Raw genomic sequence first — 132,002 nt, forward strand, 5'->3', positions numbered from 1 at the left:
GGCAGCCTCCACATCGCGCGTATTTTCCTATTAATATAAAGATGCGTAGCCTCTACGATAATTATTATTTCCCTTCGTTTCAAATTGTAGATCATTTTGACTTTTCTAGGTTCACAGATATTATTATGTATATGGACATAGACTATATCTAGATGCATAGTAATATCTATGAATCTAGAAAAGCTAAAACGATGCATAGTAATATCTATAAACTTAGAAAAATTAAAACGACCTACAATTTGGAATGGAGAGAGTAACTTAATAGTGATAATAGTGAGGGTGATTGCTTAGTGCATGGCAATATCAGGATCTCAACTTGTATGGTAACACTGACTGGCAATCACGGAAGGATAGGACAATGGCAGCGTTATATGATATCCCATACCACTGTTAGGATCATCGATCATTCATCATGCGTGGGGAAGACGACCATGCACCGCGTGTTGCAGAAGGAAATGGTTTGTGAAAACGCATCACTCATCAGGAATCCATCACGTCCATGGGCCGCTAGCTGTTGTTGCAACTAGATCCGAGCATTTTTGGGTCAGTCCGGGCTGAAAAAATTTCGATTCATTTCGACCTGAAAAATAGTGTCCACGAATCGTCCCATGGGCGTAGTTGGGCCGATTTTTCGAATCGGGCTCGACGTCCCTATTTTTTTTGAAAAATAAAATGTCTGGGCAGGTTCGGGTCGGTCCGATTTTTTTCGAGCTTGATTTTCGCTGACCACGCCTCCCATAGCAAGCGTGGATGGACCAAATCCCAGCGGGTTCAGGCTGCGGGGGCGGGCAAAAAATGTTCAGGTATAGCTAGGGGTGCTAAAGGGTCATCTAATTTAGCATAGTAAATTTAAGGATTAGGCTCATTAAAGACCGAGCCAAAATAGTATATGATTTTGAGGCTAAGTTGATAGATTGTGAAAAAGGTATGAGAGTCATAATCCATTACAATACCACGCCTGAGCATAACATTAGAGTGACACTTATATTCCACGGTCCGGCGTACGAAACCCTCAGCTCAACACGGCTGAGCAACAATGTATATCATTTGCGCACGCGCGACCTCTCTTTATTACGTGCTCCTCGTGTGATCGTGTAACAGACCAACTTTTTTATTTTAGCCTTTTTCGTGAAAATTTTCACAAATAGGCCCCTGACGGAACCAATTCCAAAAATGGACCCTTAGCTTGGCGCCAGGATGGCTGGCGCCAAGCTACAACGTCTTGGCGCCAGCCTCCATGGCGCCAAGGTCCCCACCGTTGCGTGACCACGTGGCGTGTCATGGATTACGTGGCGTGTCATGGATTACGTGGCGAGCGGGCGGGTGGGTAGTGTCTTGGCGCCAAGATCGGTGGTGCCAAGCCTTGGCGCCAGACACCATAGCACTAAGCCTTGGCGCCACTGATCTTGGCGCCAAACCTTGGCGCAGGTAGGCTGGCGCCAAGCTTTTTACCACAGCATCACCCCTCCTTCTTTTTGCGCGTCTGTTTCTTTTCCAATCTTGTTTCAAACCCGCGTCGCCGCCCTCGGAGCCCGCTGCCGGCGCCGGCGCCGTCCGGAGGCCGCCCGCCACCGCCCGGCGCCCGCGCCGCCCGAAGGCCGCCCGGCCCCGCCCGACGCCCAGAGGCCGCCCGCCCCCGCCCGGCGGCCCGCTGCCCCACTGGTGCCCCCCGGCCAGGCCCCCGCGCCCGCCCCGCCTGGAGGCCGGCCGCCCCCCGCCCAGTGCCCGCCCCCGATCCGGCCTGAGGCCGCCCACCCCCAGCCCATGCGCCCGCGGCCGTCCCCGCCGGTGGCCCACAGCCCGGTGCCCGCGCCCTCCACGGCCGGAGGTCGCCCGACCCCCGCCCGGCGCCACCCCCACCCCTTGCCGCCGATGTGCACCAGTGAGTTAAACTCTAAGAAGAGTTATAGTTAACTAGATAGATAAGAGAAGGTAGAATTTAGATAGGTAGGTAGAATTGTTAGATAAAATATTTATATAGATAAATTAGAATAGTTAGGTAGAATTTAGATAGGTAGGTAGAATTGTTAGATAAAATATTTAGATGGATAAATTGACAGATAGATAGAATTGTTAGATATGAAAACTAATATAATTTGGTAGGGTTTTTTTATGAATTGCAATGATAGAAGGAATAGAGAATACTCATGACACTATTTAACTAGGTGGATGTGCAATTTTATTTACGTAGTTAGATGTATAGTTACGTAATAAACTAGTTATTACGATATTTAGTTAAGTAGTTGTATAGTTAAGTACATAGGTACATATTAGGTGACATAGTTAGTTAGTTGTATGACATAGTTAGTTAGTTGTATCTAGTAGTTAGTAGTCAATTGATACTATCTCATTTCATACTAGAGACCTTGTACTTAGAATGCTTCATTTATTATGGACTAAATAAATTGTGCGTCATTATATTGATGTACTAGATGGAGAACGTAGTGAGCATATATCATGGAGGCACCATGGAAAAGGATGACTATGGATGTGTTAAGTTTGTTGCCATGCAGTGCGAGGTTGTGATATTTGATGAGAAACCCTTGTTTAGTGAGTTGCTTGCAAGGGCTCGGAAGGAGCTACATTGTCATGGAGATGATGAAATCACAGTCGAGGGCATACTTCACCTGGGTTCCCCTCTCAACATTCAAAGGAAGATGGTCCCAATTTGGTGTGCAGGCTAGTGGGAAAAATATGTGAGAACGGTTATGAATGGTCATTCCCCAAGTGTTGAAGTGGTTGTTCGTCGGGTGGGAGTTGATCCAAATCCTTGTCGGTTTTCCCGACCAATGGGTCAACGAGCACACTTCGATCCTACCGTCCCAGAACCTTTTACGATTCCCGATGCTGAATCTACCCCAATGAAGTAGTCGGAGATGTTTGTCGGATTGTTGATGATGTGGCGGACTCTCCTAATGAGTTCTTTTTTCACTCAGAATGATCCGAGTAAGTGTCTTATCAGTTTCTATTGTTGGGAGTTAACCCCATTCATTCCATCAATTTATTTTTTACTCATATTTGTACTTAATGTCGCAGGAGATATTCCAGAAAATGTGGATGTGCCTCTAGTTGCTGCGCAAGTGCAATGTGGAGATGGATTGCGTGGCTCCAATAGTGTTGAAATTATGAATGATGAAGATGCATACGAGATGGGAGTGGATCTTGATTCTGATGATGATCACCCTGCTGGAGAGATGACAGAGAGTGATATTGAGATGTTCAGCGTATCTTCCTCGGACGTCATGATCCGATAGTTCACGAGTTTAGCGACCTTACTCTTTCCGATCAGGCATTTGCAGAAGGACATGATGATGAGCTCCTAGAAGCTCCTGAAGCTAGTCCTAGTGTGGTTATTGAGGAGGAAAGGGTATTTAAGGACCTTCCCACATTGAAGAGACAGTTGGGCATTGCCCCCAGGACGCGGATGCGGAGACAGTTGGGCACTATTGCAGGGCGTGGATTCTGCACCTGTTTGCCTGCGTTCTTTTCCTAGACTCTACAGGTGACACTTCGTCTTGGATGTGGATCCACTACCTCAGTGACTGGCAGCAGGCAGGTCAGTACAGTTGGGGGTCACCTGTGCTGTGTTTCCTGTACTGGCAGCTGTGCGAGGCGTGCCGTCAGACTTTGGGCTCCGCGTCAGTTGGTTGGTGCGTGTACCTATTGCAGTTATGGATGTGGGCCCTTCTTCCAGTTGGTCGTCCTGAGATTATGGGTCATCGACCGTGGTTCCCAGGTGAGCCGTCGAGACAGCAGCCGACATGGGCATATCTTTGGGATCAGGTTAAGGTTGGCCATACGAGGTTGGAGCGTGTCGGGCATGCACCCCAGGCCCACAAGTAGACCTTGAACGGCCCACTAAGGGACGTAATCGGAGATGATCAGGACAAGGGGATAGGCTTATCCCACTCGGACTAGTCAAGTGTGAGTATGGAAAACTACTCAGGCCATATCAAGTAGAACTCTGTAATAGTACTCGACTAGGACTCGGACTTGTAACCCTACCCCCCGTGCATATATGGGCGGGCAGGGACCCCCCTCAAGCAGAACAACTCCAAGTGCATCTAAGATCAATACAAACACACAGGACGTAGGGTATTACGCGGTCTAGCGGCCCGAACCTGTCTAAATCGTGTTCCTTGCGTCACCATTGATTCCTTGATTCTCGACGGCCCTTGCCGCATAAAAGACCACCTAGGGTACCCCCCAGGTGGGTTACCGGTCTAAAATACCGACAGAGCGCGCGTACCTGGATTACATCAACGAGCTAGACGTGCTCACGGCTCATAGTGTAAGTCAAAAAAAATTTCACATGCTTTGTACTCTTTTAGTATAACAACTAACATCTTATTTTGACATGTTGCATGTAAATTGGCAGCCTTACGAAGGGGAGGACGAACTTCCTTTTGCCGTTAGCATCATGTGTGCGGCCGACGACGATCTTTACAGGATGAAGTGCCCTCTCATATGTTTCTATGCTGTCGAGTACCACCTGCCTGATCGAGTAGCACGTCAGTTTGGGATCAGACAAATTTGGCCAACACCTGCGACCTCGACTAGTGTGGAGTTACATAAGTAAGTGTTTTCCTATTTGAATTATTTCCATTACCATTAACTAAATTTTGCCTAGTAGTAACATCTAACGTGATGTACAGCGCGGATCGTAAGAAGAAACGGAAGGTCTCTAAGTGGCACGCGTTCCACCAGGCTTACATTGAGGAATGGGAGCAGTTCCACGACAATGTGGATGAGAACGACGACCCGCACACAAACAGTGAGTATAGGCAATACCAGACTTGGTACCAAGGTACGACGCGTGGCTAAGGGTACAATGGACGCAAGATGACTACGGCGACATCCACTCGTCCGATGATGAAGACATGGTGTACGACCAAAGTACTCGTGCTGGAAGGCAGGTAGAGATAGGACTAATCCTGGATAGGATGGTAAGACAATTGCTTTACTTTTCTATGTTCTATGTTAAGTTACTTATTGATTTAGTTAGTTAGATAAGGACTTAGTGACTTACTGACTTAATCATTTAGTCATTTAGTGACTTAGTGTGTAAGTAAGTTAATGACTTAATCATTTATTTCTTTAGTGACTATTGACTTCTGAAAATTTGTTGCAGGGACGTACGCTCCAAAGCTCGGTCAGAGATATTGAGCATTTCCGTCCCGGAGTTATGGACCCCGAGATGCAAAGTTTTCTAGACGTAAGACTCAAATTCTTCTTTAAAATACTTTATTAATACGTTACATTCTTTCGTTTAACTAGTTTTTTCACAATAGCGACTGTCAAGTCGGCTTCGCCGTGCGGCTGCTCGTTGTGGTTGCAGGACTGCCACGACCCGAGACGTGCACGTTCCATCCCCACGCGAAGGAGGCATTGGTACGTCTAGGCAAGGCCCCTCAGGGTCGAAAGCAATTGCATCCGAGGATGAGGACGACGACGACGACGACCAGAGGCCCGAGGAGCTTGGCCCGTCTCAGCTCCACGAGGCTCCCTTGACTCAGCCTACACAGGTTGTAAGTACTAGACTACGTCGCCCACGTTCTCCTTACACTCCAGGCACCGACGCCCTTGGTCACAAGGGTAAGGGTAAGACTAGGAGGCACTGAGGGTATATTATTTATTGCGAACTATGTGGTATATGGACTTTGTGTTATATGGACTATTTGTGTATATGGACTTTCATTCTGAACGATTGTGGATTTTATTATGAATGTGTCATATGCTTGTATGTTTGTATTTATGTTCACTATTCATCTCGTAATTTTGTATGGATGGCATCAAAAAGTAGGGGAAATTCTGCCGAAATTTCACTAACAAGTACCCTTTTTATTTTTTGCGGAAATTTCACTACAGTACAACTTCGAAGTGCATTACATCGTAAAATAAACATAGGTCGTCTACCACTTGCATGTCCATACTTAAAGTGCATCATTGCATGACAACATAATAAAAGTCTCACAATAGAAAATATTGTTCATAAATAAACCATAGAACTAGAAACTAATTATGACTACTGAGTGCAATGAGGCCACTTTCCCTTCCTCAAGGCATCGGAATCCTCCTCAATCGCTGCTTTTGCTCGGCGTGCACGCTCAAACTTCTTCTCCCTCTCCTCCCTGTTCGCAGCAACACGCCTCCTTTCCTCCTCTTCCTTGTGTTCCTTTTCCGCAGCCTCCTCTCTGAGCCTCTTCTCCACCATCTCCTTCGTCTCTGCATCCCAGCGCAACATATACTCCAAAAACTCCTTGTTTTCAGGATTGATCTCAGTGTCGATCCACTGCTCAAAATCACATAGCGGTGGAGGGGTCTACAACAAATGCAATTGTTATAAAACAAAAAAAATATGGATAATAATTATAAGACAACAACAATTCCTTACCAACTTGTTAATGCGGTGCTGACGAAGTGTAGGTTCAAACGCAAAGTTGGAACACATCCAATACCTCTGCCTATACGTGTGATGTTCTTCGGACTTGGCTACCTTGCAAGGATCGCCACAAAAGCACATAGGCACTGAAACACCACTAGGCAGAGGCAATGGATCGAAGGCATTTCCGGTCAGCTTGGCGCCATAACTACAATTTAGTTTATTTCGTTGTAAGAACTAAACACACTTAACAATAAACCTATAATTAAGGTTTTTCATTTGATCCACAACAATGAGCACATAACATAACTGCGTGCGCTGGGGTTACCTTAGTTTCATAGCTTTTCCACGCCTCGGCATCCTACAATTGCATGAAACCCTAAGTTAAAAAAATGCAACTAATATATAGCGAATCGATGTGAAAAAAAGCTACAAGGGAGAGAGGATACCTTACTCTTCAAGATCCACGGATCAAATGAAAGTTTCCTAAGCTAAAATGTCGATTCGTAGTATAGGGCAAAGTAGGGAGAGTAAAAACCCGAGGGAGAGAAGAAGGATGAGGAGGAAGTTTCGGTCAGGAAGGAGAGGCGGTCCCTTATGTAGCGCCAAGGCTTGGCGCCAGGACCTATGGTGTCAAGGCTTGGCGCCAGTCAGGCTTGGCACCATGTCAGATGCCCGGTCAACGGCGACAGTGGGGACCTTGGCGCCATGGAGGCTAGCGCCATGGAGGCTGGCGCCAAGATGTTGTAGCTTGGCGCCAAGCTAAGAGTCTATTTTTAAAATTGGTTTTGTCAGGGACCTATTTGTGAAAATTTTTGAAAAAAAAGATTAAAATAAAAAAAAAGTCGGTGTCACCAATCCTCGGGCTACCACTTCAAGGCGGGTGGCGGGGCAGAATGGTAAAAGAGGCATGGGGGTACGTGTCCTCGTCCCGTACTCCAGTGTGTCCCCACTCCGCGGGGTCGCTTCCCCGTCACGCCTCCACTCACGAGGTTCATCCCATCGTCATCAGCTTCCCGGGGCCCGCTGCTGACTTTTTGCTTTGTTCCAATCTAAAATGCTTCATGGCTAGCACGTTCGTTCGTGACCGCCCATGATCAAGTCCAAAGGCTCGATTCGATGCCTCGACGACGGCGACGACGCTTGGGTCAAGCACTCAGCCATACCCCAAACGGATGGAGTCGTCACACTCGCATCTAGCCGTTTTTATTTTATTCTTTGAAACAACTCACGAACATATATTTGTATTTTTTTTTGAAGCGTTCCCTTTTGCTTCTAGTTCTATAAATCGAGAATGTTCCCCTCCTCTGGGCTGACAAAAGAAGCCCGATAGCCCCTCCAGGCCGAGAGGAGGAACTTGCTGAGTCGTTTGGGCCAGAAGAAGAAGCCCAATAGCCCACGTGCTCGTACCAGGTGCCTCCTCTTTTTAAATAGCGCTTCCCGGTCCTCAACCTCAAGCATGCTGCACGAGCGAGCCAGCGAGCAGAGGAGAAAGGGATGTCGCGGTCGCAGCGACCACCGAGCTCGCCGTGCGACGCCACGTGGCGCAACGCCGCCTCCTCCATCGGCGTCTTCGTCCCCGCGCCGCACGCCCGGTCGCAGCCGCCGGTGCGCGGGCGGTCTGACACCACGCCCAGCTGGTCATCCTCGATGACGGATGACGCCTACGCCGGCGGCGGCGGCGCGGTGGTAATGGTGCCGGCGAGGGGCTCCGAGACGCCGGACACGCGCGCCCGTATGACGGGGCTGTCGCAGTGCGCGTCCCCGGAGGCCCGCGCCAGGATCGGCGCGGCGTCGCCGGGGACCGCGCGGCGCGTGGCCGTGCGGCTCTACGAGAGCCTCGGCCGCCACGGGCTCCGCCGGGAGGCCGACCGCGCGTTCCGGGACGCCGCCGCCGATGGCGAAGGGACGGCGGACGGCGGGGGAGCCGTCGTCGCCGAGCGGGAGCTCACGGGGATGGCGTGCCTGCTCAAGGACGGCTTCGTCGGCTACCTCAGGGAGCTCGCCAAGATCACGCCACCTGTTCCCAAGCAGGTACTCAGTTACTCACATAGTGCATCACTGCATTGCTTTCATGCATGGCTGCAGTTTTGATAACGACGCGTTTAATCAAGTAATACATATTTAGAACTGTCCAAATCTCATTGTGTTCGATCAAGCACAAAACAAATTATGAAGCATTCAGAGATGTGTTAGTGTTACCATCACACTTGGGTACCTGGGGATGCAAACGCAACTGTCAATTCATTTCATTAGCCCAATGAAAGATTGTGCAAGACGAGATGCATGCATGTTCAATTAAACTTCTCTTCGTTTTAACCATTTTGTACAGAAAACATTCGGGATGTGGGAAATTTCCTATCAAAATTCACCATTTTTCTACCAGATTTTCGTAAAGTTGTTCGCCGACGTGCTAGAATGGTTTCTGCATGTGAACATTCTTACACACATTCAAATAGAACCAGGTGTTGCTTTGAAGAAATTAACACACATTCAAATAGAAGAGATAAAGCTGATACCGCTGCAGTCGCTCTGCAAACTCAAACGAGTTCCGAAACTAAACACCATATGTTTGTATAGCTTCATTCCTTGATATCATATTTTCAATCATCATTGTTAAAAGGAAATCAATCATCTAAACTGGTAATTGCTTGGATATTGAAACGTAGTTTAACTGGAAAGAAAACTTTTCTATTTTAAATATGATATGAAACGACATAACTATATAATTTCTGTGTAACCATCTATCCACATGCAAGCTTATGCAAAGAACAAAATTAGTACCACTAGATATGCAGTGGTTTAAAAGGTTCTTTCTTGGCTTCTAGTGTATGACAGAGACCAAAAATAGGGGGAAAAAATAACATCAGGCTGCAAGCTGAGGCCATTATAGCAACAAAACCTTAATTTTGACTCACCATATCTTACCATTTGAGCACCATTAGGTCATTCGCTTTGAGACCACAGGAATTCTCACCACATGGAACTAAAGGATCCAACGACTATGTCAAGCGTAGTTGAGCGAAACATTAATTTGCGCGTTAAATTAACGAGAAGTCTCCACATGACACATGATCATCTCAAATTTTCTAACTATGATGATACACTCTAGAAAGTGGGTTCACAAGTTGAGCATAACATATACGCTATACGTCTGAGCCGGCTTCTCAATTAACACCCTCCATGCTTTGAAAAATAGAAACATGAGCACACACAACTACCACCTTATCAAACAAACGGTTTGCAGACTGAAAGAGATCAGTCACATTGATAACACTGATTAAGACTTTATTTTTCTTTGACAGCATCCCAACTAACTCCTATGTTCTTGACTTTCTATTACTGTAGCAAATATAATAGCACTTACAGTTCGATTCCTGAACAATCACAAAGCAAGGAAAGAATGCTAAATATCGGTGAATGCTACAGCATACTATATATATTGTATGGTAATTAATACAATTTAGCTCGAGCATCTGAATGGCTGATTTGAGAAGGAATTTAAATAGGTAAAAGTAACTGAATATGACATTATCAAATGTTGTAAAAACAGAACTTTATCATAATTTAAGTACCGTTATACAATGTTACTAGCAGAAATTGTGGCACTGCAGGTCGTCAAATTCTGTGGGATAACATACTCAGTGAAGATTGAGACAGCTGCCTTCAACTATGAGACCTTTGGCAACAAGCTGCTCGAATGCTTTGTGCAACCAGTAAGAAGCCTGTCCCAGAGCAAACGATCAGCTGAGCTTCAAATTTTGAAAGGAATTGATGGCTACATCATGCCGGGTTCTATGACTCTTGTCCTTGGTCCACCTGGTAATCAACCTGGTTCAGTTCAACCATTTACAATATGTTCCTCTATTCAAATTTCAAAATAAGTATTAGTTTGATCACTGGAATTTGAAGATAAATGCAAAAAAGTTCCTTCTCGTTGTAAAAGAGCAAAATAGCCCCTATTTTTTTGACTATACCCATCTCTGCTGTTTGCAGGCAGTGGAAGGAGCACCATGCTGAAGATACTTGCTGGTAGAGCCAATCCATGTCAAGATTCTGGACTGTCTGGCATAGTCATCTACAATGAAAAGACAGTATCCGAAGTTCAAAAGAGTCGACTGATTGCCTATGTCTGTGGTCAGCTCAACAAGTAAGTCAATTAAGATTATAAAGACTTCAAGGTTATAAAAATCTAGCAAAACCAGCCTTATCTAAATGATATGAACTTAGGTTACAGCTAGAGCATATAATACGATTAATTCAAATCAAGCTATCTAGTGACAAACTGTTCCTTTCCTTTGGGGGAAAAATGGAGAATGCATGAAAAACAAAAGCTTATAACAACACTGGATGGAGGGAGGGCCAGAGGGAGTATTTAATGACGAAGGCACACAAAAAAACCCCACTGTCCATATGGTACTTAGGGGGAGGGGAGGGGTTTAGTTACAAGGTAAAAAGTAACTATAACTTTGTATATTGTCACATCACAGATTTGCGAAGAGAACAAAAAGGGACAAATGTTAAAGAGTTGTTGTACGACTGCCACATATTATTGCTTTCGTAATAACTTAAATATCCTTAACTCTATGTCTATCTTTTTTTTTTGAACAACGGCATCACTAACTCTGATTCCTCCCCTAGGCACATCCCTTTCCTCTCAGTCCGAGAAACTCTTGAGTTTGCAAGAGACTGCACGCAAGGTCTCCGGCCTGAGAATTTCACGCCACAGATGCGAAAGTTCTTCGCCTATGCACTTGTGGAAGGACAGGATCCTTTCCTTGAATATGTCATGCAGATCCTTGACTTGAAGAAAATAGAGAATTGCCTTGTTAGTGGCATATCAGATACTGACAGGGATAAGCTGTCGATAGCCGAGCTTGCAGTGGGGACCTACTCAGTCATGGTCTATGACCAGCCATTGACAGGCTCAGATCCGGCAATGACCTATGATTTGGTGAACACTATAAGGACTGTCTGTAGAATCCAACAATCATCTGCAGTCATGGCCCTCAATCACCTCTCTCAAGAAGCATTTGACCTCTTTGACAGGATAATCCTACTTGGAGAAGGGCATGTGCTGTACCAAGGCCCAAGACAGGATGCAGTCACATACTTTGCTCAACTAGGGTAACTAACTATATTTTTTCCTTCAAATCTTCAGGTAAAACTATTGATGCTAAAAAATATAAAAAACTGCTGTTAGGTATATGAAGCCTCCACATGTGGAGTCCTGGGAGTTTCTCCAAGACATCGCGGCAGAAAATGGCCTGCAGTACCTATTGCGAAGGTCAAATCCACGAGGCCTGGAGGAGCTAGTGGAATGCTACTACTCATCAGATCATTACCTGGATGTCATAAGAATCATTGGCAAGAGCAAAGAGTTCAGTACATATTGGGTTGAGAGCGAGCCAGGAATTGGCTTATCCTTGAAGGAGTCAACCACATTCAAATCAAATAAGACTAAACATCAAGAAACGGGTTAGTTTTTCTTTTTTGTTCAAGTTGCTAGAAGTGAAGAACCAAACTGTTTGTTCATACATTTAAGGCTAACACAGTGTTACTGCCCCCATTTTAATTCAGAAGTAGTTGTTGCAAAACTTCTGAACAAATCTGGATCTACTAGTGGGATTGAAAGTTCAGGAAACATCCAAGTTGGTGACGTGGTGACGGGAATTTCCATAAATGAAGAGCCACTGCAGTATCTGGCAACTGGACCAATACTTGACCACAAGGAACACCTAAATCAAATTTTCTCCGCTCTATGTCATGCCCGAGGACATATCCGTCTTCAGCTTGAACGATCTGACAATAAGGCAGGTCAATCTATTAACTTTTTTTTTTTCCAGAACTCAATTTTCCGTGGTAAATAATAAGTTTTACGCGTTTGGAATTTTGCCATCATAAACTTGACAATTTATCCAAACAATTCAATACCGAATTTTCCACATGATAATAAAAATACTGTAGAGCGATGAGGATGAAATGCGATGGGAGCAATTTAAGAGGCCATATGTGCAACCATGGTGGAAATCAACAAGAACCCTGATCCAGAGACAGCTTAGGATCTTGAAACAACTTCACGTGTTGAGCACACTTAGAGTCATTCAGGTTTGCCAATTGTTAAAAACATGGCAGATGCAAAAGGACTGCTACTTGGTTTGCCATGACAGGGATAAGGCAGATTACTGAAGTTTTTTTTTGTCAGGCATGCATTCTTGGTTTATTTGCTGGGACACTGTTCTACAAGCTTGGTGGGCAGTATAATCTTCAACATATGAACTCTGTGAGAGCTCTTGGGTTTGTAAGCACCATGAGCATTTTGCTCATAAATATGCCTCAGCTCCCTCTATACATGCTTCAGAGACCCACGTTCTATAAACATAGGGACCAAAGATTTTTCAGGACATCCTCATATGTTGTTGCCCATTCCATCACAAATCTGCCACAGGCTTTTATTGAGGTAATGTCATCCGTCGATCTTTTTGGTCATCAATTGTTAACATCTGCACTATACGTTCCATATGGTACTTGGTCCTAAACATAAGAACCATTCTAGTATAATGCAAACATGTCATAATTAATGCAGGCACTCCTTTATTCAGTTTTTGTATATTTTCTAGCGGGGCTGACAATGGAAAACAATAGAGCAGTGTTCCTCCACTACTTAGTTCTGATGTTTCTTGTGGCATACTTTGGATCATCGATCTTCTTCTTTCTGAGTGCAGTGGCATCCATTCCTGAAGTAGCAAATGCATCGGCAGGTAACTAGTTCTTCTATCTTTGTAACTCTAATTAACTACGATAAGCTGGTATCACAAAATTTATTTAGCCTGGTTTAATTCCAGTAAATTCTATCAAATTAACACAGATAATCAATCTGACATACTGTACTGGACTGCTACCTACATGCAGGCCTCATAGTCTCCATTTTCCTTCTGTTCAGTGGGTTTGTGATTTACCCATCTAATATCCCTCAATACTGGAGGTGGCTAATGCAGATTAATCCAATTCGTTGGGCCAATATCTCCTTCTGCAATCAACAGTTCTCAAATGGTTATAAAGACTCCTGCATCAAATATCCGAACCAACTTACTTTCTGCAAAGGAAATCCAGCGATGACTTCTGGCGAGGCCTACTTAATCTATGCTGAACTGTTTACAAGTGTTTCAGGAAAACCATATGTCCCTTATATAATTCTTATCGGTTGGACGCTACTCGCTCTGTTAATGGCATTGGTGTTCCTAAATAAGATAGATTTTTCACAAATCAGTCAATCTGTACCACAGATTAATGAAAGGAAGTTTTCAAAAAACTACTTATATGATGTGGAAGTTTATTCAAGATCACTTGATGGATATATGGAAGATTCTACTGAGTCAGGCAGATACAAGTCTCAGGAGCCACCAAAGTTAGCAACTAGTTCCACAATAGTAATTTCCGAGGGTGAGAATGGTAGTGTAGGGAGCTGGAGGGAAGAATTCAGAGTTGAAGTCGAATCAGAACACCTGACAATACCAGTGAAACCAATCACTTTAACATTCTTGGATCTATCATTTTTTAGGTAATATTCCAATTCATTGCTCAATAGTTCTATGCTAGCGTATTGTTTCATAACTGTGCACTTGAAAGTTAGCAAAATATCATTCAGAATATAGTTATGAAGCGGCGCGCACGGAAACATTAAGTTATGAAACAATACTTGAATCAATGCAACTTCATGAAGATAGATATAGGTTCAATAAAGTTTTTTTTAAAAAAATATACTTCAATTCCTTATCACATGAAGTATGACAGCTTTCTTGGGACAGGTGTGGAAAAGTAACAAAGGAAGAAGCTATAGATTTTGAGAATATCAGTGGATATGCGAAACCAGGAACTATGCTAGCTCTTGTAGGGGGTGCTGATGGAAGTGCAGCTACACTTCTCAAGTGCCTTTCAGGAAGGAAACCTCCAGGTGGCAGTTTTACTGGAGATATCCTAGTCAATAGCACCAAACCCTCAGCTGATTTCTCAAGAAGTGTGGGCTATGCTGAGCAGCTTGATGCTCATCAACCATACCTCACCATACGTGAGTCACTTCAATTCAGTGCCAGCCTTAGACTAACAAATGTCATTAGCAAAACAAGAAGGCATATACATGTTGAATTAGTTCTTGACCAGCTGGGCTTGCAGTACTATGGCAACCACTTGGTTGGTTCCTTGAGAGATGGCACTGGGAAAACATTTGAAGTAGCAAAGAAGCTTACAATTGCAGTTGAACTTGCAGCAAACCCAAGTATTCTATTCCTTGAGGAGCCTATTTCAGGTCTTGATTCGTCTGGAACCTCAGCAATCTTGAGCATCCTATCACAGTTACCAGTTTCCGGTCAAACAGTCATTGCAACAGTTAGTCATCCCAACACCCGTGCACTTTCATACTTCCATCAAGCCATCATCCTAACTCAAGAAGGCCGTCAAGCTTACTTCGGTCCAGTAGGACTCAACTGCCATGAAATACTCGGATACTTTACTGCGATCCCAAGGGTGCCTCCTTACATCCAGACACAAAATCCTATCAGTTTCGTTATGGGTGTAACTGGACTTGGAATTCAAAGAAGAAGAACTGCAGTGATAGATTTTGCGGAAGAGTTTCAAAATAGCCATTTGCATGAGGTGGCCATGAAGGTCGTTAACACTGCTATGAAGAACAAGAAGTTTGGGAAAGAAAAGGACAGTAACATGATATCCATTAGTTACAACTATCCAGCATCGTTTATAAGGCAAATAGGGTTGGTTTTGTTGAGGACACAGAGGTTCTTATGGAGGAACGTGAACTACACTTACAGCAGGTTTACTGGTTGCGCAATGATTGGATTACTGATGGGCTCACTCTATTTCAAGATTAAGTATGAAGACACATACGGGGTGACTTCTAGATCACTGTACATCTACATGCAAACTATACTCATCGGGGTCATATCTGCTAATAATGTGATTCCTCAAATTGGCACTGACAGGCTCGCCTACTTCCGAGAAATGAGGTCCAAGATGTACCTTCCGATATCCTACCCAGTGTCATGGGTGATCAGTGAAATCCCCTACTTCCTCGTAGCAACATTGGCATTTGTTGGCATTGGCAATGGCATGGCAGGGATAGCAACAGAGACAGCCACCGATTTCCTCGCCTACTGGTCAGTTCTATTCCTCTTCACCCTCTGCATGACCTACTTTGGCATGATGGTCACGTTCATAGCTCCGAGCCCGATCCTCGCCGCGTTCCTTGTCTCCATAATCACTTCGCTGTGGGTCTCTGCCTCTGGTGTGGTGGTCCTCTTCTCAGATATCAGGTTCTACAGGTGGATGTACTGGACAAACCCGTTTCAATACGCGATGAGCACGCTCACAACAATAAGCTTCTACTGCGACACATCCCAGTGCCAGAGACAGTGCTCATGCCCACGGCTCCCTGACGGCTCCTATGTGTGGGACAGGATAGCAAGCATCAGGTCTTTGAGTCAGGAGAGGACCTGCACGGATGTGGTAACCTTGGCAGGGATGTGCACCACATTTGCCGTGCTTGCTTTCCTCTTCTTCATCGTTCTGAAGCACAACTCATCGCACGCCCATTAAAATGATTGATCCACACGATGTTGGCTTTGTGTTTCGCTGATGCAATTCTGCAAACATATTCTATTTAATCACATTGGGGAGAGTACTATATAGTGGTGTTGAAATTTGAAATGTGCTACTTTCCTTGTCACAATATGTATCATGAGATGTTACTGAGTTATGCAAATGATACGAATTTACATTACATTAATGCAAAACGTTACTCTCCCATTGTTTCTAGTGCACAAGTCAGATTGCATTACTACATAGGAGTGTCAGGCTACTCATATGCAGAAGCGTAATCAAGATGCTGAAACCGAAACCATGTATATATCATGTATGCAGAGCTCTAAACAAGCAAGAAAAATGGAAGGGCAGAGATGAACGTACAAGCTGCTCTTGCAGGCTGTGGAACTCCCTGACCTTTGGTTGTCCTCCTATGAGGCATTTCGTCGAATATATGGCGAGCGTGCTCGCCGCACTGCGACACCACGAGCTTACGATCACATTAGCCCAACACGCCAGAAGCAATGAAGGTAGACTGGTAGGGTACGCCGTGGCGCGCCTTCCCGGAGTCGCCCCCTGCGGCCCTCCTCCATCGTCCCGTGCTCTCTGGACTCGCGCCTGCGAGCACTAATCGGCACGGCAGCCTAATCGTGCCGCGTCGTGCCAGCACGCCGTGCCGACCCCGCAGCCCAAGTACGCACTAGGCCATCTCCATAGTGCCGTGCCGGCACGATGTCCCGGCGTGCCCAGCGTGCCCGTGCCGGCTCGAGCCCTACGCCATGGAAGACGGCGAGGGTGGTTGAAGGCGATGGCGTCGGCGTGGAGTTCGATTCGCTGCGGCCGTGCTCGATTCGCCGGCGGTGGGGCTCGATTTGGCCCGTTGACTTGCTGGCCCCCGGCCATGGCGCCCTCGGCGGCGGAAGCCGGCGCGGCTCCCGGCCGTGGGCGCCCTCGGCGGCGGAGGCCGGCGCGGCTCCCGGCCGTGCCCCCCGGCGGCAGAAGCTGGCGTGGCCCCCGACCCTGGGACCATCGGCGACGGAGGCCAGCGCGGCTCCCGGCCGTGGCCCCCGGCGGCGGAAGGCGGACCCAACGGCCGATGAAGGCGGGCAGTGACAGAGTACGCCAACAAACGGCCGAAACGGTATTTTGCCACGTCTGTCCACTGCATACCGCCATACCCCTCCGGCTACTGCTTCCGAGTTTCGACAGAAGACTCGGGAGCCACGACGCGCCGCCGCCGCCGCCGCCGGAGATCCAGGTAAAACCGTCTTGCCAAACCCCGCATCGGTAGAACCCGAACACTCCTGCTACTGCTCCACTCTTCTCCTTAGGTTTGGCGGCTCCAGTTTTTCGGTGGGGGAACGATCCGGGGTTTTCCTTTCGTTGGCGGTTCATGGGCGATTCGCCGGCGGCCGGCAGGGGCGGTTCTGTTCTTCTTCTTCTCGCGGGGTGGGGTGCTGTGATCCAAGGAGGAGTGTGGTCGTGCTGCAGCCGCTGTTTCACGCCGCTCCTTGCTTGGGGAAATGGGAGGAACGCGGGCCATGCCCGTGCCCACGAGGTGTTCGTGCAAGTGCGGCAGCCAGCAAATCCTAACTGGCTGCAGGATTACAGGCTCAAGGACTGCGCTCACTTCGGCTTGGGGAGTGGGATGAATTCCTCTTGTTCATTGCAGATTTCTCTTCAGATGATTGCAGTAGAACAATACAGCATTAGTTATGGATACAAATGGATTAAAATAGCCGATGTGCCTCTGGATAGATGTAAATTTTTGTAGCATATTGGACTAGTTTTCATCCGCCCCTTGTTTTTTTTCTCATAATCTTGATCACTAGGTGGTGTCATGCACATTGACAAGTCCTGTAGTAGTATGGTTTAGTTGTTTGCTTTAAACATTCTTGCAGAGGAAAAGAAATTCAGCTACTTTTTGTAGGCAACAGGCACCTTTAAGCACTAAAGATTTGATGGTTTCTTGGTGGTAATAGCAATCTCGTTTCTTTTTCCAGTGACTACCTCCGCATAAAAGAAGATGCCTTCACTTCAGAAAGCTTTGCCTCCTGAACTTGCTGATAATGTGCTCAGGGTAAGGCTCCTTTTGCACCTGTTGTTATGTTCTCCTTGGTGTTATGGGCAGCAATCAGTCCTCAAACCAACTTGTACTGTTGTTGTGGTAATGAGTAGTTGGTCATGCGACTTCATTCATTTGGAACAGTTAACCTAAATTTTAGCTTCAGATTTTCTGAAAACACATCTAGCATGCCTCCTGCAGCCTGACTCTTTATTATATTTATTATAATTTGTCATAAATAAAGCAAACAAAATCATAGCAGACGCGGAAGAAACATTTCTTTTCCTGTTGACCATTATCTTTTTTTTTTCTTATCTGTAGTTATATCGTGAATGTTTAAGGAGGGCGAAGTTTATTGGGCATCAGGTAGGCATATCTTAGCTGAAAACTTACCATTTTCTCCATATTAAAAATTATGAAAAGTGTATTTCTTTATAATACTGAATTGATGCCTTTTGCATCCTAGAAACACAACACAGAGCTTTTAGTTACCATGGTAAGGGAACAGTTCAAGAAAAACATGCATGAAACTGATCCAGAAAAGATACAGAAAATGAAGGACGAGTAAGTTACCGCTCTATGTAAATTTTCCTTTAGGATTTCCCATGTTATCTTTCATACTTTATTATGGTTATCTTCTGATAATATTTCACGCTTTGCAGTGCTGCAAGGGGCCTTATCAATCATATTCTGTATGAGTCCGAAAAGATAACTGGGCGCAAATTTTCAGGATAAGAAAGAAAGTTGAGACAAGACTTGCACCACGCTTTATGAATAATAATAATAAGCTAGTTGTCGTGTCTGTTGAATTATTTCACCTCTCCGGTACAAGGACCTGCAAATGTTTCCCTTTGATTGTTGGCACATGAGTTATTACAGCAATGAATTTTTATTAGCCATTAGTTTGACTATGCCTTTTTTTATTTATTTTCCACCCCATAAATACTGAGTTCAGGATGTTTCAGATAAATCTACCGTCCAGGAGATGAAAATCTTTGGTAATTGAGAATGGTCCAATCTTTCCTAAAACAGAGATGTGACTGATACCCTATCTTGCTGGTGATGTATTGGTGTCGACAGCTTGTATATGATGACAGATAAAACTGCAAATGTAGGGTATTTCATTATGCTTTCTGGTCCCATCTCTGTGACTGAATCACAGCCACGAATTTGCAAAAGTGCAAACTGCATGCGTTTGTGGCGATGGTCTTTCTTGTTAGAATGATAGAAAGTTATGGGCTTTCTTGTCGCTGAAAGTAATTTAGGTTCTGGGAACTTGATGTTGCTTTAGGTTCTGGGAACCTGATGGTCTGCAGTGCGGGAACAGTTATTGTGGCTATATCTTTGCAGTTACGAAGCATGTCTCTTTGGCAGAAGTATGATTTGACATTCTGATTGCTTGCATTGTGCTTAAGACTAAAGAGAGCAGTTGTCTTCACTACAGCACACAACTGTCGTTCAGTTCTGCAGATTTCAGAAGTGTTTCAGCCGTTCTTTTCCTCTGGAAAATCCGTCCAAGCTTCAGTGTAGCAACGCATTGCATTCCAATTATTCATGGTCACATCTGCAGATGCTGGATGATGTATGTGCCCCTTTAACACCTAATGTGCATGGATCTGATGTCTCAACTTTTAACTGGTGCAATCTACATCCCTATTAAATTGTCACTTTGCTCTTTAGAATCCTGAATAGCAAGGCCGGAACAAATGGCATCGCATCAAAGAGATGGTAGAGGGATCTATGGAAGGAACTGGAGAGGATGATGAATTCGGAGACCCTAGAGTGGAGAGAATGAGATGTGGCCTTTGGAACTGGGGCCATTTCAGGCATTGCGTGTCAGAGCATGCCTCACTACTTCCTGTCTGCAGGTCAAATGATGGGGAAACAACAACCCCCTCTGCAGTTGCACACAATTCACTGACCTCTCATCCAAGCATCACCAATGGACCTGAAGATGATGGATCATTGCGCTTTGTTCTCTGCGGCGCCTTTTCTCTGCCATGCCGATGAATTCCATCCACCGCTTTTCGCTTGAGCCCTTGCATAATTCTGCGAATCCTTGTGGCTGAGATTACTCCTTGTTCATCTTTCCAGCACAGTTTCATCGCCTGTATCAACCACTCTATCACTAGTCCTAACCCACGGGCTGTCTGAAGAAATCATCCATGGCGAAAAAGGCAGATGAATGGCCATGATTGCCGACAGCGAGCGTGTCGTTTAGCACAGCAGCAGATGACAAGGTAGCAACTCCTATGAGGTGAGCCTGTGAACCTGCATTGCATCCAGAGGAATTCTATGGTGGTTATGGCATATTCGTTTCATTCAGTAGGTCAATGCTTCAGGGCCGGCCAATGCTTCGGTGGTGTAATCTAAAGCTGAAATCATGGCTGCAGTTGAAAGAGGAATGTGACTACTGTGCTGTGGTAGCACCCTTCTGCACTTTCTACCAACTGCAGTCATTTGCTGCAGTTGTTCCAATTGTTCCTTGCATCAGATAAAAACTGCACCATAAAGAACCTTTCCCTCTATAGTAACATGAGCAAGTGCAATTGTAGATGGAGTGTTCATCAGAAGCTGTACTTGGCATTATACCACTAAGGACATTGGCATTTGCAAGTCTCCTGTACAATCATACCATGTCTTATAGCTTGTGATAGTGCCTAACAAATGGCTGCTGGAATCAGCATGGCATGCTCAACAGATGATATGGTAGACTCAGACAATTGGTATGTCCCTATGCAATCACCTTTCTGTCTGAATCAGTCATTTCTGACCTTATCTCTCCATGTAGTTCTCTTAAGTCAAAAAGTTCTCTTAAGTTTTCCCTTTTCTTGAACTTTCAGTTGACTGAATTTCACACCATTCACATCAGCACAGGGACTTCAGGAGAACTTGGTATTCTGAATTGAATCATACGTTCAGTGTACATTTTGAAAGCAAAGGTAATCTCAGAAACCGCATCATCATCGCATATTCAAGCTACATTGGCATCTACCAACTTGCTACATAATAGATAGGATTGAGCTATTGTAGCATAGTTTCATATAATAGCTAGAAATTGAAGAAAAAAAAAGCAAGACAATTTCTGCTTGTAACTAACAGAATATGTGCAAATTCAGAAAGGGGGTAGGGCCTAAAAAGTTCCATGTTCCAACTAGTATACAACACATGCTTGAGCACCATCCTCTGTAAAGGAGTGTTATGTGTACTCGACATTCGAGTATTCCACAGGTATGCTTGAGCTCAATGAAAATGGAAGCAGAAAAAAATGCATAATTTTTTACCATTTCCATATACATATTAATGAATGTAAGTAATGAAAGAATGATAATCTGCTAGTGAAACCCAGTATTTTCCAAGTAGTTACTCTAATATTCCTCTAGTTCAGGATTACAGATACGGTACTCCGTAAATCAGGAGAACACGACAAAGAGAAGAGAGGCTAGAGATATTCATATCATACTTCATCAGAGGACATCTTCATATAAGGATACTAACACTGAAACCACTCTTTCTTTAAATGGCTACTAATACCGAAATCACTAATATAGCTGACTTCCAGTAGCGGCATAACTTATATAAGCAATGCATCATTGCTTTATTCACTTCGGTGTTGAGCCTTCACCCAACTTGGATGGCGTCCTAGGGCTGCTTCTCCCTCCCAGAGGGCTGCGCTCATGCCGGAGCTCAGTGAGCCGAGGGCTGTATGCTTTTTCAGATATGGATGGGCTGCGGATGTTTTTCAGTTCTGCCACAGGTGTGCCACCGGAGCTAGTGATCTTTGGGCTGTTCAGGCGCTTGATCTCGCCCCGGCTTCTTGTGAACATGTCGTCTAGGATCTCTGCACTCTGGGCACGTCCCAATGCAACATCGATATCTTGCTGAAATACATGGCATTTGAGTGTAAGGAAAAAGCAACATGACAACAAATGTCCTAGTCTAAAAATACCATGTTGATGAGCAAGATTAAAGTATTTGTCAGGATATATTAAATCTTTCTGAACTTACCGCAGCAAGGCTGAATGGTATTGCTGGTGATTCCTCATACTCTGCTGCATCCAGGTCAGTTAGATGTGCACCTTTGAAGAGCTTGGGAAGGATGTACTGCCTGACTGGAACCAGCAGCATGATCATAAGGGGGAAAAGAACCCCGGCTATCGGGATCCATGTGATTCCAAAGCAGACCAGCAGGTATGCTGTCTGGAACAGTGTGAACATGGCTATCGTCTTGAATGGCACAGTCTCGACGAACGTGGTGTGGTACTCTTCTAGCACCCTGGAAGAATGTATGGTATATGGTAAGAACTTCAGTCATATAAGGAGCTATGTTGAGACAATTAGCATAATATATGCTTTCTTGAGACCATCAGATCATGTGTCACTTTGTGCATTTACGGATATGCAGGAAAAAATTCAGATGTGCCAAACTGATATTTTGAGATGAACTAAAACTTACTTGTATCTTCTGCTGGGAGCAGTGAACAGCAGCAAGATCCTTTCCCAGAACTGGTTACCAGGCAAGCTCTCAATGGCCATGAAGGCAAAATAGCCCCAGAGGACAGATGTTGGGATCTTCTTGAGTAGTGGCATAGCAGCGACACAACCCCCCACCATGGAAGCCTGTAGCAAGTTGCTCAAGCGCTGCTCCTTGACCTCCATGGGCAGCAGATCATCAATCTCTTTCTCTATGTCAAAAATGGTCTCATCAACTGGTGCGTCAATGTTACCCATGCTTGAAGCTAGCTGGACTGTTGAGTCTTTGAGCTCATTTAAGCCCTATAGTTATTGAAAAATGTATAGAGAAATGTTATATATAAAACATATACTGTCTAAGTAAAGTGCAATGATGTACTAATTCCATGTAATAGAACGCGTACTCTTCTGACAGACTGTTGCTGATAAACAAGTGGTGTCTGCATCTGCTGATAAGCATCCTGCATGCTGCCATACAGTTGGCTCAAGCTAGCGTTCTGACTCATGCTCTTCCGTGCAGTGGCTACTAGCCGGTTACGAAGCAGCTGCACAGAAACGTTTTGCCATGCGAGTGAGAAATCAGATATGCAGATGGTATTTGAGGTACTATTCAACACTTTCATAGCTCACCTGATGCTTGAGAGTAGCCAAGCTCTTTGTATGCATGGGTGACTGTGGAATGACACCATTTGATGGAGGGATACCGATAAGGCCACACAGTAAGGTCTAGAATTCAATAGATAACACTGATGTAAGTGAATGTATAGCAAAAACTGAAACTTAGTTCTCAGAAATTATGCTCATCTGGGCATACCAGAAAGCCTAAGAGAAGCAGATCATAGTGGAAGGATGGAGGCTTCCTCAAATTGAACTCTTTCTGCTGAGCAAGCTGAGATGCAACACTATGATCAAAGTAGTAGAGAACAGCAATCATCGTTGCTGGTATGAAGGCACCAATGATATATAGAAGCGGAACCTGTGTCATATCCTGCTCATTTTATTGATGAAAAAATAATTGATAAGCAATGATGTTTCACATGAAGAAACTTAACGTTTCGAATCTTTTGGTGAACGTTAGAGTACCTTGACAACAGTCCAATTGTCATATGCACCAGGGGACCATGGGTTAGGGCTGAAAAGGCGTCGTGGAATTCCTTTTGGTACACTTCCGTATGGTATGTAAGAAACTCCAGTCCATACTAGTACCATCAATGGAACACCGTAGTCAGCAATGAAGCCACGCAGCCAACCTATGTAGAAGAAGTATAATCATCAGAAATTTGGAATGGGATTGAGCAACACAAAAAGTAGATACGACACATTTCTCATAGCATCTGCAGGACAAGAACAGTTCTCTGATGCATACCTGCTCCATAGCGCCATGATCGCGCCTTCCTGCTCCGCAGAGCGGTAAGCAAAAGGCCAAATGACAAGACGATTGCAAACATCCCATTGGCGAAGCACCACGATGGAACAAACTCAAGTGCCTTTCGGTTCTCTCTCTCAGGAATGCGGAACTCATCAACAAGCCCCTGCATTCAACACATAGATTTCTGAGCTTGCAAATGACCACTGTAAGTTCAGCTTGGAAATTACTTCAGTACTCATGAATTTCTGGTACTACTGTTTTTCCCAAAAAACACTCTTGATTTATCCACTTGTATTGAAATTTAGGACAGATAATTATTCAGTTGCAGTTATGACCAATCAGCACAGCATAAGCTGGAGACATTTCGATGTGCTTTTCACCTCTTGCACATGCTTTTGACCAACCTTCTAGATTTCTGCCACTAGTTGCCTATTTGGTCATTGCCATGTTCAACTTGACTACAGTACTGTACGACTTAAAGGTGCAGTTGGTACTTCCACAAAGTTCATAGGACATCCACATTAAAGAAAGAAAAACCCCATCACTAGTAGCGTGTCTTAGAAAAAAGTTATGTATCAGCTTCAAGCCTGGAAAGCAGTAATGGCACCAAAAAGGCTGCAGTTTGACCAACCTTGATAGCCTGCTGCATGAAGAGCATAGCAATCAGAAGCCCAAACAGCTCGCCGGCGATGCGGGTGAACCGGTTGATGATCGAGCATGCACCTAGTATCGCCAGCAAGAACAGCAGAATGGCAGTCCATACGCAGACCCTACACAGATAACATCAAACAACTAAACCAATGCTCCAGCAGTACCAATCTGCAATAAAGATAAAATTCTCTGTCAGCACAAAAAGGATGACCTACCAACCGGTCCAGGCAAGGAACAGATTTCGGCCGAGGTCGGGCCTGTCCTTGGCGAAGTTGAACATGAATGTGTACATGAGCACTGTCGGTTCGGCGACACCGAGGATCAGCAGAGGTTGCCCTCCCACAATGGAGTGGATTATGCCACACAGGGCAGTGGATGCCAACGTCTGAACTGCTGTGAGAACTCCATCTGCACACAACAGATTCAGTCACCCCAATAAGCTTCTCTCCCCACCCACTGGCCAAATGTACTGAAACTAACACAAAGTACAAAGTTTGACCGCCCCATTTACCAGTGTTCCTCTCCAATTGCTCACCGAACGATATCACCGGTATCGCGGACGCGAAGAATATGTAGGTGGTCGGCGCCAGGATCCTGAAACACAGCAAAAATCACTCCTTTTCAAGATCTTTGGGCCAAAAACAAAATTCAGAAACAACTAAGAGATTATCTCTGTCTCCATCACATAAGGTTTCAAGATTTATACACCATGCTGATGCCAAAATTCCTATCCTAAACAACACAATGCCAAGATTGCGAACCAAGATAAGATTAGTTTCCAGTTCATACCTGATACCGGCACGGAACCCTCCGGTCCAATCCTGCTTGTAGCAGGCGAGCCTCCCCTGGAGGTCGTTCTTGATGCCCCGCAGGGGCACGAAGCTCTCCTCCATTGCCCGGACCAAAAAGGGCGTCACTTTTACTCAGACAAGAAGATCTGAGGGTATATTCTGAATGGCCACTCGGAGTGTCAAGTGAGACCCTGCTTACATCTTGCGGCAGATGGAACAGGAAGAAATGCTACAAGATTGCAGACTCGCAATGCATTTAGCGCGGATCCATGGAGGAAGACGAAGGGCCGAGGCTATGAAGGGAAGACGAGCATAGAGAGCATAGGGAGCAGGGCCGAGTGAAACGGCAAGTCCGAGAGAGTTGCAGAGGGTAGGAGAGGTAAGTGCTTCAGACCAATGGAGCGGGATAGAGGGCAGATATATAGCCAGTGGCAGAGGAGAGGGGCATCACTGTCAAATCCTAAAAGAATTCTTTGTAGAAAAAAAAAGTTTAAAGCAAAAAAAAATCTAAAAAATGCATTGCTCAAGAACTGACTAGGGAAGGAGAAGGCTTTGGTGACCCTGGGCACAAGGAAATCAAAAGCACAAGAGGGTTAGTTGCAGGTTTCAGTGGGGGTGGCACACAGCAACCAGGACTGCAGGACGGGTGGTTTGACTTGTGGCCAAGAACCCAAAGGCAGCTGCGAGCCTCCTGTAACTGCTGTAGCAAGTGCCACAGCTAATTTCATTTTTACCAGTGTATTGTTTTTTTTTTGAAACATTCCAGTGTATTGTTCAGCGCTGAAAAAAAAACAATAGGAAAAATAAAAAAATTGTTTGGTTGGCTGTGTTGCCTTGGGACCGGGCTTGTTTGCTTCCGACCCTGGCGAAGCTGCCTGCTTCAGGCAGCAGTTCAGGCGTCCGATTTCGTCGGCCTGCGGCTGGCGTTGCTGCTGGACGGCGAGCTGCCTGGCACGCAGCAAGCAAACAGGGCTCTTCCCGTGCTGTCTGCTGTCTGGGGGAAGGAAGGACCCAACCAGCTTCCTCTGATCATTTTGCTAGTCTCTTCCCGTGCTTTCTCCTATGTGTTTTGGTCCTGCTCTGAAGAATTTTAAAGCCTTGCTTCTAGGTTCATTGGAGGTGTTTCAGGGGTGTTACTAGTCTCCGTACAGATTTTAAGGTGGAAAGGCAGCAACTTTTGGGAGAATGTTCATGTGCGTTTTTCAACTTGATAAAAAAAAATTGTCTGTATGTAACTATAGATAATCTTGACTGCATGGGAGATGCATGAACACCATTGACCATTGTAAGTGTGTAGTGGTTTTCATTCTTTTCCCTAAATTTGTGGTGCCTTTGAGGAACTGCCCATCTTGTGTGCAAGTATCGCCAAAGAAGTAATTCTTTGTCTTTGTTTTTTGGTTTTGCATCGCATGCGATGTGAGTTTATATTCGTTGCAAATCTGGCAGTTGACATCACTTGGTTTGACCATGTGGCACATGTTCTCACCAACATTTTTTTAGCATATCTGCTTGCAGATAATGTAAACTGTAATTACAGATTTACAGCACTAACTTTTTGCTCTACCTCTTTGCATGCACCATGCCGGCAGCAGTTCTTAACTGCAGTGCATGCAGGCAACAGCCAAGAAAAAAGTTTTTACCTGACACTACGAAGACATACATGGCCCATGTATCCAGACACCGACAAAATAAAAGTGGGAGCTAGTATACTAGCAAGATTCTAAACCTACCATCTGCTCTACATGATCAGTCACAAGTCACAGGTTGCCATCAGTGCGTGAACATGCATTATTCTTTTTTCTAATAGTCCAGTACATGTACAGCTCGTATTATAATGTGCACAACGTGATCTATTCCTTGAGACAAGCATCCTGTCCATGTGTGTGTGGAATCTTCCAATAAGAAATCAGGGTTTTCAGGAACCCCCAAAAAACTGAACTTTGCTTATGAGCATAGTGGGCCAAAGGAGTTGACCTTACATTTGTCCCAGCTTGCATGATTGTCTTGGCAGAAGTGTTTAACTAGGATCTTACTGTTGCTTTGGTCTGGTGTCATCTGAAGAATGTTTGTTTAAGCATGTTACTTATGTTGTCCCAAAGTAAATGAAGCTTTGTTTTTCGTGTTGTCTTGATGATGACTTATCCTCATGATAATGTGGAAACTTGAAATACGCTCTAAGCACATCCGAGAAAGTAGGCCAACATGTCTTGAGATTGACAAAGTCACCGTACACATCTCAACTGATACAATAATTTTTTATTTGACAGTATAATTAATATGCACCATTGTTTTTGAGCATGACATGTGAGTGTGGTGACTGGTAGTGCTATAGTGAGGCTCTTGCACCTGCATTTTCAGTGTGAGCTAACTACTCAAGAAAACTGTCATGGTTAAGTATGTTTAACCATGTCGGCCTTCCTAACAGCTAACTGGGGCTGGTACTTAAAATATAATCAGGAATCAGGGGATCAGATCTTCAAAGTAATAGAAGTACAAAAGGTCCAAAGTCCAAACTGCATACAGTTTACCTATTTTATTATTAGGTATCTACACTACAATCTACCTAAATGACGGCAAAGAGAGAGAGATCCTGAGGATGCAAACTTTAAATTTTCTTTGTTACAGGTGTCGAATACCTCTTGGATGGTTGATTAGCTTACCCAGCAAATTGAGCCCACTAGGGGCTAGGGCAAACCTAAGCAATAGCAGAAACTGGAAGTATATAGTACCTTTTCTTTTTCGTAAAAGTTAATAACAACCAGCTTGATGACTCCAGTGGTTTGTTAGCACAAAAGCTTAAGATAAAACAGACAGCACTTCAACATCGTTTAGTTGGCTGTGCCCGGCACACGCGCAATGGTTCCTTTTTTATGGGTTCTATTTTATTTTACATTGCTTTTAGCTTAGCTATTACTTTAATGGTCCTTTATGAAAGGCTGCGTGCAAAGTAAGGGAAATGTTGCTACATCACTAAAACGAGAAATTAACTGATGCTCCCATTTAGCATTTACTAATTATTTTTTTAAAAAAACATATTTAAATTGACCGCGATAAACTTTTTTTCTTTGCAGAAGCTAGAATTGACATAATTAAGGTCAGTCTCAGTTAGTTACCAAATTCTCAATCTTGATAATGAAACTGTAGTGCACCGGTCTAATGAAGGCGGTGGACATTTAGTGAAGGCCTAATATCCAAGAGACAAACTACTCCGGTTGCCCTTACTATCACAAAAGAAAAATGCACCACCGTAATTCCCTATTGTTTCTGCCTCATTATGTGTACCATCGTGAATGAAAATCGTCACGTTTTCAGGCATCAATGTCTTCGCCTAATACGCTAAAAGAAAAAAAAATATCATTGCCTGCAAATGGGTTGCTAGCCTGCTAAAAATGCCACACAGCCTAGATGGATAAACGCTTCCATTCTTGTGTCACATAGTCTGTCTATTTGGCAATGGTTATCACTATGTGCTGGCACTCACTCCATGTTCAATATATATGCTTCTCTTGTACTCCCTCCGTCCCAAATTGTAGATCGTTTTGACTTTTCTAGATGCATATTTTTTGTTATGCATCGAGATATAGTGTATATTTAGATGCATAATTGTATCTAGAAAAGATAAAATGACCTACAATTTGAAACGGAGGGAGTAAGTGTTATGCTTATCTGAATGGAAGGGCTAGGTTCCACATTCTTCTGACAGATCGAAACCTCATGATTCATATCTATATTCATTATATGCTTCCATTTTCGCTTTCCTCATTAAGATGGGCATGTGTCGCGGTAGTCATGAAGATTTGCAGTGTGCAGAAGTTTCACATAGGCAGAGAGCTTCGTTATTTTCCCTGAAAAAAAAGTGATTTATTGACAATATATAGTAATGAAAAGCAAATGCTACCCTGCATGATTATGTGTTTGTTGGTTTGAGGATTAGACAGCCTTAAATGAAACAATACATAATTGTGTCACATGATGTTGTCTTTGTTGATTAGATACTTAGGCAAATCATTTTTAAGCTGTAAAGTTCAGATAGTTTGGCAATTACTTAAGTGTCCTCCGTCATATTATCATATTGGAAATTCATCCGAGAAACTAAGGTGATGACACCGCAGCATCAGGCACATATCATTTCAATTTTTTAATTAGTAAAACGAAAAGGACATGCCAAAAAATCATCTAGGATCCTACTCATGATTCCACGAACCGAAACATTGTTAGTATTCTGAGGCCGCTCTTTTCTTCCTTTCGGTCAGATGAGACCACGGCTGAGGTAACTGATGAGCTTTTAGTGAACAAGAAGTTGGCAGCGTGCAGAAATATCTCTGATCTTGAGCACGAATGGTAAACTAGGGTCTTCAAATAAGCTGACGAACCGCAAAGCGCAGTTCTTGTCGGCCAAAAGATACAAAAGATATCTTTTTTCTCGGTTGCTAGCTCTACAAGATGGAGATGATTTTTTTTTCACCCGGATTGAGGCTACTTTGAATGATCTGTTTCCTATGTCTCTGATCATCTTTTCAGAGTCCAGACCAATAAAGCAAGGCACTTTATAAGTATGCCATAATTAACCAAATGAAGTTGCATAAATGATTAGCTTTGCTTGTTTGTGCTTATTTTGTGCTGCAAATTTATGGGATTTTTAAAATTTTATAGTTTTCAGCATCTTACATGAAGAGCGTCTTAGTAATAAGAAAAATGCTAGATAATAAGTGTCTGTGCTGCGATGATCTAATTTTGCAAGTGGTCTGTTTGTCAGCAGCCACCGTTGGTGTTCCTTTCATTCATCCTCATCCTCATCCTCTACTGAAAAAAAAAAGAATATTCTACGCATAATATGCAAGCTCAATAAACAAATTTATTACGGTTTGTACCTTATCTCACTTTGGAAAGATGACCAAACTTCATATCTTTTTTGAGGATAATCCAACTTGATATCTAACATGCAATGTGTCCTGAAAAGGCGAGCAAACAAAAGAGCAATTAAGTAACAACCAAGTATGGAAGGCGGACTGATCATTGATGTGACGCAAAGCATGCATAAATACTTATTGCCTAACTACGGCAGTTTGATTGCAACATATCTTGTTATATAATGCGATAGAAGTTCAGTTACCGGCTGCATACTAGCACAAGATATCTTGTCCATCGAATCGACAGCGTAGCAGTCTCGCGATCAGTGTATGATAATTCCTGTAAAGTTGATTTCTATAATGACAACTCAATCAAAAGAACCCCATGAGATCACCTGCGCCTCCACTCCTATCCTATGAACAAGATAACATATTAAAGGCCTTTAAGTACCATTTCACTGTATTCTTTATTTACAGAGGTTCAAACAATAATGAAACTTGAGTTGAGCACGGTTTGTGCCATACATCACCACTTCAGTTAGCCAACAAGTTATACCCATCACATCATCTAGTTTTTACAAGGATAAATTAGATAAAGAAACACTGTCAACTTTGAAGGATATTTTCATAGGACGGTGAAGGAGAGCGAAATTTTAAATATCTTGTCCCAAAGATGCATATTTTTTTACTTATCGAACGGTTATCCTATTGTACGAAGTTTTAAATATCTAGTTTTGATATTTTTTTACTACAAGCTGCAGGCATCCTGCAGTTTAGGAGTGCTGGAAAAAAGATTCATTATTGCCTTGCAAAACTTGGAGCATCTTTCCAAAGTTATGCCATCGTCCTTAGTCTATTGTCTAACCAATCCAATGCCCATACTGCCAGGTATTACAGGCACGTCTCCATCTATCAATTATACATGATTGTATAGTTAAAAAAAAAAGCTTATCAGGAATGCGGCATATAACGTGAGATTTACACAATTGCTCCAAAGAACTTTGGTATCCATCATATCAAGCAGTATAGTACACGAGAAAAATGGGTGCTGCAATTTAATTTGTTCAGTGTACTCGTAGAACCTGTGAGTAGGTTTCAACCAAACTTGCGCAACCTTTTGACAACCATGGCCAGGTTCAATGCTTTTCATCTCTGCTGATGTTGTGTTACATTATTGTACCGTTTGCGCTACTCTACTTGGGTGGCTGAAATGAGTATAGCAGTCTATCATTACCATTTTTGGATTGTATGGTTACCAATTGGGTTTCCCAATATATAGTAATGGATGATCTTTCCTGAAGTCTGATGCAATGCCTTCCATTTCATTTTCCTTCAGACATCAGTGGCAATAATGCTGATCGGATAGACACTTCAGAAACAATCAGTTTGACACTTCAGAAACAATCTTTCCTGCGGATATGCATATCCTCTCCACACACTATTGAAGCTAGCTCCTCTCTATCTCAGTTGTTCAGAAGTCAGGACAATGAACCGGAGCAAATATAATCGGTTAGTGACGATGTGGCACTCTCATGTGGGAAAGACCTTGATGAATTTTTCATCTCAATACCTAAAGCCTAAAAACCCACAGTTCAAAAGAATAAAGCCTAACTTCTTGGTAGCTTTTGGCAGTGGTTGCGAACGACAGCAAATCAGAAAACTGAATGATATCAGTACTTGACATTGAAAGAAAGCTCAGACCTCAGCATTTCTTTTCTGAAAGTGAGTAAAGTAATATCCTCCTAGGATACTTATCCTGTACCTTTGGGCTCCTTTTTCGCTTTTCCTGATTGGCACATACCAAAGATCGTAGCATTGTCATCTGAAGTAATTGCCGTTTACTGTGCGTTCTATTCACTCCAATTCTTAAAAAAAAATTGATGTTTCCTCTTACTCTGAGGTGATCAGGATTTTGAACAATGCTGCAAGCTCTTGCAAGAAAAAACCGAACACTAATGAAACAGTCTGATGAGGCTCACGAGTGCCAAGAAGCCAAACCTGAACATTCAAATCACTCGCACATGACGTTCCATGGCTTCAGAGTGACAAAAATTCAGATGAATCCATTCTAACCTAACAGTGCCTGTCTCATACGTGGATTATTTTGATAAGATTGATGCGGAAACCAAACTTCGATGGAACAGGGCGGCTGGTAAGCTGTCAGGCACATGCACAGCACAAGGCCCTGGGCGCGTCCATGCTTACCTCATATCATCTGAGCCGATCTTGTCTGGTTCTTCGCTTTTTCAAGCTGCAACTAGGCTTCTGGGTTTATCATGCACCTGACCAACGAAGCTACACATCTATGTGTTGCATTACGCTTTACTGCATATGTTTATATCAAGAAATGTTAATGTGTGGGAATGGACTTCATCAATCAGGTGCTGATCATTTTTATGAACAAGACTCTGGACTTCAGAGTGGTCATAATGTCCTCCGGATTTAACGGACCTTCAAAAGTTTGTGTCAGGTTCTGTTACACTGAGAGTAGCTTGGTTGTCAATATATTCAGATAAACTAATGAAATCATTATGATGCAGCTTCAGTTGAACAGGAACCTCTGGTTTTCATTTATTCATTCACCAAATCGATATAAACCGTTCATTTGGTGAATATTTGCCCTTTTCCACGCTCGAACCACAGGTGAGTTACATTGGGATAGAGTTGCTTACTACTTGCACACAGGCTAGCTAGCAAAGCGCGTTGTGATCATCATCAATCAAGCAAGTACATCAGATATCATTATAGTCACTACATGTTCTTCACAAGAAACTGCCAGTCAGGTTTCAAGTTGAACCAAGTTATAAAGGCATTAAAAGTAAGAAAACATCGTCAATTAAACAAGTGTCTGATTGAACAAGTGATCTTTTTTCTCCTCTTTCCTTGACAGATGAATGAATGATCTTTCTCGTCAACATGTGTAATCATGGACAGGTTTGAAGTTTCTTTGCAGACAGATAACAGAAATGCCACTGATGGCGGCAAGTGCAGCAGAAGATGATATGATAGTTTTCATAATCCAACTATTCGTGAATCCTCCAAGGGCTTCACATACAATGCATGATCGCATGCGTTGCCAATGAATGGCAGCATCATTAGGCTTGCTTGGCAGTTGGCACTGAGCGAATGAGATGATCAACACGAAGACGAAATGAGGTGTAATCCTTCCAATTCTTGTTTGTCTGATCGGGTTTTATCGACGAACGTAAAGGACGGTGCCTGAACAGCTTTGAAGTCTTTCTACCTTTTTTGCTCAAAATAACATCTTTTTGAAAACTTTTCTGAATTGATTTTTTTTCGAAAACTTGTATAACAATAACACAAGATACGAGAGTGGCTGCCCACGGTTCCTGTCATAATGAAAAATCAGAGATCAGTCAGGGCCCAAAGTCATAGTCCACTACCAACATAAATGTGGCCCAACTCATAGCCCAAACGGTCCTTCCTACAGTGAGTGTCCAGATTTGGTTCTTTACTTTCGGGTGTGAAACTGAGTTTAAATTTCAAATTAGAAAATAGAAAAGTGAAAAAAAAAACACCGTCACATTCTGACAGCCAATGTCTATGCCGTTCTGCAAAGGGAAATGCTTCGTGTATAATCCACCCGTACAACCAGACAAACTAAAATCACCTCAAACCATCATTCGATCTCCTAAATGTAACTTGTAACACAATTGTACCAATGACTCAATGAGTTGTATGAAGTTACAATTCCACATCTTCATCAGCTGCTTAATAACCACGCGTCAGCCCTGGTGTATGTTGTTTACTGTTTTGGCACAAAAATAGACCCTGTTGTATTCCTATTCAAATACATGAATCAAGGAAACATGCCAAGCATGTTTTGATTGTGTCCACAGCTACGTATGGTACAGTTTTGTGTTTGCTTTTTCTAGAATACACAGGAGAGCTGCGTATCATTCTATTAAGGAGAAGTAGTAGTTTTTACAATGCAGGCCGACCGAGCACTCGCACACGGTTTGTAGCAGAAGAGAACTTGTTACATAATGTACCAGGGGGGGGGGATATTGGAAAAATGCAGGTCAAGCAGAACTGGGAGAATGCCAACCGAAGGCCGCCAGGCACTTTGCCCCAGCTGCACACCAAAGAGTTGCTTCTTCAACTACCATCGTTGTTAGCTGCACAACCGTCTTCTCCGTTGTCCTGGTGAATACTCGATCATTTCATTCCTTCTATAGCTTCCAAGAGACCAACATGAAGATGGAATCGAGCCCCTTCTTCGTGACTGGATTGAGACCATGCCTCATCCGAAGCCAGAAGTCCACCAGCGACTCATTCGGGGCCGGCGTAATGCTCTGAAAACCTGCTATTTGCCCCACAGCGTACCATACCTGTCGGGTGTAGTTGCAATGTGCGAGCAGGTGCTCCGCAGTTTCGGCTTCCTGATTGCATAGAGCGCAGCCGTCATCATTTTGCAGCCCATGGCATTTGCGACGTGCAGCGGTCCACAAACGATCCCTGAGGGATAACCAGGTGAAGAACTTGACCTTCAATGGAGCCCAAGCGCGCCATAGTGCTCTGTACGTCGCGAACTTTGTCGATCCGAAGAAGCAGGCTTTGTATGCGGAGCGTGCTGAGTAGATTCCCGAACTTCCCCACCTCCACGACACCCTATCCTCAAGGCCATCATTCAGCTGGACGTCAGTTAGTGCGTGCCAGAGTTGGACATATTGCCCAAGTGCTTGGACTGTAGCTGGTCCGGCAATGTCTTTTATTCACAGCTTGCCATCCAGGGCGTCGGCCACGGTCCTCGTCCTTCGGATACCCGGCTTGATCATGCGGCACAGGTCAGGGGCAAGGATTGCAGGTGAGGATTGGCCCAGCCAATTGTCGATCCAAAACAAAGCAAGATGCCCGTCTCCCAGGTGGACTTGGATGGGTGTCTGAAAAATGCTAAGCAGTTTACTGTGTCGCTGAAAGTCAGTCTGCAAGTGTTTCCAAGGTCTTTGCGCATCTGTCCTCTGAAGCCACATCCATCTCAGGCGGAGAGCACGCAATTCGTAGGTCCGAAACTCCCAAACCGCCAAATTCAAATGGCCTGCAAGCAATTGGCCAGGCCACCATGCATTGCCCCCCTTTGGCTGTATGCTTTCCTGCCCAGAGGAATCCTTTTCTTCGTTTGTCTCTCTTCCAGTACCCAATCTGGTATCTTGAGGGAAATCAGACTGTGAGTGCAGATCGAAGACATTACTGATTTAACAACCGTCAATCGCCCTGCCTTGTTCATGAGTTGTGCTTTCCATGTTGGGATGCTGTTGGAAACCCTGTCGATCAGCGGCTGAAAGTGTGACTTCCTTAACCTTCCAACAGGAGGCAGGCCGAGATACTGAATCGGAAAAGAGGCAACATGTGCAGGAAGGATATGTCTGATCCTGTCAAACTGGGCATCGGTGCAGGAAATTGGCGCAATCATGCTCTTTTGAAAATTCGTTTGTAGGCCTGAGGCATTGCCGAAGAATTGGAGCACCTCCCTGATTGTGACGACATCTTGCACCTGTGGTGTTGCAAAGACCACCACGTCATCGGCGTACAAAGAGCAGTGATGGTGAATTCCCAGATCTGCAGGAGGTGCCAAAACTCCCTGCTGTGCCGCTTTCTTGATGAGTCGGTGCAAGACACCCTGCCTCTCTTTTTTTGACCTCTATGTATCAAACGTCTTAGATTCATACATTTGCAAAGCTTAATTTGAGGTCTGAGAAATGGATTGTTTGCCACACACCTTGGGTATGGACTTGCACATATTTGACCATTTAGACGAAACTCGCCCTCAGCATCTCAGCAGATTCGGATGGGAGAATACATCGAAGAAGTTGACTGGTGGAGCTCGATCTGCAGACCCACACTACTCCTTATCGCAGCTCCCGTGATCTGTTTCGTTCACTCCAGTATCTCATTACCAAGCATGGAGCTATTGATGCGAACATCATGTGTAGTCTTCAACGGTATCTCTTACTTTACATGGCCGGCAAACGTCCAACGATAGTGATAGATTGGCAGGTGCAGGAGAAGCTTTAATTTGCAACTACAAGGTGTTCGTTGGAGCAATGATTTTCATGCTGCGCCTTAAAGAGAGGGTCGGGCTATAAAACAACGCATGATGCCTGCATGGGCTTCCAATGGCAGCTTACTCGAGTGTCCGGGTTTGGCACACCAAACGAATGAGGCTCACGAGGGTGGGTGAGATGAAGTGATTATTTCTTTCTTCATCCCCATCCCATCCAGAAACCACTGTACAATGCAACATCTTAAACAGTCTGCACCTTGCGAATTCCGACCCTAATCGGCAGTCGGCCGCAGCATGTGACAGCACTTGAATTTGCTCATAAAAACCCTCAAATTCAGCGTGCACTCGGCGAAGGCAATGGCTAAAAATAAAAATGGAAATCGTGAGCATCGATTCTTCCAACCCAATTTTGTTTGGAGGGCGGCTGCACAACGGCGATGGGGTGCCGTGCGAGGAACAATTACGAAACCACCCTTATCTACAATAATTCTGCTAAGTTTGACGCCTCCGTGCGACTGGTTTCCATTGAACGCCGTAACAAATTATGAATAATTTGTGTCTAATTTGCATGTGAAGCTGTTTGGAATTGACCATGAGATGAGATGGTATAATGAGACTTGTTAGGAATTGACGAGGAGATGGCATAGCGAGACTGTGATTCTTCGATGCATTACCACACGATGATTCTTGTGTCAGCTCCATTGCTATGTTTGGCTCACTCCAGTGTCTCACTAACGCATGCATCTGTATGAGAGTGCTATTCCTGAATAGCCTGTATGATCTTGGGGACAAGTGCAGAGAGCATGCATGTCGATAGTTTTATATCCACGAAGTCCACCGGACTGTCCAAGGGTTGGCTTCACAACATTGATATGCGTTCTCATGCACTGGGAGCTTCAACCTTAGTGTTTAGGCACTGAGCGAGTGAGGCTCACAGATGTGAAATCAAGTGATTCTTTCTTCTGTCGGTTGTGCTGGCCGGAGCCTTGAAGGGCTGTGTGTCAAAGTCTAGCTAGTCAAGATTCACAAGTTAACATGTGAAACCAATCATGCATGCATACATGATGAAAAATGTAAAGTTTGTTTCTTTTCTTTTCTTTTTTCCTTTTGGTGATGAACAAGTGGCTTTCGGATATCTCTTGCGAAATCGATAGAGCAATAGTTTGTTTAATCTCTTGCTTTTGGGCCACATTTTATCTCATGCTTGCATAAGTTGAGAGTGCCAGACTCTGCTTTTGCATGAAGGTGAAAAAACAGAGCAGTTGTGTCCTTACCTCCAATCTTTGAATAGTGCTCCGACCATTATATGTTCAAAAAGAAAACAAAGGCTGCCCATGCATCAAGTTTTTCCAGCAACGACCTCACGAGGGTCGAAACAAAGAAGTGACTTTTTATTTCTTTCTTCATGGATTTGGTTTCAAAGAAATCTCTCGATGCCATTGGAATTCAATAAAAGCTTCTTTAGCTAAAAATATTTTGTTTCAATTGTCTGCGTGCGAAGATGAGCTAGTTTCATAAGACAACAGGTGAAAGTTGAAAACAAACATGAAAGCCGACAACCTCTTAATATAGCCAGACTGCATTAATAAAATTATTGAAGATATAGTTTGTGGCACAAACTGTGTGGAATAGTTTCTCTATTGGAGGGATTAGTTCGATTAATGTAGTCCGGCTATATAGTACATCCTTGACCAAAATCGTGAGTGCTTGGTTTCTAACCCGGCATTTTCCATTCTTCCTATACTCCGGCGTTTCAGCGGCAGAATTTTTCAGCAATTTTTTTGGAACTTGAACAAAATTTCTAACCCGCTGTCCAAACACAAGGATTTGGTGCAAGGTCCAAATAGTACAAACACCAAACCAAATAGTGGAAGCTGGGAAACAACATTTTGATTAAAAATTATATGAAACCTTATAAAAGATGCGGGTGTCACACGGTGACAAATGAAGATGCAGGACAAATTGAAAGTTATATGAAACCTAGCATGAACATAACAAAATTAAATCCAATACAATTTTTTTTAAGAAATAACATTTTAAATTATCCAAAAACTAATTCAGCATTCTACATACAAATATTGAAATACCACATGGTAATGTCATGAGTCTAAATATTACAAAAGCGATGGCAAATATCAAAATGCATAATTGGCCAAGTTGTTGTAACACCCTGTTGACGCCAGATTTTGACACGTATGGAATCGGTGTAAAAAAAGGGAAGGATTAGCCGATGCGATGAGTTGAAGAGTTCACGACTGGAAATTAGCCGATTGGTGCTACAGTTGAAGATCGGCCGATTGGCGCTGCAATGTTTTGGCGGATGGAGTTGGTAGAAATCGGCCGATTAAGAGGTTGGGGCAATTGGGCCAATATGGGCTTAAAGTGAATTGCGAAGAGAAAATAAAGGGGGATTAGCCCACAGGAGCGCAACGACCAACTCCGATACGAGTTGTACTTGTAAATATTCATTTTCGCTTAAAATTAGAGATAGAATCCTAGTCGGTTAAGAGGTTGGTTGTAACAGGCTATAAATAGCCGTCTTTAGAGATCTGTAAAAACAACATCAAATCAATACAACAACTTACTATTTCCTCGTACTTTACTTTCAAGTCGGCGTCTTCGCCAATACTTTTCTTCTTTCACGAGTTCGTGCGGATTGGCAGGGCTGCATCGACACGATCTCCGGCCGATTCTGTAAGTTCCATTTATCGAGTAATATCTAAGCTTTAACTTCGGGCGCATCGCTGTTGTTTCGTTTAGATTTATTCACCAGTTATCAATATTTACTAGAATTCTAGGTTTTGTTACCTGTTGTTCTAGTTTTATCACCAATTATCCAGCTTGAAATTAGAGCTCTCGGCTTATTTATCTTTGTCGCTTATTTATTGATTAGATCTGTTTCAAGTGTTGTTTCTGTAGCGTTGTCTAGTTTACTCTGGTAGTTTTCTTTACAAACGTTACCTAGTTGTCGGCTGTACCGTGGCCGATTTCCTTGTTATAGCAAATCGGCCAATTCGCTGATAAGCTTCCTCGAGATCGGAACCTCAGCCGATCGCAGCCTCTGGGATTTGACACGTTTCCTTCCTTGCCAATCAACTGGTCAGATTGGCTGGCACGCCGCGCGAACCGCACCAGGGCGATTACCCGAACAGGAGTTAAGCAGACTCTCCCGGGTCGTGTGTCCGATGCTAAGATTCAATCGGCTGATCTTTAGCGCCAACACACCCCATCCTCCAAAGCCGCACCGCCCAGCCCTTTTAAGGGGTGGGCACACGTATACATGGCATCCTGCTTACACTTTCGTTCTCACTTCGTGTAAAAGGTTTAATCCAAAGGTGCTATGGCTAGTGGATAAAGGCTTATAAGTTGGCTCTACTCTTGCTCAATTAGCAATGTGGTATTAAACATGTGCACCTGCGCTCATGGGTCACTACTGGGCCATCCAAATTTTGGGCCGGATGTCACAGTTGCAAAAATCTATTTTTAGCGCAAAATATTATATGAAAAATGTTGGACTAGGTTTCAGAAAAAAAATCAAATAAAAAATTATAGTGGTTTTCTAATAGAAATTTTCTTGTTGCGATCCTATAAATCCGTTCATCGATTGAAAGAGACACGATGATCGAGTCTCAAGCTAAACAAAAGGTCCGCTTTGTGTGAGCAATTTACGTGCAAACTCTGTATCCTGTCTCCACAAGCCTGTAGTCCTCGTGCGAGCAGGTAAACCCAGCCAGTAGGAGTTTTGAGAAAATATTCAATAAATCTATTCAAATGAGGAAAGTTAGGAAATGATTAATCAAAATTAGTAGAAAAAACGGGAAAAGTAAATGTTGAACTTTTTCCCATACCGTTGAATTAGTTAAATAAACTTTTGAATTAGTTTTTGTAATGTTGGATCAACATAATCATAAATATAGTGGATTTATAACAAGAGTTAGAGGAAAACGAGAGAACAAGCAAAAAGATAAAAAATGAAACATGGCTCCACACACTTGGGCGACCTCCGTTCTCTCAAATTATTGCTCTACTCCCTCCGTTCCAAATTGTAGTCATTTTAGCATTTCTAGGTGCATAGCAAATATTATGCACCTAGATATAATCTATGTCTAGATGCATAATAATATCTATGAACCTAGAAAAAAAGCTAAAACGACTTACAATTTGGGACGGAGGAAGTACAGAACAGCTCTTGGACAAGAGCTAGCTGTATAATAATCTCTCTTCACTCTCTCTCGACACATAGTAAAATTAATGATGACATATACATATACTGGCTAAGATCTTTGGGTTGATGTGGCACTTATTATTGTAGAAAAGCTTTTAGTCTGCCGGCCAAATATGCAAGTACTGCAAAGCTGCCTATATGTGATCATATATTTCAAAACGTGGACCATTGGAGAACACGGCTTTTCTGTCTTCAGCCACCATCTGTCACTATTAGAACATGTGGTTAGATGGAAATCTTTTTAGAGACAAATGTGTGCACTTGACACGAAGATGCACAACACGACGCTGATGGTAGGCATGCCAAGCGAAACACTAGTAGTGCGGACACTGATCCCATAGTTTTAATTTCTTTTTATTGCAAAACACAGTACAAATGTAGGCGCATATAAGCATACTGTGTTTTGCAAATAAAATATTAAAATATGGTATCAGTGTCCGCACTATTATTTTTTTACCAAATAATGGACTTAAACGTGGTGATCTTTTTTTAGTTTTCTCCCTAATTTGAACTAAACTTAATTAATGAATTCTCAAAATGGCCAACAAAATAAGCCTCCACAATAAATCATGTGTGCACACATTTTGATAAATTACCAGCCATTGCTATTACACTAAAAAAGTTAGCTAACCCGAAATATTCCTATATTTGTTTATCTGTTACCCACGCCATTATTTAGGATAACGAACAAAATTGCATTAATGTATTGCGCCATGTATATGCATTTAAGAGTTCATATAAAGTATCAATTTGTAAAGTAAAATATTGTCAAAATAGAAGCATGTTTAGATGTGGTATGTGTAGAAAATATAAGCAGTGGAAAAAGTCAGGTGATAAGAACCAATGCAATAGAATGGCCGATCCATTCAATAGGTGGGGTAGGGGGAGGGGGGACTTTACCTAGAACTAATAAGAGCGTCTCTAATGGTTATAGTTACCATAAGGATATACATGCCACATGTAGATTATATTAGAGCTAGCTTCTACAATGATTTATCTATATGGTATCTCTTATTGTTATGAATGTTAGATGAAAGAGTTCTAGAAGAATCTGATGTGCGTATCTTGCCTTGTGTAACAAATCGTGTATACAGAGAACAGTCCAGACCTTTAGGAACTCATTGAGAATAGATTGGCATGTAATTATAGGCTACCAAATATAGCTCCTTGAGTTACGGACTGTGATCTGTGTACACCTATTTGTATGCCACGGTTGTGGCTTTTCCAACTATCAATTGATTCAACACGCATCCGCCTGGTACCCAAGATAGGGGCCGGCGTTCCTCCACCTGCCCTCTGATTCATCTGACAATGAATACTTGCATATGCACAAGGGATTATTGCTCCATTTTCTATTACTGTCTCCGTTTCAAATTGTAGGTCGTTTTGGCTTTTCTAGGTTCATAGAAATTATTATGCATCTAGACATACATTATGCCTAAGTACATAGCAAAAACTATGCACATGGAAAAGTCAAAACGACTTACAATTTGGAACGGAGGGAGTACTATAGAACAACTCTTAGACAAGAGCTAGCTGTATATAATCTCTCTTCTCTCTCCCTCCCTCCATCTCCCTCTCTCTCTCCACATAGTACAATTGATGATGACATATACAGGTATACTAGCTAAAATCTTTGGATGACGTGGCTCTTATTATTGTAGAAATGCTTTTACCGCAAAGCTAGCATGTGATCATATATATTTCAAAACGTGGACCATTATATTGGAGGACCACTTTTTCTGTCTTCCACCATCTGTCACTATTAGAAGATGTGATGGGTTTCAGATGTTTTTTGTTCTCTTAATCTGAGTTATGGTTCATTCCAGTTATTGTTTGCAGCTGTTGCCGCCTGTTAAAGGTTTGCAGAGCCTCGTTGCGTGCTGCTGCAAATGGTTTTGTTTCAACTGAGTTAACGAATGAACTGGGTTGCCAATGCTAGGGCTGGTGGAGTCAGCGAACACAGACCTGAACGAAATCAACGTGGGGAAAAGCCTCCACGAATTCGTTGATCAGCTTGCGGCTGGCCGGGGCGGCGCCGCTCGATACCTGCACCAAGGACTCCAATCCCAACTACGCCGCCGCAGGAGAACCCGCGGCCTTGCCCGCCGCCGCCACCAGCGCCGCCATGATGGGCGGCACGAGCGGGAAGTGCGTGACCCCGTACCTGCGGATGGTCTTCACGGCCTCGCCGGCGTCGAACCTCCTCATGACGACCACCGTGGAGCCGGGCGGCAGGCCCAGAAGCCCCACGGCGAAGAGCGCGAGGCCGTAGACGTGGAACATCGGCAGCGCCGCCAGGTAGACGTCGCCGCCGCCGGCGTGCGGGGACCGGGAGGTCTCGAAGCGCACGAACAGCTACGCCGTGGCGATGAGGTTGCGGTGCGTGAGCACGGCGCCCTTGCTCCGCCCGCCCGTGCCGGACGAGTAGAGGATGGCGGCCGCGTCGTCCTGCCCCACCGCCGCCGTAATCGGCAAGCAGCTCGTGGAAAGGCGCGAGCTCGGGGGGCGTCGTCGTTTCCAAGATGGAAATTTTCCGGCACGAGGACGACCGGGACGCGCAAAGGCGGGAGCTTTCCCGCGCTGTCGACGCCGGGCGCGGCGAGGACGAGGGCGGGGCGGGTGTCGCGCACCGGCTCGGCGATCTCGGCAGCGGCGCTGGAAGGGTTCATGGTGGTGGTGACGGCGCCGGCGGCGAGGACGGCGAGGATGTTGGAACTAGCTCTAAGATCACTCACGCTCACGCACAGACGCAAGGAGGAGATGAACAGTACTTTCCGGCGACGAACGCCGTAGCCGCCTAACGGCCTGTATCTTGGCCTACTATTCAACTCAAAATGGACTCGAACCAACTGACACACAAGGATTACATAGCCATTTAAAGGCCCCTCGGCGAACACGGCGCGCGCACGTACGCACTCCCGTGGCGACCCGGCCTTCTCGGCATTCTGAGCCACAAAACTCCTCCGCGAGAACCGGTCTTCAGCTTCGCTCACAAGCCAAGTTGCGTTCCCCTCCGCTACTGACACCACAGCCAACGGCTTGACCATCCCTGCAACTGCAACTCCTACAGAACTACCAGCATGCGCTGCATGCCATGCTGGACTCAACTCCGGACGCAAACGCGAGCACGCACACGCGCGCCATCCAGCTGAACCTACTACGATACCTAGAACGTGGCCACACCGCCGTCCTGGCCTGACACGAACTCGACACTGGACGCGAACACGAGCACCAACTCGTGCCCCCAAACAAGCATGACGCACACACGCCATGACCGAACACACACATAAGTGCTAAGTCAAGATTAGTGCTAACAATTTCCCCCCTAATCTTGACTTGCTTATTCTACTTTCTAGACATACTTCAAAGTAATGTTGGTTCATTATCCGCCGTCGCAAGGAGCGCTTCTTCCTTCTTTGGCTTGGGACATTCCCTGGCAAAATGTCCACGGACGCCGCAATTGTAGCATTTATCTTTCTTTCCTGGAGACTTGAGCTTCTCCCAAGCCTGCCACTCGGCCGCCGTGAGCAGGAACTGACCATGAACGGTCTCGCTAGCTTGAGTGCGCCGTCGAGAACGCTCGTCAAAGGCCTTCAACCTCCCAAGCGCCTCCTCAAACGGCATCTTCTCCACGTCACAAAACTGCTCGATCCCCACAATGATAGGGTAGAGCCGATCTGGGATGGTGTCGAGGAGCTTCTTAACCATGGCGGAGTCGTCGAGTGTTGCGCCAAGGTTGACGTACTTCGCCGCCATGCCACTAATTTTGCCGGCGTAGTCATCCAATGGCTCCCCCTCCTTCATGCGCAGCAAGTCGAATTCGCCTTTCAAGGTTGAAAGACGAGCGGCCTTGATGCGGTCGGCTCCGACAAACCTCGTCTTGAGGCTGTCCCAAAGCTCTTTCGCTGTCTTCTTTTGTGACACCTGCAAGAGAATGTCCTCCGGTAGCGCTTGAAGAAGTTGTGCCCTCGCCGTCTTGTCCTTCCATGCGTCCGCCACCTCGCCTTTCGCCGGATTCACGGCCTCCCAAAGGCCCTGAGCATCAAGGATGGCCTCCACCTTGATCGCCCACGCGGTGTAGTTCGTCGATGAGAGCAGCGGGTACGCGAGCGAGACACCGCTACTTCCCCCGGTAGTGTGCGGAACCATCGCCATGGAGTCGAGGTAGTAGCGCAGGATCTTGGGCACACACAACTCTAATACCAATTGTTGGAACTAGCTCTAAGATCACTCACGCTCACGCACAGACGCAAGGAGGAAGATGAACAGTAGTTTCCGGCGACGAACGCCACAGCCGCCGAATGACCTGTATCTTGGCCTGCTATTCAACTCAAAATGGACTCGAACCAACTGACACACAAGGATTACATAGCCATTTAAAGGCCCCTCGGCGAACACGGTGCGCACGTACGCACTCCCCTGGCGACCCGGTCTTCTCTGCACTCTGAGCCACAAAACTCCTCCGTGAGAACCGGTCTTCAGCTTCGCTCACAAGCCAAGTTGCGTTCCCCTCCGCTACTGATGCCACGGCCAACGGCTTGACCATCCCTGCAACTGCAACTCCTGCAGAACTACCAGCATGCGCCGCACGCCATGCTGGACTCGACTCCGGACGCAAACGCGAGCACACACATGCGCGCCATCTAGCTGAACCTACTACGATACCTAGAACGTGGCCACACCGCCGTCCTGGCCTGACACGAACTCGACACTGGACGCGAACACGAGCACCAACTCGTGCCCCCAAACAAGCATGACGCACACACGCCATGACCGAACACACACATAAGTGCTAAGTCAAGATTAGTGCTAATAGAGGAAGGCCACCGGGAAGGCGACGGAGTTGGGGAGGAGGAGGAGCACCACGTCCCCCTTGCGGAGGCGGTGGCGGCGGCGGAGGCCGGCGGCAAGCGAGGAGACGAGGCGGTGGAGGTCGGCGTGGGAGGTGGCGGCGTCGACAAGGCACGGCGGGTCGTGGCGGGTGGTAATGGTGCTGCCGGGGACGGGGAGACTGGCGGTGGTGAAGAGGTGCGGGACTAGGGAGAGTGAGGGGTTGGCGGGGAGGGCCATGGAGGGTGCGTGCTGGAGTACACGCCGGTGGCGCCTGAGTAGAATGTGTTGGCGGTGGCATCGCCGTTGCAATTGGTGGTGTAGGCCGGCCGCGCCATTGTCCTGCTTGGTTGCTCGCGCTGCGGCCATTTCTGTTTAGTAACCACTGCACGTGTGTAACTCTAAATTACCAACGTGTTGCATGTGGTCATGTGGATATATATGGCACGTCTATTTGGCACGCTGCATGCTAAATATTATTTAGCGCCCTCGGCGGCGCTACACCGGAGCTTGGCGTGCACTCCGTGACCGTAAAAAAAGTGATCTAAGGCCAGCTTCAGTGGAAGCTTCATTAAAAGTTTCATGAGCATTAAATTTTATATCACATCAGCAATTTTGCTGACTTGGCAGGATCTTTATGAAGAGAGAGAAGAGGGAGTTTCATCATATATATAAGAATTTAATCCCCATAAAACTCAACCGGTACAGTTACCTAGTTTATAATCTTAGTAATCGTAATGAAACTGTCCACTGCCCATAAAATCAATTCAGGATGAAGCCACCACCGGAGACGGAGCCGCGTGGTTTTCTGCTATCGCCGCCCCAGTTGGATTTCTCGTCTGCACCTTGTTTGTCCTTATGTTATTTTTTTTTCTGCGTTGCCAATATCTACCAGCAAGGAATTGTATAGGACGATAAGATTTCTTGCGTGAAGGAGCAGGCTGGGTAGGCTTCGCGGGGCTGCCATGCATGAGCCGTCGTCCTCGCGTCCTCCTGCATGCACGAGCTGCCATATAGGGCGATGAAGGATTGAATTTTTATACATTGGGTCAAGCAGTAATTTTGTAGAAACAAAGGAATAATTGTTTGGTAGATCAAGGAGTAATTAGTCATGGAAACAAGGAGTAATTTTTTCGTTATAAAGAAGTAATTTGTATGGTCAATTCCCAATATTCATGCGTGTTTGGGAGGGGGCGAGAGGGAGACTCGCATGCACTACGGGAAAGATAAAAATTGCCGAGTGTTTTTTCTTTGCCGAGTGTTTTTTTTCGAACACTCGGTAAACAGGCTCTTTGCCGAGTACCAAGCTAAAAACACTCGGTAAAGAAAAACACTCGGCAAATCGGGACTTTGCCGAGTGTTACAAAAAATACACTCGGAAACCCCCATCTTTGCCGAGTGTCAAAAAAAACACTCGGCAAAGAGGAGGCTTTGCCGAGTGTCAAAAAAGACACTCGGCAAAGAGGGGGGTTTGCCGAGGTTTGCCGAGTGTCTTTTTTGACACTCGGCACAAAAATAATTTTTTTTCCTCTTTTCACCTTGAAATTTTTTCTACTTCCCACATACAACATGTGGTACTCCATGTTAAAATTTGGTATATTTTTGGATTTATTTGCTATATTTATTTAATTAATTGCATTTCAAGGAAATTTTTGGTATAAGTCAAATTTGAACTGCAAGTGATTCAAATTATGGAACAAAATGAGTAGAAAAATGATATTCATGTTATTTGGCCCAATTTGAGACCTGACCCGTGAAATAAAAAAGAAATTTCGAACATCTTGTTCAGGAAACACGACCATGAACGTGTGGCGGTAGTATTTTTAAATTGTAAAAAAAAACAAGCAAAGTCTGAAAATTATGAGATTTGTAATGATGTGATGATATAATACGTGGAGGCTGTGGAAAAAAAATTGAGAAGGTTTTGCACATTTCATCATGTACGATGATTACAAACCGAAGCATCTCAGAAGAAGAATAGTAACTTTGAGAAGGATTCGATAAAATTTAGAGTCGAAGTGACGGTCGAGTTCGGTTTGACTACAAAACTTTTTGTATAGTCAGTAGAGAACATATCTTGTTTCGTGTGAAAATTTGGTATTTTTTTGAAACTGTTGGATATTTTTTTAATTTGTTTTAAAAAAACTTTGCCGAGTGTCCTAGGGTAGACACTCGGCAAAGAAACCCTTTACTGAATGTCCACCTAGGACACTCGGCGACCTTTTTTTCCCGTACCGGCCGGGGCCCGCCTCCTCTCACCGCCCCCCCTCAAGATACCCCCGGGGCCCATCCCACAACCACCCCCCCCCCCCGCGCCTCCCTCACGCCACCCCGCCCCCCCCATGCGTCTCCCCCTCACACCACCCCCCTCCTCCCCCTGGCCTCCCCTCACGCCACCCCCCTCCTCCTCCCCTAGCTCCCTCCCCCAGCGGCCCTCCCTCCCCCGGCGGTCGCTCCCTCCCCCGGCGGCCACTCCCTCCCTTTCTCTCCGGCGCCTCTCCCCTGGCACCTCTCCCCTCCAGATCCGGCGGCGGCTCCTCCCCTCGCGGCCGGATCCGGCGGCGGCCGCTCCCTCCCCCGGCGGCCACTCCCTCCCCTTCTCTCCGGCACCTCTCCCCTCCAGATCCGGCGGCGGCTCCTCCCCTCGCGGCCGGATCCCCTCCCCTCGCGGCCGGATCCGGCGGCGGCCGCTCCCTCCCCCGGCGGCCACTCCCTCCCCTTCTCTCCGGCGCCTCTCCCCCGGCACCTCTCCCCTCCAGATCCGGCGGCAGCTCCTCCCCTCCCGGCCGGATCCCCTCCCCTCGCGGCCGGATCTGGCGGCGGCCCTCCCTCCCCCGGCGGCCACTCCCTCCCCCCTTCTCTCCGGCGCCTCTCCCCCGGCACCTCTACCCTCCAGATTCGGCGGCGGCTCCTCCCCTCCCGGCCGGATCCCCTCCCCTCGCGGCCGGATCCGGCGGCGGCCGCTCGCCCCTCCCCTTCAACTCGGCGGCAGGTGGCGTGGCGGCGGGTGGCCCCCTTCCCTTCTCCTTGGCGGGTGGCAGTGGGTGGCCAGGCGTCCCCTCCCCTTCTCCCCGGAGACGCGCAGCCCGCCCCTCCCCTTCTCCCCGGTGGATGTGGCGGCGTGGTGGGCGGCGGCCGTGGCGAGGCGGCGTGGTGGCGGGTGGCAGTTGTGGCGGTGGTGGAGGCCGGTGGGTGACGACTGTGGCGAGGTGGCGTGGTGGGCGGCGGCTGTGGCGAGGTGGCGTGGTGGGCGGCGGCTGTGGCGAGGTGGCGGTGGTGGAGGCCGGTGGTGGTGGCCGGCAGTGGTGCCGGTGGTGGTGGCGGCCGACGTTTTTGTTTTTTTATTTTTTTCGAAAAATATGTTTGCCGAGTGTTTTTTGTCACTCGGCGAAAGCTTCGCCGAGTGCCCGACATAAAACACTCGGCAAAGTTAACTTTGCCGACTCAAAGTTTGCCGTGTGTCGTTTGCCGAGTGTTACACTCGGCAAACGTTTCGCCGAGTGTTTTTGGACCTTCGCCGAGTGCCCCAGGCACTCGGCGAACTTTCTGTTTCCGGTAGTGACGTGCGATTGAGAGAGGAAGAGAGAGACGGGGAGAACCTGCATGTAAAATTAAAGCGTGATTCCAGGATATGCCGTTAAGGAATTAATCCTTAATTTGCATGATAAAGAAATCAAAACAGCAGCAAAAAAGAAGGCGACTTTTACTGGCCTAGTTGTTGCCCGGATGAGTTGACCAGTATACACTTCTCTCGCTGACGATCTATGAACCTGGACGCACAATTGTAGTATATGCAAGGCAATACATCTCTGTGGCGTGCAGCACGGCACAGGTGTTGCCGTGTTGCCAAGAGCTATATTATTCCTTGGCGGATGAAAATTACTACTGCCTGACCTGAAAGGCCTATTCTCATCTACCACTTGCACAGACTTGATGGAACAGCAAACAAGTGAAGCTGAACAAAGGAGTGCACTAGATATCATAACACTAGGAATTGTTCGATGTAGGTAGTTGAATCAATTGCTGATAGGAGCATTTTTCGTTTATATTAGAAGTAACTAGTTGCACATGGACATTAGAATCTTGATACAATTTTACTTACATGCCCACGAAGCAGTCCTTTTACTTCTGGGCATATATCACGTTGTAGTTTCCATTTGGTTACATTATTTTACTTATTTTGTTTATGACATGCATGAATTACTCCTTTGCTCCGGCAAGCACTTCTGACCGTAAAATCCCGTCAGATTGGTGCTGCAACTGTAAAAATCCATACATGGTTGTTTGGGATATGGGTCTTTGGGAGCAAAAGCGCGGACATATTACTTCTTTGGTCTCTAGATTATGGAAAATTACTCTGTTTGTATGTATAAACACTAACAAAGTTATTCCTTTGGGTTCTAAAGATTATTCCTTGTGTATATGGAAAATTATTCCAGTTGCTTATGTAAACACAATTGTGACAAAATTATTACTTGTTCTGTAAGATTACTCACTCTCTGGTTTGGCATCATTATTGTTCAAAGAAGTAATTTTCAAACATAAAGAAGTAATTTTAAAAATTTAGAGCAGTATTTTTAAGATGACATGACAGTAATAATCTTTTAAACTTCACAACTGTCTCACCTGAACATCTTGTACAAAACATACGTGAAGATCAGCAATAGGAAGCATCGTCTACCCAATCATGTTTGGGTTCCATCAGACCACCAGTGCAGATCAACCGAATTAATCAGCCATTTTTTGTGTTTTTTACAAATGAAAAAAGAGTGCGTTTGCCATAACAGTTGGGCTACTTGAAGTAAAGAAAAATCATCATCCAACACACCGAGAGCAGCCCCACGATGACCACAATCTGCAGATGAGCACGGCATCCATGACGACATCCACATGTCACATGAAATCGCGCAACATGCTAAGAAGTGGAGCGAAACTAATCCATCACGAGACGGGTCGACAGCGGCTGGCGAGGAACTGGAGACTTCCTGCTCGCTTGCAGCACTCAAGCTCCTGATCAATATATGAAATCAGCATATGTTGCGCTTGATCTAATAAAAATTGGGTCTAAACCAAATTATAACATCAGCAATTATTGGGCTCGGTTCAAGAAGAATTGGACCTAAATCAATCTATGATGATAGCAATTATTGAGCTCAGTACAACAAGTTGGGCCTAAATCAATCTATGACGACAGTAATTATTGGGCTCGGTCCAACAAGAACTAGGCCTAATTCAATCTATTACGAAATAGTTCGTCACAACCGTCATGCCACATTAGACTGTGGTCCGACGTGGCATGCTACGTAGGAGCCGGTTTATGACGACATGTGGGACAAATTTTCATTCATCATTATCTTAGTGACACATAGAAATAAGGAACGTCACTAGTCGCGGTTTATGACGCTCGACTAATGACGAAGGATTTTCGTCACTTCCGCATCATAAATTATGGTTTATGACGCAAAATACACGTTTATGATACTTTTTGTTCATCACTGGTCGAAAGATTTCTTGTAGTGTACCTTGGCGACATGGGAAACACGACTTGTGAGTAAAGATGTACAACTTCTACATAGTGTAAAATTGATAAATCAGCCGTGCTCACGGTCAAGAGCGGTCTAGACCCTCACATGATAATTGAACTTGAAGATGGATTTAAATCATGTTTTATGTTATGGTTATATTTCAGCCCTATGCTTATGGCCTTTCTTTATGTTAACGTGGGTGGTATATAATTATACCTTAGTAATCAGGTGCTAATAAAATTTGACCAACTAAAAATGCTTAATGCAATCAACTAGTAAGCCTTTCCTTGTTTAAACCTTGCATTCATATTTTTTCCACACTTGCTGAGTATGACATGTGCTCACCCTTGGTATAACCAATATTGCTCAGAAGAAGAAGAAGCTGCTATTAAGTTGTTGTGAAGATGGTGTTGAGTTCTACGCGTACGCAACCCCCGGTCAATTGCGTGTGAAGTTTGAAGCCTTCGTTTCCAGAATTAAGCTGTAAATCTCTGATATACTCTTTTTATCTTTCTTTACATGATAATGGTTCTGTTATTCACTTACGATGTCACTAAATGTATGGAACTAGATCCTGACATATAGGTATTACTTGGTTTTGTTTAAAACCGGTTGTGACAGATGCAAAACGGAACAAAGGAACTAAAAATTCAAACAGCCATTGGGTGTCGCGGTGGCGGGTGGAGCCAGCTCAGCTGGCCCCGGGAAGCGCATTTCGGTACATGGCTTCATCTCCTCTCTCCGGTGGGCCATCAACGTCACTGCAGCTACTTCTTACAAGTTACAACTGCATCATCTTCACTAGTTGAGGGCTCTCCATACTAGCCTGTAGGCTAGAGTCATCTTGGTCGAATCACGGATTCACTTACATCGGCTGTCCATAATCTTCCTCGGATGGACCCTATGGATTTTGGGCGTGTGTGCCAATCGGCTCGCTAGTGACATTATCATCATATTGGGTGGCACCTATAAATAAGGTCGTTGGTTGTGGTGTTCATTTGGCCGTTTTACGGTTGAACTAAGACCAGGAAGCATGGCGGCACCAGCTCGGAAAGAGGGGGCAACAACACTCAGAGGACTTTGATTCGGTGGTGCTCTTCTAGTACCGGTTCTTCGAATCTGGGACGAAATCCCTAGGAATAGGCTTAATTTGTTGGACCCGGCAATGGCAATAGTTGCTTCCTTGTTGAAACCTATGGTCTGATCTTCACTGGTTTGGATCATGGCAACGGCGGCATATATGTATGTCGTTCCCTTCTTGGAAAGGCATTGCTTTGGGAGCACCTATTTTACGTTCAAGTGATGCTACGGTGGAACATGAGGTTAAAGATAGCTGGCATATTGTAACTCGCCAAGGCATGATGTCGGCTGTCATGTTGCTCTTTACTTTTACTTTTTATTTACAATAATTTTAGGCTGTGTGCATCCTACCTATGCAGAGATCAGGAGTAGTCTTAGTTTAATTGTACCATGTTGATGTAACTTTCTGAGATCAATAAAGGTTTATTTATCGAAAAATCTTTCCACATTGTCCGAATGCTCCAGCTCACTATAATAATTATTTTCATGAAAAAATGGCCCTGCCAGTTCCTTATTGCTGAAATTTTCTCCTCACATCAACATCTTCTGTTCCGCAACAAAGCTCACGCCTGGATCCATGGAGTGATGCCTTGGCAGGCGAGCTCTATAGCCGTGGCAACCATAGTGTCACCACCAGCTTGCCGTGGCCTTTCTGAAGCTGGCCTCGCCGGCTCGCCGCAGAAGAGGACACGTCGAGTGCCATCACGGGAGCCATCAAACATCCATCAGGTACCATCATTAGACGATGGCAGCCCGCACTCTAACTCGCAACAGCCACTAGTGCGGCGTACCTGTATCTACTTTTGCTTATCTTTTGTTTCTGTTGACAAATTCAGTTCAACCTATGTACAACTCTCTGATAGCTCATTTGTACCAACATTCAAATAGCTGATCGTCATCTAAAGCTACAGGCCACTACTATTTTGAACAAAATCTAGAGAGCATGATGTGCGGGGTCCACATGTCAGTAGTTTTTTTTTGCTAAAATATGTTTAAAATGAATCTTGTTTTGTGGATAAAATCATAATAAATATTATGGTGCAAACAGTTTACAAATCGGATATACGGTGTAACCATGAAGTATTAGTTACTTTGTAACTATATCATCAAGTCCAGCTAGGATTATATTCTCTCTTTTTCTTTCCTTCTTCTTTTCTCTTTTTCCTTCTCTCCACACGCATCACCTTCTTATACTACTCCTAAGTCCTACCCAATCCTTTTTGTTTTCTTTTAGGGCTATTGTGTTTTTACCCCTATTCTAAAGTATAATTGTGATTTTACCCTCACTTTTCTCCAATTTGTGATTTTACCCCTACTTTTTAAAAATGACTAAGTTTTCTATTTTCTCTCTCTCTCTCCACACTCATCCTACCTTCTCTACTCCAGCCACTCTGGTCCTTTCCTTTACTATAGGATTTCTGAAAAAAAAAAGTTTCTAGAATCCTTTTAGAAGTTCACCACAAAACTTATTAAAAAATTCTATAGAAAATTTGTGTAGAAGTTGTATTAAGAGTTTTTCTAGAAAACTTGTGTAGAGGTTGAAGTACTATTACGAACGAAGCACTCCAATACTTCCTTGCTTACCCGGGAAAAGGCACTGCTAGCATTACAAAGATTTGCTTGCCAATGGTTAGGAGAAAGAAGTTGACCATTTAAAGGTCTTGAGCTTGTTTCTGCTTTAAAAACCAATAAAATGCCTTGCCTTCAGCTATCGCTGTTGCCAAAGAAAAGGTGCGTGTCTAAACTACCTCAATCGGAATATGCATGAGCTTCTTGTTCAGAGAAAGGAAAAGTAGGCAGTCTAATTACTAAGTCTAATCACCTTAATCCCTAAAGGAAACTCATGCTTCATTTAGTTCGCTCAAATATTTTATATGTGCACCACAACAACTCCATTTGGTTCGCTCCAGTATCTTATATGTGCACCACAACAGCGATCATCCATGGCCATTAGTAGTGTTCTCGCTAAGGTACTTCGTTCAATACCCACAAAACATCACATTACCTAGTAGTAGTAACATATGGCTGTCTAAACAGCACTTAATCAAGGGTGCATGCACGTTTTTTGAGAGACACCAATGCAAGCGAGGTGAGATGGAGGGATCCTATTTTTTCTCCCATTTGCCCGGTTCTGCTGTGTGTTGTCATATTTGCATACATGTGAAACCAAACACGCGTAATAAAAAAATTATTTTGCTTGTGATGGAAAATGAAAGAGGAGGACCCCAAAGAGAATACAAATGATTCAATTTCTTCGAACTCCTGCTCACAACAACGAGCTATAACTACTACTGTGTAGGTCGTTCCATCTGCAGTGAACGAGTAATAAAAGTTTGCTTTTACTAACGCGCTACTTCTTTCCACCCAACAGACTGCATTGTGCATTCTGGCGTAGCGGTGCATCAGACTACTGTGTAGAAATGTTCATAGGTTGATGGTCATATTGGCTTGCTCCAATGTCTCACCACAGCAGTGTCCGGTTGTGATCGTGAGATGGGTTTCGCTGAATGACATACCCGGCGGCAGGTAAGATGAATCCGATTTATAGCCTCGCAGGTATCAATGCAAGCATGCCTTTTGCACGGGCCGGGACGGCTCTGATTCGGCACCGATCGTATGAGGGCAGCTGCTGCCTCATCAGTGCTGTCACGAAGAAGACGAGAGACAAGGTGGTTTGATGGGAACTAGGGGCTAATCTTCCGTCAGGTAAGGATAACTCTCGATTTGGTGGAGTAGCAACACATGCACTCAATCCGGCTTCCAATCAGTAAGATCCAAACCCCGCAATCGAAGCACCACTTCTCCTCTGGTTATCAACTGTGCGCAGCTCGGTTGACCTCGCCACGAAGGCTAATCCATGTATGCGAATTGAAGAACACAAGCAAGAACAAGGTAGATGCAATCTGAATATTGCTAATAATACGAAGCACACGAGTTGGGGTCTCACAAACCTACAAACGGCGAAACTGTTCAAAGACAGATTAATCTAAGCAAAATCTGAGTGTCTAGGGTGGCGGCTATTGAGTTTTATACATCCAAGAGGTGGAGGCTAAGGGGGAGGACGACCTAGGGCACCCTTAGGTGGAGGCTAAGAGGTAATGTGCTCTCTTACCTTAATTTTTCTGGCGCATTGGTTTCATATATGAGAGATGTTCCATATTCACTGATTATATGCCTTTCTAAGGTCTTGATCAGAATTTCTTTCTTTACTAAGTTCCTATGGAATGCGCATAATAGTATCTTCCTATGGTCCAGCATTAGGCCATGAACTAGTTAATGTTCATCTATTTTTAGAAAGGTGTTCTGTAAAATGACTACTCTAAGTTTCCTCATATGATACTGAACAGTAGGCATGTAACACTTCAAAAGGATGCTTTGCTTATGCCATTGTGTGCTATAAGGTCGCCGGATTTAATTACATTACTATTCACCAATAGTGATCATTTTTTTATAAAGAAAATGACAGTGATTCTTGAAACTTTTAAACTGATGGTGATTACTGTGACAAATAACATTTATGTTTCTTCTTGAGAGTGATATCTGTATGTTTTTTTCTCTCTTTCTTCTAAGAGTGATATTTTTTTTGGATTATTAATTTGTGTCGAATGGCAAAGTCTCTTACTAAGTATCTCTTTTTTATCTGAGTTAAATCCATCCAGTTTGTATGCAGGAACTGATGTTGTAGATCCTTTTTATTCTGTTTGACTTTCCAGAGCACACGCATTCTCTACAAGCAGGTGAGAAAATCTGGCGCAGAAAAACTCCACCAGAAATTTTTTTTGTAATTCTTACAAAATAATGTACCTTAATAGAAGATAGCAATTTTCTTGACCATTCCCTTTTTTTAAGATGGTTTGCTGGAAACATGTTATCATGAAGATAGTTCTCTGTCTACACATGTAGACTTGCCACGTAAAGGAGCATATGCTTCAAGAAGTTTTATCCAGCATTTTGTTATCCAATATTAGCTCATGAGATTGAACTATTGGAGAGATTGGATTAGAGTAAATGAGAGGCATACAGGAGGTTGATCAGCTAGCAAGGGATTCCTTATCTGATCCATCAAGATACACTGTGTATAATTTTTTCCTTCTTTCATTATTTTACTTTATAGTTATGCAAATGTTTGAGCCCATGGTTGCCTACTTTCCACTTATTGCCTACTTTCTGATTATATATCAAGTATAACATATGCCGATGTTCATGCAAATGTAACACTAGGACGATGTTAGGACGATGTTGAAATGTTCTTGGGCTATCAAGAATTCAGGATAAATCATATTCAACACTTAACTACAGATGCAGTGGAATTCATTTATGGACAAATCAATACCTGATCCACTAACAGATGTTCTTCTTCATGGCATCCTTGGGAGCAGGAAAAACTGGGGTAAATGAGCAGTGCTCAATATTTGCCTGAAATTTGACTTAATCTTGTATTGGAGCATTTCACATTTTGTTACGAGTTTGCAATTGAACAACAAACCTTGATGTCTTCATTTTTGTCAAATAGAACAAGACATGTCCCTTGTTTGAAAATAAACTGCACATATGTCAAATATGCTTGCGCAATATCTGTATATTCATTTTGTATTGCAAATCTAGCTTTATGCATTTGTGGACTGGCTGGATTCCAAGTGTCTGGTGACTTGCCTAATTCTTCACATCATCTTACACACATCTGAATCATATAATAAAATGCAGATTTCATGTTACTATGATTTAATATTAATCATCAGTATGCAAAGTGATTTACACCTATTTTAAAACTTCTATGCTATACTTACTGTTATCTGTTATTTCCCAGTTGTTCACAACTTTTTAACTCCCTTATCTTTTTCTTTATCTAAATCCAACAGATGCAGCTCAGGCTAACCGCTCAGGTTTTGGTTGGTCACAGCTTTGGTGGAAAATGTTTTTATCTTTTTATGTCTTTAACTCATACTACATGAACATAATTTAAACGTGTCTTGTTACTCATAACTTCACAAGTGTCCTTTACATGGGCCCTGAGTATGGTAGAACAAGCTGCAAAACTACTTGCACCTCCTGCTAGAGTGAGCAATACTTCTTACCCTCTGAGCAATACAAGTTTTTTGCAAGCATACCATTTTTAGAGTATTAATTTATGATAATTTTGTTAGACAGGTGATAACATCTATGGTACGGATTCTGCTGATGTGGCCAAGTCTATGATGCCTTAATTGCTTCAGCCGTTGACATGAAACTTCCTTGGGCTGCTGTGATCGGGAACCATGACTAAGGGGGTACACTGTCGCAGGAGGGTGACCGTACAAAGCGTGCCGAGAATTGTGTCGCAACATTCTACATAAAAATTCAATAGCAATGGTGAACCCTTTTTATAACTCAATGGATAACTCCCCCATGAAGTTCGATTTGTTTTCTTGTGCATAGGGATGAATATGAGATGTCATATATGCTTCATCTATAAAGTAAGATCTATTGGTGTGTGATATATATATTTTGGACCGCCATATATCAGTAACATAATGAAGTGTAATTAAAATTATATACTGAATTTTTTTGTTTCCAATAAGATAGAATGTGAATGCCCGTAGCAACGCACGGGAACGATCTTAGTTGAGTTTAAATAACAGAAATGAGTATTTGTAGTTTGTACAACTTCAAGGGTATTTCGTTCAATACCCACAAAAATCTCATTATATATCTATACATAAAAATAGTAACAACACCTATAAATAAAAGCAGTAATAATATGCGGCTGTCGAAACAACACCAGATGCATTCATGCATGGATTTTCTGTGAGACTCCTAGCGAGCTGAAATGTTGAGGTCCTGCCTTTTCTCATTTGTGTGGTTCTGCAAACGGTTTTGCGTCTTCTTTTCGTATTAAACATGTGAAAATAACTAAAATACTGATGAGAATGGATGGGCGGCTCCCTAAAGAACATAACAAACAATTTCATTGAACACTTGATCACAATAACAAGCCATTACACCTATATCGGTCGAACCACCACTGCAGTGAACGCAATACGGTAACTACTGTACCACTTGTACTCTACGATACCACACATACATCGTGCATGCCGGCGTGGTGGTACACCATAGTGTGGCGAGAGGTTCCATGGGCTCATGGCCATTTTGGCTCGCTCCAATATCTCGCAACAGCATTTTCTAGTTGTAGTGGTAGTGGTTTCACTGAACGATATGTGTGTGCGACCGTGTGAGTTGTTTTGGCGAAAATAAAATTCATGGCGGCAGGTGGAAGATGAATCCTAAATAGGGTGTCTACCCTCGCAAGTACACCTTCCGTTTTGTAAGTCGTTTTAGCTTTTCTAGTATAGTCTTTGCTATGCATCTAAATATAATGTATGTCTAGATGCATAATAATATTTATGAATTTAAAAAAACCAAAACGACTTACAATTTGAAACGGAGGGAGCATTAGCAATGCAATCATGCGTTTGAAATGGCCGAGATGGATGCGTTCGGCACCGATCTGGTGAGGCCAGCTGCTTCCCCAATGCTCGCTCACGAAGAAGACCATAGTCGATGGACAAGGTGGTGGTTGGTGGTGTGATCGAGCTGGGCCGGTCCTACCGTGTAAGTCTCTCTCCCCCCCTCTCTCTCTAAACCGTATTCCTTCTCTATACACTCTTTGCTTAGACTAACAAGCTACCTGCTCCTAGGTCGATCTGTCATCAGTGAAAAAAGAAGCAACTGTGCTTTACGGCATAGTGGTGCATCAGGCTGTGACGAGGTTATGCGCTCATCTCCATTTTGGATCGCTCCAATGTCTCACCGCAGCATTGCCAAGTCACAAGAGTAGTTTCGCGGAACAACAACACACGCGTGTTCATAGCCCACATATAGCCACATAAGTGTGTGAGTTCTTTATTTGGCAGAAACAGAATAATGCACGGCGGCAGGTGAAAAGGTGACCTGCAGATTTATAGGGTGTCTACGCTCGAAGCAGGTTTGCAATGGCCGGAACGGCTCTGTTCACACAGCTGCTGGCTCACACAGCGCTCACGAAGAAGACGAGGCGAGACGAGGTTGGTCGGTGACTGTGTGTGATCGAGCCGGGCCGGCGCTAGCGTGCAATCGTGTGATCTCAACTACCAGGCCCAAGTGCACTACTGGACCTTCTCTCTCGAAAAAAAAAGGCGAACTACTGGACTGATTACGCGGCCCATCTCGTCCTCTTTGCCTCTGACTTTGTGGCCCACGCCCTTGGAATTTAATGAGGCGTTGCTCCTCGCGTGACATGGCAGGCAGCCATACCGGTCAGTGTTGCATTGCATCGCGCAGCTCGCAGGCTTGCAGTTGCAGGGTAGCCTCGAGCAGCGGGCCTGCAGGGTCCAGGAATCGAGTGAACAAATAGCGGCGCTGCATGTTTCCCACCCAACTGGATTTTTTTGGTTGGAGGAACCTGCTTGGTTGCACATCAAAAACTCTGCTATATCCTAATGCCAAGGCATAAAATTTGCCAAAAAATTTTAAAAGGCAAAGACATTTGGCTTTGGTAAAGTCAAGCTGAGGTCCATTTAGATCGTCCAGCTCATTATACTAAGTTGCAATAGTTGGGGAGTTATCTTATAGCCTTTTTATATATGTTGGGTAATTGGATATTTGAAAATTGGATTAATTATAAGCTGGCCATAGATTAGGTTGTTTAGCAGCTCTAAAACTATGATCCTTCACCACGATGTGGCTACCTTGTTAAACACTTGGAATTCGAACCCATTCATTCTCTTTTCCCCCCTTCTGCTCCACCATGAGGTGCCTGTGCGGCTGTGCCTCAGTGCATCAGTGCATGTATCGCAGGCCCAGGCGCCCAGCAAAGACTGACCTGACCTTTCTGAGACATGGGAGATCGATCCCTGTCAACTGCAAAAGGTCCATACATGGGGTGGGGCCCGCCTGCCCTGTCCTCCCGCTTAGCAGTTGGGGGGCCCACCGCCCAGAAAGCTCCAGCCGGGTTTGCACTTGCCCCAACCCCCGAGAGCCTACCCCAAAGCTGGTGCTCGTGGAAATGAGGAGGATGCTCTCTGGTCTGGTATGACCATATGGTAGGGGACAACGAACCGAGACGGAGAAAGTGCCGGCTGCTGGCTCCAGCAGCTGAGCTGAGCAGAGCAGAGCAGGAGGCAGCGTCAGGCCAAGAACTCAAAACTGCTGAGACGGTCAGGGGTTGCAAGTGTATTAGTGCGTGTGGTGTTCGTTGGAGGTTCCAGGTATACACTGTTTCTTGATCTCAATCTCAATCTCAATCTCAATCTTAGCTCGAAGAAAGTAAAATCTCTCCCAGATGCTTCACATTGGTGGAGGGATTACACTCAAAATTGTCATATATCGTAAGCATGCGCATCAAACATTGCTAATCATCTTATCTCTGTCTCGGTTCCTGAACGAGATGCAAGATGTAAATGTGTAATACAAACTCGCATAACACAAAATTAGCAATCTTTTTTTCTCTTGGCCTACCACAATGCAGCACCCTCTATTTGCATTGCTTTTTGAAATTTCTAGGGGAAAAAATCACCTATACATTCAATACAACTAAAAAGATCACGGCAAGTTTAGTTGCAAAAAATCTTTTACTAAATAAATGACTAATTTCTTTTAAGTTGTAACATCAACTCTGTCTGACTTGTGGGGCATCTTTGCAGTTTGCAATGCGGGCCAAGTTTTGACTGTCAAATTCACATGGGTTTCAATTGGAAATACTATACAAATAAAAAAAAATATTTGCATACAAGAGATGACCTGCCAAGCACCTTGGCCAGGAAAAGAGAAAATAAACAAGATTGACGAGCTCCAAAGAATAGAAAAAGCCAAGGAGCCCGAAAGCCATGGAGGCGGATCTCGCCTCCTCCCTCCCCTAGTCGACCCCGACGGCCCCTCCCGGCACATTGTCCTAGCATGCTCGCCGGAGGAATCACGCGGAGGCATCGGCGGCGGTGAGGCATCGGCATCGGCAGCAGCGAAAGCCAGCGATGGCGGCGGCGGCGGCGGAGTGGGACAGCGGGAGCGAGGCGGCCCCCACCGGCGAGTGGCCGCCGGCCACCGCGTCCCCGGTAAAGGGGAAGGCGGCGCTGCCGGAGGAGTCGGATGCCGGCGCCTCCGCGTCGGGCTCGTCGGAGGCCAAGGTCGACGACGGCAACATCCAGGAGGCCGAGTCGTCGCTCCGCGAGGGCCTCTCCCTCAACTACGAGGTCTGTGGAATCTTCCTGCCCCTGCCGCTCGTTCTTGGCTTGATCTGGGAAGGGGAATCGAGTTCTATGGAGCGTGGTTTGGGCGAAATGGGATGGGAAGATCGAATCTTTTTGGTCAATGAGAGCCTCTGCGACGTTCTTTGCTGCATTTGGGGGAAGATCGGGATGTGGAGAAGGATCCCGATTTCGCATCTCGTGCTCTTCTGCTAAACTAAACGTTCTGACTAAAATGGCGTTCTTCCTTTCGATCTTTCATTTCATCTTGAGGTGGCTGCTTGTGGGAGATAGATGTTCTTTTCATGAATGTAAGGGTTGTACTGTCCCTTTCATGGGAATTTTGGTCAGAACATCGTGTCCGTTGGTCTAATTGAGCAGCATTTGAGATGGGGTTAATCAATGTTTAGCTGGAAAAATCGGACCCTTTCGGGACGATGTATGGATTTGATCTATGATGGAAATCATGATTCTGAAGGCCCAAAATTTTAAGTTTTCTGTGTTCATAGTAAAAAATAGTTAGAATTCTAGTCTATTACAGGCGAGTCTGTAAATGATCTTGCTTTTAGTTGACTTATGTGCCCGGTTGTGTAAAATGCCTGAATTATTATTCAATTCCGTCAGTGGTCTGTAGTTTCATTGCGTGAATTGGTGGCACATGATGTAACAGTATGATTATGGTTCAACGATTGAGTTTTGATATGTGAAGTTGGCAGCTTAAGATATTACATTGGTGGATGATGGTGTAGCTATAAGATTATGCTTCAGTCAGTTGGTTGCGGTATTATTAGGTGAATTTGGGAGGTGGTGAGCCGTTCTAGAATTAGAAAAGAACTTGTGCCATTTTTAGTGGAGTTTAAATCAGGCAGTAAAGTGGACCATTTGTTTAATTAGAAACAAGTTACATTATCTACTTATGAGAATTGAATGTGGAGGATCATTGTTTGGCCCCGTTTGGGCAGCATTTCTCGCGGCGGCAGCAGGGATATGCAGACGCTTCACGTCAGTGCTGCATCCCCCAAAAGTGCTAGCAGCTCGCGTCAGCTTTCGTACTGGAAAACGCGAAAGCGAGACGTAGGCCGACGCGCGCTTCTTGGTGGAGCGATTCTGGTGGCCGTGCTGTAGGGAAACTCTGTCCCGAACAGGGCCTTTGTTTAGTTTGATGGTGGCATGTTCTTATGTTAGTGCTTGCTGTGGCAACTGACGGAAGGATTACCATAATACAAACTTCAAGTGTGCTTGCTGGATTCTCATTTTGTGACTATTAAGGCAGAACTTCAAAGCATCATCAGACAATCTTCCTCACCATTTAGTTCAAATCGGCATTGCCTTTTCTTGCTTGGTGTTTGTTGTGGTGACAAGATCTTCCCTTTTGTTTCTTTTTTTTCCTTTTGCTGTACAATGATAAAACAGCATTTAAATATGTATTTATGTCTATAGTTTGAATTGGAAAGGATCAGGTACCATGTATTTTTCACTTGCCAACCTGCAAGGAATGCAGTTGGATTTGTATCTTTAGCAAACATAAGATCCTGACATAGTTGTAGGACATCGTCAATGTAGTTAGCAGCTAGAGTTCAGAATCTTTAGTTAGATATAAAGTTGACTCCAGTGATTGACAATATTATTGCTTTCCTGTGTTAGATGGTGTTAAAACGCTGGAAGTGAGTAGTTGCAGATATTTCATTCCTAAAACTTCGGTGGCAATATTGCGCATTGTATATGATATTAGCTAAAGTTGTTTGATTATGATTTGTGATTACGGATTCATACTGAACATCCCTAGTCTTCACTGGTTGAAATCGTGCATCCAATCTATTCTCTTTTTTTTTTGGAAGGAAAACTGTGGGGAAGTCCCCTATAGCGCTTCGAAATTTTTAAATATATAAAAGAGGAGAAACAAACATATGTACAGGTCTTAATAAAATTTTACGACTAGAATCTACTTTCCTATATTTATATTGATTAACATTTGATCAGTAGTCTCCATTGCAGAATCATCTATTCTTGATATGCTATACTTATGTATATTGTTGCTAATTGTGGGTTTACGCTTTGAATATTAGGAAGCAAGAGCTCTCCTTGGGAGACTGGAATATCAGAGAGGCAATGTAGAAGCTGCTCTGCGAGTATTTGATGGAATAGACCTTCAAGCTGCTATTCAGCGCTTCCAACCATCAGTTTCTGAAAAACCACTCTCGAAGCGAAGTAATAAATTACGATCAGATTCATCAAATTCAGGATCACAGCATGCTGCTAGCCTTGTTCTTGAAGCCATTTACTTAAAGTCTATGTCTCTCCAAAAGTTGGGGAAAGCAATGGGTATGAATTTCTTCATGTCACAATTAACTCATTTTTGTTTTTCTTGTCTTGACTTTCTGAAGCAATTTACTTGCAGAGGCTGCTAAACAGTGTAAAAGTGTTCTTGATGCTGTTGAAAGCATCTTCCAATGTGGCATACCTGGTGTCATGGTGGAACAAAAATTGCAGGAAACTGTCAGTAAATCTGTTGAACTTCTCCCAGAACTTTGGAAGCAAGCTGGGGCCTATCAAGAAGCACTTGCTTCTTACCGCCGTGCTCTTCTTAGTCAATGGAATCTCGATGATGAATGCTGCACAAGGATTCAGAAGAGATTTGCAGTTTTTTTGTTGTACGGAGGTGTAGAGGCGAGCCCCCCAAGCTTGGCTTCACAAACTGAAGGTTCATTTGTTCCTAGGAATAATTTGGAAGAGGCAATCCTGTTGCTCATGATACTATTGAAGAAGTGGTTCCTTGGAAAGACTCACTGGGATCCCTCCGTAATGGAGCATTTAACATTTGCATTGTCAGTGTGTGGCCAGACATCTGTGCTTGCCAAGCATCTCGAAGAGGTTTTACCAGGAATATACCCTCGAACTGAGAGATGGTATAGTCTAGCTTTGTGCTATTTTGCAGCTTCTCATAATGAAGCTGCATTGAACTTGTTAAAGAGATCTTTAAATAAGAACGAGAGTCCGAATGACATAATGGCCCTTCTGTTGGCTGCAAAGATATGCAGCTCGAGTTATCTTCTTGCTTCTGAGGGTGTAGATTATGCAAGGAGAGCAGTCAAAGATGTCGAATCATCAGATGGGCATTTAAAGAGTGTGGCCCTCCATTTTCTGGGGAGTTGCCTCGCCAAGAAGTCTAGGGTGGCTTCATCAGATCATCAAAGATCTCTCTTGCAGACTGAGGCTTTGAAATCGCTTAATGAGGCATTTTCTCTTGACCGTCACAATTCAGAATTAATATATGACATGGGAATTGAGTATGCTGAGCAACGGAACTTGCATGCTGCCTTGAAATGTGCAAAGGAGTTCATTGATGCAACTGGTGGATCCGTCTCTAAAGGTTGGAGGTTGCTATCTTTGGTTCTTTCTGCACAACAAAGGTATTCAGAAGCAGAAGTTGTGACTGATGCGGCATTAGATGAGACTGCAAAGTGGGAACAAGGGCCATTGCTAAGAATAAGGGCTAAATTGAAGGTTGCTCAATCATTGCCCATGGAAGCAGTTGAAGCATATCGTACCCTTCTTGCTCTTGTTCAGGCACAACGAAAGGCTTATGGTTCTATCAAAAATGGTGCAGAGGTTTGTCTTTTCAAATACAAAAGCACTAGCATTTTGATTTCATACAACTCATTTGTTTTTTAATTGATATTTAAGATTGTTTTTGAACCATGTTTGGAATCCTTATTTGCTAGTAAAAGAGGCTTTTGAGGTTCTCAAGAAATAAAACACTACCTTTTCCTCTAGTTTGAACACTGTAGATGGATCTAGATTCTTACACTGAACAATGCAATCCAAAACAATGTCCTTCAAACTGTATTTGTGTTTGTATTAGCTGCTGAAGTGGAATAACATAAATTTTTCATTTTGATGCACCCTGTCTGTAGTCTAATTTCATCGTATTGCATTCCATATACCTTTCCATTTCTTCCTGCTGTCTTACGCTTTGTGGAAACTCTTTCAGGAGGATGAGGACAAAGTGAGCGAATTTGAAGTTTGGCAAGGTCTTGCTAACTTGTACTCTAGTCTTTCCTACTGGAGAGATGCGGAGATTTGCTTACAGAAGGCTAAAGCCCTGAAAACATACTCTGCGACAACCCTTCATGCAGAAGGTGAGAGACTTTGGCCACAATTCGTCTTTCACGAATCATTTCTATGCCTCTGGCTATTGGGGATGTATGAAATTTGAAATACCTCGTACATGTCTTCCTGTTTTTATTTGTACTCATAAATGGATATGAAATAATAATTGATTCACTATATGTTATGTCCAATGTATTTTGAAATTTAATATTCATTTAAGCAAGATATTCTTAAGTCTGGGAAGTTAAAAATATCCCATGTTTGATTCGTCATATATCTGACACCATGATTTCTTGACTTGCCAGGTAACATACATGAGGTGCGTGAGAAGATACAGGACGCATTGGCTGCATACTTCAACGCCCTCTCAACAGAGATAGAGCATGTCCCATCCAAGGTTTCCATCGGCGCCCTCCTAGCTAAAAAAGGGCCCAAGTATCTCCCTGTGGCGAGATGTTTTCTCTCGGATGCCCTAAGACTAGAGCCCACCAACCGAATGGCCTGGTTCTACCTGGGGAAGGTCCACAAGCACGATGGCAGGCTAGTTGACGCCGCCGATTGCTTCCAGGCAGCATCGATGCTCGAGGACTCGGACCCTGTAGAAAGTTTCAGGTCACTCTGATGGGTCATCTACAGCAAGATGAGGTTTCCTTTTTTGCCGGCTAATTTTTCCTGCTTTGACTTTTTCTTTCTCGGTACATAGCTGGGCAGAAACCGGATGCCAGCTATCTGTAACTTGTATCTGTAGTTGCCGGTGTGTTTGTCGGGGACCGACAAATGCTGTAATTGGTTGCTAACTGGTACTATATACAAATTGCTTTGCCTGATGGCTACATCAGGCTGGCACTGCGGCAATGGAAACAAACCATGTGATGATATGACCCATCGCTACAAATATCACATAATATGATTATAACGAGTCATCAGCTAACTTCAAAACAATATTGCTGATATTACAGTATCTATAATTCTATTTTCTATTTTGTTCTTTCCTGAGGTCGCCTGACTTGACCTGACGGTAGCCATTCTTTTCAAATAACTTTTTGATGTTGGTTCTTATGTCAAGATCAACACTAGTGTGGAGCTTTTGACATTAACCAAAAAAGGTTCGGGCCAAATTGATGGTGTTCTTTTGACGGAATAGAACATGAGATGCTTGTGTGGTCTGAAGCGTTGCAATCTTTTCCGGCGGAGCTCGTGGGTACATGGTACAGAGCGCTGGGGACCTCCAGAAGGCAGAACAGAAGCTGACTGAACTACCGAAGAGCCTGGACCAGCTCTTAAGTTTCCTGAACAGATCAGGTCCAGGCTCCATGTAGCTCCATGGAGGTTATTGCCGCAGTGATTTGAAAATGGAGCTACATAGAGGTAACGTTAATATTGTTTTTTTTACTACACTTCCATTTTCTATGGTTATTCTCCGACCACGAAAACATTCACCAGTTGCGTAGGAATGTTTTGAATTTCGCATGGTTTGCCTTCCTGATTTCTGCGAAGAAGAGTTTTGCAATGTACCAAAAAAAAAAGTTACTGATTCAGATTTATGAAAGACAGACATCAACTGAGGACCATAAAATGTTATTTACATCAATTAAATATTAGCTTATTTCCATGCTCCTGCTTCTGCACTTCTTGAACATTACGTAAAGTTTATTAAAAAATTGGGAGCAATTTCATGCCAAGTAGCATATCTGGAGGACTGGACAATGCATACTTCATCTGTAGTATAACACTGATAAAAAAACAGCTTTGTACTGTAGCTATTCCCAGGAGAAAAGAAAAATAAAACCTTGGCAACTGCCAAATGAGATGCTTGCTGTGTACACATACATATACTGCATGCTGAATTCATCTGCTTGTGTGGATCTCCTCTTCAGTCATGCTTTCCTCCACCATATTTTCTTCATCCCATGTTCGGACTAAAAGGGTGGGTCTGTTTGGAAGGAGATCAGCTGTGTTCCTGATAGCTTCCTCCAATGCCTTCACTTCGTGAACTGTCGCGCCGCTGCAAATGATCTCGATAATAATATGCTTGAGGGAAGAGAGGTGCTCTATGCCAAAATTGAGACCGCTGCATGCATTGAATGGAACTCGCAGCTTCTCGAGTCTTGGCATGGCTCCCGCTTCAAACATCAGCCCAACCCTATTCCTCCAGCAGGTGAATTGGAACTCCTTCAGACATATGAACATGCTACTGCTCACAACAAGCCTTTCTTTGGGGTCTGCTGCCTTTGATGTTATCCAGAGGCACATCAACGAAGGTAAGTTTCCAAGGATCTCCAGTGTCTCCTCCTGTACTGGATCAACATTGATGTCTAGGTAGGTAAGGCTGCCAAGTGATGCTATCCAAGCTGGAATTCTAGGGAAGTAGTAGTTAGAGCTCATCTGAAACTTCTGGAGGAGATTAGGGGTAGGGAACCAAGAATCCAACAAGAAATCTATGGAATAACCATAATAACTCTGGATGCATAGAGACCGAAGGTTGAGTCTGCCAAGTTTGCGGAGTGATGATAGCAAGTTATCGACAATAACTTTGCTTTCAGGATTCGCATTGACAATGGACCAGCGAAGTCGAAGAATCCTCAGTTCAGTCAGACAGCCCAGCCCCAGCAAAGAGGGCGCCGAGCAGTTTCGGTTGATTTTGATCTCTGAAAGCTCATGGAGAGCACGCAAATTCTCGATTTCTTTAGGTAATTCCAGATCGCAAACACGCAAACATGTTAGATTTTTCAACTGAACAATGCTTTTTGGCAATTTTGTAATTTTTGTCCCTCCTAGATCCAGTGTCCTCAAGTGCTGCAGCTCTCCAAGTTGTTCTGGGAGTGCAGGAATGCTTCTTAGATGGAGTCTCAGGTACTTCAAGTGACAAAGCCTCATTATATGTTCAAAATATTTGTGTTCCATCTCCTCACCATTTTCTATATCGAGTACTCGAAGAACTTGAAACTTCGAAAGAGGAGGCATCTGTTCAGAATATCCAAAGATACTGAGTGATCGACAATGAGAAATGATCGCTGCTGATGGAACCATGGCATGCTCTTGCGAATAATAGTTGAGAGATAGCCTGCGAACCTTACCCTGTAACGATATTTTTTTATTTTTTCCACAGATGAAACTGGCAAAGTTTTCTTCAACAGACTTAGATATAAGGAGATCAAGAATCATATCATGGACTCGGCATGAAGCCACTCGACCATCACAATTGATTTTCATTGGTTGAATCATGCTTCTGTTGATAAGATCGTTAAAATTTTTCTCTCCAATTTCCTCCAAATCTTGTTCACCCTCCATATTAATGAATCCTTCAGCGATCCATCTTTTTACAAGTTGATCCCTTTCAATCTCATAATCTTCCGGAAATATACTTAAATAGAGTAAGCACGTCTTCAAATGGTGGGGTAGATCATCATAGCTAAGTGATAATATCCTTCTCATTTCTTCCACATCAGGATCATTTTCCAGTGTTGAACCAATTGAATTATACACCCTAACCCATTCTTCTTTCGTACTGGCCTTGTTAGCCAATAAAGTAGCTATTGTAACAATGGCCAGTGGTGAACCACAGCATTTTTGCAAGATTTCATTGGAAACTTCTTCCAATTGAGGAGGGCATATATCTTTGGAGCCAAAGGTTCGCTTGAAGAATAGATTCTTAGAGTTATCTGTACTGAGAGGCATTATTTCATAGACATAATCGTGGTGAGGAGAGCAACAAGCCTTGGCTATAGAAACAATACGTGTTGTTGTCATAATTCTGCTTCCACAATTGTTCACATACAAAGCACATTTGATGGTCTTCCATGCTTGAGTACTCCATATATCATCAATAACAACGAAGTACCTACCAAGCGCATATAATCTACGAATTAGGAAGAGCTGCAAGAATAATAAAGTGCCATATCTACTGATGCCAAACTATATGGATGTAATCAGAGAAAGAAAGGAAAATGCCTCTGCACTCAACGAAAAATATTTACAAAGATTCTAAAACAAGTCCAAAGATTGTAAAACAAGCAAGAGCTGACCAGATGATCTTATGTGTTTTTCTCCATTTATGGAGTACAGAAATAACTATCTTCCATAATTGTGTTGTATAAATTCCAAAAAATTGCATGTTTTAGTGTCATAGTTGTAGAAACAACCACATATTTCGGTGAGTAGCAATTAACATGAGGTTGTATGGTCATAAGATATATATATTAGTAAGGATTTGAGGAGGCAAAAACAAGAAGACAACAGATAAAGTCGGACTGAAGCCACACAACATGTGAGGAAGCGAGTCACATGATTAACAGCTTAGCACATATAACCACATCTTTTTTTGCTACAGAAACAAGTAAAAAAGTATGATCTTACTGTAACTGAGTTAAAATTAAATCAAATATACTTGATGGTAAATTTGAACGCCTTCCAAAATCCGAAGGGATATGTTTCTTGAAGCACAAAGCGCCTTACATTATGTATCTTATTAAACTGAAGCAGTGGAAATGAACATAATGGCTTATCTATATGCAACTAGTATATAAAACTAACCTCCTTAGCTACAAATAGAAACGGATATTGATTTAGAGAGGATCTGTTACTAATAATCAAAAGTTACTATTTTGAATCCATTGACATACCTCTTGTTCTTTAGAAATTCTCGGATTGCGTTGATGAAGTTTTCCTCGTCCCACATTTCCATGTTTAAATACTCCTGCTGGCTGACTTGAGAGAGTATGTTTCTTAAGATCTTCTTTACATCAGGCTGCTGTGACAGAGAAACAAAAGCTTGACACTGAAACTGGTTTTCCAGTCTACGGTACACTTCATTTGCAAGCGTGGTTTTACCAAGACCCCCAGGACCCACAACAGATATCACCTTGAGCTGCTGTACTGACACCCCCTCCCCGTCCATTAGCAAATTGACAAGCTCATCTCTTGGCCGTTCAATACCGACAAGCACATCTGGCTCAGCATACAGTGAAGGCAAACGAGGATCGATGGCAGCTGTGGTGCTAGACTGAAAGGCGCGATCATCAAGCTTGTACCTCATGCGGCGCTTGCTAGCATCTTCAACACGTGCCTTGAGCTCCTGGATTTGGCTGCCGATTTGATGGCGAGCCCTCAGCGCCTTAAGCTGTTGAACCACCCTACGGACAAGGCCTGCAGAATCATCCATGCCATTGTGGCCAATGCGATGTATAAAGTCGTCGATACAATCCTCTATGTCGTAAGACATCTCCTGCACTTGTCTCCTCCACTCCTTGGTCTGCAGATCAAGGTCATGGTCCACCTCTGCCAACCTCTGAAGAAGGGCATTCATGCTGCTCAGCTCATCCTTCATAAAGTTCACCTCCCTCTGCACGCCTGTCAGCTTGGTGTACTCTTCCCCGAGCAGAACCATGAGCTTGCCGATGACCTCGGTCATCACCCCCGTCAAGGCGCTCGCCATCTGTTGGAAGTTTGGTGGGTGTAGCGAAATCCAGAAATACCATAGCAAATCAAAAGTCCATGTTGCAGCATGATAAACAAAGAAAGGTAAAAGGAAGGAGCATGTAATTAGTGTTTGTGTGAGCATAACAAGATACGAAAAAGCGATAGATACGGACCCAGGTAACTTGGTAAAACTTTGAAGCACAACACACAAGTGACAAGTATTACAAAAGCAAATGGCCTGAATACTCAAATAGCGCATGATTTAGCACAAAATTCCTCTCGCACCTCCTGTCAAAATGCAACCTATTCAAGATGCACAAGTGACTCCACAGATCACAATTTCTATGGAACCGGTTACTCTTCAGTGTGCAGGGTCAGTAACCTCACCGTGGACAGGACAGGTCACCTAATAGTACAAGAACGAATGCTACTCAAGCAAGCGCAACCACACCAATTGACGCTGAACACTGATCATATGAAAACTTCACAATACGATACATGCCAAGTTGAATAATATGACCGTACGCAAATAGACAGACAAATGCATCGTTGTTGACTTAATTTAAACAAGAGACCACTACGAGGACCATAGAAATGCACAATGCTAGCAGCTTAGCCCCCATGGATTGTGTAGAAATTAGAGTGCTACCAAATAACATCCTTTTGTTTGGGGGGACACAGAGTGCTAGTATCGAGATGCCATAACAATCCTCTGGAACAACCAAAAGATTTCAAACTGCAGGCACAGAGCTATCTAGCTAGCTATACTTCGCAATCCGAATGAAAGGGAACGGCAACCAACCGATAAGATCGGCGAGGGGCGCCGCGCGGGACGAAGCCAAACCGCCGCCCCGGGGAGCTCAGCGCAGCCGCAGCCGCAGCCGCGGGAGAGCCGGCGGCCCCGGAGCGGAGAGCGGGAGTCGCCGGACGGTGGGAGGTCAACGGCCGGCGGATGCGGCGGCGACGAGACTGGTGGAGAGGCGGCTTCCAAATTTGCTCGTGGCCCCGTGGTATGGAGTATGGACTATGGAGAAGTGTGTGTGGGTGTGGCTTGGAAGCGGCGTGACGGAAAAGTCACTGCCGATTTTGCTGACTGATCGCAGTGCCAGATGTCAGCTTGGTATTGAGCTGCTCGACCAGTTGGAAAAGTGTCAAACTTCTCCTCCTGACAGGGATGTAAAAGGTCATCCACCGTACACATAGTATTAGCAAAATGTGTTAATTGGAGTATATGTCATCGCACACGTGTTATCAGCATGTTCTATCACTAACGGAAAAGTGTGTTTCTCTTAAAGGTCGTGCTTTGAAACGTTAAGCACGCTCGTATTTGAGCTTCCATTGCTCGACCCGACCCGGCGTTGCAAAGGTGTTTTAAGGTATTGACACGTTTAAATTTCAAAAGTCAGGACGTGCAGGTCCACACAAAATATACTAAGATAGTGGCTAGTTTTCCATCATAGAAGCCTTATAACATCTTAGGACCTCATGGCATGTTCGTTTCATTGGAATCTGCTGGAATTGGAATTAGTTTCCAAGATCACCATGTTTAGCTCCCTCCGGAATTGGAAACAGTGATTCCTGGTGATTTCATCTTTCCTTCCCCACATTCCGAGCAAAATATCAGGAAAACGATCCCCCCGACTCCTCGCCCCCACTCGCCTCCCCCCGACGCCTCCCGACTCCTCACCCCTATGCCCCCCCCGACTCCGCGCCGCCGCCTCCTCCTCCGGCGCCCCCTTCGCCAGCCCCTCCTCTGCCACCCCCGAATCCGCGCCGCCTCCTCCTCCTCCGGCGCCCCCTCCGTCAGCCTCTCCTCTGCCGCCCTCTCTGCCGCGAAGACTCGTCCTCCGCCGCCTCCGCCGCCCCTCCTCTGCGAAGAAGACGACGTCTACCTCCTCCGCCGCCCCCTCCTCCTCAGGTGCCCCCATCTACCTCGCCGACATCTAGGGTTCGTGCAACATCTCTTCTCCTCTAAAATTCGACAGATCCTCGTTCTCTTTTGAATTCTACAAATCATTGCGTCGTTCTCTTCATTAGGTAGTGCATTGTGGGCTTCGAATAGTATCTTGATAATTTAGGCTTAAATAAGTGATTAGCCATAGTGGTTGAATGACTAGATCTCCTCCTGTGTTAGAATAGCCAGCTGCTACGCTTTGTTCTCCATGTCTCCCGTACCACTTGCTGGAAAAGATTGGATTGCTCGGCTATTATTGGCAATCGTCGAGCTTAATCCCCAATCATGGGCTGATCATCCCATGACAAATAATTCTGGAACATCGTTTCTGCTTTCCTCTAGGATCATGGATGAGAATGGGTAGTGCAAAACTGTGCAGCAAGTAACGTAGCGTCTTCATCTTGGTCCTGCATAAATACAAATGTGTGTGAACTAAAACAAAGCTTACTGACCACTACAGATGCCTTATTTGATCTCTAACAGCAAAAGGTGAAATTATTTGTCTACAGCATGTATATCTTTTTATAACACTACTAATCTCTAACAACAAAATGAAAAGAAACAGGTATAACATTTCAAGCCTGTATTATTTTAAGAAGCAAGAGGTTTACAATTTACAGTGACAGCTAAAATAGACATAGAGGAAGCAAATTTTGATATTTTCATTAAAAATTATTTATGTCCCAATTGTGGGCTTGTGTGGGTCAAATATGCAATTAACACAAAGGAACTTAATAAGTAACAAATTGCAAGTAAAATATGTTCTCTGAGAAGTGCTGCCTTATACACGTATGCATTGAATGGATACCTCATCGAGTAATATCACCATGTACTCCGTGGGCAAAATACGAGCATGGCCAGATCCCTCCATGGCTGTATGAAGACAACATCCTGTGAGCATAACTTCTCGACTCTTCTTCAACATACCATACTGTCCTATGTAGTCATAGTACCTGAAATAAAATTTATGTTGGCACAAGAACTTGTGTAAGTAACACAGGAGGAGAACAAAGTTGTAGGAAACCAGATAATGAAACTGCTTGTTGACTGTGGCATGTTAGTTTAGTTATTTAAGAACTGTAGAGTTTTATTTTCAGTTGTCACAATTCTGATTCCATGTTTTCTCGGTAACAACTATTCGGAACTGTTTTCCTTGAATTAAGTTGTACTTCTTAAGTTCGTACTTCGTAGCAATCCTAAGTTGCTTCTTAAATTATTGTTGTCCGCTTATACTGCTGGCCAAAAGTAATTGGTCTCAGTTCAGTTGGATGGGAGTTTACTGGTTACTGCAGCACGTGGGCCTCATTTCTTTTCCAATGTTGGGTGCTAAGTTAGTTAATTATGAACCTTTTTAATGATAAATTAAAACATTCCTTTTTGCATATGTGCTTTAGATGCCTGACAACAACATAGACTTGGTTAATACAATCATGGAGCAAATGAGAGAGATGCGTAAAAAGAAGAGAAAAAGAGTGGCTGCTTTATTTGTTTCTGATGTCATGAGCATGATTGTCAAGAGACCTAGACATATCGTTGATCCGGATGAAGTGGCTGAGAGAGATGTAGCTACACGCAAACAAATGCTAAGAAATCTGTACCAAGGATCAAATGTCTATTGCTATGATAGTTTGCGCCTAACTAAGAGTATGACCTATGCGCCATCTTACGTGAGAGATGTGGTATGTGTGATAACAAGAACGTGTCGGTAGAAGAAAAGGTAGCAATCTTTTTGCTTGTAGTGGGTCATGGCACTAAGATGAGGATGATTCGTAGCTCATATGGATGGTCGTTTGAGCCAATCTGCCGTCACTTCAATGAGGTGCTTGGAGGTATTCTATCATTATGCCATGAATTTATCAAGCTTCCTGATCCATCAGCTGTAGAACCTGAGGATTCCAAGTGGAAGTGGTTTGAAGATTGCCTTGGAGCATTAGATGGTACACACATTGATGTTTTTGTGCCTTTGGCTGACCAAGGGAGGTATAGGAATAGGAAGCAACAGATTACCACCAATGTTTTGGGGGTTTGTGATCGTCACATGAAATTTGTTTACATCTTAGTGGGATGGGAAGGATCAGCTTCAGATTCACGTGTGCTACGTGATGCAATGTCTCGGGACGATGCATTTGTTATTCCAAGTGGGAAATACTATCTAGTAGATGCCGGATACACCAATGGACCGGGCTTTCTTGCTCCATATCGATCCACTCGCTACCACTTGAATGAGTAGGCTGCTCAAGGGCATAACCCATCCACTGCCAAAGAACTATTCAATTTGTGCCATTCAACTGCTAGAAATGTGATAGAGAGAACATTTGGGCTATTGAAGATGAGGTGGGCTATACTAAGAAGCAACTCATATTTTGACTTACAAAATCAGGTATTCCGTAGTAACCTAGCTTGAAATTCACCTCTGAATGACCCTAGCTAGCATGTAACTCATTTCTACTAAATTCTTGCAGATTAGGATCATTAATGCTTGCTGCATATTGCACAACTTTGTAATTGATAGACAGAGAGATATGGATGATTTACTTATACACCAAGTTGATCAAGTAATATCTTTTGAACCTCATGAAGTTCAAAGTGAAGTGGGTATGATTACCAATGTTCAATCAACAAATGAATGGAGCAATTTTAGGGATACCAAAGCTAACCAAATGTTTGCTGATTACCAAGCAAGACGTGGTCAATGTATGATAAATTCTATCATCAATGCATGCTCAAACTTATGATATTTAGTTTTGCTCCTTAATATTTTACTAATAACCTTTTGTGAACTTTTTTCCTGTAGGATATGGAGAAGGGTAAGAAGTCAGGCTCGGGTAGGGGTTACATTTCTTGGAATGACGACATGGACAAGGCTCTTCTTGACACATTTGTGGAGTACTATAATAAGGGTGACAGATGCCTGAATGGGTAGAAGTCTCATGTCTATACAGCTGCTATCAAGAATGTCTGAGAAAAGTGTAATGTGGATATCTCAAAAGACAACATCATGGCGAGGAACAAGACCTTTGACAAACACTACACTATGATCAATGGTATGCTGGAATCAAGTGGATTTGGTTGGGATTGGAACAAAAATAAAATATCTGTTGATAGCGATTCTGTATGGGAAGAATATGTGGCGGTAAGTTTCAAAAACCACTTATTTACTTAAATTTGTGTTAAGTTCAGAGGTTACTGCAGTAACTGCTTAGTCAAGTTATTATATGCATGTTTAGTATTAAAGGTTACATCCATAGTTTAGACTAGTTTTGATATGGCAGTGTCTGTAAAAAAAATCAGAATATTATCTTTGTACACATTTTAGAGTATTATATGTTATAAATCAGTCACAGTGTTTCTTGTGTGACCTGTCCCAATTGCTTACACAATTGTGATAATTCATAAAATATATCTGTCAGCCTGTCTGGCTATTTCTTAATACTAAACTACATCATATTGGTGATGCAGTCAGGGTTTGTGATATCGATTTGTTGTGCATAATAGTCAGGGCTATGTGATTTGATTGTGTTAAAGAAACAAATGCATGTCTATTTGATTTGGCTCTATTTTTGGAGTGGTGTTTTTTGCTTGCCAACACCCCTGATGAGCTTGCATATGTTTCTTTGCGATACAGTCTCAGTGCCTCGAAGGCTGCATTACTATGTCAGAATCCGTTTCTAACTTGATGGTCATTCTGATCTTTAATTGTTCACATAGAACTGTGAAATCTTGATAATTCAGCCATTAGGAAGCTGCTTTGGACATGTGTATGCACTGACCTGAAAACATCCAGCAGCAAGGGCGTTATTGCGTTGTAACTTTAGCCTGAACTAGTTTGGTTTGTAATCACCTGTACTGTTACAATTGCTGACTGGTGACTTGGTCTATTGAGATTCCTGTGGTGGTACTGTTAGAATTTTGAAAGTTCTGTTGAATTGCTAAAATGTTGCATTGTTGGTTTTCCTAAACCTGTGCTGTTGAATTGCTGACCTTATCTGAATGGTCTCTCTAGTTGTAACTAGACATGTGTAATGTAGATGACAAAATAGACATGCTGACTATGTGGAATGAGAAGTACCTGCCATTAGAAGCTCCTGACATGCTGACTATGATATTTGACTATGCTGAAGTAGATAGCAATTAGAAGATCCTACCATTTGACATGTGGATGTTGCGCTGATTACGACATGTCAGGCCACCCAAAGACACAAAATTAGCTGTTGTTTGACAGTGATAAGCAACTAACCAACCTTGCCTTTATATTTTTTATAACAAGTTCGTGCCAACCTTCAGTAGAAACTGAATTTTGTTAGTATTGCTGTTTGCATTCAGCAATACTAACTGTTTGCATTCAGCAATTCTTTCTTTGCTTCACTAGTAATGCCGGCCTCCTAATACAAGTTGTTTCTGTTACCTGATAGTATCATTACTGCTGGTCCTTCAATTTTTGTGATACACTTGTTTTCTAACCAAGTACAACATTTATTTTCTGTAAAAAACAAAGAAGCTATTGGGTACAGGCACAAGACTGTCTTGTACTGGAATTCCATTAGCTTGGTGTTTTGCAAAGACCATGCTACCGGTGAAGCGGCAAAGATTGCAGCTGAGAGCTCAAAAGACATGAGTAAGGAAGATCTTAGTAACAAAGAGCCCACATCATCGGCAACTTCAGGAAGTTTAAGGAGGCAACGGTCAGGCGACTCTTTTACCTCTATGATGGCTGAAAAAATGGACAAGTTCGTTGAAGCACTAAAGGAGAAAGCCCCTAAAGGCCCAACATCAAAACAAATTTTAAACACACTGAATGAGGTACAAGGATTGGATGAAGACACTTTGTTGGACCTATTTGATATCCTGACCGGTGATGCACGCAAGTACGAGTCTTTGTTGGCGCTTCCGGAGAAGATGAGGAAGAGGTGGCTTCTAAAACAGCTCAACAAGTGAAGAAACTAGTTCATCTATATCAAGTGATGGATAATATCTATTGAACTTGCATTGCCTTGTAATAATATATGGCTTTAACTTGTCATGATTGTAATCTCCTCTGACATGCGTAGCTTCGTTCATGGTGTGTAACTGGGTGCTGGACCAATGGTAAGTTTGAAAAAGAGAGAAGAGTTTGGTTTGCATTAGATATGTTTGATTGCGTGATAAATCTTGAGCGATTCGTCAGATATGTCAGATATGTTTGATTACTTGTGATGTTTGATTGCAAGTAATCAGAGGTGATGTTCCAAGTAATCGATCAGAAGTAGTTTCCTCTCTAATCAACCAAATAATATTTGGAATCTAATTCTAGGAATTATTTTCTTTGTACATCCAAACAAGAAAATTGAAATGAAACTGATTCTATGTAATTTAATTCCTATTGAATCTAATTGCTAGAATGAGATTCCTAGAATGAGATTCAATTCCGACGAAACAATGGGCCCTTAGGGACTCTCAAAACATAGGAGTAGGAGAAACATAGTAATAGAGTTGCATAAGATTTACAATCCTATATGATTTGAAAATGTAGGAAAGTTTGTAATAGAGTGTTTAGATACACTGTAGGAAAAATAAAGGAAAGAGAAAAGAGAGATAGACCAAAAGGTTGGACCTCATGTTAGATTTTTCTCCAAATTAAAATTCCTATGGATTGAATCATTCCATAATAATTTTAAAGGATTGGAAAATAACCAATCATTTGTTCCAAAAGACCATATAGGGAAAAATTCTATAGCATTCAAACCCTACAAATTCCTATATGAATCCTATGTTACAAAGGAGCCCTTAGCATGTTAGAGAAGTGTGTGTTTTATACACAACCTCCGTAGATTAATGCTGCTAAAATTCGATATAAAAACACATTCATAACATACAATCTTCATATGTTTGTTACACGCTATTAAAATTATCATGAGGATATTGTATCGATATATTCGTATTCTCTACCTAATATTAAAGTGCATTGTTTCTTCCGACCATTGTGGTTATTTCGCAAAAAAAGTCCCTCACTTTTTTCATATTAACCATCAATCCTTTGTATATCTCTACATGTTTTTTTGTCCGTCGTGCGCATGAAGGCACCGACATAAACACGGCTGCCATGTGCATTGCAATCTACAGCTGGAGACTGTCGTTTATCTATCCGAAACGAATCCACATGCTCTCCCAAGCTACTCCGACTCCAGAGTCCAGGCGCCATACGTCAAGCAACAACGAAGCCCCACAAACGTTTAAACCCTAGATCTCGTAGCTGCACCATCCCGACCCATATCTCCTCTCCATCACCCCAAAAATGAGTTGCCCACATCCTTCTCTCCCATCTGGTGTTGTCTGCACAGGCAGCAGCAACCGAATACCGAATTCCAGTTCCGGTGAAACTTCGGCGAGGAGCCACGATGGACTGGGCGGTGGCGCTTACGCAGAGATGGCGTCAGCCTTGCTCCACCAATAAAGCAATGGGCTGGGCCTCATGCCAGCAGCAAAGTAGCAAGCAGGCAGCTGGACCCAGCCAGATACGCTTGGTCGGCTGCCGGGTCATGCATGCGTTGACAAGTCGTATTTGGCCTCAACAGCACGCCTGACGCTTTTGGCATTGCTGGTGTTATTAGTAAGTTTTTATAACAATGGTAGATGGGTTTATATTATATAAAAATATATACTATATGTCTAAAGCTTATATAATAGTGGTAGCTGGCTGCATCACGGCGCAAAGGCACCTCACAGCGTGTGCGGCAGTTGACGACTTGTGCGTCTAGAGAACAAAATAGCTTCATACAAACCAGCAAAGCTGTTCTAAGCCATTTTTTTTCATAGCTCAACCATGACTAAAATATTTAGCGAGTGGTTTGCATAACTTGAAACTGAAACTGCTGATAATTTGAAGAACACTTCTTTTATTTAGTTATAATGGTCTGCCTAGGCCGGAAACAATTAATAATTATTCCCAAATTGTGATATTCTAAAATAAAAAATAATACGGGCAATTACCTTTTAGTTATTCAAAATGTTCAAAAATATACATATCGAGATACACTTCTACAAAATAAAATTTAACGCCGCACATACACATTTACATTGTGATAATGTATCCTTATTTTTTTGACTAAATACACACAAAATATTCTCCCGTTGCAACGCACGGGTATATTTGCTAGTTATATATAAATTCCATAAGAAAAAACTTCAGCATAAAATGTTTGAAAAAACTAAAATTTTGCACATTAGACCGTCATGAAATGTCTTGTATTCCAGTCCAGTTTTGAAAAGTGGCCCAGGCGCGAGGCCCAGTTCGGCCCGCCTCGAGTTCTCTCTCCGGAGGTATGTATATATACTCGTCCTCGGTACTCTACCCACCGACAAGTGGGACCACGGAATCTCCCATGCGGTCCGTAGAGGGGCGGCGCACCGGCGGCGGCGAGCGCCCGCGCTGGGCGCCGCCTGCCTACAGGCCGCAGCGCGGTCGGTTCCGGCTCCCCACGCGTCCTCGCCCCCTCGATGTGAGCCCTCGTCGCGCCCCTCTCCGTGATGCTGCTTCACCCTGACATTTTTCTGTTATCATTCTCAAGGGCTGGCTTGTTGGGGGCGATGGCCGGTCAACCGACGAATCCCGCGGGAAGATCTCGTCGGGCTCCTGGTGGCTCTGGACGGACCGGCGGGGCTTTCTCGCGCTGGGTGGCTTAAGAAATCGCAGGTTTCCACGCTGTCCCTGTAACCCTGTTGTTTGGGCTCAAGTTGTCTTTTCGTCAGAGGAGAGGCATTGACTAATCTTTGACCGATTGATTATTGCAGATGATTGCTCCATGGAAGCAAAGAAAATCTCAGTTAGATGGTTGTTGCAACTTGCAATATGGCACTCCTATTGGTAGTGAGGTGTCCTCAGGCGGCAGTATACACGGTGAGACTGAAACATGGCCGATCGAGGCATATTTCTGTCTGTCTGTCTTGTTGACAACTTGACTAGACTTGAATTTGCGGCACCTTATGCAGTTGCGCAGTTCTTTCTAAGGATTACATAAATCCTGTCTTTGAAGATCTTGACAGGTTCAGTGATATTACAAATCTGCTTTGGTGCAACTTGGGCACCTTTTTTTATTTTTTTGGGCATGACTGCAAGCTAGATAGTGATTGTTGCTCAGGTGCATGTGGCATGACACTCAGGTGATTTCCTCTCTATGCAGCTTGTCTTCTCCGTAAATTGCTTGCTCACGTCTGCTTGGCAATAAGCATCTGTAAGAGGCGTGGATGCTTCGTGGGTGCGTGCTCCCTCCAATGGAAGGTCAGAAGCCATGTGCAATCTTCTCGCTAATGTGAAGGGGTGATATCATGCTGTGGAAAGCTGAGCCTCATCAGTGGCTTCTTGTCCCTGGGTTTTCAAATGGGGAATTTTCCTTGCTTCTTATGTTCTTATAACTTCCTAAACCTGCCTCTTTGGCCGGCTCATATATCTGCTAGATTGTTTCTCTGTTGTTTAGCTTGTTGGAAAGTTGGACTGGTTAGTATGAACAGTTAGATGTTAATATTCTAAAGCTACTAAAAAAGCCACTCCCATGTCTGAATTATATTATATTTTGGGTCAGCAGCGTTCACAAGGTCATATCTGTACACAGTAAGTGTCTTAATTGACTGATTTGAGTTTGAGGTTTAATTAATCATAGATTCCCTCAGCCTCAGGCTATCTTGCTCTTAACCTGTCACTTTATTTATTTATCTTAGGTTTCCATGTCCTATCCCCTAATCTTTTTTGTACTAATAATTTAGGCAGATGATTTGTGATAGTTGTCTTCTCCGTTCTCTTAAATTATTTGAAGGATACCCATATCTCTCCTCATTAGGTGGCTTAGCTACAAAGGACACATTTATCAGCTTTCTTTCTCTCGACTAATTGACTGACCTTGCAGTGGGTGATTCACACTTGCATTCTTGATAATTTGACTAATCTTGAAATGCTATTTGTGCACCAATAAGAAAGTTGTTGATGTGTACGCCTTACCAGTTTACCTGCTCTCTCCTTTTGTCCTGTGACCTTCCTTCAGGTATTTTTCCTTTCTTGTGCATGTGCAGTTGACTTTATCAAGCATGTATAAGAGGCTTCAAACTTGAGTTGCAAAGACACAAGCACTGACACCCAGATGAAGTGAGGTGTGGGGGATGGAAGCTGTTGTATGTGCATCATATGGAGCCATGGGTTCCCTGCTATGGAAGCTGGGTGCCTTGCTCTCTGATGAATGCAGGCTTCTCACTAAAGTGAAGGCGGATGTAATGTTCCTTAAAGATGTGCTTGAGATCATGCATGCTTTCCTCAAGAGGATGTCAGAGGTGGAGGACCCCGATGAGCAGTCCAAGTGCTGGATGAAAGAGGTGCGGGAGCTGTCCTACGACATTGAAGATAGCATCGACAGTTTTATGTTCTCCCTTGGTTGTGAGTCCAGCAGCAAGCCCAGAGGCTTCAAGGGATTTGTTGGCAGGTGCTTGAGCTTGTTCACAGATGCCAAGACACGCCATTGGAAGGCCAAGAAGATCCAATGTCTCAAGGTCCATGTTGTAGAGGCTAGCAATCGGCGTCAGAGGTACAAGGTTGAAGATGCTTTCCCCAGACCGTGTAGGATAAGCATAGACCCTCGCTTGCCTGCATTTTACACTGAGACAACAAGGCTTGTTGGCATTGATGGCCCAAGGGACAAACTTATCAAGTTGCTAACAGAAGGACATGGCACAATGGCACAGCTGAATGTGGTTTCCATTGTTGGATTTGGAGGTCTTGGGCAGGCTACTCTTGCTAATGAAGTGTACCGCAAGCTTGAAGGGCAATTTGACTATAAAGCTTCTGTGTCGGTGTCACAAAAACCTGACATGAAGAAGATACTGAGGAGTATACTCTGCCAGCACAGTTGCCGAGAGTTTGGCAGCAGCGAAGCATGGGATGAGCAGCAACTCATCAACACAATAAGACAGTTCCTGAAGGATAAGAGGTATGCAGCATATCTTTTCGTGACAATCTTGTTTTCAACGAATTTTGATGTACCTATTAATTTTGAGCTTCATCAGCATATGTTTAATTTGTGCAAATTCGTGATCGGTACTTTATTGTAATCAATGATATATGGAGCACATCAGCATGGAGACCTATCAGATGTGCTTTTCCTGAAAACAATTGTTCCAGTAGAATATTGACAACTACTCGCATCGTCGCAGTTGCCAAATATTGTTGCTCTCCTCACCATGGTCATGTGTATGAGCTAAAGTGTCTTGGTGCAACTCACTCCAAGAGTTTATTCTTTAAAAGAGTTTTTGGATCTGAAGATATGTCCTCTTCATCTGAAAGAAGTTTCCAATAAAATCTTGAAAAAATGCAGTGGCTTGCCCTTGGAAATCATTACAATAGCTAGTTTATTGGCTACTAAAGCTAGAACAAAAGAAGAATGGGAGAAGATATGGAAGTCAATCGGTTAGTACTTGAAAAAGATACAGACATGGAAGACATGAAAAAGATATTGTCCCTTAGTTACAATGACCCCTACCATTTGAAGACATGCTTGTTATATCTAAGTGTGTTTCCTGAAGATTATGAGATCAAGAGGGATCGATTAGTAAGAAGATAGATTGCTGAAGGTTTTATCACTATAGAAGGCGGACAGAACATGGAGGAAATAGGAGAATGCTATTTCAATGATCTTATCAACAGGAGCATGATTCAGCCAGTTGGAATCCAGTATGATGGTCGAGCTGATGCTTGCCATGTCCATGATATGATTCTTGATCTCATCATATCCAAATCAGTTTAGGAAAACTTTGTAACCTTATGTGGTGACCAAAATCACAAGTTGGTGCCACAAGGTAAGGTTCGTCGGCTATCCCTCAACTATTATGCCCGAGATGATATTATGGTGCCAGCAAATATGATCGTTTCTAATGTTCGATCTCTCACTACCTTTGGATATTCTGAGAATATGCCTTGTCTTTCCGACTTTCAACTCTTGAGAGTATTAGATCTAGAAAATAGGGTGGTGATGGAATACAATTTATATTAAACACATAGATAAGCTTTCTCATTTGAGGTACCTGTGACTCAATTCAAGAAGAATAATTGCACTCCCTGAACAAATAGGACAACTACAAAATTTGCAGACCTTAGATTTGAGATGGACAAGGATTCAAAGATTGCCAGAGTATTGTTCTCCTACAACGGTTGACATTGGTTAACAGTTTAGAGTTGCCTGAAGGAATTGGAAATATGCAAGCTCTACGGGAATTATCAGAGATTGAAATCAATTGTCATACGTCAGTATCTTCTTTGCTGGAACTGGGCAGTTTAACTAATCTAAGAATTCTTGGGCTAAATTGGTGCATCATTGATACAAATTATGTAATGAAGACCTATGCAGAAAATTTGGTCACATCACTCTGCAAATTAGGCATGCTCAGTCTTCGATCAATACAAATCCAAAGTTATCATAGGTGTTCCCTTGATTTCTTACAGGATTCTTGGTCCCCTCCTGTTATGGACCAATTCTTTGGTGCCAAGTTCAGGCGCAGGAAGCAGAAGAATCCAGCGCCAGGTGGCTGATAGAGTTCAGCCGGTTTGGTTAGTTTTCTTAGGAATTAAGTTAGCCCTTAGAGATTGAGTTTGTTAGCGATAAGATTGGTTAGTTTGTTACAGCCGGGCTCTTCTATAAAGCACGGCTGTTTATCTGTAAAAGGGCAAGCAAGAAGTAGAGGAATCAATCTCAGAGCCTCCAGCGTGAGGGCGAGATCTCCATCTACCTCAAGCTACCCGGTTTATATATCTCAGCAATTGAGCCATATCATAATATATCTCAGCAATTGAGCCATATCACCTCCTCGCCACCTCCAGAAATTTGATATGTCCATAGATTACTATTTTCCCAGAATCCCGAACTGGATGGAGTCACTGGAGTACCTCACTTACCTAGACATATATCTTAGTCCAGTGGATGAGGAATCATTTCGGACGTTTGGGGACTTGCCCAGTCTGTTATTTCTCTGGATATCCTCAAGTTCAGTAAAGCCTAAAGAAGGGGTCATTACAGGCAGTAACGGATTCCGTTGTCTGAAGGAGTTCTACTTCTCATGTTGGGAAATTAGGACAGGGCTGACTTTTGAACCAGGAGCCATGACAATGCTTGAAAAACTCCGGGTTCCATTTAATGCACATGGCGTGTGCTCTTTGCATGGTGGTCTGGATTTTGGAATCCAGCACCTCTCTTCCCTAAAGCATCTCCAAGTTGAGATTGTTTGTCATGGTGCGAGGCTTAAGGAGGTGGAAACCGTGGAGGAAGCTGTCAAAAATGCAGCCAGCAACCTTTCTGATGAGCTCTCTCTTGAAGTAAGAAGGTGGGATGAAGAGGAGATTTTGAAGGACGAGGAGCATAAGCTGGCAGAAGAGTTTGAATTTTGATACTTATCATTCGAATCATAACTCAATGCTGAGGTTTGATTTATTCTCTTAATCACAAGGATGCACATGTATTTTCATCTTACTAACATATTTTACGGGCTACTGAGTTTAACGCATATGAAGAGCTGGTGTAGGATGATTGTGCAAACAAATTGTAGGTTGTTGCATACTTTTAAATCCCATAGACAAATTCATCTTTAGTGTCATGATCATAGATCCTCCAGTGGGTAGTGAGGGAACCTGTCCTGTTCAGTTCTGAGCTCCGCCCTCCAGTCTAGTTCAGTGAAATTACTATTTGTGTTTCTTGTTTGGAATTTGGGATATGTACTAGAATCTAGAATCTAGAAGATGCAAGTGCAAGCATGTAACATGCAGGGGGTGTGGCTCGTTGCCTTGAAACCCTGCTCCTCTGATTGTTTGTCATTTCATCCATCCTTTCCTAATTGCTTGGTCATTTAAATTTGATGTTTTTCTCAAATCCTTCTCAAAGTTGAAGGTTTTTTTAAGCTGGTTGCTGCTGTGGGCCTTCAAATTTGAAGGGGCTTTTGGGGGTGTTTTCTGCAGTTCAGCAATCTTTCGCTAATTGCTTGCTCCACAAATCCTTAATGTATCATGTGCAACTACTACCGAATCAAAATCTTAAATGACGCAATTCCTTCCATTGTCTGTACGCCTAGGGGATTTGATCAATCCCCAGTGACAAGATCTTGAATAGTGGGTGTGCGACGGGTCACGCACTTGGCAGATATGTTTGCAGTAACTCTTTCTTAACAATCAGGTTGGCCGTTACTTAATAAAGAGCTGTAGTTTTCGTTGTGCAAGCACAGGAAATACTAACGAGGCAAGTGATTACTCTTTCTGATCGTTTCTGTGTCGTCCTTTGCAGAGACATCAGTGGCAGATGCGTATTGTAGAAGAAACAGAAGCTTGATACCCACCACTACCATTGCCGTGGCCGGTGGCCCCCTAGAAACCATCCAATCAATCATTTTGTATGCTCATACTCATACAGCAGTTGTTGCCTTGTTGGCACTGTCTGCTCCCATTTACAACCATTCTAGCATTTTTTTTATATTCTTCCGTGTTGTATTAAGAGTAAGAAAGTCCTTGAACTAGCGAGATGTGGTAGACGTTCGCCAATGGGTTACATAAATAGACTAGGAACATGATCAACCAGTAAACGCAGAGCATTCGAGCGTCTAGACTTGTACCACGTCAAAAACCATCAGGTCAAAAGCCATCACCTGAAGCTAACATGGTCGAAACCATCACCGATTGAAGTGCACATGGGACGTCATCTTGGTCGTCATGTCTGAGTGGATGGTTGGTTGTCTATGAAGCTGACCAGTCTGTATTTGCAAGCTTCCTATAAGAGTTTGCTTTACTGTTACGATTAAAGTGTGAAATCCCTTCTGAGTCTATTAGTGAGGTGATTGCATTCTTTCTAAACTTAAGGGTTGCATTTGTATGGAAGGATTTGGTATTTCCATCTCCAAACTTGACCCACTTGATTGTCCCCCTTTGTTTCCAATAAAAATTTTGCTGATTGAGCAAAGAGGTCAGCAACTTTTGCAAGGAATCTCTGAAGTTAAACTCATGAATGGCAAGGTATCTGTGTTATTCTAAAATACCAAAAAAATCAATGAGAGGTTTGATTTTCGCAATTGGTTCAGCTAGGTTGGATATGGTAGCTCTCCAAGCTTTGAGTACCCTTCTAATATTTTTGAACTTTGCTATGATGTTCTTTGCTGCATCTGTGTGATCTACTGGTAAGTTCCAGCCATGTTGCACAACTGAGAGGAAATGCTCATACTCCATCCAATAGTTCTCAGAGGGACATACTTTAGCTTTGGGTATGTCCGATTGATTGTAATGATGCATGGGGCATGGTCTGAGGTCTCCATGGTTAAAGTATGTGCCAGAGTTCCTGGATAACTGAAGTAAAAAGGCCAATCAAATCTTTCCAAGAGTGGTGAGTCTTGCTTATTTGATCATGTGAGTTGCCTCCCTTTCAAGGGAATTTCTATTAATCCAAGAGCGTTGATTGCTTCATTAAACATGAGGATACTTTTGTTTTTGAAGATCTTGTTGCAAAAAGACACAATGGCGCCATTGAATTTTATTTGGATGTTTGACTTGGGATTTATGAATCTTTTTAATTTCAACACCTCTTGCATTGTCAGCGACTTGTCTCTTTTTTGCATCCACTACTTCCTTGCGTAGGTTCTTCAGCGACAACTCAAAATTTTGCAGCCGAAACGACAGCGCTCGAGAAATTCGGACTCTGGGCCGTGCCGTGCCGAGATGAAGATCTTGCGGCCCGGATGTTGCACCGATCCGCAGCCCGGCCCGCCTCGTTCCAGCGGAGAGGGCGTTCGTTCTTCACCGCAACCGGAGCCGAGGCCCGAGGAGGCGGAGAGCTCGCGAGGCGGCGGGGTGAATAGTCAGAGAGGAAACCCCCGGGAGGGAGGAAGGAACCGAAGGCTGAGGCGGCGGCGGCGGCGGCGGCGGCGGCTGGGACGAGATGGTGAAGGCGCGGATGACGACGTCGGACGTGGCGGCGGAGGTGAAGTGCCTCCGCCGCCTCATCGGCATGCGCCTCGCCAACGTCTACGACATCACCCCCAAGGTTAGTCGGGTCCCCGTCCCCTTCCTTCCCTCCCTTCCTCCTCTCTCCTTCGCTAACGCCGTGGCTTGAGTTGCTGTGCGGCGAACCCTAGTCGCCGCCGCCCGCGTGGCGGCGGGTTGGCTGGTAGTCCGCGATCGGATGGGGAGGGGGTCCTCCTTGGGTCGACGCCGCGATCGGTGGAGGCGATTTTGTGCAGGATTTGGGCCTGCTCGGATTGGTTCCAGAAGCTGTGTGTAGGAGTATGCTCTAGTGGTGGTTTGGCGCTGGGGCAGTTACCTTGTTTTAGCTAAGTTTAGCGTGGCCTTGGGCATAACACTTCCTAGTTTGATTCGCGAATGGTAATTCCATGTGCTGTGTGATTGCCTGTGTGACTTCTCCCATAGTTTGATGTAGCTGGTGCATCCCCTGCTTGTAAAATTTGACACAAAAAAGAATAGATTAAGGTGTGACTGAGGCTCTTGATACACATTTTGGGCGCACTTTGGTAGGATACAAGATCCTTGCAGTTGCTTGTCTAGTATTTCGTGAGGACCAACCAATTGGTTCTCAACATTCGTGTGGCTTTGATTGAGGCATAGTTGCTTGAATTCTTCGGACCATTCGAAAACCAGCGTATCATCAGTTTGTCATACCAAACAGATCACATTGTTCTGCAGCATTCTCACACGCTGTGTAACTGTGTGCATATTTCCTATATGATGCTAGTACATTGATAACATACCATCTTTTCTGCATTTGAACAGACGTATCTTTTCAAGCTGATGAACAGCAGTGGAATTACTGAGTCAGGGGAAAGCGAGAGGGTTTTACTGCTCATGGAGAGTGGTGTCAGGTTCCACACCACCCAATACGTCCGGTGAGTTGCTACTCACTCCATGGATGGTATATACCTTGTTCTGGAAAACTAATGTCTAGACTCCCACATCTTTGCATTTCTGCAGTGATAAGAGCACCACGCCATCAGGTTTCACTCTGAAACTACGAAAGCACATTCGTAACAAGAGACTTGAAGATGTCCGTATGCTCGGATATGACAGGGTACTGCTGCAGTTCCTCCTGCTCACAGATATACATTTCAAGACAGCAACTTTGTGTTGTTGTTGGTTGGGCCATCTAATTTGGCCCTTGTTTTGCTTGTGCAGATTATTCTTTTCCAATTCGGGCTTGGCAGTAATGCACATTTTATAATTCTGGAGCTATATGCACAAGGAAACATCCTTCTTACGGACTCCGAATACACAGTGATGACACTACTCCGTTCTCACAGGTCATTGTTTGATTTGTGCTGTATTAGTTAAATACGCTGTACTTAGTAGGCACCATTACAGATTCTGATGCATCAGTAAGGACTAAGGACAGTAAAATATCAGTTATTCCTTACAATATGCAATCCAATGCTCTTTGCTTTTTTTTTTGTGTGTGTTGTGCTTATTATTTTTATTTTCTACCCGAATCACAGAGATGATAACAAAGGATTGGCCATCATGTCACGTCATCGCTATCCTGTAGAAGCTTGCCGTGTTTTTGAAAGGACTGACTTCGCAAAGCTGAAGGACACATTGACAATGTCTGATAATGTTGATGATAATGAACCTTTGGAAATTACATCTGGATCAACTGATGCTCAGGAACCTTCTCAATCGACCAATGATGGAGTGTCTGTAACTGAAATATCTGAAAAACCACTGAGTAGAAAAGAAAAGAGGGCTGCCGCTGCAAAAGCTAAGCAGTCTGGTTCAAATGCAAAAGCCAATAATGGTGCTCAATCCAATAAAGCTACTCTGAAGACAATTCTTGGCGAGGCATTGGCTTATGGCCCTGCACTTGCAGAGCATATCATATTGGATGCTGGGTTGGTTCCAAGTACAAAGGTTGGGAAAGATCCAGAGAGCACTATTGATGACAGCACTATTCAGGCTCTAATGGAATCTATTACAAGGTTTGAGGATTGGCTTGTAGATATTATATCTGGCCAAAGGATTCCTGAGGGTTTTATTCTCATGCAGAATAAGATGACTGCAAAGAAGAACCTCACACCCTCGGAAGGTGATTCAACTAATCAGAAGGTCTGTATTTTATCCTTGCTTACTTTAGCACTGTTGTGGAATTTAATATGCAGATTAGTTCTTTTGTTTCATGTGCAAGAAATGTCTGCTGTCCCACATCACATATACCTGTTTATGATTTGGCACTGGCACTTGCATGTTACCATTGATTGATGCAAAGTCTGGATAATGACTGTTTTGAGTTCCTGTCTGCAGATATATGATGATTATTGCCCTATTCTGCTGAAACAATTTAAGTCAAGGGAATATGATGAATTTGCGACATTTGATGCTGCACTAGACGAGTTCTATAGCAAAATAGAAAGTCAAAAGGTGAATCAACAGCAGAAAGCAAAAGAGGAATCTGCAGCTCAGAGGCTGAATAAAATAAAATTGGATCAGGTAACCCTCCTCACTTTGAAGTTTTGTAGTGCATATTTACAATCGCAATTCTCGTAGTTTTTGTTTCCATTGGAGGGGTTTTGTTATCTTAATTTTGTCTGCAACATAATAGGAGTTCTGATAGTCCATCCTTCTTCTCTGCCATGCAGGAGAATCGTGTACATACATTGAGAAAGGAAGTGGACCATTGTGTCAAAATGGCAGAACTGATTGAGTACAATTTAGAGGATGTAGATGCAGCAATTTTGGCTGTGCGTGTTTCTCTTGCAAATGAAATGAGTTGGGAAGCTCTTACTCGCATGATTAAAGAGGAGAGAAAGGCTGGAAACCCAGTAGCAGGTCTTATCGATAAGCTAAATTTTGAAAGAAATTGCATGACCCTACTCTTGAGCAATAATCTTGATGACATGGACGAGGATGAGATAACTGCACCTGTGGAAAAGGTATGTTGCACAAGTTACTAGTTTGTCTCCATGGATGCTGTCTGTAGCATGGAAACATATGTTTTTTTTATCATTCTGAAACATGTTGACACCTTTTACTTTATGGTTCTTTGGACCTAATATTCCTGGGATGAGCTACATTCTATTCGGATCATTGGCTCCTTGACCCCCCCCCCACCCCCCACCCCTGCTATTGATTCAACATTATACATACCATACACAGGTTTTTATTTTGATTCTTGCATTTTTAAATTTTTCTTTTTTGGAATGAATTGAAATTCCTTCCCTTCTTTTTTCTCGAACAGCCATGTAAAGTACATTTACTTGATCGATCAACACCTACCCAGATGATCCCATTGTGCTCTACCTGTCACAATTTGCCTCACAAACTCATGATGCATTTCTGGTCTTGTTACGTGTACCTATATTTCACTATCAATCTTCACGTTGTTTTCTTATCAATCTGACACTACCTTTTTCATTCTTTTAGGTAGAGGTTGATATATCACTTTCTGCACATGCAAATGCAAGGCGGTGGTATGAAATGAAGAAGAAACAGGAAAGCAAACAAGAGAAGACGATCACAGCTCATGAAAAAGCATTCAAAGCAGCCGAGAAGAAGACACGTCTTCAGCTGGCTCAGGTACCTTAGATAACATAACTTGTATTCATTGGTTATTAAAGCGGTATGGCTGGGCAAGTTGCTTAGGCACCACCTGTACGCTTAAGTGCTCAAGGCAGGCTATGCAGCGATGCCTTGAGGCTTGTTGTACGATGGGATCGTGTCTGCTCCTGCTGTGTGTGACTACATCCTGGATGTAAAAGGCCTATGTGTTGGGCCTTGCTGTTGGCCCACTTGGCCCAGGGTTTTAGGTTTTTGGGAATTGTTGTTAATGAACACTGCTTGAACAAGCCTTATGTCATATATGTTTGTCTTGAGAAAACTGTCACATTCATTTGTCTTTTCTTCTTTGCTAGCATAGAGGCATAATTCATAAGAAAGGTTGGTAATTAAATGGAAGGCTTTTATTGAACCAATTATTTTGTTTTTTCTTTGTTTAGATGATGGCATACGTTTGCTGTCATTGTTTCAAAAAGTTGACTTAGTTTATTGTCCTTTCACTGTTCAGTTGTAAACATAACTTTCATATCTGGACATTTTTAGGAAAAAACTGTGGCTGCAATCACTCATATGCGCAAAGTTCACTGGTTTGAAAAATTCAATTGGTTCATCAGCAGTGAAAATTACCTGATTATCAGTGGCCGAGATGCTCAGCAAAATGAGTTGATTGTCAAGCGGTACATGTCTAAAGGCGATCTGTAAGTACCCTTATATCTATTCTAATTTGCAAACAATTTCAATACTTTTTTTTTCCTCAGTTTGTCAAATTTTACAGTTGATAATCGAAAACATGCTTCCACTGTAATGCCTCAGTTTTGTAGTGCTATCAAATGTTCATTTTTGTTCCATGAATCTTATGGAGGCTGCTTTTTCTGTAATAGGTATGTGCATGCTGAGTTACATGGAGCTTCCAGTACTATAATCAAGAATCACAAACCTGACACTCCTATTCCACCATTAACACTAAACCAAGCAGGATGCTTCACTGTGAGTTCAAGATTGTCTCTAAACATTTTACTGCAATAACTTGAAAAAGCCAGGGCTCATATGATCCTGGGCTTCTGTTGCAGGTTTGCCACAGCAAAGCATGGGATTCAAAAATTGTTACAAGTGCTTGGTGGGTGTATCCACATCAAGTTAGCAAGACAGCTCCTACTGGCGAGTACCTTACTGTTGGTAGTTTTATGATCCGTGGCAAGAAAAATTTTCTCCCACCTCACCCTCTTGTTATGGGCTTTGGTATCCTCTTCCGCTTGGATGAGAGCTCCTTGGCATCTCATCTAAATGAAAGGAGGGTTAGGGGTGAAGATGAGGCCCTCCAAGAAATTGAAGCTGAGTCTCGCAAGAAGCAAAGTAACCCTCAATCTGATGACGAAATTGCTAGTGAAAGTGGTTCAAACAAGGAAACACATGAAGATGAATCAAGCAGGGAAAATACAAACATTGACCAAAATAATAAGCTGGGTCTTTCTGATCTGTCTACTGATATTGCTACGACCAACTCTCTTGAACCACTTGCTGAAACCCAAGTTGAGGAAAAATTGGACAATGGGAATTCCAGTTCAAAGGAAGAAACTGTCGATGCTTCTGTTTCATCTCAACTTGATGATCTGCTTGATAAGACTCTTGGCCTTGGCCCTGCCAAGGTGTCAGGTAAAAGCTCTCTGCTCAGCAGCATCCCTTCCAGTTTAGCAGAAGACAATGATGATCTTGAAGTGATAAAACCAGCAGTGAGAGACAAACCATACATATCAAAAGCAGAGAGAAGAAAATTGAAGAAGGGCCAGTCAACTGGTGAAGCTGCTACTGATTCCCAAAATGGTGAAGCTGTAGAAACACCTGGTGCTTCACAGCAAGAAAAAGGGAAGGCAAACACAAAGGCTGGTTCCGAAGTAAGTGAGACAGATACTTCACAGCAAGGAAAAGGAAAGGCAAACACAAAGGCTACTGGTTCTAAAGTAAGTCAGCCAGGTAGTTCACAGCAAGAAAAGGGCAAGGGAAGCACACAGGCTGCTAATCCTAAAGTAAGTCGCGGACAGAAGGGCAAGCTTAAGAAGATTAAAGAGAAGTATGCAGAGCAGGATGAAGAAGAAAGGGAAATTCGTATGGCATTGCTTGCGGTAATAACATTATTTATCATTATGATTTCTTTCCTATTATGTTGCCTTTTCCCTTTGGTAACATCAAGTTTTAACATTTCCCCTCATACCTGTCATGTTAGTCATCTGGGAAAGCTTTGCGGAAGGACAAGTCTTCACAAGATGAAGAACCCACTGCTAAAGAATCAAAACCATCAGCTGGTACTTTGACATTTTCCTCTTATTTTCAGGGTTTTACATGTGAGATTTGATAACTCCTTACCTGGATAGTGATGAACTGATTACTGCTCATTGTTCTTTCTACTCTGTACAGTAGCAACTTCTTCTGAATATTCTGTTGATCAGTTGGCTGATAGTTGACTTGCTTTTTATTTGAGTTTGCTTAATAATGTTTCCATACATATGAAACTGGAAAATGAAAATTTTAGTGCAAAATATCATTTCTTGTTTGGCTGTTCAAAACCTTTACACCTTTTACTCTTACAGGTGAAGATGACTCATCAAAAATATGTTATAAATGCAAAAAAGCTGGACATCTTTCTCGTGATTGCCCAGAAAGTACCTCTGAGGCAGACCGAAATGACGTCAGCATTAGTAGAAGCAGGGATGGCATGGGTACAAGTACCGCTCCTGCTGGTGGCAACAGTGCCATGGATGAAGATGATGTTCAAGAGATTGGTGATGAAGAGAAAGAAAAACTAATTGATTTGGACTACTTAACTGGGAACCCACTACCAAGTGATATCTTGCTCTATGCTGTACCTGTGTGCGCCCCTTACAACGCATTGCAGACATACAAATATCGCGTAAAGATTACCCCGGGCACAGCAAAGAAAGGAAAAGGTATGTCAGGCGACAAAGTCTATTAGTTTCACCTTTTCATTTTTTATGTTTTTCTCCTGGTGTATCAGTTGTCCTGATACCCGAGTATGTTACTTTCAGCTGCCAAAACTGCTATGAGCTTGTTTCTGCACACTCCTGATGCAACCAACCGTGAGAAGGAGCTGATGAAGGCATGCACAGACCCTGAACTGGTGGCTGCTATTGTTGGGAACGCCAAGATCACAGCACCTGGCCTCACTCAGTTGAAGCAGAAACAGAAACAGAAGGGGAAGAAGTCTGCAAAACAGAACTAATGTGAAATCGCCATGATCGAAAAACTGAAGTTTTGATCCATCTCTGATCTGGAAAGGTCTGCAAATGTTGCGATTGGTTTGAGTCACCTGGAGATTGTTGACATACGCATTTAGCATTTATGAAGTTTATGCCTTTGGCATTGAGACTCGAGAGGCTGGAAAGCCAGGCAGAGGCGGTAGCAGCAGCAGCAGCAGCAGGTGTATACACTGGCAGTCTGATTGCCAATTTGCTGTTGACCTGGGAAACTTCTGGTGTAGACAGGCTAAAAATATTCGTAAATTCACTTGAAAGTCACCTGTGATATACTTTTGTTCGTTATATTTTTATGTGACTTCGGTGAAGTGTGAAGCATCTCTTTGGCGTTGAGAGGCCGGGGATGCAATGCTAGTATGCAATAGAGACTGGCGGCATATTGGACCAAATTGAACGTCTAGGACAGAGCAATATGGGTGCCCTTTTGCTGTTTTTATGGAAAGTTCTGATGTAAATAACTTAAATAAAAAAAGAACATATGTTTATTTCGAAGTCGTGTTGTGTTTACGATACATTTATAGGAACTATGGGTTGTTGTTTTCCGTTTCCATTGGGAATTATTGGTTGTCGTTTTCCGTTTCCATTAGACCTGAACTGATTTGCTAAACCCAATGATCTTGTCGCTCCGTGCACGAACCTAAACGGCTAAACCTCATCCAGAACCATCTGGCATTCTGCATATACAATCATACAGCACCTCTTCCAGAGCACCACTGGCCTCGCGGATTCCGTTGCAATGGTGATCTTCGGGCTGGACTTATAAGCCGGCTGAAAAGCTGAAACGGCTGATTTGTTGTGAGAGAAAAACACTATTCGGTGGCTGATAAGTCGGCTGATAAGCTGAAGCTAACAGAACCAACTTATGTTTAACTCTGAGAAAACGTCCAAGTCCACAGGGAATTTCCAAACTCTTGAAGAAGCCATAAAAAAAGTACTCTTCTGATGTCACTAGATTTGCCCTTGCTGATGCTGGCGATGGTATGGATCATACAAACTTTAAAAGTAATTAGTCTATATCCTTTTTCTTCTGCGTTACCCCCTGATCTTTTGCAAAATAGCGCCTGCCATCCTAGGCCCGCTCTTTTATGCGTTAAACCTTCAGTTTACATGGGTATTTATATTTTTGTCCTTAGTTTCTTCAAGTTTAGCCCCTAGAAGTTTAGTTTTCTTGCAGATAAGCCCCTACACCTTGTTTAGTTCATATATTTAGCATTTTAGATCCGTTTTAAGCGATTCTTGTGTCTATGAGTTCGTGTTGATGCATAGATTAGTTTTATGATCTTGTTTTTCTCTGTTGCTACTGTTTGGTCTATTATTTTCTTATTTTATTCCCTTATTTGCTTGTATGTGCTCGTGTGATGCGTATAGAAGGATCGTAGTTCGAGGAATTTGAAGGTCAAGACTTTGAAGAATTCGAGCAGCAGGAGCAAATCCAGGAAGGCAAGTCGTGCCTTTGATCACCATTTGATCCTATGAAATTTTTACTTTCATGTTCAATACACATATGGTATGCACGTTAATTTTATAAACATGATGGGTCCTATTTATGGTGTGCCTAGTTTTATTCCCTATATCTTGGTCAACCTGGGTTATTTTAATGTTGGGTAGTTCTTGCTTAGTTGCTCAATTTGGTTACGGTGGTATTAATAAACCAATGCTTAAACCTGTTTTATTTATGCTATACCTTTCATTAATACAACATCACCATGCTTAATTGGAATATGGAGCGACCATCCAGAAAAACAGTACAACCACAAGAACTATATGGCTCTGGTCTTGGCTAATTAATTAGAGACTCTAGTCTGAGTAATCTAACCGAAAGAGGAAAGGGGAGGCGTTGATGGGGTATAGCCCGACCCTTCTGCTCTATGGTAGCTTTACAGTCTTGAGAGAGATTTATGCTCTGCTTCGACCTGAAACCTTAGCATGTTACCATGTACTAAGGAATCTTTGTAAAGACCTTATAGCGTCCCTATGCAATCATACCTCGGAAGTGTGGTATTGTGCCTGGCCCGCACAATATGGTTGGGTTTAAAGTTTCTTCAAACTTTTACGCAACTTGTGGGTAAAGATGTGCAACATCTACAGAGTGTAAAACTGATCAATCAACCGTGCTCACGGTCAAGAGTGACCTGGACCCTCACATTATTAATTTATCGGAAGTCGAATTAAATTGTTGTTATTTATTATTGTTATCTTTATTTATGTTCATGTTGGTGGTATAAACTTATACTTAGTAATTGCTAATAAAATTTGACCAACCAATTAAAATGTTAAATTGCTATTAAACCATAGCCTGTTCTTGATTGGCCTTACACTATACATTCCTCACGCTTGCTGAGCACCAACTATAAGTGTACTCACCCTTACTAAAACCGCTATTTAGACCAAGTCAACTTCGAGGAGATTTTCTTCAAGACTTCGAGGAGTTCTAGGCGTACGTGTACCTCCAGTCAACTGCACGTGGAGTCGTCTTTGTTGGAGTTCCGCTGCTAGAATAAAGACTCTGTTTTGCTATTCGTATAAAGACTATCAGTTATGTAATAAATATAATACTCTCTTTATGTTATAGCACTATCTATAATATTTACTGAAATCATTGCATGTGTGTAATCTTCGCACATATGTTATTCGTGCATTTGATTTTGCCTTTAAAACTGGGTGGGACACGCTGAGGCCGGTCGATTGATTGCTTATGCTACCGTTGGGCTTACAGATCACTGTAGATCTAGTGTCCTCTGCTCCAGCACGCGTGAGCCGTCCGATTCCCCGTTTCCTCCGCGCCAGCCCTTCCGATGCTCTGCCTCGCTCGCTCCCCACCCTAGCAGTCATTACCGACCCGCGGCGGCGGCGGCGGCGGCGAGCACACGTGCGAGGCTGCGACGGCGAGGAGCTTTGCGCGCGAGGCGAGCTACGCGCGGGACGCAACGGCGACGTCAATCTGCGCCCGGGACACCGCGGCGGCTGGCGAGCACGTGCGAGGCGCGGGCAGGTAATGGCATCTCTCAAGACCGGTGCGTTCCTCGCTCGCCCGTTGGATTTGGGGGTTATGGTTTTCTAGAGTTTGCAGATGATGCTGAATGGGAGAGGAGGGATGCTGCGCAATGCTGTGACTCCGTTCGGGAAGCTGTTCAATCGGAACGCCGCATGTTCATGTGCACGCACGCCCAAGTTATTCATCGGCGGTAAATCCTTTCGACCTTTCCCATATGATTTCTTTAAGTGGATCGCTTTCTGCTGTCAGATTTAGAGAGATAGCATTATCGCACCTGATCAAATTCTTCCTTTTTAATTTCCAATGGGAAGGATGTTAAGTGGTGTGATGGGTTCAATTTGGGGTGTGCTGATGCTGATTATTGCCTTTTATTTCTTGTAATTGTATAATAAAGTGCAGGTCTTTCTTACGATACAAATGAAACAGCTCTCAAGGATGCTTTCTCTCAACATGGTGATGTTATTGCAGGTATTCTTACCAATTTATGAATACGAATGTATGTTGTTGCTATGTAAACGCGTGCACCTGTATCTTGTGTCGTACAACGCAAATCATCCTCTTATTTCTTAGAATATGCACCGCAGTGAAGGTGATATGCCATCCGACAACGGGGAAGTCGAAAGGATTTGGTTTCGTTACATTTTCTTCGGAAGACGAAGCTGCTGCAGCAGTGCAGAAGATGAACGGTGAGGCAAGTGCTCCTCACTATCTTCGTCGACATTTCTCAAGCCCAGTTCTCTCGGAACAATGTGCGGCTATGCGCTCACCTCTCTATTGCTAACCCATATTTCCACACTGAAATTGTTTCAGGTGCTTGATGGAAGGACCATTCGGGTGCAGTACTCAGACAGTGGGCGATCTGACACTACCGATTTAGATGCATAATTGCATTTTCCTTGCCGTGTCTCCAGCAACACATTTTTCATCAACATCCTCCAGTTAGTGACAAGGCAGTCCAAGGCAATAGTCAGATCACCCATCTTCTCAAGCCCTCGACAATGTAAGTGGCATAGAGATCCCTGTTAAGCAAAGCGGCACCACATGAGCTCCATGCAGGTCACTTGAAATAGTTAACTACTCATGCCTCGACTTGAACTTATTGACAGTCACAACTCATACCTGAGAATCAAAACTCATATGAAATGGCTTTTGAGGCAACGACTATGTAGCAGAGTTTTAGTTTTTGTTGCCAAGAATGAGATTGATATGATTTTAGAGAAGGAACAGAGGCACTAATGCCCAATTGCCCCCCCCCCCCCCCCCCCCCCCCCCCCCCCCCCCCGGTCGGCTCACTGGGAGGGGGATGACATTGACTGAGGAAGTAGGCCTTCTCAGTGAACACAAGACAATATCAGCTATAGCATGTTGCTGAGGCAGTTAAATTAAGCACCAATTTTCAGCATCGTAACATATTGCAGACTAGGTACGTATAATCTGAATATCTTATCCAAAGACAAATTTATCAACAAAGTTATCAGCTATACAAAAAAAATTCCGTGTGCTCTACGCTTAGACAAAGCATTGCAATATTTTGCATGCACTTAGTTCTCTCTGCACCAGTACACCGTGCTACGCCGCCTTGATGACCCTGAAGGAGTCCATGACTCTCCTGAGGTCCTCCTCTTCCTGCATGAACACCTGCTCCGGCGTCTGCAACCGCAGCTCGTACAGCCGCTTGTTCTCGACGCCGAGGACCGACAGGTAGCGCCTGTCCCACTCCAGGCTTTGCACCCTGTCCTGCGGCATCACCGCCAGCTCGTTGTTACTCGCATAGGATTTTATGTTCACCTGCAGGAAAGAAACCAAGAGCACACACATCTGAGTTTTCAATCCAAGTTATTGTGAGTTTAACCACTTGTGAATTATAAACGAAACTTGCAGCGTTTTCTGTCTGTCACCTCAACTTCGTAGTAGAGCTTGCCATCGTCAGCGACCTTGGACAACGCCGACAGGACGTTCGATTCGCGCCGAACGCCCAGCCTGGTCGACATGAACTCCGTCAGGTACTGCTTCAGAACCTTCTCCGCAGCCTTCTCCGGAGGGCCTAGATCCTCGACGCTGGTGTATTTTGACGACGAAGGGGATGATATCTCGACTGACATGTTCTCATCGAGGACGAAGGGGTCTCTGAAGAATATGTCAGCGCCAGCTCCCTTGACTTGGATCCAGCTCTTGGGGTACAGGAAGGTGTAGCCGTCGAATGTGTCGATGTACTCCCTGAATGTGCCACCGGTTGTCTCAGCTAGTGTGATCTGTTTTGGCCCTAAGATTAGGACCGTTGAAGTGGATAGCATTGTTGACAGCACATTCCTCCTGGGAACTGCAGAAATATTAGTGCTCGCAGTTTGCGAAGATGTAATATTTGAAGACAAGTAATAATCAAGCAATGAAAAGATTCTTCAATAATCTGTGTGTCTGCCATCTTTCCGTTTGTTACCTCTTCAATTTCATGACATACTGCAGATGAAAACTAGGACAAGAAGAGCTTCAGATTACAGCTATCTTAGTCATACTAGCAGTCTTATCTTAGATAAAATGTTTACTTGTAATAGGTAACCATGCTAAAACTGTTGCATGACTGCACAAAATTTATATGGAATAGTGACAAGTCTTGTATTATCAGTTTTCAGTCACCACGTTTCCTAATTGCATGACTTCTGCATCATGACTCCTTTCGAAGTGACCAATGTTAAAACTGTTAAATCTTTGATTGGAACATGAGTGTAGGCTGAATCTTAGTAGGCAACAAATTCCAAGCAGACCTAACCTAACAGAAACTGTTAGGTAACTAAATTCTACTGTTTGAATTTATCAATACCGTTATACATAATGGTCAACACTAGTGTATACAGGACAAAACAGAAATTGTGAGTTGTGACAGCACAGCTAGTAAATTTTTGGAGCCTTGCTCATGTGTAGTGTACTTCAAACTTGTAGGCTAGTTCCTCCTTTGACAAACACAACAATGTAGCGAAGGGTGGGAGCACTACCATCAACTTATTGTAATACTCCATTTACACTAATTTCATGACCTGTAAACAGCACAAAATGCTAAAACTATCCTAATCAATCCACAACAAACACCATGCCAGTCATTGTCACATGTCAATTGCAGTAATTTCCAACCAAAAGAAGGGTAAGCTTTGGTTATTGTCACCTGGAACATCCATGTGGAAATTTAGTTAGTAAAGAGTGACCAGCATGGTGAGTTATGGTCATTCCCAACTGGAACAAACCCATTTGGAGATTTCGTTAGGAAAAAGTGGCCAACAAATTGGTGGTGATGGAACAAACTGACAATAGTGTCTACAATTCTATTCTACATTCCACCGACAAGTGCAGCAACTCCAAGCAACAGCAGCAGCAACAACAATATAGCCTTTCAGTCCCAAGCAAATTGGGGTAGACTAGAGTTGAAACCCAACAAGAGCCACAAATCAGGGTTCGGGCACATGAAAGGTGCAGCAACTCCAAGATTGCTGGAAAATAAGGCACATGCGCATGCTGGATGAACCAAAGCACACAAGTGAGAAGAAGCCAGCAGCCAGCCAGGTCATATGTGATCACTATCAACACGGAAGACTTGAAATGGCTACACGGAAGACTAAGAATGGCTACACCGTTATGCACCATATGTGGCACAGCAATACAGTAGAAGTTCTTAGACTAAGACCTAGTTACTGAGAACGACAGAGCACTGGAAATAACAAGAAAAGGACAAAGAAAATGACTAAAAGGTAAGGACTCGACCAAAACCGTGCGTCTTCAAACACATGATGTAAAATAGCACAACTCGGAAATGTTCCATCACTCAATGCATGTGGAAATCTAATGTGAATCCCACGCTTGAGGAAGAACCATCCTGACTAGAAATCTACAATTTGAAATTTGAGATCAGCTTTTTCTGCACATGTTTAATTCATCTGAGCTAAGCTTTAATCTAAGTTACGGAACTCATGTCTAGTAACATTCCTCCTAGGAACTGCAGAAATCTTAGCTGCTCGCAGTTTCTACAGATGTAATGATTTGTAAACAAGTAATAATCAAGCAAGGATAAGATTTGTCAATATGTGCATGTCTTCCATTCAGTTTGTTACCTCTTCAATTTTGTGACATACTGCGGATGCAAACTAGGACAAGAAGACCTTAAGATTGCAGCTATCTTATTAGTAAAAAAAGTCCCCTTTAACACAAGCAGTCCTAGATAATTTTTTTTACTAGGAAAATTTAGTTTGTAGTAATCGACAGGTTAGATTCTATTATGCTACAGCTAGTCACGCACCGAAGCATTTTCATGAAGCATGAGCCAGGAACTACGATACTACATAACTACAAATTTTTTTCTTTGACAAAATGACAAATTTTGTACTGTCAGTCTGTTGCAATCACCACGTTTCTAATTCATAACTTTTTGCATAATGACTGCTTTCGAAGTTAAAGATGTTAAAATTGTTCCATCAATGCTATCGGTTATCTTGTCTGGCCTGTAGAGTAGGTGGAAACTGAATCTTAGTATGCAAGAGTTCCAAACAAGTTCCAAACAGATTCAACCTAACTAAAACTGTCAGCTAACTAAATTCAACTGTTTGAATATGTCAACAGGATTATACAGAGTATTCAACACTAGGGTAAATAAGACAGCACATAAATTCTGACAGCACAGCTAGCAACTCTTGGATCCTAGCTCTTATGCAGTGTACGTCAAACTTGTAGGCTCCTTGACAAATACAAAAATGACATGATGATAGATGGCACACCATCAGCCTATTGTAATATTCCATTTTGACTGCATGACCCATAAATAACGAAAATGCTAAAACTGTCCTTATCAATCCACAACAAACACCATGTCAGTCATTTTCAATTGCAGCAATTTCCAATCAATAGAAGGGTGCGGTATGATCATTCCCAACTGAAGCACATCCATGTGGAAATTACGTTAGGAAAAAGGGGCCAGTGAATTGGAATTGATACATCGAACTGACAACAAGGCACCGTGTGCTGAACAGGCCAAAGGTAGGTAACTTGAAGTCAGGTCATATGGAATCACTATCAACTAGCAAGACTTGAAGTAGCTTACTGTCAATTGCATCATAGCAAGCAGCAACAAACGTGATAGAAAGTTCTTAGCCGTGACCTCCAGTTACCGGGGGCACATAAAGAGCACCGGGATTCTGGAAATAACAAGAGAAGGATTAAAAAGGAGTGACTAAGAATAAAAAGTGAGGACCCGATCAAACCCGCGTGCCTTGAAATGTGCACACGAGATGAAGGAACGTTCCATCAATAAATTTTTGTGGAAATCTGACGTAGATTCATTGCACGCTTGAAGAAGACCATCCAGACTACAAGTCCAAGGCAGTCAAGTGACTAAGTGAGGTTGCTGTTCGGACTTTGGGAGCGCCTTCTTTTTCTGCTAATAATCTTCCGGCAGTCCAGACACAATTGGGGACTGAGACTGAGCTAAGCTACACTTGCCAACCTCAGTGTCAGAGGACTAAACTTTGATTAAAACATCGGCATGTACTCCATCCGTTCCAAATCACTATTCGTTTTGGTTTTTCTAGATACCTAACTTTTGCTACGACATATATATATATATATATATATATATATATATATATATATATATATATATATATCTCGATCCAAAGCAAAAAACAGTCAAAACAAATAGTAATTTAGGACGGAGGAAGTAGTACTAGCTTGATCCCCAAAACGCAGAAATGTAACAAGCAGAAGCCTCTGTCCAGTCACAAATCCTAATTGGGCAAGTGCAGCTGTACTCGTACAGCAACAACGCCAATCTCTCTCCAAACACGCACGAATCGCCTATCTAGAAGAAGTGAAAACCGGTCTCGTGAACGCTCGCTCCCTACCTCCATTGATCCAACCCAACAGGACGACGCAGCCGCAGACCAGCAGAAACAAAAATCGAGAATGATTGAGCAGGCAAGGCTAGAAGGAAGAGCGCGTACCAGCAGGGAGGACGCCGCCGCCGCGGCGTCTGCAGGACACCTCGGCGCGTGGGGAAACAGCGGCGGCACGCGTGCGGGGCGGGCTCCTCCGTCCGCCGGAGAAGGCAGTCGCTGCTGCTGCGGCGGCGGCGGCTGCCATGGGAGCTGAGCAGTGAGCTGAGCTCGGCTCTGCTCAAGCGGATAGAGATAGCCTTTTTTTTCCGACGTGGACGAATGAGATGCTTCGAAGCACACGAGAGCGCGGGGCTGTCCACGTCTGAATGGCGGCCCACGACACGCCCGGCCCACGTCCGGCCCACGAAACAGAGAGAGAGGCCCCCCGGCGTGCGAGCCAGAAAATTATACTCCTCGGTTCAGAAATACAGGGGCAGGGGCATTTGAAATAGGAAAAGTCTTCCAAGGTGACTTTGACTCTTATAACTTTTATAATATAATATGAATTATTCAAGACTCAATATCATTAAAAAATACTTTGAATATAAATATACTGATGCAAATTTTATATACTAAATGCTTATAACTTAACTAATTATTGGCAAAAATTTGTAAAGTTTTATTTTTTTCCTAATGAAAATATGTCTATCATTTCCGAACGGAGGGGGCAGATCCCTACTAATATTTGGATGAGCGTTACCTTTTTCATGTTAGTTTAGCCCTGAACGTTGTTCTATTTTCTGGCAGGGTGAATAATATTATTGAACACTACTACTATCGGTACTTCATCGAAGTACCACAAGAGTCTTTGTTTCAGAGGTCTAGTCGGTCAAACTTAATTGTCAGCATTGAAAGAGAGAGATTTAGAAGAAAAAAATGTGCTATCAAGAGTTCATCATGTTGCAAGCATGTCTCCATCCTTCGCAGCCGCTCTTCCTTGGCTATACAGAGTAGTCAACAAGCCAACAAAGTTCAAGGCTGCCGTACTGATGAGAGAGAGAGAGAGGTGTCACCTCAACTCAAGACAAATGTGTCAACGTGTGCACGGGACCCTGTGTATATGCGTTGGTGATGGAAACGTCGGCCGTGATAGGTGGCCGGATGGCCCTATCTTGTGCCATATATGCGGCTATGCACCGCATGTTGCAATTTTCTACTCCCTACATGTAGGGCTTTGCTTTGTCAAAGTTTGGTTCGAATTTATCCTTTTGAAATCGTTCACGAGATATATCCATGCGTCATATGAACTCATGATTTCATAAAGAATCTATCAGAGAGAGAGAGAGAGAGAGTTCGTATATGTTTTTTTCTCTCGTGTACGTGGTGTCAAACATACAGTTGCACATTACCTACCAATCTGGTCCATTTTGGTTGTGCTGGAAATAGACAGGAGCTGACGGAATTGCATGTTGGAGTCAATGCTTGGGTACCACACATGTGTAAGGGATGCTATTTTCTTTAATGCTAGTCAATGTTTACATCAAAATCACGGTACGAAAGTATATGTGAAGATGACGAATATCATGATCAGCTATAGGAAAGAAGTATAAGTGACGACGATGAATATCGATCATGATCAGTTATAGGAAATGAGTACATAGGCCAAAGTTTGGGTGTGGACTTAAACGCTCACACGTTCGCACATGCGCATGGACGACACTCATCTTTATAAATACTCGCACACAACCTAACCATTACGAGCATATTTGAGAATCTGGGCGTCAAAGATTTTGAGATCGATGAAGTTGTCACATACACCTCTCATTGTGGGTAAATTTAAGAAAACCTGAGCTCATGTGCCAAGTTGAAAACTCGAATTAAGTGAATAGGTTCTATCATAAATAACCTAACTAAATAAGGGCTAGTTTCAACAAGGTGTTGCTATTGCTACCATGGCCGACTGATTGGAGTATGAAGCCAACTTTAGCCAATTGACGGAGGAGACTATCAGGTGTGTAGTGTGCTACCACACACTGATGGAAAAATGGACATTAGTTTCGGTTGGATAGGCTCATATATCTCAAAAATTCAACCGAGACTAATCTTTTGAGATCAAAAGTTCCTCTTTTGTCCCGGATCATTCACCCAGGACTAAAGATCTCCTTTAGTCCTGGTTGTTTTACCAACCAGGACTAAAAGGTTCAAAAAAAAAGTAGGTTGCCCCCGTCCTGCCTGCTCGCCCTGCCGCCCCCTGCAGCTCCGCTACGACCACCGTACCACCTCCTTGAGCTCCAACTCCACCACAGATACAATCAAATCAAGAGCAATAAACATGCTCATCTCACAATGACCATCACACAAGTAAGAATACAGAACCAATCAATTCGCATAAGATCTTATTTACAACACATGAGTTCGATTTGATTCACAACACACGGTGGATTCACCAGCAAAAAATACAAACGAATCATTCACAAACAAGTAATTATTCACCTCTCGCCAATCTCACCCCCTGTGGCTCGCCTGGCTGCTCCGCACCGCACCGAGCCGCGCCACGGTGGCGGCCTCGCCGGGCTGCCTATGCCGTGCCGGCCGCCCGCGTTGCGCGGGGCCGCTGCGCCTCACCAGCCGCCCGCGCTGTACCGGGCCGCCGCGCCTTGCTAGGCCACACGCGGTGGCGGCTCACCCGCCCGCGCCGCGCCTCACCGGGCCGCGGCAAGGAGGGAGGGAGGGAGCAGAGGGAGGAGGAGGCCGGGGAGGAGCTAAAGGGAGGAGGGAGGGAGGGAGCAGAGGGAGGAGGAGGCTGGGGAGGAGCTAGAGGGAGGAGGGAGGGAGGGAGCAGAGGGAGGAGGAGAGAGAGGAGCAGATCGAGATAAGGATAACGGAGAGAGATAGAGCTGGAGAGATTTAAAGGCCGTCGGTGGATTTAGTCCCGGTTGATAGCTCCAACCGGACTAAAAGGGGTCCTTTTTGTTCCTTGTCCCGGTTGGTGACTCCAACCGGGATTCAAAGTTCTACTTTTATCTCGATTGGAACCACGAACTGTGACTAAAAGGGCTCTGAGAAATTACGAAATTTAGACCTGAGACTAATGACTCTTTAGTTCCGGATCCGATTCGTTCCGAGATTTTTATTCCTCTACCACATTCCTCTCCTGTGCAGTTGGAACATGCAGCATGCGCGTCCAACAGTAGTCACGCACACGTATCCACGAGACCAGGACTGATTGAGTTTTCTAGAGGTCAATTATGGAAACTGACAAACATAATTTACCGTATTGCACCTGAAAGCAAAAGCAGTGAATTACCATTTACCAACGTGCTATATACGTCTAACTCTTGACTTGACGCGTGCAGTCCCACCGAGATCATTGCTGGAAGTATATAGGACATGCACATGCATGGTCAAAAACGTTCAGCATCAAAAGAGACCTCTCGAGTTGAGGGCTACCATAATTTTTCCTGGTTAAATTCCACAAAGCGACACAACAACTGCATACCATTTCAAAACACTTTTCTTTTTTAAGTAGGAATTTTTCTTGAGTATCGCCATCAGATCGATAAGCATGCACACGCTTATCGTTATGCTTAACAGTTTAATCGCCTGAAGTGTATATAATATATTGGCGAGTGGTTAGAGATACCTGAGTAGCTTAAACATGTGTTTTTTATAGAAAACCATTTTAAAAATAATGATGTTTTTATGAACCTTGCTCGTGTTTCATTTTGCTTTTCTGGGCCTTTATAATTTCGCCTACTCAAAGATTTTTCTTGTAAGATGTGTTTTAAGATAAATGAATTCAAATATTTTTCACGTGTTTTCTTTTTAGTGTACTCCCTCCGTCCTATAAAAAGTGCAATTCTAATTTTTCTAGGATTGTGGTGTGAAAAGATTCTCATGCTCTTATTTTTTTCCCACATGTAGTAAGTTTTAACATACAAATCAGATCCGACCACTTAATTAGGTAGGTAGTTAGATCTAGTTTTTAGGATTGCACTTGTTTAGAATTTTTTTTAAACATTAGAATTGCACTTTTCATGGACGGAGGAGGAAGTAGCACTGAGCTCCAGTGGACTACCCTAAACGACAAAACCCATATCTAGAAACTAAAATTTGGTGACCAACGCAAGAGTTGGGTGGGTCAATATCCCTCGGCAGTCGCTGTGGCAGCACCCAACTCCCTTCCCCAGCGCCGCCACCGCCCCGAGCTCCCTTCTCTCGTCGGCGTCACATGTACCACGAGCTACCTCTCTCGACAGTACTATCACCGCCTCATAGCTCCCTTCCTCGATGTCGGCACCCGCTAGCTCAAAACCCAGCTTTGCTTCTTTGGAGAGCAACTTCCTAGGGAAGCAAATGGATCGGAGCTTCTCCACGAAGCGCTTTTGGAAAAAGCTTGAGCTCCCCCAAACAGAGCTATAGGCACATACAACTAGAAGTCAGAATTATAAAACTTTTACCAGAAAAATACATCGAGTTAAGCATTTAGTTTGCCCCATATATATGAACGATGTTCAATAATAGTTGCTAATAAATGATAAAGAATAAAATAATCATCAAAGTCATGCACTATATATGGACAACTAGCGTTCTTTAGGAGTTTGTTTGTCGCCAATTTCTATTTTATAGCACATCTATATTTTGTCCCCCTTTATACATTTTCTTCTTCTTCTTTTCAATGAGATAATAATATGTAATATGTAGTTCTCCTACGTACGTGCTCGGGATTTTTTTTTGATCAAGTCATGCGCAAAATATCATGTCATGTCGTAAGCGATAGGAGAACTGGATGCATGACTACGTACCAATGGGCAAGTAACACGTGTGACCTTTGTTTCGACAATAAGACAATAACTCCACAAGTTGCGTTGAGCCTAGGATAGCTAGGAAGTGACTGAATTGTGCAAAGTTTAGTTGTTGGCAGTCCATGTATGATTGTAAGCGCCATGGATCCATCCATCTCCAAGGCATCAATGAATGAAAATCTTAGTCTGTGCCAGCAGGCTGACAGCTACATGTTTTGGTAGCTATGCGTATATTGTGGTCGATGCTCAACTCTGTTTATGGAAAACACTTTGCAATGTCAAAGAAAGTAGAGGGGATGCAAACCTTGATTGAACCAGTGGACGATGGGGTGAAGCAATCTCACGTGCCTTGCCATAACTCAAAAAGTTGATAGCGTTAGTACTCGTTTGTGATGTGACATGCAAATTGCATGATGTTTTACAGTTAGAAAAAAAACAATAGCTAGAAACATCTCATTATTTAACCGAGAGATATGAAAAATAAAGGTCTATATATTAAAGTAATTTAATTTAGTGGCACAAGAGTAGAATGGTGCAGATTAATAATTAGATGTGATATGCAAAACTGTATAACAAATTGAACATATCATTTATAAAGAATATAAATAGACTATGTATAATAAGAAATTCAAATGCATGTGCATGTGCTATTCAGAGGCCCTTCACGTATTGCCACGTCAGTCATGGATCATTTGTTTCTGTTTGTTGCAACCCAGCTGTGGTTCATGGGCATGCACACAGTGGTGGTTACTAGTTTCTCCACATCTAGCCTTGTGCCATCATGCTTATCATCATATCCAAAAGTTGAGTGTTAATTGTTATCCCATCCCTACAAGCCTTAACCACGATTTGACACGTGTCTACACACGTACATAATTAGCATCTCTAAAACCTAGCTTTCGTCCCATCGTGGCGGTGTCCAATCAACCTCCTCCCCTTCTATGGAAACATGGAAATAGGGAGGCTAGCTCATCAAGCATCGATGCGTCTCTGTTTTTGACATAGCCGGCTAACCGATCGGAGGAGTTGCTTTTGCACCTATGAGAGAGAGAGAGAGAGAGAGAGAAAGGTGGTATTGTTCGCATGGTGTTGACGTGAGCTGGAATTAGCATACATCAACAAGATGATGTGAGATGAAAGATGAAGTGGGGTATGCTCTTTGGTGCCCTCTCTATACTTTTTTTGGTAAATCATGGCCGCATGGGTTGATAGAAAAATGGTCACTTTTAGTTGTTGTGCGTGCAAAGGTTGTTGTGTCATGGATATTTTTCCGAAAATGTTTGAGCTGAGAGAGATCACATGCATACGGGACTAATCCTTTTTCTCAATATCGAAGCAATTTATTCATTTATTAGTACAAAATAACTCATAGACCTTAAATCATAAATATGGAAATTTGGCAACGCATATTACCCGAGATGGGTTCAAAAGGGTTCTTAAGCTGTTTGTGTTTGCATGAACTTCCATTCGAATCTTGGAAACCTTTTGTGGGCGGCAGTCCATAAAGCCTTTTGGCTGAAAATTAAAATGGAAATTAAGATTAACATGTGTAACTCTCCCATTCAATATTAATTGAAAAGGAAGATACTTGTCTTCAATCAACCAAAATCGATGGCGGTACAGGACATGATGATTTCTAGTACTACCTACGTTCTTAAATATATAACATCATTGACTTTTTTCATTTATTTAACTACTCGTTTTTCTATAAATATTTGTGGAGATATAGACAAATCTACAAAGAAAATCTAAAGTACTTTTGATGATAATAGATGCAGTTGTACTCATTTTACTTTGTGTAACTAATTCACTAAATAGATATTATTGGTTAAAGTTTGAACAAAATGTCAACAACGTCATATATTTAAGAACAGAGGAAGTAAATCCTGTTCCCCGCCACTCTAAGCCCGAATTCGCCCAACAACCCAATAGATGAGATCTTCCCAAATCCTATGAAACTTATAAGAAACCGTTTATCCAAACTGAGATCTTCCCAAAACTATCCAAGCTGTACTTGTAACCGTTTCTTGATGAAATAAAAAGTCCAAGTGGGCTCTAATTTGCCCGTGTCTATTCACTAAACTGATGAGAGACGTGGGTCCAGGAACTGAATGAAGCCGATAAAAATTTGAAGTGAGCTTAAAGGCAACCATCTCCTTTCCTTTTCTTTTTTCTCACACCTTTTGACAGAGGCTAAATTCCCTCACATGCTTCTCTCTCTCGGCTATAAAAGGACTTCGCCAGTTGCCATCCCTCTCCCGCTAATCCATTCTCTCTCTCTCTCTCTCTCTCTCTCTCTCTCTCTCTCTCTCCCTCCCTCTCTCTCTCTCCCCCCCAACACTTCTCCATTAAAGCTAGCTAGATACCAACTCTCTCACTCTATCTATCTCCCTCTCCTATCTCTCTCCTCACAACGAACTAATCCATCAGTCAACAAGCAACATGGCGGCATCCCAAAGGAGCAGGAGCAGCGCGTGCTCCCCGGGCGCTCCCGTCGAGCTCGACGACGACCACGGAGGGGCGCCCGAGCAGGCGGATCAGCTCCGCCGCGGCCCGTGGACCGTCGACGAGGACCTCACCCTTGTCAACTACATCGCCGACCACGGCGAGGGCCGCTGGAACTCCCTCGCCCGCGCCGCCGGTAAGCTGCTATAATAAGCACGCCCGCCGCCGCCGGCCACCTCTCGATCGATCTCTTCCATACATGGCTGGTCCACAGTTGATTGAGCTTACATGCAGGGTTGAAGCGGACGGGCAAGAGCTGCCGGCTGCGGTGGCTGAACTACCTCCGGCCCGACGTGAAGCGCGGCAACTTCACCGCCGACGAGCAGCTGCTCATCCTCGACCTCCACACCCGCTGGGGCAACCGGTAATTACTAACCACCAACACTAACAATCACTCCATCACTCCTAGTTCCTAGCACCTCCTTGTCAGTAGCATGTATGATGACGTCACGCCGTTCCGGGCGGCGGCCATCGACCACGCCGGCGACGGCAGGCGATATCGCCATCACCGCGCATGCGGCGGCGACGCCCTGCACGTGCCTACTAGACGCGCGCCCTATCAGCCTGCGGTGACATGAACGCGCCGGAGTTTTTAGACTCGTGTGGACGCCAGCTAGCTGTAGCGCCTACTGACCTCTCAACGGCGGCGGACTTGTCCACGTACACGCACTTGTCACCGACCGTATTTGTACGCACGTGCACGTACGGCTACCCGTAGACGACGTGGACTCGTGTGTGTGTGTGTGTGTATGCACATTAATATAATATATATACGTGAGGTACAGTGTAGTTGACGGCATGACACGACGCACAAGGCACAATTTGGATCGTGCAAGTCTTCTAGATCTAGTGGACGCAGAGTCTATCACTTTCACTCCAGCACTGTGCATGAAAGCTGCACGAGTCTCAAAGCTGCACGCCTCTACTTTCTCTCCCTAGAAAGTTCTTGCACAGCAGCTCCATCCTGAGCGTCTCATCTAATTGCATTTTCGTCCTCGTGTAATCTTCATCAGGTGGTCGAAGATCGCGCAGCACCTGCCGGGGAGGACGGACAACGAGATCAAGAACTACTGGAGGACCCGGGTGCAGAAGCACGCCAAGCAGCTCAACTGCGACGCCAACAGCAAGCGCTTCAAGGACGCCATGCGCTACCTCTGGATGCCGCACCACGTCGACGCCGACGACGACCACCGACGCCGCCTCCTCCAGGCGCAGCACCAGCAGCACGCCGCCGACGTCGCCGCCGCCGCCGCCGCTGCCGGCGGGATGGTGACCTCGTCGTCGGACTCGTTCGCGACGGCGGAGTCGTACGACGACGTGGGGGCGCTCTACGACGCGAGCGTGCACGCCGGGGAGATTCTGGTCAGCGGCGGCGGAGACTGGGCGCAGGAGACGGCGGCGAACCAAGGGCTGTGGCCGGCGGCGCCCGATCAGTCGGCGGCGGTGCAGGCTGCCGTTGGCGGTGGTTGCCAGTTTCAGGACCCGGAGCTGAGTGGATGGGTGCAAGGCTTCTCCGAGGGCATTACTGAGAATTTTTGGGCCTTGGAGGACATCTGGAAGATCCAATGAGCAACTTTATGTTTTTTTTAAAGAAGGGCTGAAATTCAATATATATACGTTAGTGGTGTTGATATAGATAATGATATAACTTCAAAACGAGAAGTCACACATATATATAGTTAGTATATTCTAACTCCAAAAGATACTGTAAGAGAAAGTTTCTATACACCCCCCCGATATATTTTTTTGGGGTGGTTTTTTTTTCCTCTTAAGGTTCATTCTTATAGAGGTTGAAATTAAAGGAGGGCATTGTTTATGTTGAATATTATGCAATGTACAAGTATATAGATTATTGCCTTATTGGTATTGAACACAATCTACTTTTTTTTTCTTAAGATCCAATGTTAATCGTTTTTATAAAACACAATGGAAACATGTGTACCGTAAATTGCACACATTCGGAGAGATAAGCTCAATATAGTACCCTCAAGAGAAAAAAAGGAAGAAAGTATCTGCATCATACCACTAGCAGCTAGAGAGGAGAACTAACTCCACTCACATCTGCCCTGCTCACAACGTGAAAGACGAAGAAAGCAAAGAGAAGCTAGCTACGAAGAGAAAGATAAGGCACAGTAGAGGAGGACTCACTTTTGTCCTTGCACCAACAAAGACTCCGTCACAAGTCACCGGCATTGCATCTATGCGCCATGCATGACTTGCACCTATCTCCAACTCCAAGTCCATCGAGAGAGATTCTCCCAAAGATCATCTGCACAGCACTAAAAATTCCCCCAAAATTAAACCACGTGCGAGAATCCCCAGCCGTTGCTTAAAGCTTTAATTTTTCTAGTTTCGCAGAGGGCATTGAGCATGTGCCGCCGCTGCAAGAGCTAGCTGATGATGGAATTGCTTCTGAATCTGCTGGTGTCCACTAGCTAATGACACTCAACGAGCAGATTTGGAAGGCATAAAGCTTGCTTTCATGGTTCCTTGAAAAGCTTGGGCACCAAAAGAACCCTAAATGTGGAGCTTGCATATGCACTTGCTTGGCTGGCCTCGGTCGACAAGCAATTGGGTAGAGGTAGAGTGTTAGGCATTTGGCCTGGATGTCATGCACCTGTCCGGCCCCTCCCTTTGGCATCTCCTCTTTTCTTTTGTTTTTCGAACATGCAAAAGCTTTGCACGTTTTTGCAATCTCCTACATACGTGTGATAACAAAGGAGAGAGATCACGGCACACTAGCTCGTCGAGTTGAAACTAAAAAGGAAAGATGGAGACTGACGCGATGAAGGATCATGCTGCATGGTTCTCTATATCACTTGAAATGTTACATGTTTAAAAACCATTGATTAAATTGCTATATTTTTTAAGGAATAAAGATCTCTGTATTCCTAATAAATTTACCTCTCTACTGATCCGGAAGGAAAAGTATAAAAAAGTGAAACCCTTGCAAGATCTTGAAAGTCGTGCTAAGATCTTTGAGAGAATGCAAAAGATGGAACGGAGACGAAAGAAAAACGACCTCTACCAAAACGGCCACAAAAAGGAGCTAGAGCTTCTGAATAGCGAGGGCCAGAACCCAGAAAAAAGAAGAAGCATAGGGACGTGGCGGTGAAACGGTAAAACAGCACGTGCTCCAACTTAGCTGTTCCAGTTAGCACGGCTCACAAAGAGCTCAGCTCACAAAGTCACCGCGGCGGCGTCGGGGGGAATCCCCGGGGATGTTTTCTATTTACGTTCTTGTCTCTTAGAAAGAGCCAGGCGGCAGCGGGGTGCCGGCTGCGGAGAGGCCACGTCATCCGAGACCCGCACATCACGGGGACCCCACCCGCGCGCCATGCGCTGCCAGAGGTCAAAGGTCGAGGGGGCTGCATGTAGTTAAGTTAAACCTGAAAGTGACTGAGACCCGTAGGGCTTTACAAGAGTTTCATGATATTAAATTTAATGATATATCAGCAAAATTGCTGATTTGGTAAGGTAATTAAGGATTCCTTTGGGAACCCAAATTTCCCGGATAGGCTCCCCACGTGGGTTTCGACTTCAGACAAATCTTCTCGTCGTTTAGCAGCCCACGACCACAGGTCTATCGCTCCCAATCCGTTGTTTTTCCTTGGGCCAGCGCTCCCCACCTCTTGGGTCCAGATGCCGCAACCCCGTCCACTCCACCACGCCACGACTCGTGTGCGAGGGAAGCGACGCGACGGAGCCAGCAGGCAGCGCCGCCTTCCCGTCTGCTCCACCATGCCGCCTATCCGACCAAGCGCTGTCGCTTCTCCGGGTCCTCGTCCTCGTCCCCGTCTAGGCGCTGCTGCCCCTCGTCGCCTCCCCGTGGCCTCCCCGTCCTCTCCGTCGCCTCCCTGTCGCCGGCTCGTTACCACTACTCCGTGACTACACCGCCTTGCCTCGTCCCAAGATCCGGTGAGCTCTTCCTCCCTCCTATTTGTCTTCCCCAGATCGAGCTCCTGCTACTTGGATCTCCTCCCCCCTTCGATAGTTCGATCCAGTAGGATTGTAGTCTATTTTCTAGATCTTCTCGCCGCAGGAACTTGTCGAAACCCGTGGGATTCGATGGATTTATGAATTTTTTTGTAATATTTCAATCATCTCTGAAAATTTCAGTCAGCAATGTTACTAGGTCAGTATATAATGTGCTGCAGTATGTTATTTCTCAAGCTTTTCTAGTATACTGTAGTTTGTTCTTTCTCAGATTTATATCAGTTCTTAGTTCTTTTGAACAATATACTATGTGTACCTTAAAATTGGAGTTTGCTGCATCTGCGTATCTAAAAACATAAAGAGAAATGTGAATGTGTGATTGAGTAGCATGCCATGAGGAAAGCAGAGAATCTGTGAGCCCTGTGTGTGCTTGGCGTAGTGTAAACAAATTTAGTTGCTTGTAGTTAACTACAAGTGTTCTTATATGGTTTTGCAGTCAGAAACAATATACTTCTGTTGTTTCTGCTGGCCACTGCTATTTTACTTCGTGAAAAGTTTGTTTGAAGAATGAATTGTAATATCTCGTATGCTGTTATATGCCGTTACAAAGTCGGTGCTTTGAGTTTGCTTTAGTAATATCTAGCTCATCAGGAACTATTATGCATGCATGTGTTGGAACTGAAGTTGAAGTGACTATAGTCAAACTGATCATGAGTTTCTTCATGGTCTTCTAAATCCTGAATCTAATATTCTGCGTGTAGTTTGGCAGTTTGTATACACTCTTCTGTTCATTCATGGTCCGTGGGTAAGCCACTAAGCCAGTCATAGCCTTGTCTATGAAATGGTTGCAAGAATATCTTTCCCATACCAAATTTGTCCTCCTTTGCTTGTTTATTATTTCTTGCCTAGCATATTTGATACTGATTACATTTTTTCATTGCTCCTTTGTTAACCCATGGGCTACTATGTCATCAGTATATAAAACATGATTGGTCACTATGATTCCAGTTTATATCATATATTCTTGCAAGTATTTCAGTTTTCATAACCTGTGAGTTTTTTCTTTCTTTTTAGACCATATGCATTTGAGTGACATAGTTTACTTGCCTTACCATATACATAAATATAGATAATGGAATCTTGGAAGGATGAAGTTAGGAGATTCATGCTAGAGGAGGAAGAAGAGGATGGCGAGCTGTTCCTAGTTATGGTCCCCGCGCTTCAGCAGTGTCTATATGGGGAGAAAAGGCTAGAGCACACCTCAACTCTGCCTGGTGCTAAAAAGGTCAAACAAATCTTGGAAGGCCACGAGAATTGGTGCAAAGTGGAGTTCAGGATCGATCCTGAGATATTTAGAATTATAGCAAATTATCTTAGAGTGGAGAACTTGTTACGTGACACCCGTGGTGTTAGAGTTGAGGAGCAGCTGGGAATATTTATGTTCATACTCTCTCATAATGCAAGCACCGATAGGCTAAAAAACTAATTCCAACACAGTGGTGAGATAATTCATAGGAAAATAACAGAGTTCTTCGATATAATTCAAGTATTGACTCATAGATTCTTGAAGCTTCCAAATATGAACCATACACATATGAAGATTGCATCAGACCCTCGCGTTATGCCTTTCTTCCAGAACTGCATTGGAGCTATTGATGGCACTCATGTCCCTATCACCATTGCACAAGAAAGAGTCGCTTCCTATAGAAATAGGAAAGGAACCTTGTCACAGAACATGATGTGTGCATGTGACTTTGATTTAAATTTTACTTTCATCTCATGTGGTTGGGAAGGATATGCATCTGATGCAGGGGTCGTACGGTCTGCACGTGCGAACGGTTTTCACGTGTTTGTGGGGAAGTTCTACCTTGTAGATGGTGGATACGCAAATACATCCTCATTCATTACTCCACACCGAGGAGTTAGGTATCATCTTAGTGAGTCTAGGAGATATGAAAATCAATATGTAAATTACAAAGAATTGTTCAACCATCGGCATGCGTAGCTACGCAATCATATTGAAAGGGTCTTTGGTGTGCTAAAAAAGCGGTTTCCAATCCTGAAAGTTGGAACATTTCATCCAATTGAGAATCAAATTAATATTCCAGCGGCAGCTACAGTATTTCACAATCTCATTAGAAGGCTAAATAGGGATGAAGGGTGGCTGGATCACCAATAAAATAATATCAACCTATCTAATTATGTTGAGTTGCTAGAGGGGGATAACAACTACCCAAATGAACTGCAATCAAATGAAGGAAGCACTCTATGAGACCAAATTGCCCTTCAGATGTGGGTTGCCCGTAATAATTAGGTGAAGCATAAATGTAAGCACTAGTATGCATGGATTATCTGTTCCTGTATTGTTTTTTTCTTCATTGCTTATTTTTGTATTGTTTTCATGACAGACTTTATCTAATCTTGTTTATTTCTTGCAGCCATGTCAACGGAAAGGGCTACATGGAGCTACACGTATGAGAAGGGACTTGTGGATATTCTGAAAGAGCTTGTCAACATCCCAATATTTAAGGGACAGAATGGGTGCACAGCAGAAGGTTGGAGGAATATCACAAACAAATTCAATAATATGTTTCCAATAGCACATTTCACGAAGTAGTAAGTGCAAGAAAAGGAGAAAGAGCTAAAAGGAAACTATAAGATAATAAAAGAAGCGAGGAAAAGTGGTGTTGGCTGGAATGACACTTTGGGTATGATCATTGCATAACCAAAAGTTTGGGAGAAGTTGAGTAAGGTTAGATCTCTTAAACAGAGTAGAATCTTGAGAGGCACATTCTGGTTCTAAACTTCTAATCATATGTTTTTGTTGTACTTCAATAGGATAACCACAAAGTTGCTAAGTTCCGCAAGAAGTCATTTCCTTTGTATAACAGCTTGGAATTATTGTATGAAGGTAATGCTTTTATCTTGCTCATTGCCTCTGGATGATGCATGCTCATTGCCTTTGTTCTTGTTTTAGTCTTCTTAGACAATTTCCAATGCGTTGGTGGAGTTTAGCATTTGTGTACATGAATACATCTCATGACGTGCTATGGTGTGGATGGTGCTTTAGAGAGTCACTTTATTTTATTCTTACTTATTCATCTAGCATTGCTGTGTCACTTTATATTACATGAATACATCTCATGACATGCTATGGTGTGGATGGTGCTTTAGAGAGTCACTTCATTTTATTCTTACTTATTCATCTAGCATTGCTGTGTCACTTTATATGCATCTGTACTTCTATGTGTAATACTGAACTATCAGAAGTGACATTGTATTCTTTTGAGGTGTTAATAACTTAATATTGGAAATTGCCTGCTGATGCTAACCTGGTGAAGTTCCTCGCTGTTGTTCTTGTGTTGTCCTAACACTAGGCATGTACACATTTACTTAAGCTTCTACCTATAGATTAATTGACTTTAACTTTTATGTTTCACAAGTCAGTCAGTCTCCTGTCTATTTAAGCTATCAACTTATTGCTCTTTTCTAGGAGCCTTTTATGATTTATTGAATTTAAATACTTATGCTCTTTGGTAATTTTTGGAACTTGTCAGTAACTACTTGTATCAAAGTGAGGTTACCTATTCTGTTTGGAGTTTCTTTAATTCTGAGTTGAATAGAGTTTGCTCATTGGTCTAGGCTAAGAGTGTCTGCAACAACTAAGATTTGCATCAAAGCAAATTGAAGAAAAAAAGCCAACTGAAATAAGCACGTATTTGTTGTTCAGTAGATGGTGAGTCAATGATGCAGCATTGCACAATTCTGATAATACTGTGTGTTTGGTTTGACGTACACCTGTTAGGTAGTGGATAGTTTGAACTCTGGGTATTGTAGATGCTAAGATGTTGATATTGTTACCTTGATTTTTTGTTTAATAGGAAGTGTGGCCACAAGGGATTTAAATTTTACATCAATTGAACCTCCACCACAAAGAACTGAGTTGCGAGCTGAACCCACTCCCTTAAGAAGTGAGCTGTGAGCTGAACGCACTCCCCAAAGAAGTGAGCTGCAAACTAAACCCACTCCCCAAAGAAGTATCTCAGAGCAAAGCAATCATAGCATGGCTTCTATTGATAGAAATCCACTCAGTTTTAGTCTTAGCGGTGTAGAAAGCACAGAAGTTCAGTTTGCTCCAGTTAGTCGTAATTCAGAGGATCAAGATGTTACCGGTGGAAAGAAACACAAACAAAGTCAGATGGTAGCAAAACTTGGGGATTACATTGACTTTAGAAAGGATCAGATTGAAAAAACTCTAAAAAAGTTAGAAGAGAAGAAGAGACGTGAAAGACTACTCAATCGAGAAATGTATTGACATTGTGGATGCCATGGAAGGGCTATGGATGAAAAAAAAACTGATGCAAATGAAGTTTCTAAAGTGAAATGAATAGAAAAATATTGGTGGGCACCAAAAATCAAGTGTCCGACTGATTTGGTTGAAGGAAAAGATTGCTCGGGTATGTCAGTTATGTACCCTTGCTCAAGTGTCGGTTGAATCCTCTATTTGCATATATAAAATATAAAATTTTGTCCCCTGCCTATGTCACTGATTTTACATTTTTTTGTGCTGCAGCTTTCTAACTCCTGTGTTTATTTGCCAAAATTTGTGAGTGTTGAAGAGAACCAAGAGGCACAAAGAGAATGGTTGGGGGAAGGTTCTTGGCTTCGTTTATAAAAAAACTTGTATTGCATCAATGGTGAAGTTAAAGAGCGAAGTTTAGTGATAGATTATATGCTTAAAACACGCCAAGAAACATGTAACTTTTTCTCTCTTGTATCAGCTAGATATAATACGATGTACCTTGCTATGGCCTGATAACCTGTGTTATGTGTCGCTTTGAGAACGTCCGACTGATATATGTGAAACTTGTGGAGCGTGTTTCTTGTGTGCTAGACTGTTTGGCTTGTTGGTTGTAGCTGTCTTGCCGGTTGCCGGTTGATGTTCGTCTGTTCTATCTTGGAGCTGGTCCGTGCTAGTGGCGGCACCGGGTTTGCTGGTGCCTGACAACTTCCAAACAGTAACGGGGGAGAGGGGGCCAGAAAAATCCTCTCGTGGAAGGGATTTGAAAATAAAAAAATTTCCGTAGGGGCATTTCTTCCCTAGCCTAATCAGCCCTGTGCTTCCAAAGGAGCCCTGAGAGGGGGAGTTTTATCAGATGAGAGAGCAGTTTCATCCCCATAACACTCAGCTAGCATAGTTACCTAGTTTTCAACCTTGGTAACTGTGCAATGAAACTGTGCACTAAGACTGGCCTGATTAACCGCGTGATTAGGGCTGAATTGACGGGCGACCGAGGCGGGGATTTGGTAAGCTAGCAGCTGCTTGGAGCGGTCAGCCCCGTCAACCTCCAGTCGCGCTGCTTTTTCCGCCGTGGTCGGCGCAGCGGTCGCCGTCGCCGTGTGTACGGCCCGGAGAACACAGTGCGCGTGTGCTCGAGTTGCTGGGTAGTAGGCGGATCATAGAGTTCAACAAGCTAGCTACTCTATCCGTCGCAAATTACTATTTGTTTTGACTTTTCTAGGTATATAACTTTTGCTATGCAAATATTTAGATACGTAGCAAATGCTATGCACCTAGAAAAATCAAAATGAATAGTAATTTGAGATGCAGGGAGTAGCTAGCTAGTCTAGCACACAGGCTTTATGTAAAAGCTTGGCCTCGTTCGGCAGCTGATGTTTGCCGTATTTAATAGTTAACTACTGCTAGCTGGTAGTCCTTCCCTATCAAAATATTTGTCGTTATTATTTTTTTACAATTCAAAAAATTATTGTAAATATACGAAAAGATAAATTATGCTCAAAATAACTGTAATGGTAAAGTAAGCCACAAGTAAAATAAATAATACTCGTATAACTTTTTTAAATAAAATGAGTGGCCAAACGTTGTGAAAAATAAATAGCGATAAATATTTTGATACAAAGGTAGTATATCGGTGTTCGACGAAGCCGATGGCACTCGAGGTGTTGGGTAGCACATAGTCTACGAGCCGTAACCTTTTTAGTTTAGCCGATTCGTCTCGACTCGCGTGCGGCCGGCCGGATTGAACCAACTGTACTGTCGCCAAAGAAGATGCTGCCGCTGCTCAAAGCTAAAGGCTCTTGGTTTTTATTTGTTTTGTTCCGAGCTAGGAACTAAACATTTTCTTTTTACGCACTTGTTTGTTTATGCAGACGGTTACGTTCCCGGTCCACAGAGCTGACTGCTGCGCGGCCGCAGCACAACGCCGCTCCTGCTCCACCACCAGACCACCTTCACTTCCTTCAGTGTCACAGACTCAGAATCATCTACATCGTGTGGAATATATGATCAGGATTTGCGAGTTTTTCAAAGGAAGCCCTTGTCAGTACTCGCCGAAGAAGACAGATCAACGACGGGGTGGCAGAGCTCATTGTCTTGATAGCTGCAACTTCAATTTTTTTTCCTTTTTGAGAAGAACTGAAAACAGATGATAGCTGCAACTGAAAACTGTCTGTACTTACGGCAAAAAAGAAAGTTGGGGAGGGGGTTGAAGCCTTGAAGGAGTGATCCTTGTAAATAATATGGAAGTCAGTAGAGGCAGCACACCATTTTGGTTCTACACTTTTAGTGGGCCAGGCCCATAACCAATCCACTGTGGGCCAGCCTGGTTTTCATGCTCATCTATTTAATTGTAGGGTTTCTCAAAAAAAATTTAATTGTAGGGAAAATATCGCCAATTCATTATTTTGACACCCATGAAACTGCAGCTGCAGCTTCTAGTTGACCACCCACAGTGCTACAGAGTGTTTGAAGTTAGTCCACATGGACTACTCCCCATTGCTAAAAATAAGCTAGAGGTGAAGCCATGCTCCATCCTACTACAAGGATCAAGGACGACCAGCCAACGAAAAACAAAATGCTCCTCTTGCATGCATCCTCCCGTTATTCTCACAACGCCTCACAATTCCATTCACTCAATAATTAAGCCGGAAAAAAGAACTAAAAATACTTAGCTATAGCTAGGAAATTAGTCAATAGATCAGGTCGTCTTCTCCCTTTATTTGTCTGTTCATAGTCTCTCTTGTTGCATGGCGAGCCATGGGGCACGATTGCTATTCACCGCCTGCTGTTCATCGGGCCACCATGGCTGTTCTTGCGCCGCTGCTGCTAGCATCGCTCGTCTCGGTGGCTACTTCGTCGCCGCCGCCGTCGAAGGACGTGCAGCAGGCCAGCTTCGCCGTCAACAACACCCCCGTGAAAAAGCCGAGTCACGGCGGCGGCCAGCAGGCCAGCTTCGTCATCGGCGGCGATGACGGGGCCAGCAGCAAGGTTCCGCCGGGTTCCGGCGCCGCCGGCAGCTTCGGCGAGTTCATCGCCGAGAACGTGCAGAGCTACAACGTGAACAAGCAGATCTACGCGGCGAAGGTGAAGAACGGCACCGGCGGAAAGGCGGTGGACGCGGAGTTGTCGGCGGCGGAGGCCGGGGCGGTCCGGTACGTGGTGAGCGCCGACGGCAAGGGAAAGTTCCGGACCATCAACGACGCCATCAAGGCCGTGCCGGAGAATAACAAGAAGCGGGTCATCCTCGATATCAGGCCGGGCACCTACAAGTAGTAATTTGATACGCTGTAGCTTGTTGTTGATTAATCCCTGTCGTCGTCAGCAATGGCGACGAAATTTTACGATGCAATTTGGGGCGGTCGACTTTGCAATGCAGGGAGAAGGTGCTTGTCCCCTACACGAAGCACTTCATCACGTTCCTGGGCGACCCGAAGCAACCGCCGGTGATCATGTGGGACGACACGGCGGCGACCCGCGGCAAGGACGGCTTGCCCGTCGGCACCGTGGGCAGCGCCACCGTGGCCGTGGAGTCCGACTACTTCCTCGCCTCCGGCATCGTCTTCCGTAACCACGCGCCGATGGCGGCGCCGGGTGCCAAGGGCGGTCAGGCGGTGGCGCTCCGCGTGTTCGGCACCAAGGCGGCCTTCTACAACTGCACGATCGACGGCGGGCAGGACACCCTCTACGACCACAAGGGCCTCCACTACTTCAAGGGCTGCCTCATCAAGGGCAGCGTCGACTTCATCTTCGGCTTCGGCCGGTCCCTCTACGAGGACTGCTCCATCGTCTCCGTCACCAAGCAGGTCGCCGTGCTGACGGCGCAGCAGCGGACGAGGAGCATCGCCGACGCCATCGAGAGCGGCTTCTCCTTCCTCCGGTGCCGCGTCTCCGGCGACGGGCAGATCTACCTCGGCCGCGCGTGGGGGGACTCGTCCCGGGTGGTGTACGCGTACACCGACATGGGGAAGGAGGTGGTGCCCGTGGGGTGGGACGGGTGGAACATCCAGACGCCGGAGCGGAGCGGGATCTACTACGGCGAGTACCGGTGCAGCGGGCCGGGGGCGCTCGCGCACAAGCGCATCGGGTGGTCGCTCATCCTCAACGACGACCAGGCCAAGCCATTCACGGGGACGCACTTCGTCTACGGCGACTCGTGGATCCTGCCGCCGCCAAAGCTGGCGGGCAAGTGAAGCGTCGATGGGCCACCGGGCCATCCATCATCCGGCCCACTGGGCTGAGACCCTTTTTTGACGGGTTTGGCTCGCTCGACACGACGCATTGTCTTAATATGTTTTGGTATATAGCTAACCACAGTTTTGTAAGTTGTAACTCAACACATTGTGCACTTATAAACGACACTGTGTGCACTTATTAACTGGTCCATCCTAATAACCTAACGGTAGATACAAAGGAAATAACTTAAAATACCTAAAAAAATATCAAGAATTACTAAATTGGTGGACCAGGTACCAAAATAGTCCTTAAATTGTTTTTTCCGAATCAGACAAAAATCATAGATAAAAGAATCAACAATATGGGTACTTTTTAAACCAAGCTTTTTTTTTTAGTCCGAATGCCTTTTGATTATGTGTACCGGCTACAACACGAGTGAAGATGTTTTTGAATTTTTTAGTAAAATACATAAGAAGTCCATTAAGTTGTAAGCATATGTCACTTAGATTCATGAATTTCGAAAGTGCATTTTTGGACTCATAAACTTGCTAAGTCATTCACTGCAAGTCCATACCCCACCACATGGGCATTTAGCCTTGACATGGCACGGTGACTGGGCATCTTCTCTCTCATCCCTCTCATCTTCCTCTCTCTCCCTCCCTCTCGCTCTAGCATTTCATCGAACATGTCACGGTGGTGGCGGTACGGAGCTCTTCATCTGCTTCACCTCCCGCTTCTCCGTCGCCGGCGCTTCGTCCTCCCTCCAACACCATCATCTCCTCAGCTGGCACAATAACGGCTCCCTTGCTAACCTCACCACGGCAGCACCGCACAACCAGTTGCCCCAGCCAATGGCAGCACCACACAGCCAGTTGCCACAGCCGACGCACGCTGGCACCTCTTTTTTATAGATCTAAAAATGCACTTTTCGAAGTTCGTTGATCTAAGTAAGATATCCTTATAAGTTGATGGACCTTCTATCTAGAAGAGTAAATGTGATGATTGCTATCTGGTAATGATGCTTTTGTTCTCTAGAGCTTTGGAATTACTCACGGGCGCTGCTAGCACTGCCTCTCTGCAAAGGCGCTTTGGATGAGGCCTAGGATAGGCTCGAGTTGATTCGATCGATTTCTTCTCACGTCGAAAGGAAAAATAGATTTCTCCTGCACCCCACTTGTGTGTATATATGGTCAAGGAGTCCTACCTTGTTTGGGGTTCGTCAGCAGAAATCCTAACAGCAAAAGCATCATCTAGTTGACCAGGAGCCCAAGATCTTGGTCCAAGCTGAATCAACGAAGGCATGGATCGATATAGCTCCAGAACAGAAACCGAAACGACGGCGACAAGTGGTGTTCAGGGAAGAGGGGAGCAGGGACAGGTTGCTTTCGCGCAGAGCAACGCTGGCCGGTGCGGGACGAGTACGGGTGCAGATGGAATCTATTAAAGACCCCCGATGGGAGCACAACCACCATCACCCATGGCGATCGATGACGACGATGCCGATCTATCCGACACCGAATCCAACCCGCCACTTGAATGCGCGTCCCATCCCCGCGTTCAGTGCTCTCCCTCTTCCTCCTCTCGACCACGCACAGCAGCTACGGAGCCTGCTCCTCCATGGCTCCTGTTTCACCTCGCATTTGCCGCTCGGTCGGCTCCCGTTGAGTTAAAACCTAATTAACCTAGCCGGTCGATCCATTCAAAGCTACGGGCAGTACACGTACGAGTGCTAGCTCGACGCAGTAATGCAATGGTAGTTGGCCGGGGATCGATCTCCATAGCGCCGTAGACATCAGGAACACACAGCAGAGGAAGAACAGGGCCTGAATGCCTGACGAGAAACAGCACCGTACACATACACGGGTTCCATGGATCGATGTGGTAGTATAGTACTTTTCAAGTTTTATAACAGCAGGGAATTAATTAAAAACAACACGCGTGGATTATTGAGAACGAAATTGAACAGATGGTGGTGGTCGGAGTATCGAGCTCTCTCTCGTGTCTCGTGCCTCGATTCCTCCTCGTGTTCTTGATGGGCGGAAACAGATGTATCTTCTCCTCATCCTCTTCCTCAGACGTGGTGGTAGCTGTGTGTGTGAAACTGCGAATGGTGGACGGACGGTAGCAGTAAATGGCCATGGTGGGCGGCCGCCACGGCGGACGGACGGATAGGGTTCAGTTCTTGGCGGCCACCGCCTCGGCGTGCTTGTGCGGCACCTCCGTGCTCATCTCCTTGAGCTTCTCCTCCACCTTGTCAACGGCGGCGGCGGTGGAGTCCTCCTCCTTGTCTTCCTTCTTCTCTTCCCCGGCGGCGGCGGCGGGGGCCTCTTTCTTGGGCTCCTCTTTCTTCCCCTCCTCGGCTCCCTCTTTCTTGTCCGCCACCACTTCCTTCGCCGCAGCGCCGTTGCCGTTTCCGTTGGCGACGACCTCACCGGCCCTGGCAGCAGCAGCGGCGGCGGCGACCGGCGGCGGCCCGTCGGCCTCGAACGCCTCGACGGGGAAGGTCCTGGACAATCCCCCGATAGCCTTGCAGTGGAGCTTGCCCTGGGGCGGGTCATCCACACAGATCTCGTGGAGCGTGACCCAGATGAGCATCTCCTTGGCCTTGACGCCGGTGATCTTCTTGAGGCGGCCCTTCTCCGCGACCGCCGACACCTCGGCGCCGTAGGAGACGTGGCGCCCGGCCTTGGCGAAGTAGTGGTCCACCTTGCGGCGCTGCTTGAGCCACACGAACCCCGTCTCCTCCACGTACCCGCACTCGACGATGTCCTTGAGCGGGAGGAGGCCGCTGGGAAGGCCCGTCTCCTCGAGGAGGAGCCGGGTCTTCTCCTGACCCGCCGCGTCGCCCACGTAGATCTCCGCCTTGGCGCGCACGTCCTCCGGGATCGTCAGCGTCATCCTCGCCGGCTGCGGCGGCGGTCGACCGGTGGTGGTGGTGGTGGTGGCGAGGAGGACGAAGAGGGGAGATGCCGGTGGTGGAAGGGAGGGGTTAGTTGGAGGCAAGGATGGCGTGTTTGGAGAAGGGAGCATGAGGCGCGTGCTTTATATAGGAGGAGATCGAGCTGAGCAGGGGTGGGAGGAGTGTCCCAGCTCACTCGCATACAAAAGCTCTTAGTTTGGAGTTTATTATCGAAAAAGAAAAGTTTGGTTCGGAGATAACAAGAGAGGGGTGAGTGTCGGGGGATGCGGTTGGGAGTTGCCAATGCAATATCTTCCCTTTTTTTGCCCTCGGAGAATGAATTTAATTTGATTTTGATATGGTATAATTGAGATGTGCCAGGGCCTAGGATGCTACGGTGTGTGCCGTCTTTTCACATCCGTATTATAACGACGTTCACCCGAATGTTTGTAGCCACCGTGACAATGTCGTCTACGACGGCCGGCCGGCGGGGGTGCTCTTGCGGTCGCGGATCCCGCGACGGCCGGCGGCCGTCGATCTAGGATCCGACCGCCGCACGTGCGCCGGCCGCGGGCCACCCGCCTTGCCATTAATGGGGCGCGGTTAGTTGGGAGCGGAGGAGGGAGGAGGACGTGGATGGTGGTGGGGGCAATCAAGTGAGGGCCGGTGGAGGAGCTTCAATTCCGCAGCTGCCCCAGCTAATTGCAGGTTCGCAGTGGAGCGGACAGTGGGGGGTGGACTCGCATCGCTCTCGGTGGCAGTTAGCTGGAGTGCTTGTTTATCGATCGCACCTGTGCACCGGAGGTGGCAAGCTGCTGATCGGAAGCAGTTTGACCTGACTGTCGTACGTACATCCATGAAACATTAGAAAGATTTGTACAATCTTAAATACGGGTTTAACATCGAGACGCTTCTGACATGAAAATCATGGCGCAGTACAACATAGTCTACATGGAAAGATATGAACTAGTCGAGGATTACGAAAGTACTCCCTCCGTATAGGATTTAGAGGTCGTTTAGGACATAATTGTGCTTATCAAGGAGTGATTAATTAGGAGGTATTTTTCCTATCTACCCTTATTAAATACGTTTGCAGGTGTATTCCGTATGAGAAACTTGTGCAGCTGAGACGGCTAGTGCATGGAGGCGTGAGGATAGTGAGCTGAGTTTGAAACTTGGCGGATGCATATTTTTTGCTGTGGCTTGATTTTGCGTGGCACTGTTTGGCGCGTGCATGGCGCTCGGATTTGTTTTTTTCGCGTTTGTGTGCGGCGGAGGCTGCATGTCCCTGTTTCGGATAGGCGTGGCCGCTCGCGTTTGGCTACATGGCGCTCTTTTTTTTTGCGTTTGGTCGCGGCGGAGGCTGCATGGCCCTGCTTCGTCTAGGATTTGGTTGCATGGCGCTCGCTGATTTCGTTTTGGCGCTCGTTGTTTTCGTTTTGGCATTCGCTTCCTTTGCTATTTAAACAGAGCGGTCCCTTCCTCTTCCTACCTCTTCTCTCTTCACTTAACGCTGCAATGGGTGATTTCTTCCCCGGCTTTGATCTGAATGTGCGTTTAGAAGAAGATGACGACGGCAATGTTCCCCTGGATCTCAACAAGCTAATAATGGAGGATGACAACAACAATGGTAAGCAACAACGTCAAATTACTTTCTCAGTTTGTGCCTACTAATGTTTGCTTTTTTACAAGTAGAACATAATGTGGAAGCTCCTGTTGAAGAACCCCACCGAAGAAAAGAAATGTCTGAAGAGCTCCGAAAACAAGTTTATCAAGCTTTGTTGGCTTGAAGCAATAATGGGAAACTAGGCAAGAAAGATACTACAATTGTTGCTGATCAATTTGACCTTCACATTCGGTCAGTTCAGTGTTTATGGAAGCGAGGTAAAACACAACTTGCAAACTCTGTTCCAGTTGTGGTTTCTAGTCTAAAGAAGGGTAATGTTGGTTGTAAGGCAATCTCTGTTGATTTGGAAGCATTGCGCGACATCCCTCTAAAGGAAAGAATGACTATAGGGGATGTGTGTACCAAACTTAACATGAGCAAATGGAAGATTCAAAAGTATTTGAAAAAAGGTTTGCTTAGACGCCACTCTAGTAGCATCAAACCATATCTCACTGAAGCTAACAAGAGGTCTAGATTAAAGTGGTGTGTTGACATGATTAAGAGGGATTTCCTTGCTGATCCAAGGTTTAAGGATTTGTATGACTTTGTGTTCATTGATGAAAAATGGTTCTACCTCTCTCAAAAATCTGAAAAATATTATTTGCTACTCGAAGAAGATGATCCTCATCGGACTTGTAAGAACAAGAATTACATCCCTAGGCTCATGTTCTTGTGTGTTTGTGCTCGGCCAAGGTTTAGGAATGGGAATTGTATTTTTGATGGTAGGATTGGTTGTTTTCCACTTGTTCAATATGAACCGGCTATGAGAGGTAATGAGAGAACTGGCCGTGTACTGGGAGACTTGGTTATGAAACCCATACCTTCGATCACAAGAGACGTGATTAGAGATTTCATGATCAACCAAGTGTTGCCTGCCATTCGAGCCAAATAGCCAAGAGAAGATGTGGGTAAATCAATCTTCATTCAACAGGATAATGCACCTTCCCATTTGAAATTGGATGACCCGGATTTTTGTGAGGCTGGTAAGCAAGAAGGATTCGATATTCGCCTAATTTGTCAGCCATCCAATTCTCCGGATTTCAACATTCTTGACTTGGATTTTTTTTTCGAGCTATTCAAGCAATTCAATACAAGAAGAATGCAAAAATAATAGAAGCTCTAGTTCCAGCAGTGCAAGAGGTAATTTGATCAAATTGTTCACACATGTTTCATTGTTTCTTCAATAAAAAATTTGCTCATTCATTCATTTCTTGCACACTTGTTTTGTAGGCATTCATAGAATATTCGGCACACAAAGCAAACCGAATGTTTCTAACACTACAAAGTGTTTTGATGGAAGCTACGAAGGTGAAAGGATGCAACAAGTTCAAGATTCCTCACATGCAAAAAGAAACATTAGAAAGAGAAGATCGGCTGCCAACTTCTATCCCTTGTGAACCATCTTTGCTAGATGAAGACGAGGCTACTCTTGCTGCATCAAACAATTAGAATGATGCTAGTTAGCTTAATTAGTAGAGACATCCTTGTAATAGTTAATTAGAACTAAAACTAGTTATCTTACCGATGCTTTGGCGTCATCCTTTCCCGGCAGCAGCTCCTTGTAATGGTTAATGAAAAGCTCGCAGTCGAACTCATCAAGGCCGTGAAGCATGGCGTCAATTATGTAGTCTGCGTGGACGAGACTGCAGCGAGAGCATGGTCAGAACCGCGAGTACGCACGATTCCATGCTTGGCGGTCCCATGCACGAGATGACAACGAGCGCATATAAAAGAGCCCGGCGGCAAGGAATCTGGCACCATCTCCGAGTCCGGCGCGAGCTCCTGCAACTCTGGCGTGATGGAGTCCAGCGCCATCTGCGAGTCCGGCACCACCTCCATCTCCAAGTCCGGCGCGGTGACCTCCTCCTCCTCCTGCGACTCCGGCGCGACGACCTCCTGCGGCTCTGGCGCGAAGAGCTCCTACGACTCCGGCGCAATCTCCTCCGACTCCGACGCGACGAGCTCTGGCTTGAACTCCATGGTTTGGAACGGCGGGAGTGGGAGGCGAGAGCTGATGAGCAGCGAGCGCGAGAGGCCAGCTGCGAGAGTCACAGGCCAGCGGCGAGCAAACGAGTGCGAGCAACGAGCAGATATTAACATGGCGCAGGAGCCCGAGCGCGGCGCTATTAATGCCTGCATGGCGCTTGCATGCCGCTGTTTGGGAGCCCAAGCACAGCGCAATTACCGCGACGTGGGAGCCGGAGTTAGCGCATAAAGGGGTAGCGTCGTCCAAAACTTTACTTCTACGCTAGAACGACTTCCTTTCCTCAACTTTGCTTCTGCACTAGAACGACTTCTAAATCCTATACGGAGGGAGTACTCGTTGTAATAAGAGTACAACTTCTCTAATCATATCCGACTAGTATTCTTGTAACCAACCAACCTGTAACCCTGCTCCCGACAATATAAGGTGAGGTAGGGACCCCATCTAAAGCAATTCAATCCAACCAACACACATGACGTAAGCTATTACGCAATCTAGCGGTCCGAACTTGTCTAAATCGTGTGTTTGCGTTTAACTTCGAGTTCCTGATCCCGACGAGCCCTACTAACCAAAACACTACCTCGGGCACCCCCCCTCGATAGGTTATCGGGTTTAAACACCAACAGCTAACATGCCAGGTAGAGGGCCTCGCCAAAAATCCACTAGCGAACTCGATGGCACAAGTCATCAGCAAGCCAATCGTCATGTTCGAAGCAGGCACGACATTCGTCTTCAACTTCTAGGTTTGCATCGCAGACGGCGCTAGAAATTTCCACTGCCATATTGCGTCGGCCCCGGAGAAGAAGCAGCAAACCATGAAACTCCAGCGCCAAATTCTGGAGGAGCCTCGTCGAGAGTTTCGACAAGTTTTTCAATTTCTGACCTAGTCAGAGGCTGGGGGGATGAGTCTGAGTTCAACTCGACTTCTTCCACCAGTCGGATTGACTTTCACGAGCCGGCACATAAGCCATCGTGAAGTGGGCTTATAGAAATCCAGCAAGCCCCGGAAGAAATCTGAAGTTGACAATGCGAGACCCCGCTCAATGAAGTGGGCAAATATTACCGTCTCATTGGGGTAGGTCTCCAGTGGGCAGGTGTTGTCATAAGCAGATCTTCAGTTGATGAAGTTCTAATCTTGGAGTAAATTGGCGGTTACGAGCATCTTGTTATCCTCCTCCTTTAGAGTTGACCGCTTCCAGGCACAGACGGGATTTGGCGACGCAGTCTGATCGGTATTCCCGTACTTGAGTGTCGGCAACTGCGGCTCTTTCTTCTTATCAGATCTTTTCTTCTTCTCGCCCTCGCTCGCTTTGGATGCGGTAGCCTTCCTTCCCATCTTTGATGTCACGAGTATTTTCAGTCACATACGCTCAGGGGCTGCTTGGTGGGGGGATGGCTGTGCAGGTGTTCGAAGATCGAACAATGGTGGTGGCGGGCTAATGTGTGGAAGTTGGAAAGGGAAATGGTAAAGGTAAAACGGAAGGGATAACTTCCTCCGTTATTTATCACAGTGGTGCGGTAACAACTGCGCAAATAAAGAGATTTCGATTTAAAGGATCCCCAAATTTTGGGATACTTGATTGGCAGTTACCTATTTCAGGAAAAGATAAATCTCTTTCCAGAGATGGTCACGTTGACCATAGGTTGACCCTTCTACGCACCAAACTAGTTGGCTAAAAGCTCGGGGGCTATGTGCCACGTGTTCATCGACAAAAAAGTTTTTCCTCCGGATTTTAAGGGAAAGCGATGCAAATTACAGACCCTCAACTTGATTCTTCGATTCAACCTAAGGCTCGGGGGCTACTCCATTTGGAGTGCGACTTTCGTCGCACTTCCATATAAAATTCAAGGTTGAAAGATACAAGACTAAAGTTGAATGAGGCTTAAGCACATTCTAGCCGCATGGCAGTCTTTGAGTACCTTTGAAAATTCAACCAGATGAAGTACTTGAAAAGCACCAAAACTAGTCGGTGAAGTCTACGAAAGTCCTCGGAACTGCTGCATTTGACTAAAAAGTACTCGGGGGCTTGTCATATATACATCTATGAGCCCACTAGAATCTTTGGATAGTCCTAAATATAGGGCTGGACATCGAAACACATCGGATATGGAGATCATTGCGCAGGACGGCGTAGTCTATATGGAAAGATAGGAACTAGTCGAGGATTAGGAAAATACTTATTGTAATAAGAGTAGAACTACTTTAGTCGTATCCGACTAGTATACTTATAACCAATCGACCTTTAACCCTGCCCCATCAATATAAGGTGAGGCAGGGACCCCTCCAAAGCAATTCAATCCAACCAATATACACGACGTGGGGTATTAAACAATTTAGTAGCCTGAACCTATCTAAATTGTGTGTTTGCGTTTAAATTTGAGTTCCTGATCTCAACGAACTCCACTAACCAAAACGTTGCCTCAAGCACCCATCGGTAAGTTATCGGATTTAAACACTGATACTAACGTGTTCCGATTCAAAACGCTACGCTGGCGGCGGCAAGAGAGCGGAGGATCGGAGCTCTCCAACGGCCAGAATGT

General features: G+C 44.3%; 12 protein-coding genes, 1 long non-coding RNA gene and 3 pseudogenes across 19 annotated transcripts; 10 read left to right on the forward strand and 6 right to left on the reverse strand.

The window, feature by feature from the left end:
- Positions 1 to 9,888: 9,888 nt before the first annotated feature.
- Positions 9,889 to 17,066, reverse strand: LOC117849678 (uncharacterized). The gene is made up of 2 exons (XR_004639080.2): positions 16,361 to 17,066; positions 9,889 to 10,460 (listed from the first exon to the last, which is right to left on the reverse strand). It is a non-coding gene; the product is annotated as an uncharacterized lncRNA (long non-coding RNA).
- On the forward strand, positions 10,387 to 16,131 carry LOC140222072 (pleiotropic drug resistance protein TUR2-like). The gene is made up of 6 exons (XM_072292250.1): positions 10,387 to 11,509; positions 11,586 to 11,860; positions 11,963 to 12,087; positions 12,588 to 12,683; positions 13,264 to 13,943; positions 14,191 to 16,131. Exons 1-6 carry the CDS (start codon positions 11,112 to 11,114, stop codon positions 15,989 to 15,991), a joined length of 3,375 nt encoding a protein of 1,124 aa, XP_072148351.1. The 5' UTR covers positions 10,387 to 11,111; the 3' UTR covers positions 15,992 to 16,131.
- Positions 17,067 to 17,091: 25 nt separating the features above from the next.
- Positions 17,092 to 19,043, forward strand: LOC117849677 (uncharacterized). Its single transcript, XM_034731317.2, has 5 exons — positions 17,092 to 17,234; positions 17,980 to 18,056; positions 18,363 to 18,407; positions 18,508 to 18,605; positions 18,704 to 19,043. Exons 2-5 carry the CDS (start codon positions 18,003 to 18,005, stop codon positions 18,774 to 18,776), a joined length of 270 nt encoding a protein of 89 aa, XP_034587208.1. The 5' UTR covers positions 17,092 to 17,234; positions 17,980 to 18,002; the 3' UTR covers positions 18,777 to 19,043.
- A 2,331-nt stretch (positions 19,044 to 21,374) lies between these two features.
- On the reverse strand, positions 21,375 to 25,769 carry LOC117849676 (probable boron transporter 2). Its single transcript, XM_034731315.2, has 12 exons — positions 25,324 to 25,769; positions 25,046 to 25,128; positions 24,750 to 24,942; positions 24,515 to 24,653; positions 23,881 to 24,046; positions 23,598 to 23,764; positions 23,329 to 23,502; positions 23,145 to 23,240; positions 22,919 to 23,059; positions 22,498 to 22,817; positions 22,050 to 22,317; positions 21,375 to 21,922 (listed from the first exon to the last, which is right to left on the reverse strand). The coding sequence occupies exons 1-12, from the start codon at positions 25,425 to 25,427 to the stop codon at positions 21,644 to 21,646; spliced, it is 2,130 nt and encodes a 709-aa protein (XP_034587206.1). The 5' UTR covers positions 25,428 to 25,769; the 3' UTR covers positions 21,375 to 21,643.
- Positions 25,770 to 42,221: 16,452 nt separating this feature from the next.
- LOC140222279 (4-coumarate--CoA ligase-like 3) lies at positions 42,222 to 45,596 on the reverse strand (annotated as a pseudogene).
- Positions 45,597 to 60,630: 15,034 nt separating this feature from the next.
- Positions 60,631 to 66,048, forward strand: LOC117846830 (protein NPG1). The gene is made up of 5 exons (XM_034727925.2): positions 60,631 to 61,066; positions 63,127 to 63,382; positions 63,459 to 64,669; positions 65,052 to 65,199; positions 65,476 to 66,048. Exons 1-5 carry the CDS (start codon positions 60,848 to 60,850, stop codon positions 65,790 to 65,792), a joined length of 2,151 nt encoding a protein of 716 aa, XP_034583816.1. The 5' UTR covers positions 60,631 to 60,847; the 3' UTR covers positions 65,793 to 66,048.
- A 662-nt stretch (positions 66,049 to 66,710) lies between these two features.
- Positions 66,711 to 71,615, reverse strand: LOC117846829 (disease resistance protein RGA5). Of its 2 annotated transcripts, XM_034727924.2 has the most exons (3): positions 71,391 to 71,615; positions 69,793 to 70,604; positions 66,711 to 69,011 (listed from the first exon to the last, which is right to left on the reverse strand). In XM_034727924.2, the coding sequence occupies exons 2-3, from the start codon at positions 70,602 to 70,604 to the stop codon at positions 67,019 to 67,021; spliced, it is 2,805 nt and encodes a 934-aa protein (XP_034583815.1). In that variant the 5' UTR covers positions 71,391 to 71,615; the 3' UTR covers positions 66,711 to 67,018. The 2 variants fall into 2 exon arrangements, with proteins under 2 accessions (XP_034583815.1, XP_034583814.1); XM_034727923.1 differs by lacking the exon at positions 71,391 to 71,615 and having other exon boundaries at positions 69,793 to 71,384.
- Positions 71,616 to 74,298: 2,683 nt separating this feature from the next.
- LOC117849297 (uncharacterized) lies at positions 74,299 to 77,695 on the forward strand (annotated as a pseudogene).
- Positions 77,696 to 79,882: 2,187 nt separating this feature from the next.
- LOC117850551 (disease resistance protein RGA5) lies at positions 79,883 to 86,511 on the forward strand. Of its 4 annotated transcripts, none has more exons than XM_034732410.2 (6): positions 79,883 to 80,017; positions 80,087 to 80,211; positions 80,310 to 80,415; positions 80,699 to 80,796; positions 81,582 to 82,489; positions 85,823 to 86,511. In XM_034732410.2, the coding sequence occupies exons 5-6, from the start codon at positions 81,669 to 81,671 to the stop codon at positions 85,848 to 85,850; spliced, it is 849 nt and encodes a 282-aa protein (XP_034588301.1). In that variant the 5' UTR covers positions 79,883 to 80,017; positions 80,087 to 80,211; positions 80,310 to 80,415; positions 80,699 to 80,796; positions 81,582 to 81,668; the 3' UTR covers positions 85,851 to 86,511. The 4 variants fall into 4 exon arrangements, with proteins under 4 accessions (XP_034588301.1, XP_034588300.1, XP_034588297.1 ...); XM_034732409.2 differs by lacking the exon at positions 85,823 to 86,511 and adding an exon at positions 82,713 to 84,351; XM_034732406.2 differs by lacking the exon at positions 85,823 to 86,511 and having other exon boundaries at positions 81,582 to 82,646.
- An 829-nt stretch (positions 86,512 to 87,340) lies between these two features.
- On the forward strand, positions 87,341 to 94,838 carry LOC117850550 (uncharacterized). Its single transcript, XM_034732404.2, has 14 exons — positions 87,341 to 87,565; positions 88,309 to 88,421; positions 88,507 to 88,603; positions 88,708 to 88,832; positions 89,025 to 89,631; positions 89,827 to 90,012; positions 90,162 to 90,455; positions 90,946 to 91,098; positions 91,621 to 91,775; positions 91,959 to 92,064; positions 92,148 to 93,197; positions 93,299 to 93,377; positions 93,663 to 94,019; positions 94,119 to 94,838. The coding sequence occupies exons 1-14, from the start codon at positions 87,461 to 87,463 to the stop codon at positions 94,310 to 94,312; spliced, it is 3,621 nt and encodes a 1,206-aa protein (XP_034588295.1). The 5' UTR covers positions 87,341 to 87,460; the 3' UTR covers positions 94,313 to 94,838.
- A 2,272-nt stretch (positions 94,839 to 97,110) lies between these two features.
- LOC117848706 (glycine-rich RNA-binding protein 2, mitochondrial) lies at positions 97,111 to 99,747 on the forward strand. 3 transcript variants are annotated; one of them, XR_011897882.1, is made up of 6 exons: positions 97,125 to 97,338; positions 97,417 to 97,531; positions 97,741 to 97,809; positions 97,926 to 98,032; positions 98,152 to 98,341; positions 99,223 to 99,747. XR_011897882.1 is itself a non-coding variant. In XM_072292857.1 (5 exons), exons 2-5 carry the CDS (start codon positions 97,417 to 97,419, stop codon positions 98,157 to 98,159), a joined length of 294 nt encoding a protein of 97 aa, XP_072148958.1. In that variant the 5' UTR covers positions 97,111 to 97,338; the 3' UTR covers positions 98,160 to 98,561. The 3 variants fall into 3 exon arrangements, 2 of the variants coding, with proteins under 2 accessions (XP_072148958.1, XP_034586109.1); XM_072292857.1 differs by lacking the exon at positions 99,223 to 99,747 and having other exon boundaries at positions 97,111 to 97,338; positions 97,926 to 98,027; positions 98,152 to 98,561; XM_034730218.2 differs by lacking the exon at positions 99,223 to 99,747 and having other exon boundaries at positions 98,152 to 98,561.
- On the reverse strand, positions 98,724 to 103,518 carry LOC117848705 (psbP domain-containing protein 1, chloroplastic). Its single transcript, XM_034730217.2, has 3 exons — positions 103,320 to 103,518; positions 99,240 to 99,661; positions 98,724 to 99,129 (listed from the first exon to the last, which is right to left on the reverse strand). The coding sequence occupies exons 1-3, from the start codon at positions 103,456 to 103,458 to the stop codon at positions 98,911 to 98,913; spliced, it is 780 nt and encodes a 259-aa protein (XP_034586108.1). The 5' UTR covers positions 103,459 to 103,518; the 3' UTR covers positions 98,724 to 98,910.
- A 6,423-nt stretch (positions 103,519 to 109,941) lies between these two features.
- Positions 109,942 to 112,379, forward strand: LOC117847927 (transcription factor JAMYB). Its single transcript, XM_034729232.2, has 3 exons — positions 109,942 to 110,639; positions 110,738 to 110,867; positions 111,517 to 112,379. The coding sequence occupies exons 1-3, from the start codon at positions 110,441 to 110,443 to the stop codon at positions 112,070 to 112,072; spliced, it is 885 nt and encodes a 294-aa protein (XP_034585123.1). The 5' UTR covers positions 109,942 to 110,440; the 3' UTR covers positions 112,073 to 112,379.
- A 3,192-nt stretch (positions 112,380 to 115,571) lies between these two features.
- LOC140222280 (uncharacterized) lies at positions 115,572 to 118,421 on the forward strand (annotated as a pseudogene).
- Positions 118,422 to 121,541: 3,120 nt separating this feature from the next.
- LOC117849298 (putative pectinesterase 63) lies at positions 121,542 to 123,069 on the forward strand. Its single transcript, XM_034730853.2, has 2 exons — positions 121,542 to 122,008; positions 122,116 to 123,069. The coding sequence occupies exons 1-2, from the start codon at positions 121,542 to 121,544 to the stop codon at positions 122,927 to 122,929; spliced, it is 1,281 nt and encodes a 426-aa protein (XP_034586744.1). The 3' UTR covers positions 122,930 to 123,069.
- Positions 123,070 to 124,776: 1,707 nt separating this feature from the next.
- LOC117849299 (uncharacterized) lies at positions 124,777 to 125,957 on the reverse strand. The gene has a single exon (XM_034730854.2). The coding sequence runs from the start codon at positions 125,940 to 125,942 to the stop codon at positions 125,088 to 125,090; it is 855 nt and encodes a 284-aa protein (XP_034586745.2). The 5' UTR covers positions 125,943 to 125,957; the 3' UTR covers positions 124,777 to 125,087.
- Between the last annotated feature and the right edge of the window lie 6,045 nt (positions 125,958 to 132,002).

This window comes from Setaria viridis, chromosome 3 (genome assembly GCF_005286985.2).
Source record: "Setaria viridis chromosome 3, Setaria_viridis_v4.0, whole genome shotgun sequence".
NCBI lineage: Eukaryota > Viridiplantae > Streptophyta > Magnoliopsida > Poales > Poaceae > Setaria > Setaria viridis.

Excerpts from the sequence above, each read along its gene's own strand:
- LOC140222072 (XM_072292250.1), top strand. The coding sequence starts at position 11,112 with ATGCGAAAGTTCTTCGCCTATGCACTTGTGGAAGGACAGGATCCTTTC. Across the intron at positions 11,510-11,585 it reads ACATACTTTGCTCAACTAGG|GTATATGAAGCCTCCACATG; the intron begins GTAACTAACTAT and ends AACTGCTGTTAG. Across the intron at positions 12,684-13,263 it reads CTGTGAGAGCTCTTGGGTTT|CATACTGTACTGGACTGCTA; the intron begins GTAAGCACCATG and ends TAATCAATCTGA.
- LOC117849677 (XM_034731317.2), top strand. The coding sequence starts at position 18,003 with ATGCCTTCACTTCAGAAAGCTTTGCCTCCTGAACTTGCTGATAATGTG. Across the intron at positions 18,408-18,507 it reads CGAAGTTTATTGGGCATCAG|AAACACAACACAGAGCTTTT; the intron begins GTAGGCATATCT and ends TTTGCATCCTAG. Across the intron at positions 18,606-18,703 it reads ATACAGAAAATGAAGGACGA|TGCTGCAAGGGGCCTTATCA; the intron begins GTAAGTTACCGC and ends CACGCTTTGCAG.
- LOC117849676 (XM_034731315.2), bottom strand. The coding sequence starts at position 25,427 with ATGGAGGAGAGCTTCGTGCCCCTGCGGGGCATCAAGAACGACCTCCAG. Across the intron at positions 23,060-23,144 it reads TGGCTACTCTCAAGCATCAG|CTGCTTCGTAACCGGCTAGT; the intron begins GTGAGCTATGAA and ends GTTTCTGTGCAG. Across the intron at positions 21,923-22,049 it reads TACCATTCAGCCTTGCTGCG|CAAGATATCGATGTTGCATT; the intron begins GTAAGTTCAGAA and ends CATGTATTTCAG.
- LOC117846830 (XM_034727925.2), top strand. The coding sequence starts at position 60,848 with ATGGCGGCGGCGGCGGCGGAGTGGGACAGCGGGAGCGAGGCGGCCCCC. Across the intron at positions 64,670-65,051 it reads CTATCAAAAATGGTGCAGAG|GAGGATGAGGACAAAGTGAG; the intron begins GTTTGTCTTTTC and ends AAACTCTTTCAG. Across the intron at positions 65,200-65,475 it reads GACAACCCTTCATGCAGAAG|GTAACATACATGAGGTGCGT; the intron begins GTGAGAGACTTT and ends TTGACTTGCCAG.
- LOC117846829 (XM_034727923.1), bottom strand. The coding sequence starts at position 70,847 with ATGCGCTATTTGAGTATTCAGGCCATTTGCTTTTGTAATACTTGTCAC. Across the intron at positions 69,012-69,792 it reads GAATTTCTAAAGAACAAGAG|GTACTTCGTTGTTATTGATG; the intron begins GTATGTCAATGG and ends TGCGCTTGGTAG.
- LOC117850551 (XM_034732406.2), top strand. The coding sequence starts at position 81,669 with ATGGAAGCTGTTGTATGTGCATCATATGGAGCCATGGGTTCCCTGCTA.
- LOC117850550 (XM_034732404.2), top strand. The coding sequence starts at position 87,461 with ATGGTGAAGGCGCGGATGACGACGTCGGACGTGGCGGCGGAGGTGAAG. Across the intron at positions 88,604-88,707 it reads GTATGCTCGGATATGACAGG|ATTATTCTTTTCCAATTCGG; the intron begins GTACTGCTGCAG and ends TTGCTTGTGCAG. Across the intron at positions 89,632-89,826 it reads GTGATTCAACTAATCAGAAG|ATATATGATGATTATTGCCC; the intron begins GTCTGTATTTTA and ends TCCTGTCTGCAG.
- LOC117848706 (XM_034730218.2), top strand. The coding sequence starts at position 97,417 with ATGATGCTGAATGGGAGAGGAGGGATGCTGCGCAATGCTGTGACTCCG. Across the intron at positions 97,532-97,740 it reads GCCCAAGTTATTCATCGGCG|GTCTTTCTTACGATACAAAT; the intron begins GTAAATCCTTTC and ends AATAAAGTGCAG. Across the intron at positions 98,033-98,151 it reads TGCAGAAGATGAACGGTGAG|GTGCTTGATGGAAGGACCAT; the intron begins GCAAGTGCTCCT and ends AAATTGTTTCAG.
- LOC117848705 (XM_034730217.2), bottom strand. The coding sequence starts at position 103,458 with ATGGCAGCCGCCGCCGCCGCAGCAGCAGCGACTGCCTTCTCCGGCGGA. Across the intron at positions 99,662-103,319 it reads CGGCGGCGTCCTCCCTGCTG|TTCCCAGGAGGAATGTGCTG; the intron begins GTACGCGCTCTT and ends ATATTTCTGCAG. Across the intron at positions 99,130-99,239 it reads AGCTCTACTACGAAGTTGAG|GTGAACATAAAATCCTATGC; the intron begins GTGACAGACAGA and ends TCTTTCCTGCAG.
- LOC117847927 (XM_034729232.2), top strand. The coding sequence starts at position 110,441 with ATGGCGGCATCCCAAAGGAGCAGGAGCAGCGCGTGCTCCCCGGGCGCT. Across the intron at positions 110,640-110,737 it reads CTCCCTCGCCCGCGCCGCCG|GGTTGAAGCGGACGGGCAAG; the intron begins GTAAGCTGCTAT and ends GCTTACATGCAG. Across the intron at positions 110,868-111,516 it reads CACACCCGCTGGGGCAACCG|GTGGTCGAAGATCGCGCAGC; the intron begins GTAATTACTAAC and ends AATCTTCATCAG.
- LOC117849298 (XM_034730853.2), top strand. The coding sequence starts at position 121,542 with ATGGCTGTTCTTGCGCCGCTGCTGCTAGCATCGCTCGTCTCGGTGGCT. Across the intron at positions 122,009-122,115 it reads ATCAGGCCGGGCACCTACAA|GGAGAAGGTGCTTGTCCCCT; the intron begins GTAGTAATTTGA and ends TTTGCAATGCAG.
- LOC117849299 (XM_034730854.2), bottom strand. The coding sequence starts at position 125,942 with ATGCTCCCTTCTCCAAACACGCCATCCTTGCCTCCAACTAACCCCTCC.